At 39.8% G+C, this 117,685-nt stretch overlaps 1 protein-coding gene and 1 long non-coding RNA gene across 2 annotated transcripts; one reads left to right on the top strand and one right to left on the bottom strand.

Annotated features, from left to right (window-relative positions):
- On the bottom strand, positions 25,038-27,604 carry LOC106503645. Its single transcript, XR_001297335.2, has 3 exons — positions 27,510-27,604; positions 26,160-26,249; positions 25,038-25,350 (listed from the first exon to the last, which is right to left on the bottom strand). It is a non-coding gene; the product is annotated as an uncharacterized LOC106503645 (long non-coding RNA).
- On the top strand, positions 27,693-88,503 carry TMCO1 (transmembrane and coiled-coil domains 1). The gene is made up of 7 exons (XM_005677092.2): positions 27,693-27,921; positions 28,326-28,403; positions 37,896-37,955; positions 49,316-49,362; positions 50,959-51,026; positions 67,333-67,477; positions 87,912-88,503. The coding sequence occupies exons 1-7, from the start codon at positions 27,852-27,854 to the stop codon at positions 88,008-88,010; spliced, it is 567 nt and encodes a 188-aa protein (XP_005677149.1). The 5' UTR covers positions 27,693-27,851; the 3' UTR covers positions 88,011-88,503.

The raw sequence follows: 117,685 nt of genomic DNA, 5'->3' as shown, positions 1-117,685 counted from the left end.
GGCATTCAAATTGGAAAGGAATATGTAAAATTGTCTTTACTTGCAGATGACATAATATTATATATAGAAACCCTCAAGGACTCTAACAAAAACTGATAGAATTAATAAATGAATTCACCAAAGTTGCAGGATACAAACTCATATGTAAGCATTAATTGTATTAAAAACACTGACAATGAGCTATACAAAATGGAAAATAACAAAACAACATGACTTAGTTTCATCAAAAGAAATAAAATATCCAGGAATAAATTTAACCAAAGGAAAAAAAGTCTGTATACTAAAAACTATAAAATATTGATGAAAGAAATAAATGGAAAGTTATTCTGTGCTTACAGATTGGGACAATTAATATTCTTAAAATGTTCTTTATACTACCTAAAGAAATCTCAAATTCAGTGCAATCCCTACAGAATTCCAATGACATTTTTTGTAGAAATAGAATGAATAATTCTAAAATTCATATGTAATCACAAAAGACCCCAAACAGCCAATGCAAACTTGAGAAAGAACAAAGCTGTAAGTATTACATATTCTGATTTTAAACTATATTACAAAAGTATAGTAATCTAAACAGTATGGTTTTGTTATAAAAATAGACACATAGCTCAAAGGGACAGAATAGAGCCCAGAAATAAATTCATGCATATTTAGTTAATTAACTTATAACAAAGGAGCCAAGAATATACAATGGGGAAAAATAGTCGCTTCAATAAATGGTGTTGGGAAAGCTGGACAAGAATGAAATGAATGAATCAAATTGGATAAGAATGAAATTGGACCCCTATCTAACATTATACACCAAAATGAATTCAGAATGGATTAAAGACTAGAGTGTAAGACCAGAAATCATAAAGTTCCTAGCAAAAAGCATAGGGAGTAAGCACTTTGACATCAGTCTTGGTGATGATTTTTTGGATTTGTCACCAAAATCAGAAATAACAAAAGCGAAAATAAACAAGTGAGACTACATCTAACCAAAAAACTTCTGTACTGCAAAGGAAACAAGCAGTATAAGCAGTATAAGCCCACTTATAAAATGTGAGAAAATATTTGCAAATCATACATTTGATAAGAAATTAATATCCAAAATATATAAAGAACACACAATTCAACAAAAAACTATCAAACAATCCAATCAAGAAGTATATAGAAGAACTGAATAGATAATTTTCTAACGACACAAAAAAGGCAAGTATATAAAAAGGTGTTCAGTATCAGTAATCATCAGGGAAATGCAAATAGAAACCACAATGAAATATCACCTTACACTTGGTAAAATGGTTATCAAACCAACAAGTGGTGGTGAGGATGCAGAGAAATGAGAACATTTGTGCACTGTGGGTGGGACTGCAAATTTGTGCAGCCAGTAATATGGAGGTTGCTCAAACAATAAAACTAGAACTACCATATGACCTACCCATTCTACCTCTGGATATATATCTAAATGAAATCAAAATAGGATATCAAAGATACGCCTGTTGACTTATATGTCATTCCAGCATTATTCACAATAGTCAAAATATGGAAACAGCCTGTGTCCATAAATAGATAAAACAATAAAGAATGGATAAAGAATATGTAGCATGGACTTTACTGGTAGTCCAGTGGTAAGAATCTGCCTGCCAATGCAGGGGACATGGGTTCGATCCTTGGTATGGGAAGATCCCAGACACAGCAACTAAGTCTGTGAGCCACAACTATTGAGCCCAAGCTCTAGAGCCTGCGGACGGTAACTACAGAAGCCTGTGCACCTAAAGCCCATGCTCCACAGCGAGAAGCCACTGCAGGGAGAAGCCCATGCACAGCACCTTACAGAGTAGCACCAACTCGCGCCAACTAGAGCAAGCCCTCAGGCAGCAAGAAGACCCAGCACAGCCTAAATAAATAAGTTTTTAAATGGTGTGGCATACATACACACACACATACAGTTCAGTTCAGTCACTCAGTCCTGTCCAAATCTACGCACTGCCGCACATCAAGCTTCCCTGTCCATCACCAACTCCTGGAGCTTGCACAAACTCACGCACATCAAGTCAGTGATGCCACCCAACCATCTCATCTTCTGTCATCACCTTCTCCTCCTGCCCTCAATCTTTCCCAGCATCAGGGTCTTTTCCAATGAGTCCGTTCTTCACATCAGGTGGCCAAAATATTGAAGCTTCACCATCAGTCCTTCCAATGAAGATTCAGGACTGATTTCCTTTAGGACTGACTGGTTTGATCTCCTTGCAGTCCAAGGGACTCTCAAGAGTCTTCTCCAACATCACAGTTCAAAAGCATCAATTCTTTGGCGCTCAGCTTTCTATTTGGTCTATCTCTCACATCCATACATGACTACACAGTGAACTATTACTCAGTTGTGAGAAAGAAGGAAATCATTTTATTCGTGACAATATGGGTAGACTTTGAGGACATTGTGCTAAGTGAAATCTATCAGACAGAAAAAGACAAATAATGTATTGTTATCACTTATCTCTGGGTTGGGAAGATCCTCTGGAGAAGGAAATGGCTATCCACTGCAGTATTCTTGCCTGGGAAATCCCATGGACAGAGGAGCCTGGCAGGCTACAGTCCACATGGTCACAAAGAGTTAGATGTGACTGTTTTCCAACATCATCTGCTCCCTCTATGTCTCATGTATCACTTATATGTGGAATCTTTAAAAAAAAAAAAAAAAGACAAACACGGAGAAGCTGAGTAAAGAAAAGTTGTTGCCAGGGCCTGAGGGTGGAGAAAATAGAGAGAGGTTAGTAAAAGTATACCAACTTTTAGCTATAAGATTAATAAAGTCTGAGGATCAAACATAAAACATGGTGACTATAGCTGGTAACTGGTTTTAAAAAAAACTTCAAGTAAATTTTAAAATCTAATTGGTTTTATTTAATATAAGGCAATTCATGAATTGGATAGGACCCCAACTAGCAACTAATGGGCTTCCCAGGTGGTGCAGTGGTAAAGAATCTGCCTGCCAAGCAGGAGTTGCGAGAGACGCAGGCTTGATCCCTGGATTGGGAAGGTGCCCTGGAGAAGGAAATGGCAACGCATTACAGTATTATTGCCTGGAAAATTCCATGGACAGAGTCTGGCAGGCTACAGTCCACAGGGTCACAAAGCGTCAGATACGACTGAACACCAGCACAGACCTGGCTCTGGCTGCCTCTTGAACATCATCTCTCCCCAGTGGGGCAGGGTTATTCTGAAGGATACAGTGCAAGAAAAGAAGAAGAAAAAGAAGCCATCTAGCAACTAAGAGTGCTTTGAGGAGTTGTATGAAATGGAGGGTTACAAGGCAGCAGGCAGCCTTGGAGGGTTATAGGCAGCAGGAGAGTGGGGCAAGAAGGTATTAGCAAAAGAACAGAAAAGATTGTCTCCATCCAGGCCACCTTTTTGGGTGGGTGGGAGAGGAAACAGCAGAAGTCTTTATCTTGTGATATCAGACCAACTGTTTTAAAGGTCACATTTCTGTAGAATGCTAAAATTGCAATTACAGACATACCTCAGAGATATTGTGTGCTCAGTTCCAGACCACCACAATAAAGCAAATATTGCAATGAAGTGAGTCACATGAAACTTTTGTTTATCCAGTGTACATAAAAGTTAGGTTTACGCTATACCATAGGAAAAGGAGTGCATCAAGGCTGTATATTGTCACCCTGCTTATTTAACTTATATGCAGAGTACATCATGAGAAACGCTGGACTGGAAGAAACACAAGCTGGAATCAAGACTGCTGGGAGAAATATCAATAACCTCAGATATGCAGATGACACCACCCTTATGGCAGAAAGTGAAGAGGAACTAAAAAGCCTCTTGATGAAAGTGAAAGAGGAGAGTGAGAAAGTTGGCTTAAAGCTCAACATTCAGAAACCTAAGATCATGGCATCCGGTCCCATTACTTCATGGGAAATAGATGGGGAAACAGTGGAAACAGTGTCAGACTTTACCTTTTTGGGCTCCAAAATCACTGCAGATGGTGACTGCAGCCATGAAATTAAAAGACGCTTACTCCTTGGAAGAAAAGTTGTGACCAACCTAGATAGCATATTCAAAAGCAGAGACATTATTTTGCTGACTAAGGTCCGTCTAGTCAAGGCTATGGTTTTTCCAGTGGTCATGTATGGATGTGAAAGTTGGACTGTGAAGAAGGCTGAGCGCCGAAGAATTGATGCTTTTGAACTGTGGTGTTGGAGAAGACTCTTGAGAGTCCCTTGGACTGCAAGGAGATCCAACCAGTCCATTCTGAAGGAGATCAACCCTGGGATTTCTTTGGAGGGAATGATGCTAAAGCTGAAACTCCACTACTTTGGCCACTTCATGCGAAGCGTTGACTCAATGGAAAAGACTCTGATGCTGGGAGGGATTGGGGGCAGGAGGAGAAGGGGACGACAGAGAATGAGATGGCTGGATGGCATCACTGACTCAATGGACGTAAGTCTGAGTGAACTCCGGGAGTTGGTGATGGACAGGGAGGCCTGGCGTGCTGCGATTCATGGGGTCGCAAAGAGTCGGACACGACTGAGCAACTGAACTGAACTGAATTGATAGTCTATTAAGGGCTTCCCTAGTGGCTCAGATGGTAAAGAATCTGCCTGCAATGAGGGAGACCTGGGTTCGATCCGAGTTGGGAAGATCCCCTGGAGGAGGGCATGGCAACCCACTCCAGTATTCTTACCTGGAGAATCCCTATGAACAGAGGAGCCTGGTGGCTACAGTCTATGGAGTCATAGAGTCAGACATGACTGAGTGACTAAGCACATAGTCTGTTAAACGTGCAATAACATTATGTCTAAAAAAAAAAATGTATCTGTGTTATTCATTCAATTATGTCCAACTCTTTGCAACCCCATGAACTATAGCCCACCAGGCTCCTCTGTCCACGGAATTCTTCAGGCAAGAATAATGGAGTGGGTAGCCATTCCCTTTTCCAGGGAATCTTCCTTACCCAGGGATCAAACCTGGGTCTTCTGTATGCAGGCAGATTCGTCACCATCTGAGCCACTGGGGACACAAGGTTTCCACAAACCAATTGTCAAAATCAAAGCACAATAACATAAAGTGCAACAAAATGAGGTAGGTATGCCTGTTTCAAATTAAAGAAAAACACTCAATGTAAAAGTTGTGAGTTGACTTTTATTCGGGGACTTTACAGAGAACTATTGCCCAGGAGATAGCCTCTCAGTAATTCTGCGGGGACTACTCCAAAGACATAGGGGAGGAGCCATTATATATATGATTTGGGGGGCCTGGGAAATAAATACATGTTGACAAACATATTTCAGGTAAAAGATGACTGCTAATTACAAAGAACAGATATCTCAAGTTAATAATTTTGATGCTTTTCTGTGTATGGGAAGTTTTAAGAATTGAGGGTCATTAAAATTCTTCCTTAAATATGGATCTTATTATCTACAGGCCCAAAGCAGAAAATGTTTTATGCTGTTTCCCTCACCCCATTCCAAATCCCCTTCAAAGAGGGCACAGATGGCGGGCAACGTTGGTGAGCTGCAACTTAACCCTTTCATAAATGGGGTGATGAGCCACGATCTTTGTTCTCTTTGTTCATACTTAAAAGTCTTGGATTGTTGCCTTGGGAAAAAATGACTCCATTTTGGGCCTTTTTAACTTGATGCTGTATTGCATAAACAAAATTTGCTTTGAAAGTAGAATTTAAATGTTCTCAACACACACATGCACACAAAAAATATGTGAGGTGATGGATATGTTAACTATCTAGATGGAGGGAATCATTCAAAATGTGCATAATATATCAAATCACTACAATGTATACTTCAAATATCTTATGATTTCATTTGTCAATGATACCGCAATAAAGATGAAAATCTTTTGAAAAGTAAAATATCCTTCAAAAATGACCCTCTGGGGACACAGCAGCAAACTTGGGCAGGTATTCCTTTTCCAGACTAGTTGTAAAAATGCCATAGTAGAAAGAAGGATGTTGACAGGTTCCAGAATTTTACATAATTGCTCTAAGAAAAGCCTAGGGGAGAAAAAAATTGTGTTATCAGTTCTTGAACAGGAAGAAATGACAATCTGAATATGTAAGAGGGCCAGTATCATGAAAGTAGATATTCTAGGTAAGAATTGTGATTTTTTTCTTTCCTTCTCACATTGTTTACTCAAAATGGTTCCCTAAAAGTTGATCTGAATAATTTTATCACATAATGCCAAATTCCTTTCAATGCTGTTGTACAATTTTGCATTGCCATCAGCAATATATGACAGTATTTGATAATTCACAGCCATGCTAATAAAATGTGTTGTCAAATTCTTAGATTTCTGATGGATGAGATTTGAGAAATGGTGTTCAATATTGTTTTACACTTTCTCTTATAGGGAGTAAGCGTGATTATCCTTTCATTTGTTTAAAAGATATTATCTTTTTTTATGAACTGTGTATTCTGATTTTTGTCCATTTTTCTGTCATGGTTTGGCTCTCGTTTTCTGTTTTTTATTTAAATCAACCCTTTGTCTGTGGTACAGCGGCAATTATTTTCTTTTAGTTTTCATTTGTCTTTTGCTATGTCTGTAGCACAATTTTTTTTTTTAATTCTTAAGTACTTAAATGTATCACTCTTTTAACTATCATTTCTTCTGATTTGGCTTAATAGTTAAGAACAGATTTCTCCTCTCTAGTTCAAAAGAAATTCATCTCGGTTTCTTCTGGGGTTTGTATGTTTTCATGTTTTTTCATTTTAGATCTCAAACCTATTTTGCTAATAATGCTTTCAAGTCTTTTATAGTCTTATTGATTTTCTATCTACTTGTAGCAAACTATACCTGTAGACTTATCTATTTTTCTTTTCTAGACCGTCAGCTTTTATTTCATGTATTTTAAAGCTCTGACAAGTGCATAAACATCAAAGACTGTTATGTCTTTATATTGAAATGATCTTTCTGTTATTATGAAATGGCTTCTTTACCCCTGGTAATATACTTGTCCTAAAGTTCACTTTGTCTCATATTAATACAGTTCACCCTTCTTAAGAGTAATGTTTGCATATTTTTAACATGAATTAAAAAAAATATTATTCTTCCATATATATATATTTGTGTTAATATATTTCATTGGTTCTTTTTCAAGCCAGTATGAAAATCTCTGCCTTTCCATTTTGATGTTTAGACCATTTACATTTAGTGTAATTTTCCATATGGTAAGGTTTAAATCTAACACTTTACTATTTTGTATTTTTCTGATGTGTTCATTGTCTCCTTTTTTTGTCTTTTCCTTTTTTAAGAATAATTTTAAAATTCTATTTAATTCCCATTTTGGCGTATTAGCTGTATTTTTGTATTAGTTTTTTAGTGGTTGATCTGGAGTTTACAACTGCATCTTTAACTTATACTCTATCTTCAAATACGATTATGGTGGTGGTGGTGGTTTAGTAGCTAAGTCGTGTCTGACTCTTGTGACCCCATGGACGGTAGCCCACCAGGCTCCTCTGTCCATGGGATTGTCCAGGCAAGAATACTGGAGTGGATTGCCATTTCCTTCTCCAGGGGATCTTTCCAACCCAGGAATTGAACCCAGGTCTCCTGCATTGCAGGCAGATTCTTTACCAACTGAACTATGAGGGAAGCCCCAATACTATTATACTATATGATAAAATGTTAAAATACATCCTTTGTTGCTGTTCTTGTCATACATTTCACTTTTATACAAGTTATTAACTTCAGGCTACTATTGTTGTTCAGTTGCTAAGTCATGTACCACTGTTTGTGACCCCATGGACTACAGCACACCAGGCCTTCCTATCCCACACTATCACCCAGAGTTTGCCCAAGTTCATGTCCAGTGAGTCAGTGATGCTATCCAACCATCTCATCCTCTGTCACTGTCTTCTTTTGCCTTCAGTCTTTCTCAGCACCAAGGTCTTTTCCAATGAGTTGGCTCTTTGCATAATGTGGCCAAAGTATTGGAGTTTCAGCATCAGTCCTTCCAATGAATATTCAGGGTTGATTTTCTTTAGGATTGAATGGTTTGCTCTCCTTAACTTCCAAGGGACTCTCAAGAGTCTTCTCCAGCACTACAGTTTGAAAGCATCAATTCTTTGGTGCTCAGCCTTCTTTATGGTCCAACTCTCATATTTATACATGACTACTGGAAAGACCATAGTTTTCACTATGTGGACCTCTGTCAGCAAAGTGATATCTCTGCTTTTTAATACACTGTCTAGGTGTGTTACACCTTTCCTTCCAAGAAGCAGTTCAGTTCAGTTGCTCATTTGTGTCCGACTCTTTATGACCCCATGGACTGCAGCATGCCAGGCTTCTCAGTCCATCATCAACTCCCAGAGTTTATTCAAACTCATGGCCACTGAGTAGTTGATGCCATCCAACCATCTCATGCTCTGTCGTCCCTTTCTCCTCCGGCCCTCAATCTTTCCCAGCATCAGGGTCTTTTCAAACGAGTCAGGTCTTCACATCAGGTGGCCAAAGTACTGCAGTTCCACCTTCAGTATCAGTCCTTTCATTGAATATTCAGAACTGATTTCCTTTAGGATGGAGGGTTGGATCTCCTTGCACTCCAAGGGACTCTCAAGAGTCTCCTCCAATACCACAGCTCAAAAGCATCAATTCTTCAGCACTCAGCTTTCCTTATAGTCCAATTCTCACATCCATATACTGGAAAAACCATAGCTTTGACTAGACAGACCTTTGTTGGCAAAGTAATGTCTCTGCCTTTTAATATTCTGTCTGGGCTGGTCATAACTTTTCTTCCAAGGAGCAAGTGTCTTTTAATTTCATGGCTGCAGTCACCATCTGCAGTGATTTTGGAGCCCCCCAAGTGAAGTCTGTCCCTATTTCCATTGTTTCCCTCTCTATTTGCCATGAAATGATGGGACCAGAAGCCATGATCTTAGTTTTCTGAATGTTGAGCTTTAAGCCAACTTTTTCACTCTCCTCTTTCACTTTCATCAAGAGGCTTTTTGTTCCTCTTCACTTATGATGCCATAAGGGTGGTGTCATCTGCATACCTGAGATTATTGCAATTTCTCCCAGCAGTCTTGATTCCTGGCATTTCTCATGATGTACTCTGCATATAAGTTAAATAAGCAGGGTGACAATATACAGCCTTGACATAGTCCTTTTCCTATTTGGAACCAGTCTGTTGTTCCTTGTCCAGTTCTAACTGTTGCTTCCTGACCTGCATACAGATTTCTCGGGTGGCAGTTCAGGTGGTCTGGTATTCCCATCTCTTGAAGAATTTTCCAGTTTGTTGTGATCCACACAGTCAAAGGCTTCGGCATAGTCAATAAAGCAAAAGTAGATGTTTTTCTGGAACTCTCTTGCTTTTTTGATGATCCAGCAGATGTTGGCAATTTGATCCTCTGCCTCTTCTAAATCTACCTTGAACATCTGAAAGTTCACAGTTCACGTACTGTTGAAGCCTGGCTTGGAGAATTTGGAGCACTACTTTGCTAGCACGTGAGATGAGTGCAATTGTGCTGTAGTTTGAGCATTCTTTGACATTGCTTTTCTTTGGAACTGGAATGAAAACTGACCTTTTCCAGTCCTGTGGCCACTGCTGAGTTTTTCAAATTTGCTGGGCATATTCAGTGCAGTACTTTCACAGCACCATCTTTTAGGATTTTAAATAGTTCAACTGGAATTCCATCACATCCACTAGCTTTTTTGTAGTGGAGCAAGTACCTTCTAATTTCATGGCTGCAGTCACCATCTGCAGTGATTTTGGAGCCCAAGAAGAGAAAATCTGTCACTGCTTTATTTATGAAAATCAGTATATTTACTGCGTTTATTATTTCTGGCACCTTCATTCCTTTGTATAAATCCAGCTTTTAATCTTGTATCATTTTCCTTCCGCCTGGAGTAATACTTCTTTTACTGTAGTACAATATGTTAGTGCCCATTTATCTCAGATTTGTCTGAAAATATCTTTATCTTACCTTAGTTTTGAAGAATATTTTTGTTATAGGAAGAATCAGTTATTTTCAGTATATTAAAACTATTCTATCATCTGACTTGCTTAGGTTCTAATGAGAAAGTTGCTGTCATTTTATTTTTGTTTCTTTGTGTATAATACGTGTATTTTTGTTCCTCTTATTGCTTTTCAATTTTCTCTTTTATCAGTGCTTTTCAGCAATGCAACTGTAATGTGCCTTGATGTGCCTTTTTCTTTAATTTATCCTATTTGGCATTAGTTGAGACTCTTGGATCTAGGGAGGTAGTTAAAAATGTATAAAACAGTGTTATATCTGAATTGCAAGAAGCTAGGAAAGACTGAATATGCTAAACAGAGACATGGAAGATATAGGAAAAAAGATCACAAATCACACTCGTAGAAATGAAACACATAGTTTTAAACGTGACAGTATATCAGGTATTACAGAAGACTGATTAGTGAATTTAATGCACTAGAAAACATCCCAAATGAAACACAGAGAAGAGATGAAATCAACCACAAACTCCTTTAAGTTTCTGAGAAGTAATAGGTGAACTTATTGAATAAAAATGAGATGAGCTACAATGTGATGAAAGATGTGAGAAAGATTCTACAAAGGGAATGGAATAAGGGTGTAGCAAATGAGATTAAAAAGATTGCAAAGAGCATACAATACCAAGCTGAGTTTATAAAACAATATTTTTATGGATATATTTTCCCATCCACCACACTAGAAACACCAAAATAATTTTTGCATTTCTCGTTTCTCTATTCCCTAAGCCATGCTAAGTTAGTCCCATGAATAACCTTCCTGGTTTCTAGTAGTCATCATTCTTTTCACTGACACCCTAGTTCTGTCTCTTTTTTTGTCTGTCTAGATGTCAATATGGTAATCTGCCTTCAAAGTAATCTGCCTTCCATTCTGAATTGTGTTGCCAAATTCTTTTTCCTAAGGCACCAGTTTGATCATATCACTTTTTTTTTTTTTGCTCTAAAATCTTCAAAGGTTCTGCTGTCTTCTGAATAAAAATTTGGACTATGTTTCACCTGCAATTCAAAGTCCTACTTATTTCTCTAGCTTTTTATAAGTCTTATGGTATACCTGTACTAAATTATCTGGAAATAATTCTAACAAACTTTCATTTTATTGCCTCTTACTTTGTCATTAATGAAAAGTTACTGAGAACATTCGATGTAGTATTTTTGAAAAAATATATTTATTTATTTACTAATTGGGGGCAGGAGGAGAAGGGGACGACAGAGGATGAGATGGCTGGACGGCATCACTGACTCGATGGACGTGAGTCTGAGTGAACTCCGGGAGATGGTGATGGACAGGGAGGCCTGGCGTGCTTCGATTCATGGGGTCGCAAAGAGTCGTACATGACTGAGTGACTGAACTGAACTGAATGGCTATGACAGGTCTCAGCTGCAGCACACTGGATATTCGATCTTGTTGCAGCATGCAGGATCTTTTAGTTGTAGCATTTGAACTCTTAGTTGCAACATGTGGGATATAGTTCCCCGACCAGGGATTGAATCTGGGCCCCCTGTGTTGGGAGCATGGAGTCTTCCTTACTGGACCACCAGGGAAGTCCCTACAATGTGACATTAATCTAAATGCCAGGGATAAAGTTACTTTCTTTCAACCTAGTTTCATGGAAATCTGATCAACTTCATACAAATCCATATAATGAAGTTTCTGAACTTTCAAAGTTGAAGATCAGACCTAGATAAAAGTAAAATCACTACGGTACATTCATTTAGGAAGCTTTATGTGAAATAGCCAACTGGCCTCTATGTTGAAAACATTATGGAATTAATTATTTGCATGAGACTCAAGAGAGAACCCTGAGACAGAAAAATGTATGAGAATCATATTGAAATGAATGAAAAAGTTTTACTTTGTCCCATATAGAACAATTTCCCTCTGTCTGGGAAAGGATGAATGACCTATATCACAAGAATGGAAAGTTAAAATTTCCCTGTGCTTTGGTGGAATGCTTTTGTGTGTAGAATATGTATTTCATCTCTTTGACAAATATTTTTGTGTATCTAGTAATATGCCCTATACTAAATGCATAGGTCAGTGAGATCCTAAAAATGACCTGGACTCAGAGAAATGAACCTATGAACATTAATAGGATTGTTTATGGTATTTATGTCTCTCCATGAATAAAACCCATGACTTTTTGGCAGCAAAGTGAATCACTAAGGTGGGTATGAGTCTAAGTAGTGAGTGCGAGTGAATTATTGGCCAACAGTCTATTATAGGAATACTGAGTAAGTGTGACAATGTGTATTTGTAAAGAGAAAAGTCACCTCATATTTTAGTCTTCTATTAAGATGGCCCAGACTCACATATCAGAAAAGGAATGTGGATTAGTTTAGGTATTCAAGTATTTTCAAAGGTCTCTTCTAATTTTTAGGATTATAGAAGATTATTGTCAAAACTGATTTTTTTGTATTTTCCTCTCTTAAAAGGCTACCCAGACACTCTATGTCACGCTTGTCAAAATAAAGGTTAAAATTCTGAGACTGGGCTCCCCTGTGGTTCAGTGGTTAAGAACCCAGTTGCCAATGCAGGGGACCCAGGTTTGAGCCATGGTCTGGGAAGATCCCACATGCCATGGGGCAAGTAAGCCAGTGCACCACAAGTACTGAGGCAATGTGCCCAGAGCCCAAGCTCTGGATCAAGAGAAGCCACTATGATAAGAAGCCCACATACCCCAGTGAAACTGAGTCATGCCCCCTCACCTCAACTAGAGAAAGCCTGCATGCAGCGACAAGGACTCAGTGCAGCCAAAATAAATAAATAAATAAAAATAAAAACATTCAGAGACTGTAATTCTATATTTTTCTTTGTTAAAAGACCCCAAGAATTGTATGAGCTTTAGCACACTCTCTCTCTATATATAAATAAATAAATAAAAATAAAAACATTCAGAGACATTTACCATGAAATTAATGGAAGAAACTTAAGCTCTTGAGATCCTCATTTGCACTGGTTCCTTTTAAATAAGGAAGTATTCACTTTTGAAGAAGTGAATACTACTGGAATTCTATATTTTTCTTTGTTAAAAGACCCCAAGAATTGTATAAGCTTTAGCACTCTCTCTCTATATATATATATATAAATAAATAAATATATAAATAAATAAATAAAAATAAAAACATTCAGAGACATTTACCATGAAATTAATGGAAGAAACTTAAGCTCTTGAGATCCTCACTTGCACTGGTTCCTTTTAAATAAGGAAGTAAGTATTCACTTTTGAAGAAGTGAATACTACTGGAATTCTATATTTTTCTTTGTTAAAAGACCCCATGAATTGTATAAGCTTTAGCGCTCTCTCTCTCAGAGAGAGCTTCCCTTGTGGCTCAACTGGTAAAGATTCTGCCCACAATGTGGGAGACTTGGGTTTGATCCCTGACTTGGGAAGATACCTTGGAGAACGGAAAGGCTACCTACTCCAGTATTCTGGCCTTGAGAGTTCTATGGACTGTATAACCCATGGGGTCGCAAAGAGTCAGAGACTACTGAGTGACTTTCACTTCCCTAGGTCTCAGTATACCTAGAAATGCCTCTGGTATAAACCTCAGAATTCTTACAACTGTTATGCCCAAGTCGAGAAACCTCCCAATGACCACCAGGGAGCCGATATCCAGTGCAAAAGCAAGAGAGTTTTTATTACCAAGCTTGAGCTGGGGCTCCCACCGTTACCGACGCAGCGGCTAAGGAGAGGAGCCCCGAACTCTGGGTTACATTGCTTATATAGGGCATTCTTGCACGAAAAATTCGAAAAACGGGAGTTTCCGGGTTGGGAGATGTCTGATCGGTTATCTTCTGTGGAAGGGTTAAGTGTTGGGTTCTGATTGGTTTTCATTTCCCGGGCTGGCCACAGGTTCTGATTGATTCCCATTTCCCGGGCTTAATTAGAATTTCCCGGGCAGGTCCTAAGTCCTGAACGTAAAGTCAGGAGATCCTGATCTGGGATCTGACTGGCTTGCAGGTGGTGGGGTGAGGTCAGGGGATTTCCAAAGACTCTTTCCTCAGAACTCTAAAATGGAGTCTTTTTTAACAAAATGGGGTGGCTTAGGTTCTTCACAACCTTAGAATTCTTGTTCACCTCATTATTTAATTCTAAGAATTAATATTTCATCCTTCAAAACTCTCTTGGATTTTTCTTCTCTTTCTTGTCAGTTTTTGCTGATCACTATGCAATTTAGTTCAGGGCATCTTCACTTGAAAAACTGTATCATGATGATAGCCTCATAGTTGGTTTTACTGACTGCAACACTCCTCCAAATAAATCTATCCTTTTTAAAGTTGGCAGACTAATCTTCTTAAAAAGAAACAGAGATTATTTTGCAAAATTCCCATCCAAACTCAAGATATTTTGGTGTCTTTCCACTATCACGGCTCTTTTACACTTGAGATATTTAAATGCTCAGGCAAAAGGGTGGCAGTCAATCAGAGGGTACTTGAAGCCACATAAGAAATGTGAAACTTTTCTAGAGTGTCATTTTTACTTGATAGCAAGTAATTTAAAAGATTACTCCCTCCTCCTTTTCTTCAACAATATCAAGCAGATACAGAGTTAAATGTAAAAAGAAAAAATACTTTTAAGCTCAGATGCAGAGAATTAGATTTACTATTATTCTTGGCTCCTGACACATTCTCACCAATTGTTCATTCAAGGCTGGAGCCTTCATTCATTCTGTCAACTACAAATTGGCACTTCACCAAGAGTATCACCAATGCCTGAACAACAAGGCATTTGCCATCTGCCTCTACTGAGATTGAACCCCATGCTGCTGTAGCTGTTGACCTTCAACAACCCCTGAGGAAGTTCAGGGTGGAGTGAGGCACTCTGTGCTCCAGGGAATCTGGTGGGACAGGTCTTTAGATAGTTGGATGTTTTTAGGACGATTTTTAGGACGATCTCAATCCTTGCATCTCCTCATATCTAGAGAAGCACTAAATCCCTTCATGGTGACATCAGACGCTCATGATTAACAAAAAACCTTTTGTAAATTGAGGGCTTCATGATATTGAATTCCCCCTTCACCAAGACCTTATGTATTGACTTTCCCCCACTGCCACTTTGGAACAGTCTCTCAGAGCTATCTGTCACGTGAGTGTATGTTCCTTGGTTCTTTGTCTCGTCACAACAAAGATTTGGAGCAACGGACATTAAAGCGCTCGGCGCGTCACAGGTCTCTTGGACAAAACATGTTATAGCTCTTAGGCAAATCAGTGTTACAGCTCTATTTTATTTAGAAGATAGCAGGAGAACCCATCCTCAAAGTGTGAGGGCATGCCAACCCAAAGACTTGAAGGGAAGAGAGTGGAGGAGCGCATGGGGGAGGGGGAGAGAGACAGAGGGAGAGAGAAAGAGCTCACGCACGCACGTGGGAGAGAAAGAGCAGGAGAAAGCGCTTTGGCTCCTCTTTTTATATGTTTTTGTTCCTCCACCTGGGCCTGCCCTATGCAAATTGGCCAGGAGTGCTGTTTGTTCTACCTGAAGCCTTCACTCTGGTCCTCGGACCTTCTTTTGTTCTATTTTCATGGGCTTTTCCCTTCCTTGTCTTTTAGCCACCACCATTTTGGACTCCTTTTCCCTATTCTACCTACCTAACATATCTGAGATGCTGTGTCCCAGGCTGCAGTCATCTTTTTGCCCCAAATAAAACTTAACTCATAACTCTCAAGTTGTATTATCTTTTTTTTAGTCAACAATTCTTTCACTTAAAATAATACGACAGGACTTTCTTGGTGGTCCAATGATTAGGAATCCACCTACCAATGCAGGGGCATGGGTTTAATCCCGGGTTCTGGGAAATTTCCACTTGCTGAGAGGCAACTAAGCCTCTGTACCACAACTAGTGAAGTCTGTGTGCCATAGAACCTGTGCTCTACAACAAGAGAAGCCACCACACTGAGAAGCCCACTCACTGTAGCTAGTGAGTAGCCCCCACTCAAAGCAATGAGAATGCCCATGCACAGCAATGAAGATCCAGTGTAGCCAAAAATTAATTGATAAAAAAAAATACCCATGAAATTACCAAAGTAAAAACTAGAACATGAATTTACATTTACACTCACCTCTTTGACCTTCCATTGCATCATCCAGTCGCTCTATCGTGTCTGACTCTTTTTGCAACCCCATGGACTGTAGCCTACCAGGCTCCTCTGTCCATGGAATTTTCCAAGCAAGAGTACTGGAGTGGGTTGCCATTTCCTTATCCAGGGGATCTTCCCGACCCAGGGATTGAACCCAGGTCTCCCACATTGCAGGCAGACGCTTTACCATCTGAGCCACCGGGGAAGCCCCCCTATTCAAGGTACCACTATCTAAATCATCATTCTCCAAAATGGCAGAGTAGAAGGACAAGCACTTATCTCCTCCTGTGAGAGCACCAAAATCACAATTAGCTGTTGAACATTCAACAGAAGGACTGTGGAACAAACCAAAAAAGATGTGATGTGAAAGTTGCTCAGTCACGTCCAACTCTTTGTGACCCCATGGACTATACAGTCCACGGAATTCTCCATACCGGAATACTGGAGTGGGTAGCCGTTCCCTTCTCCAGGGGCTCCTTCCAACCCAGGAACTGAACCAGGGTCTCCTGCATTGTAGGGGATTCTTTACCAACTGAGCTATCAGTGAAGCCAACCACCCCCCCACCACCTGCCCAAAAAAAAAGTAAAAAGACAAAGAAGAAGGCACAGTGAGATGCTAGGAGGGATACAAGTGCAATAAAATCAAATCTCATACCCACAAGGTGGGTGACACAAACTGGAGAACAATAATACCAAAGAAGTTCTCCCACAGTTGTGAAGGTTCTGAACCCCACAGCAGGCTTCCCAGCCTGGGGATCCAACAAAGGGACTGGGAATCCCCACCTTGAAGGCCAGCAGAATTTGACTATAGGACTTCCACAGGACTGGGAAAAACAGAGACTCCATTCTTGGAGGGCACAAACAAAATCTTGGTGTGTACGAAGACCCGGAAGAAACGAGCAGCTACCCCCCAGGAGACTGAACTAAAATAATCTGCTAGCGTTGAACCATCTCCTGTGGAGGTGTGGATCAGCAGGAGCCACCACAGGGATGCAGGGAGTGGCAGCACCTGTCTGGGAATGTCCTAGTTGGAGGTTCATCTTGGAGGTTGCCATTAATCCTACCTTAGATCCCTGGGCTGGGTTGCCTCAGGCCAGACAACTACCAGGAGGGAGTATGACCCCACTCACCAAGCAGATAATTGAATTAAAGCTTAACTGAGCAAGGCCCTGCCCACCAGAGCAAGATCCAGTTTTTCCCACCACCAGTCCCTCCCATCAAGAAGCTTACACAAGCCTCTTAGCCTCCTCCATCAGAGGGCCGACAGAAGAAGCAAGAAAAACCACAGTCCCACAAAAATCACATGACAGAAAGTTAATGAGGATGGAAGAGCAGAAGGTTATGCCCCAGATGAAGGGACAAGAAAAACCCTAGAAAAATAATGAAAAAAACAACTTCAACAACTAAAAAACAACTAAATTCAGGATCTCAGGAAAATAGAGATGAATAATACACTAGAAGGAATAAATAGAATTACTGAGGCAGAAGAATGGATAAATGACCTTGAGGACAGGATGGTGGAAATCACTGCTGCAGAACAGAATATAGAGAAAAGAAGAATAAGAAATGAAGACACCCTGAGAGACCTCTGAGACAACATTAAGTGCACCAACATTCACATTATAGGGGTCTCAGAAGGTGAAGAGAGAGACAAAGGACTTGAGGAAATATTTGAAGAGATAATAGATGAAAATTTCCCTAACATGGGAAAGGAAATAGTCAAAAAAGTTGCAGAAGTCAACAGTCAACAGTCACAGGCAGGAAATACCCAAAGAGGAACACACCAAGACACATAGTAATCAAACTGACAAAAAGACAAAGATAAAATATTAAAATCAACAAGGGAAAAGTGACAAACAAATACCAGGGAACTCCCATCAGGCTATCAGCTGATTTCTCAACAGAAACTCTATACGCCACAAGGGAATGGCATGATACATTTAAACCAATTAAAGGGAAGAATCTACAACCAAGACTACTATACCCAATAAGACTCTTCTTCAGATTTGATGGAGAAATCAAAAGCTTTTCAGACAAGCAAAAGTTAAGAGAATTTAGCACCACCAAACCAGCTTTACAACAAATGATAAAGGAACTTCTCTAGGCAGGAAACACAAAAGAAGGGAAAGACCTACAGAAAATAAACCCCAAACAATTAAGAAAATGGGAATACGATCATACATATAGATAATTACCTTAAATGTAAATGGATTAAATGCACCAACCAAAAGAGACTGGCTGGGCATATATAGAATGCATATTAGATATATGTGTGTGCATGCTAAGTCACTTCAGTCATGTTCCATTCTTTGCAACCCTACAGACTGTAGCCCACCAGGCTTCTCTCTCCATGAGACTTTCTAGGCAAGAATACAGGAGTGGATTGCCATCCTCTCCTCCAGGGGATCATCCTAATTCAGGGATCGAACCCACTTTTTTAATGTCTCTTACACTGGCAGGCAGGTTCTTCACCACTAGCACCACCTGGGAAGCCCCGGCAGTTATATGTGCATGTATGCAATTTCACTTACCACATCACTTGCTTGACCCCCAAACTGTGTTCAGTTCAGTTCAGTTCAGTCGCTCAGTCGTGTCTGACTCTTTGTGACCCCATGAGTCACAGCACGCCAGGCCTCCCTGTCCATCACCAACTCCTGGAGTTCACGCAGACTCACGTCCCATCGAGTCAGTCATGCCATCCAGCCATCTCATCCTCTGTCGTCCCCTTCTCCTCCTGCCCCCAATCCCTCCCAGCATCAGAGTCTTTTCCAATAAGTCAACTCTTCACATGAGGTGGCCAAAGTACTGGAGTTTCAGCTTTAGCATCATTCCCTCCAAAGAAATCCCAGGGCTGATCTCCTTCAGAATGGACTGGTTTATTCTCCTTGCAGTCCAAGGGACTCTCAAGAGTCCTCTCCAACACCACACTTCAAAAGCATCAATTCTTCGGCGCTCAGCTTTCTTCACAGTTCAACTCTCACATCCATACATGACCACTGGAAAAACCATAGCCTTGACTAGACGGACCTTTGTTGGCAAAGTAATGTCTCTGCTTTTGAATATGCTATCTAGGTTGGTCATAACTTTTCTTCCAAGGAATAAGCATCTTTTAATTTCATGGCTGCAGTCACCATCTCCAATGGTTTTGGAGCCCCCCAAAATAAAGTCTGACACTGTTTCCACTGTTTCCCCATCTATTTCCCATGAAGTGATGGGACCAGATGCCATGATCTTCGTTTTCTGAATGTTGAGCTTGAAGCCAACTTTTTCACTCTCCACTTTCACTTTTTTCCCCACTTTCACTTTCATCAAGAGGCTTTTTAGTTTCTCTTCACTTTCTGCCATAAGGGTGGTGTCATCTGCATATCTGAGGTGATTGATAGTTCTCCCAGCAGTCTTGATTCCAGCTTGTGTTTCTTCCAGCCCAGCATTTCTCATGATGTACTCTGCACAGAAATTAAATAAGCAGGGTGACAATATACAGCCTTGATGTACTCCTTTCCCTATTTGGAACCAGTCTGTTGTTCCATGTCCAGTTCTAACTGTTGCTTTCTGACCTGCACATAGGTTTCTCAAGAGGCAGGTAAGGCGGTCTGGTATTCCCATCTCTTTCAGAATTTTCCACAGTTGATTGTGATCCACACAGTCAAAGGCTTTGGCATAGTCAATAAAGCAGACATAGATGTTTTTCTGGAACTGTCTTGCTTTTTCCATGATCCAGCGGATGTTGGCAATTTGATCTCTGGTTCCTCTGCCTTTTCTAAAACCAACTTGAACATCTGGAAGTTCACGGTTCATGTATTGCTGAAACCTGGTTTGGAGAATTTTGAGCATTACTTTACTAGCATGTGAGATGAGTGCAATTGTGCAGTAGTTTGAACATTCTTTGGCATTGCCTTTCTTTGGGATTGGACGTTTTATACTGTTAGGTTAATCATGTTCCCATCATGGCTTACAATGTAATGATCTTTTATTTTTTGTCTACTGATTGTGAAAACTGATAAATATTTTTTACTATTGTGATTATGTAACTACTACTCACTTAATATTATTGTAGAATGACTGGTCAACAGAAAAATAATAGAACTCTGTATCACCAAAACTACTATTTAATAGAAAAACCTGTAATCACTTTTTAAAATCCTGATGCATATTCTAGTTATCTTGGAATTTTTTTAAAAATACAAACACCCAGGTATTGTTTTACTTTCCCCAGAGCTCCAGGTGTCTTTCTAATGAGCATCCATGTTTAAAAACAACAGTACTAAAAAAAAAAAAATGAAAAAATACTCAAAAAAAAAATCAAAAACAACTGTACTATATGATGATCTTTTACTTTATCTAGTTTATTTCACTTTTTCTATTTCATATTCAGTGCTCCCATTTCAGTTAGTTTGTTTTCCAACTTCTCCATATCCTTTTTTTTTTTTTTTTTGGATGTCTTTTCTCCAGCCTTTATCAAGCATGGTAGCTTGAGATATATATATATATCCATTTTGTATATATATTTTTAGTTCAGTTCAGTCACTCAGTCGTGTCTAACTCTGTGAACCAGTGGAATGCAGCACATACATATAATATGTATAATATATATATATTTTAGAGAACTTATGGAATTTTGCCTAATTGAAACATTAATGACATTTTGATTCCACTTATTTGACTTAGTATGAATAGAATGCTAGATTTCTAATTAAAATAATATGCAACAGGCAATAAAGCTTTACTGTATAGCACAAGGAACTCTAGTCAATATCTTGTAATAACCTATAATGGAAAATAATCTCAAAAATATATGTGTATATGTATAACCTTGCTGTGCATCTGAAACACTGTAGGTCAACTATACTTTAAAAATATATATATACTAAAAACAATCATTTTCTTGCTTTTCTTTTTATTATCACCTATATATATGTATATATACATATATATTCCTAAATAGTGTTGGGTGGGGAACTTAGAAGTGATTAACATTACGAAGTCTACTTCACGCTGCATATAATTCTTACATGCTTTTCACTCAGTGTTGTATTGCTAGGATTAATTAAGGCATGCTTGTGTGCATGCTCAATTACTTCAGTCGTGTCCAACTCTTTGCAACTTTACGGACTGTAGCCCATCAGCCTCCTCTGTCCATGGGATTCTTCAGGCAAGAATATTGGAGAGGGTTGCCATGCCCTCCTCCAGAGAATCTTTCTGACCCAGGAATCAAACCTGGGTCTCCTGCATTGCAGATTTTTTACTTACTGAGCCAAGTGGAAAGCCCATTATTAAGGACTATAACTGTAGTACTATATAATCTAGAGTATATATCCTAATTTATCTATCCTCTATTTGTATACGGGCATTTGGGTTGTTTTTAGATTTTGATATTAAAGAGAATACTCATATGAACAATCTCATACATATCCTGATACTTGTTCAAGTTTCTTTTGGGTATACACCTAGGAGCAAAATGGTAGGTCATGGGGTATGCAAATGTTTATCTCTACAGGGTAATAAATTTTTGAAGGGGGCAGTGCCAATTTACACTCCCACAAGGATCAAAAGATTCTGCTGATCCATATCCTCTAGATATGGTCCAAATTAACAAAATCTTTAAAAATTTATGGTACCATATGTACTATATCAAGCCTACCTTTTTAACTGTGTCCAAGGGTACAGTTCCCCTTCATGGATAACAGCTTTGACACGTTGGAGAGGCTTGCATAAGGCAATGAAGCTACGAGCCATGCCGTGCAGGGCCACCCAAGACAAATGGGTTATAGTGATGAGTTCTGACAAATCATGGTCTACTGGAGGAGGAAATGGCAACCCACTCCAATATTCTTGCCATGAGAACCCCACTGATAGTATGAAAAGGCAAAAAGATATGACAATGGAGCAATTACTAATAGCTCCAGAAAGAATGAAGTGGCTAAAAAAAAAACAAAAGCCAAAAACCATGAAGCAGATACACTGAGTTGTGGATGTGTCTGAAGTGGATACAGCACTCAGTTGTGGATGTGTCTGGTGGTGAAAGTAAATTCCAGTGCTATAAAGAACAATACTGCATAGGAACCTACAATGTTAGGTCCATGAATCAAGGTAAATTGGAATGGTCAAGCAGATGACAAGACTGAGCATTGACATCTTAGGAATCAGTAAAGTAAAATGGATGGGAACGGGCAAATTTAATTCAGATGATCATTATGTTTACTACTATGTGTAAGAATCCCTTAGAAGGAATGGCGTAACCCTCTTAGTCAACAAGAGTCCAATTCATTCATATTGCTGTACAACAACCAGCCACCACATACATCTTCAGAACTTTTCATCTTCCCAAACTGAAATTCTGTGCCTATTAAACAATAACTCTTGTCTCTCTCCTCTTCCCAGTCCTGATCATCCACCATTCTACATTCTAGGTCTATGGACTGACAACGCTAAGTACCTCGTAGTGGAATCACACAGTATTTATCCTTTTGTGACTGGGTTATTTCACTAAGCATAATGTCTTCAAGGCTCATCTCTGTTGTAGCATGTATTAGAATGCTCTTTTTAAGACTTAATAATTTTATATATACTGGTTCCAAATAGGAAAAGGAGTACGTCAAGGCTGTACATTGTCACCCTGCTTATTTAACTTCTATGCAGAGTACATCATGAGAAACGCTGGACTGGAAGAAGCACAAGCTGGAATCAAGATTGCCGGGAGAAATATCAATAACCTCAGATATGCAGATGACACCACCCTTATGGCAGAAAGTGAAGAAGAACTAAAGAGCCTCTTGATGAAAGTGAAAGTGGAGAGTGAAAAAGTTGGCTTAAAGCTCAACCTTCAGAAAACAAAGATCATGGCATCTGGTCCCATCACTTCATGGGAAATAGATGGGGAAACAGTGGAAACAGTGTCAGACTTTATTTTGGGGGGCTCCAAAACCATTGGAGATGGTGACTGCAGCCATGAAATTAAAAGACGCTTATTCTTTGGAAGAAAAGTTATGACCAACCTAGATAGCATATTCAAAAGCAGAGATATTACTTTGCCAACAAAGGTCCGTCTAGTCAAGGCTATGGTTTTTCCAGTGGTCATGTATGGATGTGAGAGTTGAACTGTGAAGAAAGCTGAGCGCCGAAGAATTGATGCTTTTGAAGTGTGGTGTTGGAGAGGACTCTTGAGAGTCCCTTGGACTGCAAGGAGAATAAACCAGTCCATTCTGAAGGAGATCAGCCCTGGGATTTCTTTGGAGGGAATGATGCTAAAGCTGAAACTCCAGTACTTTGGCCACCTCATGTGAAGAGTTGACTTATTGGAAAAGACTCTGATGCTGGGAGGGATTGGGGGCAGGAGGAGAAGGGGACGACAGAGGATGAGATGGCTGGATGGCATGACTGACTCGATGGGACATGAGTCTGCGTGAACTCCGGGAGTTGGTGATGGACAGGGAGGCCTGGCGTGCTGTGACTCATGGGGTCACAAAGAGTCGGACACGACTGAGCGACTGAACTGAACTGAACTGAACGGATATATATATAAGGGAAGTGTAAGTACATATGTAAGTATAAGGGAAGAAGAGAAAACTGGAGTTTGCGTGAAAGAGCTGCATAGATTCAGTTTGGAATATCTACATGAAAATGCCTAGTTGGCAGTTAGATACTAGGTCTGAGAATCAGAAAAAAAATTTCAGCTACCAGCAGATAGATGGTAACTAAAGCTATTGAAGAAAGCAAGGTCACCAGGAAAATGAATAGAATGAGAAAAAGCTAGTCTAAGGATTATGGATTATGTGCTAGGTGGTTTAATAAGACCAATAATAGTAATAGTTAACACTTACTATGAACTTTCTATGAGCCAAGTACCATTTTAAATATTTTACTCACATAATTTAAAAAAAAACCCTTTGGACTTAGGTGCTATTATTATTATGTCATTTAAGGAAACCAAGGGCCAGTGCAGTGAAATAATTTGCCTAAAACTGCACATCTACTTGAGTGGTGAAGCTAAGGCTTTAAGACAGGTAGCCTGAATCCAGAACTTTGCCCCTAACCTTATATAAACCTTATAGTAATTCTGCAAAGTAGATATTTTCGCCTCTATTTCACATATTAAAAAAAAAAGAGGCTCAGAGAAATTAAATTCACTTCCTAGAATCATACAGGTTGCATGAAGTAGGGTTACAATTTAAACCTCAAGACCATATTCTTTCATACCTCAGTTAAGAGAAGTGATTTAATTTCTCTCATAATCTTTTATAATGCTGAGCCTAGTAGTAAATATAATTATTACTACTAATAATGTAAGAACATTGAAGTTTAGCTCCCACTTACCTTTCACAGAAAGTTACTTGAGGTTGTACCACAACATAAAAAAAAAAAAAAAAGTATAAACTAAGGCAGAAGTTGTTGGTTCAGGAAAAAGTGACTCCTATCCTAGAGAAGAGTGAGAGGAAGTCCCAGGACATAAGCCTTGTAGTAGTCATAGAAATTAAGAGCAGGACAGTGACTTTTTGGAGTGGTCTTCAGAGACAAAACTTTGAAACCTAAAAATTAGTACAACCGAGTGCTTAAAGACATGATATAGGAATCTGGTAGCATGCAATAAAGATGTCATTGAATTGCCTCTAGCAGTTTTCTTCAGCAAGAGGGTCACATCATTGCCCTAGAGAGGGCTTACCAGGTGGCACTGGTGGTAAAGAATCCACCTGCCGATGCAGTAGATATGAAAGACAAGAGTTCGACCCCCTGGTCAGGAAGATACCCTGGAGAAGGGAATGGCAACCTACTTCCGTATTCTTGCCTGGAGAATTCCACGGACAGAGGAGTCTGTCAGGCTCCTATGCGTTCATTTGGTAGCAAAGAGCTGGACATGACTCAGCAACTAGCACACACAGAGAAGGAAATGTTATCCTGACAGTAGACAGTTTTGTAGTAGATATTAACTGAGGAATAATTTAAATGCTTTTTATTACATTTGAACACCTTTGGATGAGATGCATCTTACAATCATGGTTTTCTTAGTTATTTTCTTTCTTAGTAGTACAGAAAATAGCATGTTGGATTTGATCAAATGCGTGTGCCACAGTTTTAGATGTTTTATAATATACTCTAATTTAATCTTCATAATTGTTTCATGTAGTTGATGCTATTGGTATTTTACAGGTAAGGAAATTGAGGCTCAAAGATGTTAATATGTTCAAGGACTGCTGTCAAGAGGAAAAGCAAGTACTGCAAACCAGGTATGGGAAATTCCCTGGTGGGTCGGTGATTAGGACTCAGTGCTTTAACTGCCAGGCCCCAGGTTCGATCAGCAAGTCTTGTGGCATGATGGCAAAAAAAAAAAAGAAAAGAAAAAAAGACAGAAAGGAAATCAAGAGAGAAAACCAAGTTTAACTTCAAAGGTCATGCTCTGTTGTACCTCAACATTTACCATGGGTGATACAAAGCTCCACGTTGAATAGTTCAAATGGGATGAAGCTTTTCCAGCTACTCCAGAAAGAGCCAATCTTGCCCTCATCTGTGCTCGTAACATTTTATGAACATCTCTGTGGATGTAAAATGTCACTTGCCATATCAGCAAACACATGATGCTGCTGCCATCAAGCCATCAGCCACTATTCAGGCCTGAGGGAGCTCAGGAAAGAGACAAACAGGCTGCCGACCACCTAGCTGTCAGCCACTGCAGTGGTGCACCCTGAGGGGATTCAGGAAGGAGTTAAAAAAAAAAAAAAACAGGACACTGGACCTAGATAGTTAAGGTGTATATCGAAAGAGTAACTGCAATAAGCCCAGGCTCTTGCATCTTCCCATATATGGCTAAATTCATTAACTTGAGATGTCTGGTTTTTCTTTAATTAGCAGTGATCACTCGACTTCCAACCTGGTTTTTGTTGTAAAAACTCCTCCTGGCTCCTCCCATAGCCCTTTGGAGCAGTCCCTCAGAGCTCCTTGGCTGCCTTCAGGGCTTAAGGCCTCAGAAAGACTTCTGAACAAAACCTTAACTCCCAACTTTGAGGTTTTAAGGTGGTTTTTGTTGTTGTTTTTTTTTTTCAATCAACACCTCTCTTACATCTTATTATAACATGTAACTTCCAAGGAAGTCAGGAATAGTATCTTGATAATTACCGTTTCCAATCACTGTAGTGTCTGCCAGTGATCCTCACACAGGTAGAAGCTCAATGTCATTAAAAGGAAACAGGACGTCTGCCACTAAGTCTAAACAGGAGACAAGAAATGCATATATAAGAAACAAAGGCCAAATTTCCCATTGGCCTTTCCGTTGTTACAGGGAAATTATAAATAAAGTGCATTGGTGTTTAGGAGAAAAGAACAAAGAATATAAAGTACAATTTAAGGGGAGATAGTTCAGCCAGCTTCCTGATTTTCATACACACTCACACAGACATAATCAGTCTCGAAAAGCTGAAAAGGCTGAAACTAAGCTGCTGAGACAACTTTCTTCAACCATTTTTCCTATATTGCAGGTGGATTCTTTACTTTCTGAGCCACCAGGGAAGCCCTTTAACGAGTTACCAGCATTTATAGATTAGAACATTTAAAATTTCACATAACTCAGGATTTGGGGATTTTCTTGAGAAATGGGAAGATACTGGAAACTGGGTGCTCATTCTCCAAGGTAAATTGGTTACATGCATCAATGGTTCCTTTCATACCAAGTTCGTGCTCCCTTACTCATCGTAGTACCTCCCACCATTTTCTTAAGCCCACCCTGCGTAATGGTGTTTATTTGAGTGTACTTATCACTTCAGTTCAGTCGCTCAGTCATGTCCGACTCTTTGCCACCCCGTGAACTGCAGCACGCCAAGCCTCCCTATCCATCACCAACTCCCGGAGTCCACCCAAACCCATGTCCATTGAGTCGGTGATGCCAACCATCTCATTCTCCGTCGTTCCCTTCTCCTCCTGCCCTCAGTGTTTCCCAGCATCAGGGTCTTTTCAAATGAGTCAGCTCTTCGCATCAGGTGGCCAAAATATTGGAGTTTCATGAGTATATGTATGACCACCTCCTAAGACATGCCGCTCACTGCTCTGTTACACAACCAGGTATTTTCAAGGACTGTGTCTTTGCCTTTCTTCAAAACACTGCCTCCTCTAAGCCACTGCTTCATTTCATTAGCTCCCTCCGACCACCTGCTGAACCAGGTCACCGCAGCATTCTGATCACACTTCTGTAAAAGCTCTAATCACATCGTATGCACAAGTTTCTCTCCTTTGCTAGGATGGGAGTGCCTGGAAGCCAGCGGCCCGGGGCTCATTGATGCTCACGCCTCCAGCCCCAAATCCGTGACCTGGAACCTAAACAGAGTTTAGGTACGTGTGTCTGGAAGCCAATTTCCTCACTTTAGGCAAACCGAAACTAAACTATCTACTCGGCCTTAAATGTGGGACTGAGACAGAAACACAGACGAGCAGACGAGTCAAAAAACGCACACTCGGGGCGAGAGGAAAGAGCACCTCAGTACCGCAGCTAGCAGACGTTACCAGAGCAAGTCCCACCGCTACAAGTTGGTCTGGGCACTCCAGCTCCAACTCTCGCGAGGTTGGGCCTGAAAGCCAGCCCATCCGCCCCAGAAACTTACAGCGCGGTTTCCTCAGGATTCTCGCGACAACAGGGCACGCCAGAATGGGCACTTCCGGCGCTGCGCCCAGGAAGCGGAAGTGAGGCTTCCTGTCTGTCAGAGTCAGTGTGTTACACCGCGGTCCTGAAATCTAGGAAAGTCGTTTTCGCTTCGCTTTCCCTCGCTGTCAAGGGCTTCCCCCTGGAGGGTGGGAGTGCAGAGAGTGAACCGTCGCGAAATGAGCACGATGTTCGCAGACACGCTGCTCATCGTTTTTATCTCCGTGTGCACGGCTCTGCTTGCCGAAGGTGAGAGCAGTTGGTTTTTTTGACCTGTGATCAGACCTCGAGGGAAGGGAAGGATGTTAGGCCCCGGGTCCCTCGAGCCCCGAAGGGAGAGGTCAGGAGCCGTGCTTCCTTTGGTGGCAGTGGGGATGGGTCTCATGTACTCCAGGATCGCCTTCAGGAGTGGGAGGGAATCCAGTGTGGAATCCATTGCCAGGTTTCTGCGGTCCAGGGTAGATTTCATTTGCGTGTTTGTGGCGACAACTTCGAATCGTGGCATGGTTGTTTTGGTTGAACATCAGTTGTTAAGCACTAGTGAGTATAAGGCAAAAAGTCAAAATCCATTCTTATCTAACAGTAACCACTAATAACGGTTTTGTTACGGTTCCAAACATTTCTCTATTAGCATTCTGCATTTAATGTTTCAGGTATAACTTGGGTCCTGGTTTACAGGACAGACAAGTACAAGAGACTGAAGGCAGAAGTGGAAAAACAGAGTAAAAAATGTAAGTATGCCAACATCCTTTAGAGACAAGTCGGGTTTACTGAAGTGCATGTTCATAGTACGTATTTTAGGAGCACCAACTGTTATAAAATTTTATAGGAGTAGGTGAATCCGACTTGAAGTCTATTTAGAAATATAAGACTTTTGTGCAAAATATGTACTACAAACAGCAGAACAACTCACGGGAGCCGTACTTGTTATGTGTTGTGACAGTTCTAGAGAAGATATCCCGTTCAGTTGTGAGGGGCATTGAAGCCTTTGTGATGCAGCTAGCCTTGGAGTCCTTCCAGGGTAGTTAGAATTTGGACAGAGGATGAGATGGGGAAGGAATTCCAGGCAAAGAAGATAGCATATGTGCAAAAAATGTGGAAATTTTATCTAGTAAGATGTGTTTGGAGAACATCAGGTCATTATGATTGGTGTCAAAGTTAAATGGTGTCTTTTAAATAGGGATAAGCCCAATTTTCTGTTGGGTCTGATGGTTGAAGGAATATTTGAGCAAAGGGTTTAGAGCAAGTCGAGTTGTTTTTGAAATAAAACAGGAATTCCACAGGATACCCCTGAGGGAGCTGCTAGAGATATAATATGGATGGTTCCTTATAGGCTTGGTCTGGTTTTCAGTCGTTTGTCTTATAAAGATTAACTTTCACATCTTAACTTTCTGTATTCCTAAAGTTTTCTGTATGTGTTCATAGGAGTTTGAAGTCTTCTTTCTTACAACATGCCATTTCTAATATCCACATAGCAACCATCTGTGTAAATATTGCTGTATAAATATTTTTCTCCCTTTGTAAAAAAGGAGATTGAGACTCAGGTTAAATGACATGTTAATGTCTCAGAGCAAACAAAGAAACCAAATCCAAACCATCACCGACACAATGGACATGGGTTTGGGTGGACTCCAGGAGTTGGTGATGGACAAGGAGGCCTGGCGTGCTGTGGTTCATGGGGTTGCAAAGAGTCAGACATGACTGAGTGACTGAACTGAACTGATGTCGGTTCTGTTTCTAGTTTTTTAAGGAGTCTCCACACACTGTTCTCCGTAGTGGCTGTACTAGTTTGCATTCCCACCAACAGTGTTGGGGGGGTTCCCTTTTCTCTGCACCCTCTCCAGCATTTATCGTTTGTAGACTTTTTGATAGCAGCCATTCTGACCAGTGTGTATACTCACTCTATTAATAAACTCATTTATGTGCTCTGCTTGCCATGGACCTCCAAATGTATGTCCTTAGTCATTTATCCTTAATGCAAGATTCAGATATCCAGTTATCAACTTGTTAATTCTACTGGAATGTCTAATAATCATCTTACACCCGACCTGTCCAAATTGAACTCTTGTTGCTCACTTCTAAGCCTATTATGTATATAACCTTCACAATCTTGGTCAGTGGTAATACTGTCCTTCCAGTTGTTCAGGACATAATCCTCCTGTTGTTATCTGTAACTTTTCTCTTACAGCCACATCCAGTACTGTTGGCCTGCCTTCAGATATATCCACAGCCTGACCACTTTACATCATTTCCACTGCTAACTACCAGAGTCTAAGCTGCCATCATCCTTTGCATAAATTATTATGATAGCCTCAAACAAATGTTCCTGTTTCCCTGTAGTCTATTCCCAAGATAGCAACCAGAATAATTCTTCTTTGTAGTATATCGGTTCATGTCCCTCCTCTACTCATAAGTCTATGATGGTGTCCCATTTGACTCAGAGGGAAAAAACCACAGAGTTTTTACAGAGGTCCCAATTACAGCTCTGAGCTTCTTTCCCTCTCACTGACCTGTTGCTGTTCCTCACTACACATCAGCCTCACTCCTATGTCCAGACCTTTCTAATGGCTGTGCCCTCTACCTAGGATGTTCTTCCCTATCAAATCTTACCTAACCCTCATGTGTACTTAGTTGCTTAGTCATGTCCAACTCTTTGCAACCCCATGGACTGTAGGCTGCCAGGCTCCTCTGTCCGTGGGGATTCTCCAGGCAAGAATACTAGAGTGGGTTGCCATGCCCTCCTTCAGGGGATCCTCCCAACCCAGGGATCGAACCCACGTCTCCCGTACTGCAGGTGGATTCTTTACCAGCTAAGCCACCAGGGAAACCCAAGAATACTGGAGTGGGTAGTCTATCCCCTCTCCAGGGGATCGTCCTGACCCAGGAATTGAACTGGAGTCTTCTGCATTGCAGGCAGATTCTTTACCAGCTGAGGTTCCAGGGAAGCCCATATCTTCATATCTTCTTTAAATCTTTGTTTAGAGCTCACCTCAGTGAGTCTTAACTTGGCCACCCTATTTAAAACTGCAGTCAGCTTACCTCCTGTACCGCTGCTACTCATCTCCTTTATCCTGCTCTGTTTTGTTTTGAGTCATCTGCTAGAATGACACTTCATTGGAGCAGGATGCTTTTATTTATTTTTTTTAAATCGTTTTTGTGTACTGATTTATCCTATACACCTAGAACAGTGGTTGGCACATGCTCAATGTCTAATAAATATTTGTTGATTCAGATACTTTCTTCTGTCACCCTGTATGTGCAGTCCTTGTCAAGCCCTGATACTTTATTGTCCTCCTGAATTGTTTCCAGTCTTTCCACATCTCTTCATTTCCACCACCATCACCCAGTTTAAACTTCCATCAAGTTTAGTCTACTGTGACAGCCTCCTCATTGGTCCACCTGCTGCTGCTCAAATCTCCTCCATATGGAAACACCTGGAGTAATTTTTCAAAACACAAATCTGATTATGTTACTTTTCCTTCTTAAAACACTCAATTTTTTCCAATTGCTTTGAGGACAAAGGTGTGGCCTACAAAGTCCAGCATGGTCATGCCTCCCTGTCTCCTCTCTGACCACATTTGTATCATGTTTTTCCCTACTGTTTCTCTAGCCATTGTCTGAACCAATTTTGCCTTTTTCCTACTATGCAGTTGGGCTTTTGCACTACTTTTTCCTCTGGGATAATTTTCCTTTCTCATTTTGTATAGTGAACTCCTACTCATTCTTCAGATCTCAAAGCCTTATTTAGTCTCCCCTATCAAGATCCCTAATTTATACAGCTACTTCTCCTTAGAGAACTTGTCATAATTATAATTTAATCTGTGTATGGTTATCATTGTTTGAATAATATCCTCTCCCCAACTAAAGTATAATTTCTATGAGAGCAAAGGCCATTATATCTCTAGTACACACAGTGCCTGACATAGATTTGATACTGATAGCTTATGGTGAACAATGTTGGATTTGTGATCTCTGAAGACGATTTAGCTTTGGGACCAGGGACCAGGCTTGATCACTCAAGAGCTTTTGTGTAGGAGTTTTATTAAAGTATAAAAGGGACAAAGAAAACTTCTAACATAGACATCAGAAGGGGGATGGAGAGTGCCCCCACTTACTACTAGTCTTATCAAGGCCTTATATACTTTTACCAGACCCACTCCTGCAAACATCTTAAATTAACAAGATTAAAGCTTACAATAGAAAGGTCTTACCAGACCCACTCCCACAATATACATCTTAAGATAACAAGGTTAATCAGAAGGTTCTTGTTAAGGAGAAACACGTCCTCATTGTTATATTGACTAAGACAAAGCAGTGTAGAAAAAAATGTTTGTCCTTTTCTCCTCCTTGAAAACCCTGGACCTCTTTTCCCTCCAGGGCCCCAGACTCCTTATCAACCTACCTAAGGATTAGCTCTCTCAATGCTTGATAAAAGAGTGTGTTGAATATATTAAAGAATAAACTATTTCTGTAACATAACACCACATATATTCTTTGTGAGAAATTGTTCTGCTCTGATCATAAACTAGTTAGCCAGCATGTAGTAGCATCCATAGACAAATTTCTGCATGTCGTATGTATCATGGAGTAGTCTTATGAAATATAAAACACATTTAACTTTGAATCTGTTTAGATCAATATTCTCATACCTTAAATACTTACATAAATATGAATTTACTCTATAGATTTGGGGCTTCCTTAGTGTCCACAATTAATTACCTTGTTTATAGTAGTTATCTGTATTATAAACATTGTCCCCTTCACCTGACACCTAAATTCAAAGTAGTATAGTTGCCAGGCAAAGCTTCCATAGTTGTATTTTTTAATGTGGTTGACTAATGTTCTTTCTTTGAAGATAAGTATAAGGTAGGTTGACAGTGATTCGAAAATCTCTTGGTATTTTTTTATGGTCTTATGTCCTCTACTTTATAAAAACTCAGTGAGATGCACAAACATAGAAAACAAATTTATAGTTACCAAAGGGGAAGGGTAGGGGAGGAGTAAATGGAGAGTTTGGGATTAGAAGTATATATAAAATAGATAAACAACAAGGTCCTAGTGTATAGCACAAGAAACTGTTCAATATCTTGTAGTAAACTGTAATGGAAAAGAATCTGAAAAAGAACTGAATCACTTTGCTATATACCAGAAATTCACACAGCATTGTAAATCAACTATACTTCAATTTAAAAAAAAAAAAAACACAAAAACTCAGTGAGCATGTATTGTTTTCATTTATATGATCAGTTGAAACTTATGATTGCTTGCTCTATATAGAGTTTACCATGAAGAGTGCAGTATACAATGAAGGGGCGTAGATACCTAGATACTCGTAACAGGAAGAAATAAGATAAATTCCCTCTTTGAGCAAATGTCTTAATTGCAAACATAAGCCATTCTGACATTCTGTGTTCAAAATTGGGTATGGATCAAGGCAAGAAAAGTTTGTAGAGCCCAGGTATAGAACATGTACGTAACTATGATTGGCATGTTCTAGGATCTGGTAGAAAAGGTAGACAACATGCATGAGCAGATGGGGATTTTCAGGAGATGGAAACTATAAGAAAAAAATCACATGGAAATGGCAGAAATAAAAACATATTCCAGTAGTCATGTATGGATGTGAGAGTTGGACCATAAAAAAAGCTGAGCATCGAAGTACTGATGGTTTTGAAATGTGATTGTTGGAGAAGAATCTTAAGAGTCCCTTGGACTGCGAGGAGATCAAACCAGTCAGTCCTCAAGGAAATCAATCCTGAATATTCATTGGAAGGACTGATGCTGAAGCTGAAACTCCATACTTTGGCCACCTGATTCAAAGGACTGACTCATTGGAAAAGACCCTGATGCTGGGAAAAATTGAAGGCAGGTGGAGAAGGGGACAACAGGGGATGAGATGGTTGGATGGCATCAGCAACTCGATGGACATGAGTTTGAGCAAGCTCCAGGAGCTGATGGACAGGGCGGCTGGCGTGCTGCAGTCTATTTAAACTGAACATAAAGGATCCTTTGAGAAAATTACCAGATATACAAGGTCTTAAAATTTTTTATCTATGCAAACTACTGGAAAATACACTACATCAAAACAAATGAACAAACCAAAAGAAGATATGAACTCCAGGAAATAGAAGCACCAACACAGGATTCAGTAAAGGGAATCCCCTGGACAATGGTGAAGGCAAATTTAGATCTGACATGCTTAAGAATGTCAGCTTTGCACCATACTGAGCTTGTTAGAAGATGCTAGGAGAAACTTCTTTAGAAAAACTTATAATTCTTAGTGATCTGATTTTATACTGGAAAGATGCAGACAGCTAGCCAAGAATTTGGGCCTGAATTAGTGATAAGTATGGAAACAACCGAGGAGAAGGCAATGGCACCCCACTCCAGTACATCCCATGGACAGAGGAGCCTGGTAGGCTGCAGTCCATGGGCTCGCTAAGAGTCAGGCACAACTGAGCGACTTCACTTTCACTTTTCACTTTCATGCATTGGAGAAGGAAATGGCAACCCACTCCAGTGTTCTTGCCTGGAGAATCTCAGGGATGGTGAAACCTGGTGGGCTGCCGTCTATGGGGTCACACAGAGTCGGACATGACTGAAGTGACTTAGCACCATGGAGACAACTGAACAAATTTTTAAATGACATAAATCTGGGGAAAACTTGCAGGAAGGAAAGAATCATCATAGTTTACTGTGTAAATCGCCTGTGAACAGTATTTTCACAGTCATAATTTTATAAATGTTAAACTCACATTTAACCAAAATTACAACTATGACAATGGGTTTTATGATATTTCAAGACACAGAGGTTCAAACACACACACACAACTTTATGGGAGTTCCCACTGCTATGGCCCAGGTTCAGCCCCTGGTTGGGGAACTAACCTGCTGCATGGCTCTGCCAAAAAAAAGGAAGATATAGGAGTAAATACCAAAACAGTCAGCTGAAAGAGGTAGAAGTGGTTTTTCTTTGAAACGAAGTAAATGGGAAGGTGCGGGGCAATCAGAAGAACTTTGCTTATCTTTAAAACTGCAGGTGACTGACTCCTTAAAAGAGTGTTTTACTGTGATGTTTTAAAAATGTTTTTCAGTGACAACTCGCGTTGGATGATCACCAACTTGTGGACTGTTAAAATGCTTACTATGTGATATTTCAAACTTAAAAATCTAATCTATTCACAGCTTTGTTGTTGGTGGTGGTGATTTAGTCTCTAATTCATGTCCGACTCTTTGCGACCCCATTGACTGTGGCCTGCCAGGTTCCTCTGTCCGTGGGATTTTCCCAGCCAAGAATACTGGTTGGGTTGCTGATCTCTTCTCCAGGGGATCTTCCTGACCCAGGGGTGTAATTCATGTCTCCTGTATTGGCAGGCCAGGTCTTTACAGCTGAGCCACCAGGGAAGCCTATTTACAACTTTAGCCAAACAAAAATCCTTTACAAGTATAAATAAGTGGGCAGCCACAGTTGAAAAGTAGAAATTTTCTATCTGTTGAGACAGTTTTGAATCAGTTAATCCACTTTGGACTTTGGTAGCTCAAAATGAATTTAAGATGACTAAGTGTATTTTCACACATTTCAAACAAACAAATCAACAGTAATAAACCAAACTGAAGGGAGGCCTTGCTGTTTCGTCTGCTCTTTTTCTGTAATTAAGTGATTTTACATTTTGAGCACAGACTCAAAATGTAAAATAATAAAATAATTAAAATCTCAAAAAGTTTGTTGCGCTTTTGAGGAATATACAATATAAATAGATTTGAATCACAGATTCAAATCTCATCTTGTGCAGATCTGATCTTAGGCATTATTTGGAGAATACTGATGTTATCTAGAAACCTGTGCTACTGTGGTGCACATCTTGTTGAAAGATACTTTCTTAAAGGTACCAAGTAGTTTGATTCAGGTGATCTCTAGATGAGTGTGCTCTAAATGTCAGTCTTTTTTCATTGTTTTACTTTTATAATATATACTAATGAAAGAACACTTCAATAAATGAGAAAGATTAAAAACTATGTATAATTGGATTCTTATAACAAAATTATTTGAGAACATTTATTAAGTACAAATTATTGTAAAGTATGAAGTATTTCTTTGGTTTAGAGTGAAACATGCTAAAGCTTTTAGAGTAATTTATAAACTGACAACTCGAATTCAGAATGCAGTAATACCAGATCATAGGCAAAAATATGTTTCACAGTAGACATCTTTTTTTTTTTTTTGGTCAACTCTGATATCTCCATTTCTTAGAGTTTCTTTGTAACTTTGAGAAGTTAAAAAAAAGGTTGTATTATCCTGGAAAAGATTTATCCAGTCTTAATCCATTGTGCTAGAAGATCAAGTAACGTTCATAGTATCATCTTATGTTTCTATTTCCTAGCCTTCTGATTTTTTTTCCCCCGGTTTTTCTGCTGCTGCTGCTGAGTCGCTTCAGTCGTGTCCGACTCTGTGCGACCCCAGAGATGGCAGCCCACCAGGCTCCCCCGCCCCTGGGATTCTCCAGGCAAGAACACTGGAGTGGGTTGCCATTGCCTTCTCCAATGCAGGAAAGTGAAAAGTGAAAGTGAAGTCGCTCAGTCGTGCCTGACTGTTAGCGAGCCCATGGACTGCAGCCCTCCAGGCTCCTCTGTCCATGGGATATTCCAGGCAAGAGTACTGGAGTGGGGTGCCACTGCCTTCTCCGCGGTTTTTATGCAGCCATGGTTAAATGCCAAGTAGTTGTGTTATAGTCCTTCTGGGGTGGGGAGAAATATTTTTTGTTTCCGTAACATCTTGTAGAAAATGACTCTTTCCTTTTATGATCTCATACTAGTAGTTCATTCTAAATCTCTGTCTTTCTCTCCCTATATATGTCATCTTTTATCTTTTTATCTACCTGGAATAGTGCCTATCACTTAGACACCCAATGTGTATATTTCCACACATGTACTCAGATTTTATTTTAGTCAGAATTTTACCATTTTATTTGTAATTGTGGAGTTAAATTGACTTTTACATCTCTGATAAAGGAATAACACCAATTTTGCTTTTAAAATTCAAGCAGCATACTTAATATAGTAAGGGAAAGATTCCTATCTGCAATTCTCTTTAATGCAACTTTTAGAAATAATACATATACTATACCATGTGCTAGTAAAGGAAGTATACTAAGATAATATAAGAAGCAAATAATGTAAATAAAGGTTTTACTGTATATATTGCTAGTCCATTCATAGGTGGTTCTTCTCCAGGGAATCTTCCTGACCCAGGGATGGAACCTGGGTCTCCTGCATTGCAGGCAAATTGATTACCATCTGAGCCACTAGAAAAGCTTCATAGGTGATTAAAAATAGTAAACGTAAAATATAAATATGTTACATTATTTTTCTTCCAAAACTCACTCTTACTCTATCGTTATATTAATTGAAAAGTCTCAGGAAATGTTCATCTTAGCTGTTTTGACTCTCCTGATCTTCCTACCCTGTGCATTCTATACTGTAATTGTTATTTGATTATGTGCCCTCACTAGATTGCTTTTTAGATGGCAAGGATCATGTTTATCTTTTTATCTACCTAGAATGGTGCCTATTACTTTGGCACACAACTGAATGAGTGAATGCCCATTTTCTATAGTGAATTTGAGACTGGAACTACAATTAATCACCTGAGGAAGCAGAATTTTAAATTGTGCTTGAAAGTGAAAGTGAAGTAGCTCAGTCATGTCCTACTCTTGGTGACCCTGTGGACTATAGCCTACCAGGCTTCTCCATCCATGGGATTCTCCAGGCAAGACTACTGGAGTGGGTTGCCATTTCCTTCTCCAGGGGATCTTCCCGACCCAAGGATCAAACCGGGGTCTCCTGCATTGCAGGCAGACGCTTTAACCTCTGAGCCACCAGGGAAGCAGAATTTTAAATTGTGCTGAGATTCTGCCTAAGGCAATCTCAGCTAATGGCCTGAAAATCATCTCAGTTTTGATTATAACTCTGTCTTTATGAAGTCTTTTTTGGGTATTTGATTAATGATGCTTACAATGTTGCTGTTACACTCTTGGAATATTATGTCTACCTTTTACTGTCAGCAGGTGTGGGAGCACACCAGTTAACTTAATCATGACCACCGTCAAAGCCAATGTGTAACTTTCTTGTAAGCTTCTTTCAGTGGTTCCGCTGTGATAAAATATAGTCTTTATTTCTTGAGTGTAATGCATAATTAATTTTTTATGATGTCACTATGTTTACAGTGGAAAAGAAGAAGGAAACAATAACAGAGTCAGCTGGTCGACAACAAAAAAAGAAAATCGGTAAGATAAGTTATTGGTATATACAATATTTTAAGGTTTTCTTGGAAAAATAAATTCTTAGATAATGAAAATATAAGAAAATTTTTTTGTTTTTTCAAAAAATGTTTGGCTGTGCTGGTTCTTTGTTGCTGCACAGGCTTCTTTCTAGTTGCAGCAGTCAGGGGCCCGGGGCTCCTCTCTAGTTGCAGTGTGTGGGCCTTGCATTGTGCTGGTTTCTCTTGTTGTGAAGCACGGGCTCTTAGGGCTTGTGGGCTTTTTATTTTTTTAATAAAGTTTTCGGTAGTGATAACTCATGTTTGTATAGATCTGCAGTCTACTAGAGCGCTTGCATACGTTATCTTGCATGCGTGTGCGCTAAGCCACTTCAGTCATGCCCAACTCTGTGCGACCCTGTGGACTGCAGCCTGCCAGCCTCCTCTGTCCAAGGGATTCTCCAAGCAAGAATCCTGGAGTGGGCTGCCATGCCCTCCTTCCTTGACCAGGATGAATCTGTTCCATGACTAACCTGCATGCAGTCAGGTTACTATGCTGGAATCTGTACATTATCTTACGTGATTCTTCTACCATATTGTAGGACAAGTTCAAGCACTTCCTTTATTTTTGCTCTTAGCTTTGAAATTTCAATTTAGTAGAATGATGTTGACAGTCATGGCTTTTGAACTTGGCTGAAGGGTCTTAGCATTGTTTGTAAAATTGTTTTGTTTATCGTAACTGAGATGATTATTTCCAGTTTAATCTGAGTTACGTGTGTTTATTGTTGCCATGACTTCCTTACTGAGAATTGACTGGTGATGGAAACCCACCAACACGTAGGAAATTTTCTGCTGAATAATTTTACCTACTCTGCAAAATAATTGTTTTTGGTTTTTCAGTGTAATTTGAATTTAATTACAGAATGTAATTCTGTTCCAAAAAGACAATTTATAAATGGCTATATATAATTTATATTTGTACTTTATGATGCTTCCTGATTCTAAAATCAGGAAAAAACTGTTGTGAAATTGTGTATTTGGATCAAAAACTATGTCTCTCTACCTGGATCATTGCTGTTAAATCCTGCAAGGTTACTCAACCAGGCTTGACTATACCAGTGTCCTTTACTAGTTATTGTTGTTGTTTAATCACTAAGTTGAGGCTGATTCTGCAACCCCATAGACTGTATCCTGCTAGGCGTTTCTGTCCATGGGACTTCCCAGGCAAGAATACCGGAGCGGGTTGCCGTTTCCTTCTCCCGGATCTTCCCGACCCGGAGATCGAACCTGCATCTCCTGCACTGGGAGACGGATTCTTTACCACTGAGCCACCAGGGAAGCCCAGTTTCCTGTTCTGGTTAAAGCTTCTCAACTTAGTGTAGGGATATTAGATGTGTTCTTAATGGCCTGATCATTCAGTTCCATGGCAAAGCGCTATTGCACGTCTATTCTGTATGGGTAGACCAGTGCACTGCTCTGCATGCCCAGTCACTCTGGTAGGCGTTGAGGCAGCAAAGTAGAAAAGTAATTCTGTCTTTTAAGGGATCTAAAGAGGGAAAACAAACCAGTGCAGTGTAATACATATTTTTTAGAGATACATTCTGAATATCATAAAAGTAAAGAGAAAGGATATTCAAACCAATCTATGGGATCCGGTTTTCTTGGAGAGAATGCTTTAAGTTGAATCTCAAAGCTTTAGTGTGTATTAACTAAGTAAAAATATAAATAAATACTGGTCAATTGGACTATCTGCAAAACCCTGAAGTAAGCCTTTACATATTTTTTAACTCTTTTGAAAATGGTATATTGTGGTGAACAGTGTTACTTCATTTTTAGTGATGAGAAAATCGAGGTTAAGTAAGTTGCTCTTGGTCGATCAGTGGTATGGTGCAATTAAGTCAGTGGTAGAGAAGGGATTTGAACCTGTACATTCATAACTTTAGAATCCACATTTTTAAGTCTTGTATATTCTTGGCAGGATAGGCATATGCAAAAGCATAGAGCAGTCAAACAGCAAGGTATATACCTGGAACTATAAATAGTATACTATAACAAATAAAAAAAGGTGTGTGTAACATACAAGCAGATGAGCCTAGGGAAATGAGTAGTGCCTAGTCCATAAAGGTCCTTATAAATTAAACTAAGGGAAGGAGGTTAACATATGTGGAAAGGAATTTAAACAGGTTTGAAATCACATTTTAAGGAAGACAAATCTGGCAGTATTTGGAGGATAAACCAGAGAGGGGATCATTCTGGAGGTAGGGAAGTTAGGAGACTTTTCAGATATCCTTGGCATACAAATAGCATAGCCAGAACCTGAACAGTGGTGCTGGGACTGGAGTAGGTGGCACATACTCAAAGAATTCAGGCAGGCAGATGTGACACAACTTGATGACCTTTTAGATGTGAGGTATGTAGAGAAGAATGGGTCTGGGAAGAAGCCTGGATTTCCGATGAGAACAAGAAATATTGGAAGAGTAGCAGATTGGGATAAGGAACAAGAGAGGATGATTTCAGTTTTGAGCATGTTGGATTTGTTGTGCCTGTGTGACAATAGGGTGGAAATATTTGGTACACCATTGGATGTATGGTTTGGAGCTGGCAGAGAGGTAAAGGCTACAAATAGAGTTTCTTTGTTTATTATTTTTAAAAGTTTATTCAGTTTTTGTCTGTGCTGGGTCTTCGTTGCTATTCAAGGGCTTACTCTAGTTGCAGCGAACACGGGCTACTCCGCATTGCAGCGCACAGGCTTCTCATTGAGGTGACTTCTCTTACTGCAGGGCACAGGCTCTAGGCACACAGACGTCAGTGGTTGCAGTGCGCAGGCCCAGTGATTGTGGCTCGAGGGGCTCTAGAGTGCAGGCTTAGTAGTTGTGGTGCATGCTCTGTGACATATGGGGCCTTCCTGGACCAGGAATTGAACATCGAACACCTGTCCCCAACATTGGCTGGCAGATTCTTAACCACTAGATCACCAAGGTTGTTATCGTTCAGTCACTAAATTGTGTCTGACTCTTTGTGACCCTGTGGACTGCAGCATGCCATGCTTTCCTGTCCTTCAGTATCTCCTGGAGTTTGCTTGAACTCGTGTCCATTCAGTCAGTGATACCATCCAACCATCTCATCCTCTGGACCACCAGGAAAGCACCTACAAATAGAGTTTAACGTCATATGATTATAAATTGGAATTAGGTCCACAAACTAAGTGAGATCACACAGTGAGGCCATAGAAAGTAAGAAAAGCAAAGGGCTGAGGATGGAGAGAGTCCTGAAGCATAATCATTTAAGGAGTAGGAGAAGAAGTGGAGCTCAAAAAAATAATGCCAGAGCCGCTGGGGAAGAGTTGTGTCACAGAAGTTGAGGGGAGAATTTCAGGGGACAGGAATGGTTAGAGGGTAGCTATTAAATATCTAAGAGGCAAAGCAAAGATGTTAGTGGTTTAGCAAGAATAATTTCAGTGGCATGGGATTTCCCTGCTGGCCCAATGATTAAGAATCTGCTTTCCAGTGTAGGAGGTGCGGGTCGGATCCCTGGTCTGATCAGGGAGCTAGGATCCTACGTGCCATGGGACAACTAAGTCAACGCACCACAACTAAGACCTAACCCAGCCAAATAAACATTTTTAAAAAGAGAATAGTTTCAGTGGCATTATAGGGGACAGAAGTCTTATTGTATAGATAGGGAAATAATGCATGTGAGAAAGTGAAGACATTGAATATAGGCAGTTTATAGCTTTGTTATAGAGGATAAGTAAGATATAAAAATGGAAGGCACATTACCCCCTGCCCTTACAGTGACAGCACAGAGTGTCTACACTCAAATTATTTCAAATTACTTTAACGTGGGAGGCAACCTTGAATTGTTTGCTCACCAAAATGTCATCAGAATGTAAAAGAAATAATATTTATGAAGTTACTTATCGAACTCTTATAAAAAGTTATAAGACATAATATTTAATAGCAGTTGCTTGAAGGGCAAACCTCCTATCCATTCTGTAAATTTATAAATTTTAGTCCTAAATTAAGCCAGGCTGTCATCACTACAAAGCTAGTGGAGGTGATGGAATTCCAATTAAGCTATTTCAAATCCTAAAAGATGATGCTGTGAAAGTGCTGCACTCAATATGCCAGCAGATTTGGAAAACTCAGCAGTAGCCACAGGGCTGGAAAAGGTCAGTTTTCATTCCAGTCCCAAAGAAAGGCAATGCCAAAGAATGTTCAAACTACCACATAATTGCACTCATCTCACACTTTAATAAAGCAGTGCTCAAAATTCTCCAAGCCAGGCTTCAACAGTACGTGAACTGTGAACTTCCATATGTTCAAGCTGGGTTTAGAAAAGGCCCAGGAACCAGGGATCAAATTGCCAACATCTACAGATCATTGAAAAAGCAATGGAATTCCAGAAAAACGTCTACTTTGGCTTTATTGACTATGCCAAAGCCTTTGACTGTGTGGACAACAAGAAACTGGGGAAAACTCTTCAAGAGATGGGAATACCAGACCACTTGACCTGCCTCCTGAAAAATCTGTATGCAGATTAGGAAGCAACAGTTAGAACTGGACATGGAACAACCAACTGGTTCCATTGCAAAAGGAGTACGTCAAGGCTGTATATTGTCACCCTGATTATTTAACTTATATACAGAGTAAATCACGCGAAATGCCAGATTGGATGAATGGATGAGGCATAAGCTGGAATCAGGATTGCACAGAGAAATACCAATAACCTCAGATATACAGATGACACCACCCTTATGGCAGAAAGTAAAGAAGTACTAAAGAGCCTCTTGATAAAAGTGAAAGAGGAGAGTGAAGAAGTTGGCTTAAAACTCAGCATTCATAAAACTAAGATCATGGCATCCAGTCCCATCATTGCATGGCAGATAGATGGGGAAACAATGGAAATAGAGACTTTATTTTTGGGGCTCCAAAATCACTGCAGATGGTAACTGCAGCCATAAAATTAAAAGACGCTTGCTCCTTGGAAGAAAAGCTCTGACCAACCTAGACAACATATTAAAAAGCAGAACCATTACTTTACCATCAAAGCTCCATCTATTCAAAGCAATGGTTTTTTCAATAGTCGTTTATAGATGTGAGAGTTGGACTATAAAGAAAGCTGAGCACCAAAGAATTGATGCTTTTGACCTCTGGTGTTGGAGAAGGCTCTTAAGAGTCCCTTGGACTGCAAGAAAGTCCAACCAGTCAATCCTAAAGGAAATCAGTTCTGAATATTCATTGGAGGGACTGATGCTGAAGCTGAAACTCCCAATACTTTGGCCATCTGATGTGAAGAACCCACTCATTGGAAAAGACCTGATGCTGGGAAAGATTGAAGCCAGGAGGAGAAGGGGGCAACAGAGCATGAGATGTTTGGATGGCATCACCAACAAGATGGACGTGAGTTTGAGTAGGCTTTGGGAGTTGGTGATGGACAGGGAAGCCTGGTGTGCTGCAGTCCATTGGGTCGCAAAGAGTTGGACACAACTGAGTGACTGAACTGGCTGATCAGAAATCTTTAAACCTAAACTTGTATTATTTGGGCCTTTATAAAATTGCTTCAACCGTATTTTGCCTTGACATTGCACTTTAGGTATGTCATGAAAAACTCAGCCAGATACAATTGTATTTTAGTAGTACTATGGACTGTTTATTGAGAACATTACATTACTTACATTAGATGGTATTCTTTTGACAAGAGATTATAGAAACTCTAGTAGTTTAAAATATCAAGACAAGCAGTGATTCTCATAAATAATTGATTTACTTTCATCGTACTGACACTGTTTGAACTGATGGTTTTTCTTCCTACTTTAAACCAACTGCTAATAAGCGTAGAGTCAGATTTGCTATTCATTTCCAGCAGCTTTATGAGACCATTAAATGCCTTTCTGTCACTGACCCTATCTATCAATGTAATTTTATTATGTAACCCAGGAAATCCCATGGACGGAGGAGCCTCGTAGGCTACAGTCCATGGGGTCACTAAGAGTCGGACACGACTGAGTGACTTCACTTTCACTTTTCAGTTTCATGCATTGGAGAAGGAAACGGCAACCCACACCAGTGTTCTTGCCTAGAGAATCCCAGCGACAGGGGAGCCTGGTGGGCTGCCGTCTATGGAGTCGCACAGAGTCGGACACGACTGAAGCGACTTAGCAGCAGTAGCAGCAACCCTTATTTTTACTTTTCTCAGATTCCCTACTTGGGCTTCTTTAAAAATTAAATGTTTAGGGACTTCCCTGGTAGTCCAGTGGGCTAAGACTCTGCACTAAAAATACAGGGACCTTGGGCTCAATCACTGGTCAGGGAGCTGGATCCCACTTGCCACTTGCTGCAGCTAAAAGATCCCTCAAACTGCGACCAAGACCCAGCACAGCCAAATAAATATATATACATATACTGGGCGTCCCAGGTGGCATAGTGATAAAGAACCCAACTGCCAACACAGGAGACGTAAGAGACACAAGTTTGATCCCTGGGTCAGGAAGATCCCCTGGAGGAAGGAATGGCTACCCACTCCAGTATTCTTGTCTGGAGAATCCTACAGTCAGAGGAGCCTGGTGGGTTACAGTCCATCGGGTCCCAGAGAGTTGAACATGACTGAAGCGAGTTAGTATGCATTATACACACACACACACACACACACACACACACAGTGATGAGGGGACTATAAAGAGTGATATTGCTTCTTTGAAAGAAGGGAGTTTTTAATAAGAGGGGAAAGGTCAGCAAATTCAGTGTTTCAGAGAATCAAAATGTCATTGATATCACTTAGGTGACGCCCTTAGATTGTGGTGTTAGGTAGAGCCATTAATTTGAGGTGTCTGAAGACTATATTTTTCATTCTTAATTTCAGGAGCAGATATTTTGGTTATTTTTTGTTTCCCTCTCATAGACGATAAACTACCTTTGATATATTTTATTTAGCTCTTTGGCTATAGTAAGCTATCTCAAGTAATGAGGAACTTAAGGGTATATGTGACCAAGAATTCAGGAAAAGCTGAACTAACTGGTTACAAGAAGGCAAGAACTGTGTTAAAGCAATTCCTGCAGACAGAGCAAGCCCTGAGATAAGCCAGACATTGTGCTCACTATAAATTTATAGTACCTTTCTCTCTTCTGGTATGCAGTGCTTCACAGGATTTAATTTCTGCCTGCACCTAACTTTGACTTGTATCCTACAGTTCTTTCTATATAGTATTTCTCATACATTGTCTCTAGGCTACCCATATCAGTTTTGCTTGAGATGTTTGTTAAAATGAATGGTTCTGAGTCTTTGTTGTTGTTCAGTTGCTCAATTGTGTCCAACTCTTTGCAACTCCATGGACTGCAGCACTCCAGGCTTCCCTGTCCTTCACCATCTCCCAGAGCTTGCTCAAACTCATGTCCATTGAGTTGGTGATACCATCTAACCATCTCGTCCTCTGTCGTCCCCTTTTCCTACTGCCTTCAATCTTTCCCAGCATCAGGGTCTTTTCCAAAGAGTTGGCTCTTCACATCAGGTGAACAGAGTATTGACTCTGTTCAATACTAGAGTCTTACTCCTAGGTTTTACTGAATCAGAAGTTTTAATCCAGTGTCTAAGACTGTATTATCCAATTCTGCACCCTCTAGCTACCTTTGACTGTTAAATTAATTGAAATTAAATGAAGTTGAAATTTTAGGACCTCAATCACACTGGTCATATTTCACTGCTCAGTAGCTATACATAGCTATATTGATAGCACAGATATAAGATATTTTTATAATTGTAGAAAGTTCTTTTAGAATAGTATTGCTAAAGAAATCAAGATTTTCCAAAGGAGGTGACATAAGAGCTGAGGCTTAAAAGTTGAGTTATAGGCTAGCCAGGAAAGGATTTGATAGGATAGGATGAAATAGTCTAGGTAGAAGGGTAGCCAGTCATTCCAATTTGTTTCACCCAAGGAGTTTCTTGGGATGTGAGATTTTCAGAGCTAAAACTGGAACAGTCTAGGAAAGCTGGGACACTTGGTCACCCAAGGTAAAAGAAACTTTATGCACAAAGATGCTGAATCAAGAGAAAATCATCATATATAAAGGAACTTTGGTGATGTAAGAACGTAAAAATTTATGGGAGTGGTCAGAAATGTGGCTTCAGAAGGAAACAGGAGCCAGATACAGGACTTGCAAGTGATACTGAAACATCATCTTGGGACTTCTCTGGTGGTCCAGTTCCACTGGACTCTGCACTTCCACTGCAGGGGATAAGGGTTTGATCCCTGGTCAGGGATTTAAGATCCCACATGCTGCATGACACACCCAAGAAAAAGAGAGAGAAAGAAATAAACATGATCTTATAGGGATAAAAAGCCATGGAAGGACACTCTTGGCGAGTATCATGATCTTGTTCAGTTTGCCTTTTGGTAGATATGATATGCATTTATGTGGAACGTGAATTTGAGGAGAGAGTTTGGAGACAGTGAGGTCTGTTAGGAGGTTTGAAAGTAATATAGGTAAGAGATGTTGGAAGTGATAGTAAGGAGGAGGGGAGGTGGTAGATTTCATAAGTATTTATGAGGTATAATGAATAGAACTGGGTGTTTGATTGAAGATAGAGTAGGAAGTCAAGGATGTGCAGGTTTCTAGCACAGATGCTTTTCTATACCTTTCTTTTCATGTCTCAGTGGCAGTCCTTTTCCACTTCTACTTGTTCTTTGCCTGTTTAACTTCTAGTTATCTCTTACCCCAGTCCTCAAACCCCCAGTTTTAAAATGTCTTATTATATTGTAAGAGAGCTGTTCAATAGAAAAGGAGCTCTAGCCCTTGAGATACACCTTAGCTCCATCCCATTTTGTTCATTTTCTTCCATATATCTTCACCTTCAGCTCTTTCCTGCCTGTATCCTTTCCTCCATGGAGAACAAACTGGGTAGGAACTGTTTAAGACAAAGAGTCATACATTCATCTCACCCATGTGTTGTTTGAAAACTGCAGTCCAGTCTGCAGTTCCTGTAGGCCTGTTTTTCTTCCTTCCATTCTTTTACCTGCCTGAACTTGCCAGCCCTCATACCACTTTAATATATTCCAATTGTATGTTTTTTTTTATTTTAGAGGGTTTTTTATATTTTTATTTCATAATATTCTTGTGAGGGTATGAATTGGTGTGTGTTTTGATCATTCATTTATCCCTAGTACCCAGAAAAGTGCTTGGCATGTAGTAGGTAATCAATAAGTATTTGTTGAGTGAATTAATCCTGGTGATAAAAATACATGATCAAAGAAAGCAGTAGCATGGTATATATAGAGATCATTGGATTGGAGGTTGGGAAACTTGGATTCTAGCCCTGGCTTTGCCATAAAATACCTGTGTGGGCTCTGAGAAGTCACTTCTCCTTTGCTGGACCTCAGTTTCTTCATAGGCACAGCAATAAAGTCCAATATGTTGATGGGAAACTCAGCAGTGGCCACAGGACTAGAAAAAGTCAGTTTTCATTCCAGTCCCAAAGAAGGGCAGTACTAAAGAATGTTCAAGCTACCGTGCAGTTGCTCTCATTTCACATGCTAGCCAGATAATGCTCAAAATCCTTCAAGCTAGGCTTTAGCAGTACATGAACCAAGAACTTCTAGATGTAGATGCTGGATTTAGAAAAGGCAGAGGAACCAGTGATCATATTGCCAACATCCATCGGACCATAGAAAAAGCAAGAGAATTCCAGAAAAACATCTACTTCTGCTTCATTGACTACATTAAAGACTTTTTCTGTGTGGATCACAACAAACTGGAAAATTCTTCAAGAGACAGGAATACCAGAACACCATACCTGTCTCTTGAGAAACCTATATTTAGGACAAGAAGCAATAGTTAGAACTGGACATAGAACAACAGACTGGTTCAAAATTGGGAAAGGAGCACCTCAAGACCGTATATTGTCACCCTGCTTATTTAACTTACATGCAGAGTACATCATGTGAAATGCTGGGCTAGATGACCCACAAGCTGGAATCAAAGATTGCTGGGAGAGATATCAATGACTTCAGATATGCAGATGATACTACCCAAATGGCAGGAAACAAAGAGGAACTAAAGAACCGCTTGAGGAAGGTAAAAGAGGGGAGTGAAAAAGCAGGATTAAAACTCAGCATTTAGAAAACTAATATCATGGCATCCAGTCCCATCACTTTATGACAAATTGATGGGGAAACAATGGAAACAGTGACAGATTTTCTTTTCTTGGGCTCCAAAATCACTGCAGATGGTGACTGCAGCCATGAAATTTAAAAAACACTTGCTTCTTGGAAGAAAAGCTATGAAAAACCTAGACAGTATATTGAAAAGCAGAGACATCACTTTGTGGACAGAGGTCCATATAGTCAAAGCTATGGTTTTTCCAATGGTCATGCTTGGATATGAGAGTTGGACCATAAACAAGGCCAAGAGCCAGAGCTTTGATGCTTTTGGATTCTGGTGGTTCTCAAGAGAAGACTCTTGAGAATCCTTTGGACAGCAAGGAGATCAAACCAGTCAATCCTAAGGGATATCAGCCCCTAACATTCATTAGAAAGACTGATGCTCAAGCTGAAGCTCCAGTAGTTTGGCCACCTGATGCGAAGAACTGACTCATTGGACAAGACCCTGATGTTGGGAAAGCTTGAGAGCAAGAGGAGGAGGGGACGACAGAAAGATGAGATGGTTGGATGACATCACTAACTCCACATGAGTTTAAGCAAACTCCAGAAGGCAGTAGAGGACAGGGAAACCTGGTGTGCTGCAGTTCATGGGGTTGCAACAAATGGTACACAACTTAGCAACTGAACAACAGTGTTCATGGGATACAGTAGATAAGAGCATTAATGTGTAGCTGAAACTTCTTTAGCAGTTTAGATTTGGTGTATATAACAATTTTCTTGAAATATATGTCAAATTTCCTAGCTTTCCAAGTGACTTAAATATGAAAGTATGCTTATTTTTAGCTTCATTTGACTGTAAGATGAAACAAGCTGAACCTAACTTTATCTTAATTGGCTTTTAATTTTTAGATGCTATGCTCTCTTAAACCGAAAAAGGGGGAAAGAAACTTGAGATGGGTAATTAATATTTGAAATCTAAGTGTAGTCATTATGATTATACCTCCCACTGATATAATAATGATTATATCTTAATGTACAGAGTTGAAACACTTAATACCAGAGGTAATTTTTAAAATTAAACTTTAAAGATTTTTATTTATTTAAATTGAACTATTTTAGTGCTCTCCTGCATTTGAATTTTCTGTTAGTACAAAGCATATGGTATTCCAAGTATTCAGCTTATCTTATTAAGTGATAACTGAGACAGAAACATTGTAGTCACCAGTCAGTGACAGTTTAACATCTGCTTCTTGCTCAGTGCTGTGTATATTAACTAGTTCATTAATTCCTTGCAGAGCGGCAAGAGGAGAAACTGAAGAATAACAACAGAGATCTGTCAATGGTAAGAGTCCTAAATATAACTTCATGATAAACCACATGTTTTTCAGCAAAAGACCATGATTTGCATCAAGTACATTGCACTTTACCTCTTCAGAAATTTATAGTTATGCATGCTATAAATAATGTAATGGGTGTTCTTAGACCAAATAGAAGTGAAAATGTGCTTACAGGGCTGAAGCTTCATGTTGGTAATATGAATAGCTTCTTTTTTTAAGGGTGTCTTGAGGTCATAATTTTGTCATTTACACACTGTATTGTTTTGTTGTTGTTGTTGTTGTTGTTGTTTTTTAGCTTCTCCCTTATGTTTTCAAATGAAGTCACTTATTTTCTTTTCTTCCTTACATTATTACTGAATCTTTGGCTTTTGGTGACCTGGTAATCCCATCATAAGCTTTGGAACATCATAGATGGCCTTTATTCTTTAAGAGGCCTTTTGCTCTGAAGGTCAGGCATATCATAAAGTGTAAGGAAAAGTGTTTTTATTAGCCATTTACTCTTTATTTATAAAGAGTAGTTTTTTCAAGCATGTCTTTCTGAGGCATAGGTAGGCAAATTATATGGCTTGACTAATTTTTCTGCCTAATTTCTGTATATTCAAACAAGACACTTAAATTGTGCAACAGTTATCATTTGCTTACTGAGAGACCTTTGCTATATTATTTTATCTTCTGTTTCTTAAAACTCTTTTTAAAAAAATGTATTTATTTGTTCATTTATTTGGCTGTCAGGTTGCATCACATGGGATCTTTCATTGCAGTTCACAGACTCTCTAGTTGTCGCGTGCAGGCTTCGTTGCTCCCTGGCATGCGGTATCTTAATTCTCCACCCAGGGATTGAACCTGCATCCCCTGCATTGCAAGGTGGATTCTTAACTACTGGACCACCAGAGAAGTGCCTTGAAACTCTTTTTAAGAAAGATTATAATTTAGAAGTATAGTTTTTTGAAAATAGCTTTTCTGTTGTCATAGTTACTCCACGTTCAAGAGACCAAATTTGAAAACTGCGGAAAGAAGAGATAAAATTTTCTGATAAACTGTTAGTCATGCCTTTATGATCTTTTGTTTATTGATACTTTTATGGCACATGTAATTAAGAAAGTAGCTAGCCTCAAGAAACAAAATACCTTATATACTTGAACATGTAATAGTTTTTGCTTGATCAAGAGGTAGAGGTTGGTAGTCCCGGCCTGGTGCGGCAGCACAGCAGTGTCACTAAAGACTCCGGTTAGCCTTCCTTAGCTTATGGTCATTTGGTTGTTTGATGTTGCTTCACTGTCAGGAATTACATTCTTCATTCCAGACAGGAAGTATGGTCAGAAGGCCTACAGGGATGCTAGCCAACTTTGCCCCTTTTAAAAGTTCTGGTTAGTACTTGTACTCCTCACTCGTTGGCCGGAATTAGGTCATGTGGGCACTCCAGTATGGTTCATCAGAAGGTGACAAGGAGAAGAGGCCTTGGAGGTGGAGGGTGGGTTAGACAACAGACAATTTTTTGCCAAGGAGCATCTTTTGAAAATTATATGATATCAAAATTTGGGGGAATATGCTTTAGTAGTGGTTTTCCTTTAGTGTGAAGTGACAATTTGTTGATCTTACAGGTTCGAATGAAATCCATGTTTGCAATTGGCTTTTGTTTTACTGCCTTAATGGGAATGTTTAATTCCATGTGAGTATCCTTTTATATGGCTTTATCTAACTTGCTCTGTGTGGACAATTAACTTTTTTGTAATATTTTGATATTTCATATTTACAGAAAAGTTATAGGACTAGTGTATCCATTAACCAGATTCACAATTGTTAACATTTTTCCTCGTTTGCTTTCTTTTTTTTCTGTTTCTCTATATCATAAATATTTGTGCTCATTCATATATTATTTTTATAAATTTTTCTGAATCTTTCAGAAGTTTGATGTGGATTTCATGCCCCAAGAACATGGACATTCTCTCATCCTCAATCCAGTTGTCAAAATTCAGGGAAATTTAATTTTGTTAGAATACAGTTATATGGTAACTTTTTCACCCTCTTAATTTTGAGGTTATCTTATGTATAAAGTGAAGACTAAGCTATTATGAGGCCTCTAAAAAGAGTTTAGTATGTCCCTTGGGTTTTTAAGTTCCTTTTTAGCAAACTGCTTCCGAATGAACGTAGTCAGTCATTCAGAGATATTTTGATTCTTAAAATAATCTTTACAACTATAATCTTGTTTAACGATAAGGTAAGCTACTGTTTTCTAAACTAATGCGTAGCAGGCCTGAATGATTATGGGACTGATTATGACAGAAGCTGGGAAAATAGCCAAAGATGACAAGCAATCATTTATTACCTTTCAAAGCTCACCTGAGCTATCCCATACATATTAGGATTGTCCTCTTACTCTTCTCTTTCCCCCCTCCCTGCTTCATTTCTGTCTCTCCCTTCCCTTGTACTCATCCCCTCAACACTAGTCTGTTTTCTTCACACCTGTTAAGTACCTACTTTGTGCCAGGAATTGTGCTAGGTATCAGAATATAACAAATAAGATGTGTTCCTTGCCCTCAATAGTATCAAAATTTTATGGAAAGAAAAGACCAATAAATCAATACATTAATGGATGTTACCAGACATAAGTGCATGTGAAGTATATAGTACGGGGGTGGAAAGGGACTGGTTAGGTGAGAGACCAAAGGGAATGTCCAAAATTATTTCAATACAAAATTTCCACTTAACTAGTGATTTTGAAAAGGACCTTTGGAAGATTAAATAACTTGCCCAGGTTATATAGAAGTCTCATAAGTTCTAATTTATAACTCTAATCTCAGTATTCTTTTTTCACTGCTATGCTTTCTCTTATTTCTTGGATATATTTTACCATGAATTACCAGTCAAATCAAACACTGAAAGATTTTATAGTTAACTAGCAAGCTTAAGGTTATGACCAACCTAGACAGCATATTAAAAAGCAGAAACATTACTTTGTCAACAAAGGTCCATCTAGTCAAGGCTGTAGTTTTTCCAGTGGTCGTGTGTGGATGTGAGAGTTGGACTATAAAGAAAGCTGAGCACAGAAGAATTGATGCTTTTGAACTGTGGTGTTGGAGAACACTCTTGAGAGTCCCTTGGACTGCAAGGAGATCCAACCAGTCCATCCTAAAGGAGATCAGTCCTGGATGTTCATTGGAAGGACTGATGTTGAAGCTGAAACTCCAATACTTTGGCCACCTGATGCAAAGAGCTGACTCATTGGTAAAGACCCTGATGCTGGGAAAGATTGAAGGCAGGAGGAGAAAGGGATGACAGGATGAGATGGTTGGATGGCATCACCGACTCATTGAACATGGGTTTGGGTGGACTCTGGGAGTTGGTGATGGACAGGGAGGCCTGGCATGCTGTGGTTCATGGGGTTGCAAAGAGTTGGACACAACTGAGCGACTGAACTGAACAGAACTGAGCAAGCTTAACTAGTAAGTTAACTAGTAAGCTGTGGGGATCACAACAAACTGGAAAATTCCTAAAGAGGTGGGAATATCAGACCGTCTTACCTGACTCCTGAGAAACCTGTATGCAGGTCAAGAAGCAACAGTTAGAACATGGAACAATGGACTGGTTCAAAATTGGGAAAGGAGTAAATCAAGGCTGTATATTGTCACCCTGTTTGTTTAACTTATATGCAGAGTACATTATGCAAAATGCTGGATGGTTCACAAGCTAGAATCAAGATTGCTGGGAAAAATATCAATAACTTCAGATATACAGATGACACCACCCTTATGACAGAAAGCAGAGAGGAACTAAAGAGCCTCTTGATGAAAGTAGAAGAGAAGAATGAAAAAGCTGGCTTAGAAGTCAACATTCAGAAAGCTAATATCATGGCATCTGGTCTCATCACTTCATGGCAAATAGATGGGGAAACAATGGAAACAGTGACAGGTTTTATTTTCTTGGGCTCCAGAATTACTTCAGATAGTGAATACAGGCATGAAATTAAAAGATGCTTCCTCTTTGGAAGAAAAGATATGACAAACCTAGACAATATATTAAAAAGCAGAAATGTTACTTTGCCAATGAAGGTCTATGTAGTCAAAGCTATGGTTTTTCCAGTGGTCATGTGTGGATATGGGAGTTGAACTATAAAGGTGGCTGAGTGCAAGAAGAATTGATGCTTTTGAAATGTGGTGTTGGAGAAGGCTCATGAGAGTGAGTCCCTTGCAGTCAAGCCTGAGAGAAGTCAGTCTTGAATATTCTTTGGAATCACATGAATATAATGCTATATAATATAATATAGCATTATGATAGTGCTATATTAGCATCATAGTGCTATTATAGTGCTACAATCATAGTGCTACTATAGTGCCATTATAGTGCTGTTATAGCTTCATATAGTGCTATAACATAGCATTATAGCACTACTATATAATATAGCATTATATTCATGTGATTTCCTTTCTTAATGTTATTTGTGAACATTGTGGTGTGAAAGGCTGCTCTATGGAAGGGACATCTGCTTCAAATATATATATATTTATTTAATATTTATTTATTTGGCTGTGTTGGGTCTTAGTTGCAGCATATGGGATCTTCACTAAGTCATGTGGGATGTTCTGTTACAACACTTGGACTCTCTAGTTGTGGCACACATGGGCTCAGCAGTTGGGATGCACAGACTTAGTTGCCCTTTAGCATATAGGATCTTAGTTCTCCCCACCAGGAATTGAACCCATGTGCCCTGCATTTCACAGGGGATTCTTTTTTTGTTTGTTTGTTTCTTTGTTTTGAAATTTTTACAATATTGTATTGGTTTCTAACATACAACAATGAGAATCAGCCATAATTACACATATATCGCCTTCCTCTTAAGCCTCTCTCCCCTCCCCCAGTCCCAGCCCTCTAAATCATCATCTGGGCTTCCTGTGTTATATAGCAGCTTCTTACCAGCTATCCACTTTACACATGATAGTGTATATATGTCGATGTTACTTATCTCCATTCATCTCACTCTCTTCCTCCCACACTGTGTCCACAAGTCCATTGTTTACATCTCTGTCTCCGTTCCATTCCGGCAAATAAGTTAATCAATACTATGTTCTGGATTCCATGTATATCTGTTAATGTGAGATATTAGTTTTTCTCTTTCTGACTTCTGTCACTCTGTGTAACAGACTCTTAGGTTCATCCACCTTACTAGAACTGACTCAAGTTTGTTCTTTTTATGGCTGAGTAATATTCCATTGTATATATGTACCGAATCTTCTTTATACATTCATATATCAATAGACATCTAGGTTGTTTCTGTGTCCTGGCAATAATATTGTAAATAGTGCTGCAGTGAACATTAGGGTACATGTGTCTTTTAGAATTGTGGTTTTCTCAGGGTATATGCCCAGTAGTGGGATTGCAGGGTTTTTTAAGGAACCTTGTACTGTTCTCCATAATGACTGTATCAGTTTACATTCCCACCAACAGTGCAGGAGGGTTCCCTTTTTTCCATGTCGTCTTCAACATGTATTGTTTGTAGATTTTTTGATGGTGGCCATTCTGACTGGTGTGAGGTGATACCACATTGTAGTTTTGGTTTGTATTTCTCAAATAGTTACTGATATCGAGCATCCTTTCATGTATTTATTGCCATGTGTATGTCTTTTTTTGAGAAATGTCTGTTTAGGTCTTCTGCCTACTTTTTGATTGAGCTATTGGTTTTCTTGAAATTGAGCTGTATGAGCTGCTTATATATTCTGGAGATTAATCTTTGTCAGTTGTTTCATTTGCAGTTATTTTTGAGGGTTGTCTTTCAATCTTGTTTATTGTTTAGTGTTCAGAAGCTTTTAAGTTTCATTAGGTCCCACCTGTTTATTTTTGTTTTTATTTCCATTATGCTAGGAAATGGGTCAGAGGGGATATTCCTGTGATTTATGTCAAAGAATGTACTGCCTACAGTTTCCTCTAAGAGTTTTATAGATTCTGGACTTACATATAAGTTTTTAATCCATTTTGACTTTATTTATGTGTATGGTGTTAGGAAGTGTTCTAGTTTCATTCTTTTAGTTGTAGCTGTCCATTTTTCCCTTATTGAAGAGGCTGTCTTTTATCGATTATATTTTCTTGCCTGTTTTGTCAAAGATAAGGTGCCCAGAGGTGCGTGGGTTTATCTCTGGGCTTTCTGTCTTGTTCCATTGGTCTGTATATCCATTTTTGTGCCAGTACCATACTGTCTAGATGACTGTAGCTTTGTAGTAAAGTCTCAAGTTAGGAAAGTTGATTCCTCGAGCTCCATTTTTCATTCTTAAGATTTCCTTGACTAGTCAGGATCTTTTGTGTTTCCGTACATCAGCAGTGGAAACTGGAAAAGATCAGTTTTCATTCCAATCCCAAAGAAGAGCAGTGGCCAAGAATGTTCCAACTTCCGCACATTTGTGCTCATTTCACCTGCTAGCAAAGTAATACTCAGAATGCTTGAAGGATTTTGAAGGCTTCAACAGTACATAAACTGAGAACTTCCACATGTACAAGCTGAATTTAGAAAAGCCAGAGGAACCAGAGATCAAATTGCCAACATCCATTGGATCATAGAAAAAGCAAGAGAATTCCAGAAAAACATCTACTTCTGCTTCATTGACTACATTAAAGACTTACTTCGTGGATCATGACAAACTGTGGAAAATTCTTAAAAAGATAGGAATACCAGACCACCTTACCTGCTTCCTGAGAAACCTACGTGCAGGACAAGAAGCAACAATTAGAACTGAACGTGGAGCAACGGACTGGTTCCAAATTGGGAAAGGAGTATGTCAAGGCTGTATATTGTCACCCTATTTATTTAACTTATATGCACAGTACATCATGTGAAATGCCAGCGGGATAACTCACAAGCTGGAATCAAGATTGCTGGGAGAAATAGCAACAACCTGAGATATGCAGATGATACTACCCAAATGGCAAAAAGCAAAGAGTAACCAAAGAGCCCCTTGATGAAGATGAAAGAAGAGAGTGAAAAAGCAAGGTTAAAACTCAGCATTCATAAAACTAAGATCACAGCATCCGCTCCTATCACTTCATGGCAAATAGATGGGGGAAAGTGGAAACAGTGAGAGACTTTATTTTCTTGGGCTCCAAAATCACTGTGGCTGGTGACTACAGCCATGAAATTAAAAATTGTTTTCTCCTTGGAAGTAAAGCTATGGTAAACCTAGACAGTGTATTATAAGGCAGGGACATCACTTTGCCAACAAAGGTCCATAGAGTCAAAGCTATGGCTTTTCCAGTAGTCACATACGGATGTGAGAGTTGGACTGTATAGAAGGCTGAATGTGGAAGAATTGATGTTTTCGAACTGTTGTGCTGAAGAAGACTGTTGAGACTCGCTTAGACATCAAGGAGATCAAACCACTCAATCTTAAAGTAAATCATGCCTGAACATTCGTTAGAAAGACGAAGCTGAAGCTGAAGCTCCAATAGTTTGGCCACCTGATGGGAAGAGCTGACTCATTGGAAAAGACCCTGATGCTGGGGAAGATTGAAGGCAGGAGGAGAAGGGGACGACAGAGGATGAGATGGTTGGATGGCATCACCGACTCCATGGACATGGGTTTGGGTGGACTCCAGGAGTTGGTGATGGACAGGGAGGCCTGGCGTGCTGCGGTTCATGGGGTTGCAAAGAGTCGGACACAACTGAGTGACTGAACTGAACTGAACTGATGCTCTTTTACTTCTTTTGTTATCTATATTCCTTTTATTTATTTTTCTTCTCTGATTGCCATGGTTAGGATTTCCAAAACTATGTTGACAAATAGTGATGAGAGAGGGCACCCTTGTCTTTTTCCTGATCTTAGAAGAAATGCTTTTAGATTTTCACCATTGGGAATAATGTTTGCTGTGTGGTTGTCATATATGGCCTTTATTATTTTGAGATAGAGTTCTTCTAGGCCTAATCTAAAGAGATTTGCTTTTTTTTTTTAATCATAAATGGGTGTTGAATTTTGTTGAAAGCTTTCTCTGCATCTGTTGAGATGATCATATGGTTTTTATCTTTCAGTTTGTTAATATGGTGTATCAAACTGATTGATTTGCATATATTCGGGTAAACCTTGAATACCTGGGGTAAACTCCACTTGATCCTGGTGTATGATTTAATCTGTTGTTGGATTCTGTTTGCTAGAATTTTGTTGAAGATTTTTGCATCTATGTTCATATTGGCCTGCTGTTTTCTCTTTTGGTGGTATCTTTGTCTTGTTTTAGTATCAAGGTGATGGTGGCCTCATAGAACGAATTTGGGAGTTTTCCTTCCTCTGCAGTTTTCTGGAAGAGTTTGAGCAAGAGAGATGTTAGCTCTTCTCTAAATGTTTGGTAGAATTCACCTGTGAAGCCATCTGGCTCTGGGCTTTTGTTTGTTGGAAGATTTTTTTTATCACAGTTTCAATTTCAGTGCTTGTAATTGGTCTATTTATGATTTCTGTTTCTTCTGAGTTCAGTTTTGGAAGGTTGTACTTTTCTAAGAACTTGTCCATTTCTTCCAGGTTGTCCGTTTTACTGGCATATAGTTGCTCTTAGTAGCCTCTTCTGATCCTTTGTATTTTTGCATTGTCTATTGTAACATCTTCTTTTTCATTTCTAATTTTATTGACTTAAGTCTTCTCCCTTTTCTTCTTGATGAATCTGGCTAGTGGCTTGTCCATTTTGTTTATTTTCTTAAAGTTTTTTTAGTTTTATTGATCTTTGCCATTGTTTTCTTCATTTTTTTCCCATTAATTTCTGCTCTGATATTTATGATTTCTTTCCTTCTACTGTCTTTGGGGTTTTTTGTCCTTCTTCCTCTAGTTACTTTAGGTGTAACATCAGGTTGTTGATTTGATGTTTTTCTCATTTCTTGAGGTAGGTTTGTATTACTATAAACTTCCCTCTTAGAACTGCTTTTGTTGCACCCTCTAGGTTGGTAAAGAATCCGCCTGTAATGCAGGAGACCCTGGTTTGATTCCTGGGTTGGGAAGATCCACTGGAGAAGGGGTAGGCCACCCACTCCAGTATTGTTGGGCTTCCCTTGTGGCTCAACTGGTAAAAAATCTGCCTGCAATGTGGGAGATCTGGGTTCGACCCCTGGTTCATGGAAGTATCCAGGAGAAGAGAAAGGCCACCGACTCCAGTATTCTAGCCTGGATGATTCCGTGGACTGTATTGTCCATGGGATCACAAAGAGTCAGACACAACTGAGCAACTTTCACTAGGTTTTGGGTTGTCATATTTTCATTGTCCTTTGTTCCTAGGTATTTTATAAATTATCTTTTAGTGTCTTCAGTGACCTCTTGGTTATTGAGAAGAGTGTTGTTTAGCCTCCTTGTGTTTGTGTTTTTTTTTACAGGTTTTTTCCCTGTAATTGATACTTAGTCTCATAGCCTTGTGGTCAGAAAAGATGCTTGATAGGATTTCAGTTTTCTTAAATTTACCAAGGCTTGATTTGTGACCCAAGCTGTGATCTGTCCTGGAGAATATTCTTTGTTCAGTTGAGAAAAAGGTGGATTCTGCTGTTTGGGGGATGAAATGTCCTAAAGATACCAATTAGGGCCGTCTGGTATAATGTGTGCTTTAAGGCTTGTGTTATTAATTTTCTGTGTAGATGATCTGTCCTTTGGTGTAAGTGGGATGTTAAAATCCCCAACTATTATTGTTTTACTCTCAGTTTCCGTTTTTATGGTTGTTAGCATTTGCTTTTTGTATTGAGGTGCTCCTATATTATATGCATAAATATTTATAATTGTTGTATCTTCTTGGATTGATCCCTGCAAGGTGGATTCTTAACCATTGGACCATCAGGGAAGTCCCTCCAATGTATTTTTTTCCCAATGTCATATTTTTCCTCTAAAGTGGAATCTCTCAGTGCATTTTTTCTCTAATTATTGAATAGATTCTTACTGGAAAAATTCCAATAGTATATAATTGTATAATATAAAGTAAAAATCACTCTGCCTTCCTGAAATGTCCTTTCAAGGCTTGTACTTTTTCTGTATATGTACAAACATTTAGATATTTATATGTTTTAATTTTTATAACCCAAAATGGCTGTTTTGTAGTCTGCTGTAGTTACCTGTGGTAATTTTTAATTTTTATTTATTTTTAAAAATGTTTATTTGTTCTCTTTGGCCATGTCAGGTGTCAGCTGTGGTACGCTGGATCCTCACTGCGTCATGCGGACTCTCTCACTGTGGTGCACAGACTCTCTAGTTGTAGTGTGCAGGCTCCAGAGCACCTGGGCTCAGTAGTTGTGGGGTGTGGGCTTAGTTGCTCTGTAGCTCTCAACCAAATATCTGAACACTCATCCCCTGCCTTGCAATGCAGATTCTTAACCACTAGACCACCAGGGAAGTCCCCTATGGTAATCTTTAAAATACAGTACATGTGAACTTTGCATAATCATTTTTATCGTCTGTAAGTATTCATTTGTACCTTACGTATATAATCTTCTATAAATCTTCACACAGAATTTTCATAGGTAGTATATACACCAGTATACGTATACTTATTTTTTCCCCATGTATATCCTACAAATATTGCTTGGGTAAAGTTTTCATAGAAATTGTTCTCTACAATGTTGCTTTTTGTTTGGCTGTGCTTTGTGGTGTTAGGGAATCTCAGTTCCCCAACCAGAAATTGAACCTGGACCCACGGCAGTGAAAGCATAGAGCCCTGACCACTGGACCACCAGGAAATTGCCCTAGGAAAGTTTTTATTAATTTATGTTTTTAGGTTACTGTTCTCAGGGCTTGTGAATAGTTCTTTCTGTATATATTTGTCATCACTAGAAGTTATGTATCTGTTTAATATTTGTAAATCTAATAGTTGAAAAAAATATATTTTTTTAATTTGCAATTTCTGGTGATGTTTAGCATCTTTTCATTTACTTATTATGCTTTTACTATTTCTGAATTTCTAGTTCATGTTCTTCCCCTTATTTTCTTTTTACGAGAATTCTTTACATATTAAACTCTCCTTTTGGAGATACATGGGCAATATTAATTTTTATGTTACTTCTCTGTTGTATAATTAGTAGCCTTCTTATACCCGATTATATAGTTTTTTTAAATATTTAAATAAATTTTGTTTCATCTGTAATTTATTTTGATGTTTAGTTTCCAACTTTACCAAGCTCTTAGCTGTTGTCAATACTAAGTAGGGAGTAAATAATATATTTTCCCTGATGATTAGAAATGACTAGTTTATGATATATCACATAGCTTCTGAAGCTTATGCAGTAGATCTTAACCAGGAATGTACATCAGAACCAAAGAATTTTGATTCCAAAGTTCTAAAACAAGAATTTTCTTACACTAGTGAGACACAAATACTTCTAAAAAATTCACACAGTATAGAATAATGTAGAATGAAAAGTGAAAGTGAACCCAGATGAGTTGAAGACTTTCCACCCAAAAACTTTCACACAGCTTTATTGATAAGTGTCATAACTTGGAAGCAATCAGTTGATAAATGGATAAACTGTGGGAATATCCATACAGTAGAATATTATTCATTGCTAAAAAGAAATAGGCTATTGGCCATGTGAGGACATGAAGGAACCTTAAATGCATACTATTAAGTGAAAGAAATCAATCTGAAAAGGCTATATACTATATGAAAGACAAAACTATGGAGATAGTATTACAAAGATCAGTGGTTGCCAGGAATCAGCTATGAGGGAGGGAATAAGCAGAGCACAGAAAATTTTTTTTTTAGTGTAAAACTATTCTGTGTGATACTTAATGGTGATACATTTTGCTGTACATTTATTAAAACCCAAGAATGGTTCTTGCCTGGTCATTCAGTGACTAAGACTCCATGCTGCCAGGGCAGCAGGCCTGGTTCAGTCGCTGGTCAGGGAACTAGATCCTGCATGCCACCGCTAAAGATTCTGCGTGCCACAGTGAAGACCCAGAACAGCCAAATAAGTAAATAAGTACTAAAAAAAAAGAGAAACAAGAGTGAACCCTAAAGTAAACTATGAAGTTTGGGTAATAATGAAGTACCATTGTAACTTATCAGTTGGCAGTTATGAATAATCCTTCCAGAAACATCTGTGTGTAGGTTTTTTTGTGTGTGTGTGAACATATTTTCTGCTCCTTTGGATAGATTACAAAGAGCATGATTACTGGACTGTATTCATGTTTTTTCTTCTTCCTGTTATTTGTGTCCTGTACATTAAAAAATATATATATATATATATTTCTCATGTCTAGGATTGTGAGCACCTAGAAGTTAAAGGCTGTAACTATTTTTATAAGCCCTCATGTGAAATTAAAAGTCGAATGCATATTTTGGGACTTCCCCAGTATAAGACTGTTTTTCAGTGCAGGGAATGTGAGTTTGACCCTGGTTGGGAAACTAAGAGTCCACATGCCTTGCAGCCAAAAAAAACCAAAACATAAACAATATTGTAACAAATTCAGTAAAAACTTTAAAAATGGTCCACATCAAAAGAAGTCTTAAAGGTCTAGTACATATTTTGATTGTACTGAACAATCACTGTTCTTTAGCATAATTTCTCTTAGTTTCACCTTGATCATCTGTTTATTGTAGAATATAATACATTATCTGTAATACCCATTTTCATCTTAAAATGTGTTGATAAGAAAAAGCCTCAGCTTAGACTATATAGGAAGGACTTGAGCTCCTAGATTTGCCAGAGAAGCAATAGGAGGCACTATATTTAATTATTATCAATTATTTATTTCTGTTTTAAGTTCTCTTCTGGATTATTTCCATACAGTTGAAACATTATAATCTTAGAAGTGATCTTTAAAGTCGTTTGACACATTACTTCTGTGTCAGTACAGAAATCCCTCCAATAATACCCCTAGCAGATAATTTTCCATCCTCTTTTCAATTATTTTCAATAGTGAGGGGCTTGATGGTTTCTGACATAATATAGTTTATCAGTAGTATGTAGGGTTTGAAAATGGTTCTTTTTATTGGGCCAAAATAAACCTTGTTCTGTTCGTAAGTAGTGGTCCTTCCCTTTAGAATTGCAGAGAGTAAGTACACTTGGAGAGATAATCAACCTTTTATAAGCCATGTCTCTCTCTGTACTTTTTCTTTCTCTCCCCAACTCTTTTCATTATTAGGCTAGACACCAATTCACTTAGCTATTCCTGTAGCAAGCTTCCAATCTCCTGAAAAACTTAATTTGAAGGGTTTTTTTTTAAATTCATTTTTGTGGCTGGTCTAAAGTCTCATACTGAATTTTCAGGTTCACGTAAATGAATAATTTACTTATAGAACATAAAAGATTTCCTCTTCTTTCTTTAAAATTTTTTTACTTTTATTTATTTATTTAGCTGTGCCACTCAGCATATGGGATCTTAGTTCCCCAGCCAGGAACCCATGCCCCCTGCAGTGGAAGTGTGGAATCCTAACCACTGGACTGCCAGGGAAGTCCCTTCTCTCTTTTTTAAAAGCCTTTTTCCAGCTTTATTGAGATATATAGTTGACATGTAATATAGAATACTGTGTACATTTAAGATGTATAGAGTGATAGTTTGGTACATATATTGGTGCATGTATTGCGAAACGAGTACCACAGTAAGGTTAGTTAACAAATCCTTCACATAAATATCAGTTTGTTGTTGTGGTGGTAAGACTAATTAAGATTTACTCTCTTAGCAAATTTCAAGTATGTAATACAGTAGTATTAAATATAATTACTATTCTGTACATTAGATGCCCAATCTTAAAACTGGAAGTTTGTACCCTTTGACCAACATCTCCCTGTTTCTCTCACGTCCTATCCTCTGGCAACCACCAATCTAGTTCTCTAAGAGTCAAGCTTTTTTTAGATTCCACGTGTAAGTGATGCCATACAGTATTTGTCTTTCTCTGTCAGACTTGTACACAGTATATATATACATGTATAGATGTGTGTGTGTATATATATATTCACATTTCCTTTATCTGTTCGTCTGTTGGTGGCACTTAGGTGGTTTCCATACCTTGGTTATTGTGAACACTACTGCAGTGACATGGGAGTACAGATCTCTTTGAGACAGTAGTTTATTTTCAATTTCTTTGGTTAAATAGCTAGAAATGGGATTTCTGAATCATATAATAGTTCTGTTTTTAATTTTTTGAGGAACATTTATGTTGTTTTCATAGTGGCTGTACCAATTTATATTCGCACAAATAGTGCCCAGCATTTGTTATCTCTTGTCCTTTTGGTAATAGTCATTCTAACAAGTGAGAGATGAAATCACATGGCTTTAGTTTGCATTTCCCTGATGGTTAGTAGTATTGACCATCTTTTCATGTACTTCTTAGCCATTTGTATGTCTTTTTCAGAAAAATGCCTGAATCCATTTTAATTGGATTATTTGGAAGAGTTTTGCTATTGTACGGATCCTTCTATATTTTGGATATTAACTTTTTAACAGATATATGGTTTACAAATATTTTCTCTTATTCCATAGTTTGCATTTTCATTTTGTTGTTTCATTTGCTGAGCAGAAGCTTTTTTGTTTGATGTGGTCACATTTGTGCTTTTGGTCTCATACCCAAAAATCTTTGCCAAGAGCTGTGTCAAGGAGCTTTTTCCCAATGTTTCCTTCTAGAAGTTTCATGGTTTCAGATCTCATGTTTAAATTCTTAATCCATTTTGAGTTAATTTTTGTGGGTGGTTTTTGATAGGGGTCTGGTGTCATTCTCTTAGGTGTGAATATCTAGTTTACCCAGCATCATCTACTGAAGAGACTATTCTTCTCCCCTTGAGAATTCTTTGCTCCCTTGTCAAATACTAGTTGACAGGGTTTATTTCTGAGCTCTTCATTCTGTTCCATTGGGCCGCATGTCTGTCTTTATGCCAGTGTCATATTTGTTTGATGACTGCACGTTTGAAATCGGAAAGTTTGATGCCTCCAGCTTTCTCAAGCCTGTTCAAGATCTTTTTTGTGATTCCATATGGGTTTTAGTATTAATTTTTCTATTTTTGTAAAAAGTAGAATTTTGATAAGAGATTATATTGGATCTAGGGATGACTTTGGATAGTATGGACACGTTTTTTCTTTTTAATATTTATTTATTTATTTATTCTGCTGGTTGGATCTTTGTTGAGGTACTCAGGCTAAGTAGTTGTAGCACACGGGCTTAGTTCCCCTGTAACACGTGGGCTCTTAGTTCCCCAACCAGGGGTCAAACCCACAGCCCTCGCATTGCAAGGCATAGTCTTAACCACTGGACTACCAAGGAAGTCCCAGTATGGACATTTTAACAATATTAATTCTTCCAATCTATGAACATGGGTATCTTTCCATATATTTGTGTCATCTTCAGTTTATCAATGTCTTACAGTTTTTAGCGTAAATATCTTTCACTTCCTTGATTAACTTTGATTAAATAAGTTACTTACATTAATGATGCTGTTGTAATGGGATTTTTTTTTTTTAATGTAATGGGATTTTGTGTGCGTGTATCTGTGTAGGGCTTCCCTGATAGCTCAGTTGGTAAAGAATCCACCTACAATGCAGGAGACCCCAGTTTGATTCTTGGATCAGTAAGATCCCCTGTAGAAGGGATAGGCTACCCACTCCAGTATCCTTGGGCTTCCCTTGTGACTCAGCTGGTAAAGAATCCGCCTGCAATGCGGAAGACCTGGGTTTGCTCCCTGGGTTGGGAAGAGCCCCTGGAGAAGGGAAAGGCTACGCACTCCAGTGTTCTGGCCTGGAGACTTCCATGGACTGTATAGTCCATGGGGTCGCAAAGAGTTGGACACGACTGAGCAGCTTTCACTTCACACAGACGTACAACTGATTTTTGTAGGTTGATTTCTGTCTTGAAATTTTACTGAATTCATTTATTAGTTGTAAAAAGTTTTTGTTTTGGTTACAATTTCAAATTAAAAATAACAAGAAATAAAATGACTATAGAAGGTGAATTTGGGGGTGCATATGTTAGCAATAAGAAGGATAAACATTTTTGTCTATATTTATTTCAACCCTGCTTCTCACAGTTAACTCTATAGAAAAATAGAGTGTCATATGTAGAACCAGCATACTATAAACAGCATATATATAACCAGGAAATATTGCAACAACTATATATCATACTTCTTATGAGTAAATGGGAATATCTCCTCCTGGAAAAGTTATTTCTTTTATTTTGCTTTTATGAGGTTAGTAGACAAGAATGATTACTTCTTATGGATCTTTCAATTTTTTTTGTCATATCCAAGTAACAGCACTTCAGGATTGAGCCCTTTCCCTGTGTAAATATATACTAGGAAGATAGTTCAAAGTAGTAACTGGATAATCATATGTATTTATAGAATATGTCTATTTCATTCTGTTGTATTTTCTATGGAGTTCAACTATGTAAGAAGCTCAAAATATTTATATTTTATAATATTTATATATTTATAAAAATATATATTTATAAAGCTCATATCCCTGGCACCTCAAAACTCACAAGTTTATATGGATGGATATTTAGGAACTTTTTTTCTCCAAAGGAAAAGGTAGTAATGCTACCTCTCTTTTCCCTCTCCCTCTATGGAAACATTCTAAATACCAAGTGTTTTTTTTTTTAAAGGGAATGTTCTTGGACTTCCCTGGTGGTATGGTGTATAAGAACCTGCCTGTCAGTGCAGGGGACACAGGTTGCATCCCTGGTCTGGGAAGATTCCACATACCACAGAGCAGCTAAACCCATGTACCACAGCTACTGAACCTGCATTCTAGAGCCCATGCTTCACAACTGCTGAGCCCGGTGCTGCAGCTACTGAAGTCTGCGTCTAGCTCTGTGCTCCGCAGCAAGGGCAGTCACTGCAATGGGAAGCCCATGTGTCACAACAGAGACTAGCCTCTGCTCACCAAAGCTGGAGAAAGTTCACATGCAGCAATGAAGACCTAGCACAACCAAAGAGGAATAAAATAAATACATAGTTTTTAAAAGCAAATGTTCTGGACATTTTAACTGGAAGTAAGGACTTTATTTGGATAATTTAACTGATGCAGTCATATACTTTTCTAATATTGTGAAGTATCACTATCCTTAATCACATTAATTTTATAATTCTCTTTGTCTGATTATACAACTTATTGAAAAGAATAAAAGAAGCTCATATCCCCAGCACCTCAAAATAAACACTGATATATACTTCTTCTAGCTTTTTTATAAGCTTTTCCTCTTTTCAAAATATTTTTTTTTCTGTTTTAGAAAAAATTAAAGGAATTAATTTCAAATATTAGAAGTATGTTAAAAGTTATCTCAGAATATTATGTATACTATTTTTCATTCACCACTGTGTATATTCCATGAATTTCATGTTTAAGGTGTATACTGGGAATCTTTGACTCTTGGAAAAGAGGATTCTTAAAATCTTATTGATGTCATGGTTTAGAACAGTCCTTCTCAAAAGTATGGTTTGGGGAATGCTGGCAGTCTCAAACTTAGATTTTTTTCTCTTGCTTTCTTCACTTTCATTCTCTCATGAATGTATGGTGGAATTTTCCAAAGGCTTCATAGGGTGTGTAATATTGTAACAGCCCAAGTAATGAAGCAGCTGTGAGATTGAGGGGGAGGAAGGAAGAAGCCTTTCTTCTCAGTGAATTCTTCTTTTGTATGGAAAATAATGTTATTTTTCATAAACATACTTGTGTTAACATATACTGAGTATTGCTGTTTTTTAAATGATTTGACAAATATTTTTGAATTTCTCAGTTTTAATTTATTAAATAGTAATATTGATAATAGATGAAATCTCTAAATAAAACCTTTTTAGAGTCCTCAATACTTTCTCAGCATGTTAAATATCCTGATATTGAAAAAACTAAGAATCTATAGTTTAGAAAAAGATTAATGGGAAAAAAAAATCTCCTTATATCCTTATACCACAAATACATTTTTAGAATATCACCATTTCTTGGTGTTTTAGAGATCAAGAGACTTAAAGTTCTGTTTCTGTCCCAGATTCTCTCCTGAACTAAGTTTGTCAGCCTTCTGAAAATAACAGTTCTGTGCTCTTTCCTGTTTAGATTTGATGGCAGAGTGGTGGCAAAGCTCCCTTTCACCCCCCTGTCCTATATCCAAGGACTGTCTCACCGAAATCTGCTTGGGGATGACACCACAGACTGTTCCTTCATCTTCCTGTATATTCTCTGTACCATGTCAATTCGACAGGTGAGTGCCCACATCATCTATTTCATATGTACCTCCTTTCTTGCTCTCGCACCCTAAGTTAATGTCTATTTGTGTAATACTGGAAGTGTCCACCTGTTGCTACTGAGATCTTTCAGTTGCTTGTTTCAGAATTCCAGAGTATCCTCTGAAACTGTTTTAAATGTATATAGTTTAGATTACTGATCCTTAGGGATAGAGAGTGGTCATCAAGTCACACGTGGTTTTCATCTCATTTTGAAGAGCGCTCTCAAGTTTCTTCTTCATTGCGGCTATCTAAAGGTCGAAAAGAAAAGAGTGGATTTTCCATTCCCACTATCATTGCTTCTTTATTATTCACCAGTGCCTTTTGGCACTGCTGCTGCTGCTGCTGCTAAGTCGCTTCAGTCGTGTCTGACTCTGTGCAACCATAGACGGCCGCCCACCGGCTCCCCTGTCCCTGGGATTCTCCAGGCAAGAACACTGGAGTGGGTTGCCATTTCCTTCTCCAATGCATGAAAGTGAAAAGTGAAAGTGAAGTCGCTCAGTCGTGTCTGACCCTCAGCGACCCCATGGACTGCAGCCTTCCGGGCTCCTCCATCCATGGGATTTTCCAGGCAAGAGTACTGGAGTGGGGTGCCACTGCCTTCTCCATTTGGCACTACAGGAACACAAGTAAACGTAATAATTTGATGACTTTAAGTTAGTCACAGTTGAGGTAAAGTCTGAATTGTAGAGTTTACATTCAGGCAACATGATGATCAGATATTCATAGTGAAAAATAGTGAGAACGAAGTCAGATAGGATTGTGAGAGCCTGGAAGAGAGACTTAGCGTCCAGTTAGTGGCAGACGATTCGGGCAGCAAGGTTGAAATAATGAAGTGGCTTTTGAGATGGGACTTTAAAAAATAAGAGAGGTTAAAGTCTCTTGCTCTAGAACTCTTCACATTTCAGGGAATTATTCAGTGTTTGAACATGCTGCCATTCAGTAGGCATTATAGGGAGGAGGTTGGCACATGATATGGTGGGGAGGTATGAACATGATCATTTCAGTGTTTGTTGCATAAATGATTCAGAGTTGTTTTTCTTCTTCCTCTGAATATCGTCTGTGGCAGCAGGTTTTTGGATTGGTCTGCCATGTGTGAGTCAATAGGAAACGGAATTATAATTAGAAGTTCACAAAGGTCTTCATGACTTTAGCACTTAATGCTCTCCCTACCTCATCTCTCTCCTCATCCAGCGCTCCAACCATTCTGACGTATCTGGCAGTTTTCATTCTCCACTCGCCCAGACTTGCTTTTTGTGAATATTCTTTCTTCTATTTGGATGCTTCCCAACTTCTTCTTTTGCATGTTAAATGCAACCAAGTTTTCAGGCTTCCTGAAATCATTTTCTTATACTTACTGCTTCTGAAGGATAGATGTGAGGGGGACATGACGACATGCAGAAATAACAGAAAACTAATCGAGTAGTCCCCACTCCGCTACTCTTGCCTGGAAAATCCCATGGACGGAGGAGCCTGGTAGTCTGCTGCCCATGAGGTCGCTAAGAGTTGGACCCGACTGAGCAACTTCACTTTCATGCATTGGAGAAGGAAATGGCAACCCACCCAGGTGTTCTTGCCTGGAGAATTCCAGGGATGAGGGAGCCTGGTGGGCTGCCGTCCATGGGGTCGCACAGAGTCGGACACGACTGAAGCGACTTAGCAGCAACAGCAGTAAAAAATAACTTTGTTCTAAATTATTACAGTGCTGAAATGATTGAGGAGGGGACAATGTTGAGAAATATATAGAGGTAAGCTTGCAGAATTTAATGATTGATTTAATGTGAGAAAGGAGAAACTAAGGTGACTTCAACATTATGGCTTTGGTGACCAAATGGAGGATGAAAAAAGAGAACAGAGAAGTAGGTTGGTTGGAAGACATGCTGTTTTAGTTGTCTGTGGGGCAGTTAAGTGAGTGTGTCCAGCAGGAAGTTGTATTCTTGTGGTGGTGTTCAGTCACTCTGTCGTCTCTGACTCTTTGTGACCCCATGGACTGCAGGCACAGCAGGCTCCTCTGACCTTCACTATTGCCCAGAGTTTGCTCAAACTCATGTCCATTGAGTTGGTAATGCCATCCAACCACCTCATCCTGTGTTGCTCCCTTCTCCTCCTGCCCACAGACTTTCCCAGCATCTTGTATAATTGAGGTGTGTACTACATCTTTTGAAATGCTTTAGCATTTTGGCTTATCCAAGGTAAAACCCAAGACAGTGACAATATGATTCTCTTTGTTGGTTTAATAGAGGTCTATTGCTCTTAAATTTGATTAAAAATGAGATATTAAAACTAGAGACAAAATATTAAAGTGAAGTCAAGTGGGCCTTAGGAAGCATCACTACAAACAAAGCTAGTGGAGGTGATGGCATTCCAGTTGAGCTATTTCAAATCCTGAAAGATGATGCTGTGAAAGTGCTACACTCAGTATGCCAGCAAATTTGGAAAACTCAGCAGCAGTCATAGGACTGGAAAAGGTCAGTTTTCATTCCAATCCCAAAGAAAGGCAATGCCAAAGAATGCTCAAATTACCGCACAACTGCACTCAACTAACACGCTAGCAAAGTAATGCTCAAAATTCTCCAAGCCAGGCTTCAGCAATACATGAACCGTGAACTTCCAGATGTTCAAGCTGGTTTTAGAAAAGGCAGAGGAACCAGTGATCAAATTGCCAACATCCACTGGATCCTGAAAAAAGCAAGAGAGTTCCAGAAAAATATCTATTTCTGCTTTATTCACTATGCCAAAGCCTTTGACTGTGTAGATCACAATAAACTGTGGAAAATTCTGAAAGAGATGGGAATAGCAGACCACCTGACCTGCCTCTTGAGAAACCTGTATGCAGGTCAGGAGGCAATAGTTAGATCTGAACATGGAATAACAGACTGGTTCCAGATAGGAAAAGGAGTACGTCAAGGCTAGATATTGTCACCTTGCTTATTTAACTTATATGTTAAGTACATCATGAGAAACGCTGGACTGGAAGAAGCACAAGCTGGAATCAAGATTGCTGGGAAAAATACCAATAGCCTCAGATATGCAGATAACACCACCCTTATGGCAGAAAGCAAAGAAGAACTAAAGTGCCTTTTGATGAAAGTGAAAGAGGAGAGGGAAACAGTTGGCTTAACATTCAGAAAACTGAGATCATGCCATCTGGTGTCATCACTTCATGGCTAATAGATGGGGAAACAGTGGAAACAGTGGCTGACTTTATTTTGGGGGGGGCTCCAAAATCACTGCAGATGGTGATTGCAGCCATGAAATTAAAGAACGCTTACTCCGTGGAAGGAAAGTTATGACCAACCTAGACAGCATATTAAGAAGCAAAGACATTGTTTTGTCAACAAACGTTTGTCTAGTCAAGGCTATGGAGGAGGCAACGGCACCCCACTCCAGTACTCTTGCCTGGAAAATCCCATGGACGGAGGAGCCTCGTAGGCTGCAGTCCATGGGGTCTGCAAAGGGTCAGACAAGACTGAGTGACTTCACTTTCACTTTTCATTTGCATGCATTGGAGAAGGAAATGGCCACCCACTCCAGTGTTCTTGCCTGGTGAATCCCAGGGATGGCGGAGCCTGGTGGGCTGCCGTCTATGGGGTCGCACAGAGTCAGACACAATTGAAGCGACTTAGCAGCAGCAGCAGCAGCAGTCAAGGCTATGGTTTTTCCAGTGGTCATGTATGGATGTGAGAGTTGGACTATAAAGAAAGCTGAGTGCTGAAGAATTGATGCTTTTGAACTGTGGTGTTGGAGAAGACTCGAGAGTTCCTTGGACTGCAAGGAGACCCAACCAGTCCATCCTAAAGGAGATCAGTCCTGGGTGTTCATTGGAAGGACTGATGTTGAAGCTGAAACTCCAGTACTTTGGCCACCTGATGCAAAGAGCTGACTCATTTGAAAAGACCCTGATGCTGGGAAAGATTGAGGGCAGGAGGAGAAGGAGACGATAGAGCATGAGATGGTTGGATGGCATCACTGACTCAATAGACATGGGTTGGGTGGACTCCGGAAGTTGGTGATGGACAGGGAGGCCTGGCGTGCTGCGGTTCATGGGGTTGCAAAGAGTTGGACACGACTGAGCGACTGAACTGAACTGAACTGAAAATATTAATAAAATACAGTGATGTATACATTCTGCCCTAAGCAACAAGGAGCAATGCTATTTTAATTACATGTGTTGCAATTCTGTCTTAATTACAAAGATGTTACTACTGTGTTTTTGATTACTCACAATAGTTCTTTGGTGGTTTTTTGTTGTTGCACTTTTAAATAATTTTATTTGTATATTTTTGGCTGTGCTGGGTTTTTGTTGCCATGTGGGCCTTTCTCTAATCGCAGTGAGCAGGGCCTGCTCTTCATTGCATTGTGACGGCTACTTACTGCAGTGGCCTCTCTTTTTGCAGAGCACATGCTTGAGGGCATGCAGGCTTCAGTAGCTGCGGCACATGGGTTCAATGGTTGCAGTTCCTGGGCTCTGGAGCACAGGCCCAATAGTTGTAGCACTCGGGCTGAGTTTTGCTCTGCCACCTATGGGATCTTCCCAGACCAGGGATCCAACCTGTGTGTCCTGCATTGGCAGGCGAATTCTTTACCACTAAGCCACCAAGGAAGGCCAGGTTCTTTTTTTTCTTTTTCTTTTTTTGACCCTCACTCGAGGTTTCTGGGATCTCAGTTCCCTGGCCAGGGATTAAACTCAGGCCACATCAGTGAAACACAGAATCCTAACCTCTCGGCCACCAGGAAACTACGGTTGTTATTGTTGTTGTTGTTGTTCAGTCACTCAGTCGTGTCTGACTCTGCAACCCCATGGACTGCAGCACGTCAGGCTTTCCTGTCCTTCACCATTTCCCAGAGCTTGCCCAAATTCATATCTATCGAGTCGGTGATGCCATCCAACCATCCTCAGTCATCCCTTTCTCCTCCTGCCTTCAACCTTTCCCAACATCCGGGTCTTTTCTAATGACTTGACTCTTCGCATCAGGTGGCCAACGTATGGGAACTTGAGCATCAGTCCCTCCAATGAATATTCAAGACTGATTTCCTTTAGGATTGACTGGCTTGATCTCCTTGCAGTCCAAGGGACTCTCAGGAGTCTTCTCCAGCATCACAGTTCAAAAGCATCAATTCTTCAGCTTTCAGCCTTCTTTATGGTCCAACTCTCACATCCATATATGACTACTGGAAAAATCATAGCTTTGACTATACAGACCTTTGTCAGTAATGTAATGTCTCCACTTTTTAACATGCTGTCTAGAGTTCCCTGGTACCTCAGCTGGTAAAGAATGCACCTACAATGTGGGAGACCCTGGTTCAATTCCTGGGTCAGAAAGATCCATTGGAAAAGGGATAGGATACCCACTCCAATATGCTCGGGCTTCTTTGTGGCTCAGTTGGTTAAGAATCTGCCTGCAGTGAAGGAGACCTGAGTTCAATCCCTGGGTTGGGAAGATCCCTAAGAGAAAGAAATGGCTACCCACTCCAGTATTCTGGCCTGGAGAATCTATGGGACTATACAGTCCATGTTGGTCACAAACAAAGAGTCGAACAGGACTGAGCAACTTTCACTTCACTTAGGTTTGTCATAGCTTTTCTTACAAGGTGCAGCGTCTTTTAATTTCAGGCTGCAGTCATCAGCCGCAGTAACTTTGGAGCCCAAGAAAATAAAGTCTGTCACTGTTTCCATTGTTTCCCCATCTATTTTGCCATGAGGTAATGGGACTGGATGCCATGGTCTTAGTTTTTTGAATGTTGAGTTTTTTTTTTTTTTTTTAATTTTTTTATTTTTTATGAATGTTGAGTTTTAAGCCAACTTTTTCAGTCTCCTCTTTCACCCTCATCAAGAGGCTCTTTCATTCCTCTTTGCTTTCTGTTATGAGGGTGGTGTCATCTGCGTATCGAGGACATTGATATTTCTCCTGGCAATCTTAATTCCAGCTTGTGCTTCGTCTAGCCTGGCATTTTGCATGATGTTCTCTGCATATGTTCGACTTCCCTGGTGGCGCAGACGATTAAGCGTCTGTCTACAATGCGGGAGACTCGGGTTCGATCCCCGGGTCGGGAAGATCCCCTGGAGAAGGAAATGGCAATCCACTCCAGTACTATTGCCTGGAAAATCCCATGGACAGAGGAGCTTGGTAGGCTACAGTCCATGGGGTCGCAAAGAGTCGGACACAACTGAGCGACTTCACTCACTCACTTTCTGCATATAAGTTTAACAAGCAGGGTGACAGTATACAGCCTTGACATACTCCTTTCCCAATTTTGAACCAGTCTGTTGCTCCATGTCTAGTTATAACTGTTGCTTCTTGACTGCGTACATGTTTCTCAGGCGGCAAGTAAGGTGTTCTGGTATTCCTATGTCTTTAAGAATTTTCCAGTTTGTTGCGATCCACACAGTCAAAGGTTTAGCATAGGCAGTGAAGCAGACGTAGATGTTTTTCTGGAATTCTCTTGCTTTCTCTATGATCCAACAGATGTTGGCAATTTGATCTCTGCTTCCTCTGCCTTTTCTAAATCCAGCTTGAACATATGTAAGTTTTCAGTTCATGTACTGTTGAAGCCTAGCTTGTAGAATTTTGAGCATTACTTTGCTAACATGTGAAATGAGTGCAGTTATGCAGTAGTTTGAACGTTCTTTGGCATTGCCTTTCTTTGGGATTGGAATGAAAACTGACCTTTTCCAGTCCTGTGGCTACTGGTGAGTTTTCCAAATTTGCTGGCATATTGAATGCAGCACTTTAATAGCATCATCTTTGAAGCTTTAAAATAGCTCAACTGGAATTCCATCACCTCCACTAGCTTTATTCATAGTGATGCTTCCTTCCTAAGAAACACTTGACTTTGCACTCCAGGAAGTCTGACTCTATGTCAGTGACCATACCATCGTGGTTATCTGGGTCATGAAGATCTTTCTTTGTATAGCTCTGTGTGTTCTTGCCACCTTTTCTTAATATCTTCTGCTTCTGTTAGGTCCATACCATTTTTTTTCTTTATTGTGCCCATCTTTGCATGAAATGTTCCCTTGGTATCTCTAATTTTCTTGAAGAGATCTCTAGTTTTTCCCATTCTTATATTTTCCTCTATTACTTCACATTATTCACTTAGGAAGGCTTTCTTATCTCTCCTTGCTATTCTTTGGAACTTAGCATTCATATGGGTATGTCTTTCCTTTTCTCCTTTGCCTTTCACTGCTCTTCTTTTCCCAGTTATTTGTAAGGCCTTCTCAGAAAACCATTTTGCCTTTTTGTGTTTGTACTACTACCTGGACTTCATTACCTAGAAATTACCATCTGAAAACTGTAGCATTTTCTTAAGTGAAATAAATGTTAAAAATGATTGTTGAGAAAGTTCCGCTCAAGCTAGTCTTTAAACTCCTTTCAGTTATTTCAGAAATTCTGGTGAGGTATATGTATAGCAGTTAATTTCATGAGGTCATTTACCATGGTAATCAGCAAAATTTCTATTTACTCACTACTTTGTATGGGTCTGGGTGATGAATATTTTTGTATTTACTTTTCAGACCATACAATTTTTATCACAGCAACTCAACTCTGTATGAATACAGTGCTAGACAAGATGTAAAGAAATAAGTGGGGCTATGTTCCAACAAAACTTTATTTGCAAAAAACAGGCAACAGGGTTTAGGCAGACTTTTGCAAACTCTTCCATTGTGTTATGAAAACAGCCCTAGAAAATAAGTAAATGAATGAGTGTTGCTGTATTCCAGTGGAATAAAAACAGGCGATAGAGCAGCCAGCCATGCTACTCTGGGAACCAAGAGTGTGTAGTATGTGCTATAAAGTTAAAGTAAGAATATCTACAGATACTAGACTGGTAGAGCTTAATGAAGTACTTGCTTACTGAATACCCCAAAAAGGGTGGGAGGAGAGAATGGGCAGCCAAAAAAAAACTTAGTATTTCTTTTCAGCCAAGGAGGATGTATGTTCATACTTTTAATTTCGGTTTGTGCAGTTCTCTGCGCTGATATTAATAAGAGAAAAGTATATGGAGCTATAGTACAGGTATTCTGAGATATTAAAAATCTTTGAAAAATCCCTAAAATGACCTACTTTTATCATTTTTATTTTATTAGCTGCCAAAAGTTTCTGTATTCCTTTCCCCACTTCTTAGTATGTATACTAACAGGAGGATTATGAACTTATTTCCAGTCTGAAATAGTTCAGCATTTGAAGTTTTTATGTGGAATATTTGCCTCTTTCTTTTAATTAAAATCCACATTCACTTGCTCTTTCCATAGTTTCTTCTGTTGTTCTGTTTGTTTTTAGGATCTCAGGTTATATAAGATTTGACTCTGTAGATGCCTGTGAAACAAGCATCATAAAATATGAGATTTTCAGAGTATAGAATACAATTCCCTCGATGAGACCATTCTTAGGCAAAGAAATAGGCCACTTGATTTCAGATATATACTGTAGCATAAAGTAATTTTGAGAAAACATAATGAATTATTTTTGCATTGAGGTTGTGAAATTGATTAAGTGATGAGGAAACTAACATAGAATGATTCAAATTTCTTTAGTGATTGGTCATACTCTGCCTTACACTACAGGATTTTTTAATTTGTTTTTGTCTACTTGTAATTTTCATGTATGTTATCCTTTCCTCCCCAATTCTTTTAAGGTAGTGATTTCTTAATTTCCTGTATATACCTTAAAGAATCTATATCGAGTACATAGTATGCACCTAAAAGGCATGTGTGAAACAAAACAGTAGATACTATACCCAAATATAAACTTACAAACTTGGCAAATTGAGGTTATACCACTTTTTACTCCCTATCTCTATGTATGAAAATTCATAATTGCCCCCAACCTCCAGTAGAAATTGTTGAACTTTGGCGTTTTTAGTGTATTAGGTAAGAATTGCTCTCTCATTGTAGTTTTAATTTGCATTTGGATTGAGCGTCTCTGTTTGTCTAAGAGCTACTCATGTATTTTTTTCTTTCTTTGGTAGGTGAGACACTGTATGCTTTTTGCCTGTTTCACTATTGGATTGTTGGTCGTTTTCTTAATTTTTGGCTCTTAGGGAGTTTAGCCCTGTGTGCTCTAAGTTACTAATAATTTTTGTAAACTGTTGTTTGTGTTTCAGTTTTACTTAGTATGGTTTTTGCCATGCAAAATTTTGTCTGCTGGAGTTTTTTTTTTTTTCTTATTAGTCTTTTGTTAAAGTTATATAGAAATTCACCGTTGTTTTCTTCTACTGTTTGTTAGTTTCTTATATAGTCATGGCTCAATCCATTTGGAGTTAATACTGGCATACCTTATTTATTCTTTCTTTTCTCTTTTGTTCTTTGCCAACTTTTGTGTGATTTTTATGAGAAAAAACATGAAAACATGGATTCATTTGAGATCAAAGTTTGCCTCCCCATTTTTTTCAAAGACCAAGAAGCTAGAGGGTCGTAAGATGCAGTGAGGTGAATGATAATTCTTGAATTTGATTTTTATTTGAATGGAGTGAATCTCTGTTAAATTATTAATTAGTATTTTCTCTTTGAAATTTGAACATCTGTGTTTGACTAAGGATGCTCCTCCTCTCTTCACACCTTGTGTAGATCATCAGGTCTTTTGGATTTGGGTGCCATAGGATGGGTTAAACAATGTTATCTGAGATCCTAGAGTAAAAGAGTATGAAGGAGGGGGTCAGAACATACATGTCACACTTGCAGAGTCTCAGGTTTAAATTTGTCAGTGTGACTGCCCCTGGTAGCAGTTTTCCCAAGGAAAGTGCAGTGCTCTCTTATGCCCAGAAACTGCTTTCTGATTTCCCAGTACTTTTAATCTTTTTCACTTATTGTGGTAAAATAAATATCACAGAAAATACACTGTTTTAACCGTTTTAATTGTTCATTTCTTTGACATTAAGTACATTGCGTGTTGTTGTACAACCATCACCATTATCCATTTCTAGAATTTTTCATCTTCCCAAACAGGAAATCTGTGCCCATTAAACACTAAATCTCCATTATCCTCTCCCCTCAGTCCCTGGCAACCACCATTCTAATTTCTGTCTCTGTGATTTTGACTGTTGGTGTTTGTGAATCTGCCCTCATAAATGTAGAATCATACTGAAGTCCTTTTGTAACTGGAATGTTTTCAGGGTTCATCCATGTTGTAGCATATGTGAGAATTTCCTTTTTAAGAGTGAACAAACTTTCCATTGTATGTATATACCGTTTGTTTTTAATCTATTCATCTGCCAAAGGACTACTTCTGCCTTTTGGCTGTTGTGAGAAATGCTGCTGTGAACACAGGTGTATCAATGTCCGAGTTCTTGTTTTCACTTCTTTTTCCTTTATACTCCACAGGTAGAATTGCCACCATACTGCAATTCTGTGTTTAATTTTTTTGAGGCATCAGCACAGTGTTTTCCATAACTAGTCACCATTTTTACCCAGCACTGTTAATCTGAAGTATCAGTTTACCACCAGTTTGAGACCATAATCTTATGAAAGATCATGGCATTTACGTATGTCAGTTTACTTCCCTAGTAGCTTAGACAGTAAAGCATCTGTTTGCAATGCAGGAGACCCAGGTTCCATCCCTTGGTTGGGAAGATCCCCTGGAGAAGGAAATGGCAGCCCACTCCAGTATTCTTGCCTGGAAAATCCCATGGACCTGGAGCCTGGTAGGCTACCATCCATGGGGTCTCAAAGAGTCGGACACGACTGAGCGACTTCACACACACACACACACACATTACAGTGTTAACCAGAATCCACTTTCATTACTGAGAGTGATAGTGTGATTGAATCGACTAGCTCTAGTCCCTTCATGACAGTACCCCGAGCATAGGAGTGTACTAACTGGTTATAAAAGAGCATCACCTTAAGAACTGCAAAAAACAAACAAAAACAACTGCTAACTTACATAGCATTGTCCCATGATTATCATAACATCAGGGCTTCCCATTACAACATTGGCTCAGATTGTAAAGAAGCTGCCTGCAATGCAGAAGACCTGGGTTCAGTTCCTGGGTCAGGAAGGTCCCCTGGAGACTAAATAGCAAAATACTTCAGTATTCTAGCCTGGAGAATTCCATGGACAGAGAAGCTGGTGGGCTATAGTCCATGGGGGTCACAGAGTCGGACATGACTGAGCTACTAACACTTACTTATCGTAACATGCCCCCTTATTATGATAGAGGTGTAATAAATATTAAATTGAATAAGGATATCTATCTGCTTCAGTAATTTTTCCCTGTTTCCCAGGTTTGATTCCTGGATCGGGACGTATTCTGGCCTGGAGTGGGTAGCCTTTCCCTTCTCCACGGGGTCTTCCCAACCCAGGTATCAAACCCAGGTCTCCTGCATTGCAGGTGGATTCTTTAAGCCCAAGGAAATACAGTATTTGGAGGTAAAACACCAAGGTTTGATTCTTATTGCCACTTACTAGCCTAATGTCCTTGGGAGTCATATAACTGCTCTGAGTCTAAATTTTCACAAAGATGAAATCGGGTTTAGGGTTTAGTGTGCAACCTCACCACATTATGATAATCAGATGCCAATGATATGGAAAGTTAGCTGTTATTCTTAAAGTGGTAGGTTTTTTTTTTTTAAACAAGTTAGCGCCTGCCCCTGCCCTTGGGATGTTTTTAAAATTAGTGTTTGTTTCCCAGCCCAAGATAGGACTGGTTCTTTTCATAGATTAAAACGTGGTGGTGATCTGTCATATTAACTGAAAATAAATCTAATTACCTTTCCTTGTTTTATCTTTCTCCTTTTGTTTACTTCCTTAATGTGTGGTGATTAGTGATTAGCTGCTTTGACCTTCACATCTTTATTTCCTTTGTGTGAATTTGTAGCAGCGGAAATGGTAGGTCTGCCAGCTTTATCAGAGGTGTTAAGTTAGTCCAGTGTAGTGACGAATTTTAAGAATAAAAGGAAATTTTCTTAATTCCTAAAATTAAAATACTTGCTTTTTTTTTTTTAATTTTCTTATTATGAGTCAGTAATGGATTGAGTAAATGATCTCCTCTATAGAAAGTGTTCTAAATCTTAGTGAAGATCCCAGCAAATGTATATGATAGTTAAAGCCATGACAGAATTCTCTTTACTTGGAAAGCAAAAAGAATTAGTGTTTATGAAGAAAAGCACAAGAAAGAGTTTCTTATATTTTTTTTCCTTTGTCACCCACATCTTAATATATAACCATATGCATATATGGCTATGATCTGAAGAAATGTCAGTGAGAATTTGTCATTGTCTCCTTCAACAGGTATATGTGCTTAGGACAGGGATAAAAATAAGTAAGTTTAATTTTTCATCACACTTTTGGCTTCCGTAGGGCAAAGAATTTTGATATGGCTTGCATGTCTGTAAGGACGGGTTCTAATTATGTCATGTCAGTTCATCTCAAAGTCATCGAAATGGTAGAAGGGCCAACTAGATGCCTGCCACCTCCTGCATCTCGTCGTTAGTTTGTGCCACTTTATTTAAGGGTTAGAGCCTAATTCATTGATTCCAGTATAGCTTGTTTTTAAGCAAAGTATTTTCATTTGTAGTGTTTAACTTTAAATCAGTTAGAGAATGCATTTGGTTTGAAAAGTGAGAGGTAAGTACCAAGTGAGAACAGATTATTCAGGCATCATCTTAATCTGAACCCTTTGAATTGTTTCAGTGAGTTTAAGGCTTCATTTAGAATATTCCTGTCCTTGCTGAAGAATGACTCAAGTCCTTCACTATGCCAGGAATTCTTTGATGCTGACATGTAAGAGCAAGGAGTGATTATCTCTACCCTTGTGAAACTCACAGTCTATGCGGGAAGACAGATCCATAAATAATAGCAGAATGTGATTGATAACTTTTGTGTGAAGTGAAGTCGCTCAGTGTGTCCGACTCTTTGCGACCCCATGGACTGTAGTCTACCAGGCTCCTCTTGTCCATGGGATTTTCCAGGCAATAGTCCTGGAGTGGATTGCGATTTCCTTCTCCAGGGGATCTTCCCAACCCAGGGATCGAACCTGGGTCTCCCGCATTGTAAACAGACACTGTTTACCGTCTGAGCCACCAGGGAACTTTTGTGTATGTGTACATATATAAAATGGTTTGGGAGGAGGAATAATATGCTATGGAAGTGAAATGACTATAGGAATTAGTTCTGTGAAACTGAGATTTTGTACAGGAGGGGCATTTAAAATGTGTCTTGAAGGGTAAGTAGGGGTTTTCCAATTTTATCAGAATATTCTTGGCATAGTTTGAGTAAAACATGAAGGCTTGAAAGTATGTAGTGAACGTAGAGATCACTGAGTCCAGAATTGTTGGTGAATGTCACTGCTTAATGTCTGTACTTCACAGCACAGTGTTAAGTGATTTTTCCCTGTGTTTCTTTCCTTCTTTCTATGTGTTTCTTTTTCCTTTGTTTATTTATTGATTTATTGGCCCTGTTATGTGACTTATGGGCTCTAAGTTTCCTGACCAGGGATTGAACCCAGGCCCAAGCAGCGAAAGTGCCAAATCCTAACCACTGCACCATCAGGGAACTCCCTGCGTGTGTCTTTTGTAGTGTAAGTCTGCTAGTGACAGATTCTCTTACTCTTCATTTATCCCCAAATATTTGTTTATCTTTACTTTTGAAGGATATTTTCATAGGATACAGAATTCTGGATTGACTGCTTTTGTTTGTTTTAATCCTTTCAGCTTCAGTTTTGTTTTCTTTTAACCGTATTTATTACAGTTATATACAGTTGGATCTTATATTCTGAAACCTGTAGCTGATCACAGGAAAGAAGGCATTTGGGGATGAGGAGGGCACAGACAGGAGGGCCTGGCTCCTGGTGGGCGGGCCATCCCCCCAGGGCGAGCAGTCGGGAGCAGTGGACTGTCACTTGTGGCGGCAACCAGGCCAGGGCTGTGACAAGCACCCACGGGCAGCATCGCCTGGGCAGGGCCTGGCTGGGGGTCCCGGGGGCCCTCGCCCAGAGGGAAGCTTCTGGCTTCTGAAATCAGGACAGTGTGGCCCCCGTGGCCACTGGTGAAACAGCTTCAGTTATTTCTGATGAGAAGACCTTCATGTCTTTGTATCCCTGTAGATAATAATTTTTCTCTGGCTGCTTTCAGATATTTTTCTTTAAGCTTGGTTTTCAGCAATTTGACTGTTATGTACCTAAGGGTACTGTAATGTAACTTTTTGTTTTTTTGCTGTACTGGGCAGCTTAACAGATCTTAGTTCCCCAACAAGGGATTGAACCTGGGCAATCCTAACTACTAGACCAGCAGGGAACCCCGCCCCCACCCCCCAAGGGTATTTAAAAAAAAAATTATCCCTCTATAGCTTATAGCTTTTTTTTTTTTAATTTGGGAGGACTTCAACAATTATTTCTTCACATATTTTTTTCAGCCCCATTCTTTCTCTCTTAATTCCATTTACTTATAGTCTTTTTAGTTTTGTCCAATAGAAAACTGAGTCTCTTCAATTATTTAGTCTTTTTCTGTCTGTTGTTTAGATAGGATAATTTCTTGTAATCTGTTTTCAAGTTCACAGACTCCTCTCTCATATCTCTAATCTAAAAAAGGAGTTTCAAGACTCCTCTTTTATCTCTAATCTGAGTTAAACCTAAGCTCATCCAATGATTTTGAAATTTTGATATAGTATTTTTTAGCTCCTGAATTTCCATTTGGTTATTTTTTAGTCTTTTTCCTTCCTTGCTGAAGTTTACCATTTGTTCATTTATTGTGAATGAATATATTTTCTTTTATGTCCCTTGTCATGGTTAATTAGCTTCTTTAAAATCTTGCTTACTAATTTCAACATTTGGATCATGTCAAGGTTGAACTCTATCTTTTGCCTGTTTTCTTTTGTCTGGGTCATGTTTTCCCATCCCCTGGTATGTCTCAATTTTGGATCGTATCATGTGCATTGTAAGTGATAAGCTATAGTCTAGATTCTGTTATTCTTAACACAGAGGGGTGTTTTTGTCTGTTTGTTTGTTTAAGTGGACAGTTAAGTTGACATTCAAACTCCAAGGTCTGTCTTCTTTGTGGTAGACATCTAGGAAATCTTAAGTTATTTCAGTCATATTTGGTTGAAGGCAGTCTCTCCTATGAATGGTTTAAGAGTTAACCAGAGAATTGGGCAGAGTTTGCATGCTAAGTTGCTTCAGTGGTGTCTGACTCGTTGCAACCCCATGGACTAGCACACCAGGCTCCTCTGCCCATGGGGCTTTCCAGGCAGGAATACTGGAGTAAGTTTCTTCTCCAGGGGATCTTCCTGACCCACAGATCAAACCTGCATCTTTTGTATCTCCTGCATTGGCAGGCAGGATCTTTACCACTAGCGCCACCTGGGCAGAGTTTAGATGCAGAATTTTACAGGGCCCTATTAACTCTATTTTCCAGGAATATTTTTCAGTTGCTATGGTTTAGAAGGAAATGGCAACCCTCTCCAGTATCCTTGTCTGGAGAATTTCATGGATGGAGGAGCCTGGTGGGCAAAGAGTTGGACACACGACTGAGTGACTAACACTTTCACATTCGTGGTTGCCCTAAACTCTGTTCTTTGGTGCGTCAAACTAGTAAGACTACAATTTCATACTGAGTTTTAGATACCCCACATAGTGCCACCTGGGTTCTACTATCTGTTATGAGATTTTAAAAGGATAGAACATCTATCTTCTTACACAAAACTAAAATTCAGAACATTCTCCTTGACTGATTGAAATTGTCACTTGATCCCCTAATCTTCCCAAAAGAGGTCCTATTTACAAAAGAGGCCTTTGGACAACCTAAGGAGAGAAAAATATTCATTCAACTTTACGAAGGAAATGATGTTACTCTCGTGCAGATTAGATGTGCTTATCCTTTTAGAATTTTGATTTTCACCTTGCAAGATATGCGTTGAAGTCAGCAATATAATTTATTACAACATAACTGTGTTCAAGAATGTTAGAGTGCCACAGCCACACAGGACTGTGGCTCCTTTCAAGGTGCTTGGTGGGAAAATATGAAGGGCCCAACAAGGGGCTCCAGGTTCCCAACACTATTTTATCAATTTTCTTTGTTGACTTTTTACATGAGATTTTGTTTTAAGAAAGGGTTCTGTGACTACAGAGTCTAAAAATCATTGATCTAGTGAGCCCCCTTCTTTTAAACATAAGGAAAATTGAGATTTGGTACAATAAAAAGATATTGCATATTTGTTGGGTTTGTTTTGCATAATTTGCCAGTATTGGAAATCAAGTCTTCTGACTGTTACCCAGTACTCTTTCAGCTACATAAGTGTTGTACTGTCATTAAATATTTAATCTTTTTGTCATCCTCCTGAACAGCCTATTCTGATACAGTGTGAAAATCCTGGGACTGTTGAATGGGGCCATTCAGGGTGTTTGGATTTACAGGCAGCATTATGCATAAAGTAAAGATTATGTTATGGGAACTTGATGAGAAATTGTAATCAATTGGGACAGAAGGTTGGTTGCCGGATGCCAGAGAAACTAACAAAGAGCAAAGTGAGGGCGGCTATGGCTTGAGTTATTTTAGCTAAATGACTAAGAAATAAAATTTAGCAGAATGTGTTTATTGCCAGTGACCTGTGTCTTCCCAAAATATCCAGTTAGCAACCAACAACTTCCTTTTCTTGATCACCAGTCCTTATCCTTTGCAGAGAGGAAGGAACGCAAATCCTGTAGTGGTATTTTTCTGAGTTTCCTGCCAAAAGAAGGCATGATTACGGGAAAATGTTTTTCCTTTGTTTTTCCCTTCTGACACACACTCTTCAGTTGTTACCCGATTACACAGGACTGGACAGAAATTCAAAATAATTTTTCCAAAAAATAACTTCCAAAGCATGTCCACATCTTATATTTTGTATTTCTGTTAAGCATTCTTCTCTATCATCTTCTTAATATATTGAAACTCTTATCTTTTAGCAAAATGCATATTTCTAAACTGTTTCTTATAAGAAGGCTTGAAAAATTGGAGGGGAATTGAGAGACTGTAGGAAAGCAGTCAGGTCAAGTTTAATGAATGAAGTTCTTGAAAGATATAAAGGAGAAAATATATATAGATGAACCTGCCATACAGTGTGAAGGTCAGTGAGCATTTATTGAATTACAACCCGACAGTTGGATCTCCTTGTTTTATCTGCATATAAGGATAATATGTGTCACTGAGTTGTTGTGAGGATTAAATGAGAATCTACATGTGAAGTGCTTAGAACAATGCCTAGCACTTTGAGACAGCACCTATGGAAATATTTCTCATTTTAAATTATCCTGTTCAGCAATATTGTAAAAAGTTGAAGACAAGGAATGAGAAAGTGATTTACAACTATTTTAATACAATTATTATTTTTCCATATACTCTTAAGTCTTTATGTGCATTTTTATAGACTCTTTTTTAGAGCAGTTTTAGGTTCACAGCAAAACTGAATGGACTATACAGAGATTTCCTATCTGACTTCTTGTCCCCCAGTTGCACATAGCCTCCTCTACTGTCAACACCTTACAAAAGAATGGTACATTTCTTTACAGTCAGTAAACCTACATTAACACATCATCATTCAAAAGTCCATAATTTATATTAGTGTTCACTCTTGATGTTGTACATTCTATGGGTTTTTATTTATATGCACTTATTCACTTAACAGTGTAATGTATTTTTTCTTTCTATGGTGTGCTCTTATATAGTCTTCATAATTGTAAGTTTTTTTAACAGGTCAGGCCTGCTATAAGGTTTTTCACTTCTAAGATAAATATCCTTTAGAGAGTTGTGGTTTAATAGAGGAGAACTGTGCCTGAGTTATAACCTCCATCTGCCCCAGCTGTCTCATCTCAAAACCAAGGATAACTAAGGACTGATGTCTAGTCCTTAAAACTATTTGCAAACTTAGAGTTTATAGCAGCGTAGAATGTTATCACTACTGTGGAGAGAACCGTGGCCTGGAGCATTTTACCAGGGTCTGTTGCATCTAAGACCACCAGTTAGTTTCTACATGTGTTTTAGAGGAAAAGACCTGCTAGACAGAGAAGCAGGGAGCATTTTATCTAAGAAAAACTAGTCCATGAGATAAATAAACCTTTTTCCTTTTTAAGGTAGGGAGGGGCTTCCCTGGTGGCTCAGTGGTAAAGAATTTGCGTGCCAATGCAGGAGACACGGGTTCGATCTGTGATCCTGGGAAGAGCCCACATGCTGGGGGGGCGACTAAGCCCATGCACCCATAGCCACTGGGCCTGTTCTCTAGTGGCCAAGAGCCGGGACTACTGACGGGCACGTGCCCTGCGGCCTGTGCTCCACATGGGAGAGGCCACTGCAAGCGCAGGGAGAAGCCTGTGCACCACAGCTAGAGGGCAGCCCTGAAAGTGAGTGTTAGCCACTCGGTCGTGTCCAGCTCTTTGTGACCCCGTGGACTGTAGCCCACCAGGCTCCTCCGTCTATGGGATTCTCCAGGCAAGAGTACTGGAGTGGGTGGCCATTTCCTCCTCCAGGGCGTCTTCCTGACCCAGGGATCAAACCCAGGTCTCCTGCATCGCAGGCAGATGCTTTACCTTCTGAGCTGCCAGGGAAGCCCAGAGAGTAGCCCTAGTCACTGCAGCTAGAGAAAAGCTCATATAGCAACAAAGACCCAGCACAGTCAAAAATAAATAAGTAAGTAAACATTAAAAGTGAAATATTGTGGGTTCAGTTGTCAGAGGCAGGAATTCAAACTCATTTCTAGAATTTCACTAAAAGATAAAATTGCATATAGTAAATGCAGAGCGTTGGTATTAAAATACAAATACGTGAGTAATGTACCACTGATAAACTTGATTTGGTATTTACAGAGGGAGTCTGAGATGAGATCCACAAGGAGAACAAAGCATAAACCTGCCTGGATATACATGAACTTCAGTCTTGGCTACTAAAGTGCCTTGTTTAAACATTTCTGTTGTTGTGGTCATTGCTGTTAGGGCTGTTTTCCATCTGGAACAGTGGCTTGTGTCCAGTGGTCGTTTATATGTTTTTAATTCATAATGAGATTGTCAACAGTCTACCCTTTCAGTCTGTGCTTTGGAATATTTCCTACTTTCCTTTTACTTGTCTTCTTTAAATCACAGTAAACCTGTGATTTAAAGGGCATCAGAGGTTTTTACACTGGTCTTTATCTCTAAAATGATAAGGACTCACTTAATTGACCCTTCTACAGAATAACTGAGCAAGGATGCTTTGTACATTTGGTCTAGATTATATTATTGTATTTGTTAGCTAGACAGATGTGTTTATCAGTAGCTAATTCTGTAATGTCTTATTATTTTAGATTTTATCTTTAATTTCCCATCACGCCTTGCTTTGCTGGATACATTGTAGGTGGTCAGGGGATGCTTACTGATTAAACAGGAGTGGCATTCTGTTATTTGGGCTCTTACTGCTTTGTGCAGTGGACTTTTAAAGGGGGCATGAAGGAGCTACTTTTCTTATGAAAGTAATACAAATATTCTCCAACTTTACTGAGGAAAACTTAGCTGAACTACTAATGGTTCTTTTTCTTCTTGTTTTTAGATTTGTTTTTATTGTTTATTTCTTTCTGGCCATGCTTTGAGGCTAGTGGGACTTTATCAATAATTTTGGACAGGAAATGGCAACCCACTCCAGTATTCTTGCCTGGAAAATCCCATGGACTGAGGAGCCTGGTGGGCTACAGTCTGTAGGGTCGCAAAGAGTCAGACACAACTGAGCGACTTCACTTTCACTTTTCTACTCTTCCAGGTTTTAATTGATTTCTCAAATATTAAATGAAGGAATTAACAAGCATAATTAGATATCTTTAAGGTTTTTCCCTCTTACAAATGCTGTACAAAATCTTAACTGACCTTTACTTATCCCTCCAAATTCATGTACCTCTTTCCTCTACCTTTAAAGCAAACCAATTCCTCCCCACATCACACCATCCACTCCTGATTGCTCTTTAGACCGCCTGCACCTCTCTGCTCCCACTAGTTGAGTCCTGTCCTTCAAGAGCCAAATGTGTTTATTCCCAGTTTGTATTAGTTTTACTCATTGTTGTATTTATGTGATTTAATTTAATGTTATATTAACTGATGACATCTGAGTATAAAAATATTTTTTTATGAGTTCTAGTTTCATAAAATTGAGTTCCTAAAAAAAAAGTGGGACAACTGAAAAAGATGAGGGGCTGTGCTAAAAATACAGGTGGATTCTGGACTCAGATCTCTTTGCAAGATTCTTAATTCTTTCACTTATTTGAAAAAGTTGATACTGACTATTTCAGTTTTAGCTTCAGGTGTTGCAATAATGACTGAATTCAGCTATAAGACTCAGAAAGGGCAGAAAAATAACACAGTAGTAATCATTCTATTTTAGGTGATATCAGTACTTTTTATTTGTAAGCCTTCTCTTTATGAGATGTATTTTAAATACTTTTCTCTATATCTCATATTAAAACCCAGTTTTTATTGTTTCCTTCACAGAACATCCAGAAGATTCTTGGCCTTGCCCCTTCACGAGCTGCCACCAAGCAGGCAGGTGGATTTCTTGGCCCTCCACCTCCTTCTGGGAAGTTTTCTTGAAATCAAGAAGAACCCTATATTTCTGTCATTCTTTTCAGATATTCAAATCAGACCCAGCAACTATTTTACAGCAAGAGCCATAGGCAGCCTTAGCACTTGGGCTAATTTCTAGATTTGAGTTATTTTTAGGCTTTTGGGGGGTATAATTTGAATAAGAATGGTACCTAACAAACGTGATAGTGCTTTTGGTTACAGATTAATTTTTTTTTAAACAAGTGTGTTGATTAAATAAGCCCAGGTGATGTTTATGTAATGAGAAACAAATTCGTATTTTGCTTACATTAATATTTCTGTGGGGTCAGCTTTCAAGTATGTGCCGTGTGCCATGTATCGTGGAAGTTGGCTCTCCATGGGCATTTTGAGATCTGGAAGAAAAATTTAGTTTATATGACTCTTAATTGAAACTATATATTGTGTTTTGTTTTGTTTTTTTAAGCCAAATACATGACCTGAGATCTAATAAAAGAGGCTAGAATTTTACTTATTTCATCTACAAGGAGACATCTGTTTTGATTTGCCATATTTCTAGATACATATTTTTAGTAATCTGAACATAAGGGTAAACATTGGCCAGAAAGGGGCAATGCTGTTTTTGTTTTTGTTCTTTTTCTCCCCTTCCCCTCACCATGAGGCAGTGTTTGAGAGTAATATTTTATCACTCTTGCTTCATATGCTCAAATATAAAGTTGCCCTGTTATAGGAATTGGAAAGCATGAAAGGAGAGGAAAGTAGTAACTCATGGGAGTATAACAATGGAACTCCTCAGCAGTTTCCTTCATACCCCAGTACAATCTGTTAGGTTCTTGAGAAGATTCAAGTTGATCCCACTCTTAGTTCTCCCCCTGGAGGCAAGTTTATAGTTGCATGTGGCTAATTTGCAGCGCTTCCTTGTAGTCACAATGGCCTTCAGTTCCTGCTGTGCTTCTTTATAAAGGATGAGAGAATGCTTATACCATGATCTTCCTCCCTAATCTGTGGAATTGGAAATCCTGTGTGGAGTGGTAGCTCTGCTGCTGCTGCTAAGTCACTTCAGTCGTGTCCGACTCTGTGTGACCCCACAGACAGCAGCCTACCAGGCTCCCCCGTCCCTGGGATTCTCCAGGCAAGAACACTGGAGTGGGTTGCCATTTCCTTCTCCAATGCATGAAAGTGAAAAGTGAAAGTGAAGTCGCTCAGTCGTGTCCAACCCTCAGCGACCCCATGGACTGCAGCCTTCCAGGCTCCTCCATCCATGGGATTTTCCAGGCAGGAGTACTGGAGTGGGGTGCCATTGCCTTCTCCGGTGGTAGCTGTAGTTACTTAAATATTTACATTTATCAGTAGTGTCCTTAGATGCATGTTTTCTACCAGTGAGAAAGTCACAGCTGGTAAACCAACATCAGACTTTTCAATTGCATAAAATCCAGAAGACCGTGGGATAATATCTTCAAAGCTAGACAAAATAATTATCAACCTAGAATTTTATGTACACCTAAACCATAAGTTTGGGGGCAAAACTGTGGACATTATTTTGACAGCTGTGGTATCCAAGATAGCTGAACTATTAAAGGATGTATTTTCAGAGACAAGAAAGAATACCAGGGGAAAGGTGTGGGATATAAGCAACAATGGTCAATACAGAAATTGATAAAATCTATGGATAAAGTTAAATGTTTCATGGATTATCTAGTTTAGGGATTATCTCAAGACAACACCATAAAGTTATACTGTTCTCACACTCATTTAACAGATGAAGAAACTGAGGCAAGAGGGGTTAAATAACTTGATTAGCATCACAGAGCTAGTGAGTGGCGGAGTTAGGATTTGAACCCAAGTAGTTAAAAGCCATCTAGCCCAAGCTCTCAAATGCTGTGTTGCATTATAACTTCCCCATATAGTATGTGGTGAGTCTCTTCCCATCACTTTACCTTATCTCCTCAGAAGATAACGAGCTCCAAAGTTGGCACCTTGTCTTTTTTTATTCTTGTTTCCGCTAAGCCATCACATCACATGGTGGGAGAGAGCACCGCAGGAACTCATTAGATGCAGATGAAATGCAGCAGAAATCTTTGTTTCAAGGCTGCCGTTATCAGAAAAGGGGGCTTCCCTGGTGGCTCAGACAGTCAAAGAATGCGCCTACCAATACAGGAGACGCAGCTTTGATCTCTGGGTTTGGAAGATCCCCTGGTGAAGGAGATGGCAACCCCCTCTAGTATTCTTGCCTGGAGAATTCCCCTGTCGGGTTATGGTCCATGGGGTTGCAGAGGAGTTGGATACAACTGAGCGACTAACGCTTATCAAAAAAGCTGCCTGATAATGGATGGTGATGACTTCTAATGGTCTTTTCTCCATATCACTAACTGTTCCAGGCAAACTAAAAATTTAAAAGGTGACAATGAAGGAAATGATGATCATATTAACAATGATGACAATGATAGAATATCTAAAATAAAACATAAAATGATAAGAAACCACACTCAAAATTCTGCCATCAACTGGTATAATGAAAATAATATAGTTCATCTTACCACTCACCCTCTTAGATTTTGAAGCTGATGCTTTCTAGTCTGATTTCTAATGGATGTTGAGGTTTTTATAAAGTAAATTTCAGTGGAAGAGGATAAATAAGATGGAGAAGTAAAAAGGGAGAAGGAAGGAAGAAAGATAACATCTACTCACCCGCCTAAAAGGAAGCAATAGCAAGGATGTATACACAGGAAATAAAGCTGTTACATCACAGGAATGTAAATTCAAGGAGATTTTAAGGGCTACTGGAGCCTCGCCATTAGGTTGTTTTTTTTTTTTTTTTTTAATTACTTGCCCCCTAAAATTTTTAAGGCTAGTCATTTGGATGACTCTAAATCCAGACCATCACCAAGTTAATGGAGATGACATTCGTGGCCAATCTTAGGTCTACCCTTGCTTGCTTCTGTTTTTCTTACGTTATTCTAAAACAAATCCTAGACATTATATTTTTTATTCAGATATTTCAAGGCTTTAAAATAAATATATCTACATTTATATCTCTATATCTCAGTACCATTTTCACACTTTAAAAATTTAGCAATTCCTTGATAGGATAAATGTTAAATTTTTTTACAGTTCTTTTTTTTAATCTGGAGCAAATATTAGATTGCCATATTGTAGTTGGTTGGTAAGTGTTGTAAATCTCTTCTATTGTAGTGGTTCTGACAAGAATACGTTAGAATCACCTGGAAGTCTTGTTAAAGCACAGTCCCCTGAGCCCCACTGCAGAGTTTCTGAACAGAGTTTGAGAATTTGCACTTCTAACAAATTCCAAGGTGACACTGATGTTGGCTGGTTTAAAGTCCACTCACATTTTACTTCCACACCATCTCTCTTTCATTTCCTGCTTTGCAATTTTAAAAGAAATATGCTTAGAGAATTTTAATAGTGTTGGGAAATACTTATGCAATAATATATGGGAAAGAATCATTAAAATAATAGGATATATCTTCAGTTCAGTTCAGTCGCTCGGTCATGTCCGACTCTTTGCAACCCCGTGAACTGCAGCACGTCAGGCCTCCCTGTCCATCACCAACTCCCGGAGTCCATCCAAACCCATGTCCATTGAGTCGGTGATGCCATCCAACCATCTCATGCTCTGTTGCCCGCTTCTCCTCCTGCCCTCAATCTTTCCCAGCATCAGGGTCTTTTCAAATGAGTCAGCTCTTCACATCAGGTGGCCAAAGTATTGGAGTTTCAGCTTCAACATCAGTCCTTGCAGTGAACACCCAGGACTGATCTTTAGGATGGACCTCCTTGCAGTCCAAGGGACTCTCAAGAGTTTTCTCCAACACCACAGTTCAAAAGCATCAATTCTTTGGCACCCAGCTTTCTTTATAGTCCAACTCTCAGGTCCACACTTGACCGCTGGAAAATCTATACCCTTGACTAGATGGACCTTTGTTGACAAAGTAATGTCTCTGCTTTTTAATATGCTATCTAGGTTGGTCATAACTTTCCTTCTAAGGAGTAAGTGTCTTTTAATTTCATGGCTGCAATCACCATCTTGCAGTGATTTTGGAGCCCAGAAAAATAAAGTCAGCCACTGTTTCCACTGTTTCCCCATCTATTAGCCTTGAAGTGATGGGACCAGATGCTGTGATCTTGGTTTTCTGAATGTTGAGCTTTAAGCCAACTTTTTCACTCTCCTCTCTCACTTTCATCAAGAGGCTCTTTAGTTCTTCTTCACTTTCTGCCATAAGGGTGGTGTCATCTGCATATCTCAGGTTATTGATATTTCTCCCGGCAATTTTGATTGCAGCTTGTGCTTCTTCCAGCCCAGCGTTTGTCATGATGTACTCTGCATAGAAGTTAAATAAGCAAGGGAACAATATACAGCCTTGACGTACTGCTTTTCCTATTTGGAACCAGCCTGTTGTTCCATGTCCAGTTCTAACTGTTGCTTCCTGACCTGCATATAGGTTTCTCAAGAGGCAGGTCAGGTGGTCTGGTATTGCCATCTCCTTCAGAATTTTCCACAGTTTATTGTGATCGACATAATCTATTTCTGCTTTATTGACTATGCCAAAGCCTTTGACTGTGTAGATCACAATATTTTCACTACATTTAATTAAAATGATTAATATAAATTGAAACCCACCTATGTGTTTTTGAATACTTCTCCTAAGAGTTACCTGTGGTATCTCTTAGAAATTAAGTTAGTTACCTGTGGAACATACCCTAGTTTTCAGATTCAGTCACTTGCTCATTCATTCTTTGCTATTTCCTGGAGCATATCTCAGTCCTGTCTTGCAATTTATTTGTGGAAGAAACTGCATAGTTTCCCCTGTAAACTTCTCTCAGTTAGAATTTTGTTGCTTGCATGCCTGTTTTACACACTGTTGATAGTCTCTTTTTGTGATGTTAACAGCTTTGCTAATCACTAATTACTAATAATTAGGGGTTGAAAAATTATAATATTCTGGTATCCCTTCATTTATTAGGTAAAATACCTCTATAGATAGAAATGTCCCTTCATCTACTCTTTGTGTGGGGTTAAATTTTTTAGGAAAAAGAATAAGTGCGTGATTATCTAGTTTTCAAAATAAAGAGCTGTTTACTAGGATCTTCCAGGGGTGAACAAGGTGTGTGTGTGTGTGTGTGCAGTTCACAGGTTTAGACATACTTGCTTCACTTCAATTCACTGAAGTTATTTTTCTTATGGATGTTCAAATCGTCCTGTTTTTGGCTAGTGAGAGGCTTTTTAAATTGGCTTCTGGGGCTGTTTGACATGACCCTAGTTTTCATTGGTGGCATCCTCACTAAGGGATAGGCTGTTTCAGTATCACCTCACATTCCCTGCCTGACTGGAAGACAATGCTTTCTTCAGGGAGGCCTGTTTCTTTTTAAGGGGGAATGGTATTTAGAGAATGCAATCAGAGTGTTAAAGCTTCTCCTAGAGACTGGGTTACTAGGTTTCTAGGCCTTTTTGTGGACTAAGATAGGTAATATTTTTGGTGTTTTAAGATAAAATACATCATGAGTTTATGCCAATATTCTATGTCTCACTTAAATTCAGAGCCACAGAGTTTTCCCTTAATTTCTTTGACCTATGTCTTTTAATTCTCATGCTAAGAATACCAGTTTTCACTACTAAAAATGATGGAATACCATATAATTAGTCATTAGCATAATTCCACAGTATCCTCCCAAAAGTCTCAGAGTATCAATACCAATGTTACTATCAATCAAAAATATAATTACTGAAAAATAATTGAAGTTCTTTTGTGGTAAGGGGATTCTTTAAAATACATCCCACTGTTGCAAGTTGCTGAGATTTCAAGTTATAGAAATAGTTTCTTTTTTCAGTTTCTCATTCATTTCTTCCCTGGTGGCTCAAACGATAAAGAATTTGCCTGCAATGTGGGAGACCTTGCTTCAATCCCTGGGTCGGGAAGATCCCCTGGAGAAGGGTATGGCTACCAACTCCAGTATTCTTGCCTGGAGAATTGCATGGATCGAGCCTGGTGAGCTATAGTCCATGCAGGGGGGAAGAGAGCTAGATGTGACTGAGTGACTAGTGGTTTCATTTTTTCACGTCCTCAGCACTGTCCCCTCAATTTCTCTGAAATAGCCTCCCAGCTAGTCTCCATTATTCAGGTCTCTCCTGGCTCTGCTCAGCATTCACCCTGTAAAGGTGAATATAAACCTTTCTAAAATATAAACCTAGTTATTTTGCTCCTCCAAGGAGAATTGTCCACTGGCTCCCAGTAGCCTCTAAGTAAACTCAAGCTATTTAGCATAGGAAATCATCCTATCCTGGATCTCCAGCCTCTCTCACCCCTGGGTTAACCCCTCTCCTATTCCTTTCTTGCCTATATCCTAGGCTCTAGTCAAGCAGATTTATTTTTTAAATTCTACATTTTTCACATTCTTTTAAAACTTTACTACCTTTGTTTTCTCTGCCTGCATTGTTCTTCCTTTTATTGGCTTGATTTTCTCATGTTTTCTTCTCAACTCAGCTTAAGCATCTCCTCCTAAAGGTTTTCTCTGGTCTCTATGTGGTCATATTAGGTTTCTTTTCCCTGTATCTGTTTGAACATTTCATATACAAGTCACTGATAAAAAATGGGCAAATCTCATGAAGGTTAATTACTTTACAGAAATTTGTTGTTTTCTGTCAAACATCAACTGGAATCCATCATAGGTATACCCATTAACCTTCAGTTAAAGAAAAAAAATTTTTAAGAAAAAAAAAAAAGGCAAATCTCTTAACCTTCAATGGCCTCATCTGAAAAATGAGATGAGTACTCTGACTAAAACTCTCATGTCCACCATTACTTCTCTGAATCTTCAGCTAGATTCTCTTAGTTCCCTCTGAAAAGCCTGCTGGCTGGTGCCCACAGCACACTGGATGCTATCAGCTGTGCTTATGCACTTTGGCTCTTGTCAGGGAATTGTAAAACATTACTCGTTTTACTTGTTAATTTTATATATGTTGACTGAGTATTATGTAAATTAATGAAATATGAAGCAAAAAGGAGAATTGTGTCCATGAAAACTAATTTGAATGGTTTGAAATGAATCAATAAAAGCAAATTGCTAAAAATAATTGCTTTGACTTACATATGGGTAAAATTGCAGGAACTAAAAAAGAAGTAATAAAAGTTTAGAAAGATTCAGCACTCATATTAATTCTTAGTGTTTTATTTAGTCTATACCTCACTTTAAACACACCAAAACTGGAAATGAGGTGATGCATTTTTAATTTATTTTATTTATCTGGCTGCACTGGGTCTCAGCTGTGGCATATGCTATCTAGTTCCCCGACCAGAGATGGAACCTGGGCCCCCTGCACTGGGAGCATGGAGTCTTCGCCACTGGGCCACCAGGGAAGTCCCCAGAGGCAACACATGTTGGTCTTATAAACATTGTAAGTACGCCTAACCCCAAAACATGGAATTGTCATTATCACAAATTCTGTTTAGGGACTTCCCTAGTAGTATAGCAGTAAGACTCTGCACTTTGACTTCATGGGGTTTGGGTTCATTTCCTGGTTGAGGAACTGAGATCCTGCTTGCCACATAGCATGGCCAAAAAAACAAAATAGAAAAATAAATAAATTTTAAAAGCCAAATTTTGTTTCAGTTCTTTCAATATTTGAAAGCTTTGAGTTGCAAATGTTTGATTTTGTTGTTTTATTGCTATAAAATATTCATGGAAAACAAAGAAGAGGTTTCTTTGAAATAAATGAGCCAATCATGATGAATCAAACAAGAGGTGATACATATGGGTTTGGTATATGCAAAAAAAAAAAAAAAATGAGACTCCAAGCAATAGACTCATAGTCAGGGAAGAGGCCTTGGCTCTGTATCAAAAGTAAAGAGGTATATATGTGTTAAAATAAAGTTAAAATAAAAGTTTCTGAAGTATATAAGAATTTTTTTTGTATGATTCTGTAACTTTGAGGTTAACCCACAGATTACTGGTTCTAGTCACATCAGCCACATGGATTTTTCCCTCACAGTGTTTCTGATGAATTATATAAAGCAACTGACTTTATGCCTGGCATATTGAAAACATTTGATCTTCAAACACAGCAATCCTGTAAGGTAGACAGGATATCTTTTTATTATCCAGATTTTATTTGTGACAAATCAGGTTATGAGATGTTATGGTGTTTCCAAGATCACAATAAGTGGCAGAGCCAGGAAGAACCTTAGGCTTCAGGATCCACACTCGTTCAGAGTATGGATACTCTTTCATACTCTCAGCCTACAGAGCACCCAGTAGGCTGACTCCACTGGATCTACAGTATGAGACTGCTGAGCTGGAATCCTGCTGGACTTGTACCCTGTATGCAACATGTCTTCATGTAAAGCAAGCTGGGCTTTCCAGGGAGTATTATTTAAGTGACTATCACTATCTCTTTTCCCTCTATTTTTAAAAACCTTTCCCATATTCCTATTTCACCATCTGAATGGTGCATATTGACAAGACTTTGTGAATCTTAGAAGAAATTTTTAAATTATTAAATCAATTAGAAAATTGCCCAGCTGTCACAGATGAATATGGAAGAGGATAAATGTAAGTCTAAGATACAGTTTTTGTTTTTTTTTAAGTTCGAAATTGTTTTTAAATTTTTTAAACTTATTTTACTGAAGTAGTTGATTTACAAGGTGTTATTTTCTGATGCATAGCAAAGCGATTCAGTTATACAAATATATACACTCTTTCATATTCTCTTCCATTATGGCTTATCACAGAGATGATATTTTGAATAGTTGCTTTCTGCAGATGGGAAGCTAAACACATATTTAAATTCAGAAAATTATATTTGGATCCATGGCCCATATGGCTGCTTGTGAACATAATCAAGGGCCTATTTTATACATGTGATTTTTAGGTTTGTAATTAATGCTGCAACCATTTGCTGAAAAAAGTCGTCGATCATAAATAGAGAGCATACCAAGAAGGTTGAAAAAGCCTGAAACCTGCTTGAGCTGGTGACAGACTGTTCCATTCTAGAGGAAATTTCATATTTTTAAGCAAAATAAGATGATAACTTTAGAGCAGTGATTTTGAAATTTAGTTTGACCACAATCCGTGGTGAGGAATACCATTATGCAACCCATACACTGAAGTTTCATGAAACAGTGTTTACCTCCTATATGCTCTTTGATGATTTCATACTGTTGCATTTTTCAAAAACATTGGTTACATTCTTTAAATGTGGTTCTGCTCTTTTTTGGTAACACTGCTCCAAGAATACTCAGATATAAACAGTAAAGTTAGCTTGGGCAGGAAAATGGAAATTCCACTGGCTTCCCTATTTCCATTTATATCCCTTGACTCAGGGGTGATATTTAAAATATAAAAATGCCATTTAAAAAGCTTGCTGAAGAAATCCCTCTAAAATTTTGTTTGTTCTCCATGTCCACATCAGTTTTTCTAATCTATAAAGATACTGTATGTACAAAAAATTTGGGTCTCAATCTGTTAATTTTTACCACCTACTAGTAGGTGGTACCAGGAAGTTTGAAGATGGAAAAAAAAAAAACAAGAAAACCCCAAACAAACAAACAGAAAAAGACAGATCTTTTTAGAACTTGAATTAGGGAATTTGACTGAAGCCAAATTTGGGGCAATAGAGAAGAACACTGCTCAAATTGGATATTGTTGGGCTCATCTAAGACTTTCTGACTATATTATGTTAATCAGTAATTGGGTCTTTAAAATGAAGAACAATCAAGTTCCTAGAAAGACTTTGGCCACAGTATGAGTTCTTTCCTCAAATATGCAGGGGAACCTGAAATTAACGTCAAGATATATACATTCATTCACCCATCCACCAAGCACACAAACAGCACCATCTTTTTGCAAGACTGGGACCATAGTGGCTACAAAGTTGAGGTGAGAAGGATTTTATGTTCGAACAACTGACAATTTGTGACTACCATGTCAGCTACCTTATCTAACAAACGAGGATAATTCCTTCAGTGGGCTGCTGCCCACAAAACTTATAGAGATGAAATGAGGAATAGATATATACTTTGTAAATTATAAGGGAACATTAATAAAAAGCATTAAGTAAAACGGTCATTTGTTTTATTTCTATAGATACTAAACAGTCATTTGACAATTTGTTATTCTTCCCCTGTAATCATCAACTTGTAATATAACTCTAGGTTTCTGAAGTTCATTTGCCTAAAAGTTGTAACTGTATTTAGTGAAATCTTGCTGATAAAAAGCACTAGACTTGTGGATGAACAAATTTCATTTCCTTCTAATCTTGGTTGTACCCCATATCCATAGGATAATTAAAAATCTTGTCTTCTAATAAAAAAATAATAAACCAATTTCTTGCTTATCTCAGTAGATAGGATTTATTGATACACAATAAAACACCCAGCAATGTGTTTAAAAAAACACCCAGCAGCCTTCAAAATAAAATACTCTTAGCTCTGCTCTCAAAAAGTGCATGACTACAGATAAAGGTCATCATCTGTGTAACTCTGGTAATACTCAGTCCTTAAAGGTTCTAACAATGTGAATGTCACCTCCCCAGTGTGATTTTTGTCAGTCACATCAGAGCAACTCAACAGCACCAGGGAGGCGCAGGGATTAATAATACATAGTATCCTCTAGAAGCAAGGATGAATAACACTGAGGACTGTGGTGTATATTGCAATAGAGGCAGCTACATGGAGAGGAGACCATTGATTCTGTTTGAGGGAACAGGTTAGCAAAAAGTAGTAAAGCAAAAGCCCTGCCTTCAAAGAGCTTACAGTATCGGTGGGGTAGCGTTTGATTGACTCAACCAAGCACGGCAAGCAGAACGGACATAATGTGTTACAGGACATAGAGGACGCCTAACACAGCCAAAGACGGGGTTCTGAAAGAGGCGACAAGAACCAGATTCTGAAGTCATTAATAGAGCCGGCTGGTAAACAATTGGAAGGAAGACCACTGGAGCCTGGAAAGATAGTGTACAAGTAAGGAAGGAAGCAAGAAAGAGTAAGCAGTTTGGGGCGACTGAAGCCTTCACAAGCCATCGATTACAAGAAGAGAATTTTCATGATCTGATTTCCATTTTAAGCTCACTCTGGTACAGGGTGAAGAGAGATTAAGAAGAGAAAGCCTGTGGACAAATTAGGAAGACATCCATCCCTCTCGTGTGTGTTAAATACTTATTGTGGGCCAGGACACTGTGGTTATCAAAACATGCATGGTTATACTTTCATGGAGTTCCATTCCGGTGGGGTCACTAGGTGTCAGAAGAACACCTGTTTACAAAGTATGCACACACTGAAGCATGCTCAGTAGCTTCGGTCATGTCCGACTCTTGGAACCCTTTGGACAGTAGCCCACTGGGCTCTTCTGTCCATGAGATTCTCCAGGCAGAAATACTGGAGTGGGTCGCCATTTTCCTCTCCATTACAAAATATAAGTATTCTACATAATCACTGTGATAAAGTAGGGCAATGCGACCGTGGTCCATCTCTGCTGTTGCTCATGCCCAACATTCCTTCTTCCTTCTCACAGTTTTCTTTGGGGAAGCATACCTTCCCGACTCCAGGTGATATGTCAGTCACTTTGTTCCTTCTTCCTAGAAGGTGGGTGCGTAACCAGGATTAACCAATTAGAATGCTCTGTCCTCCTTGCCCCAGGGCATAGGCTCCAGGCTGGGCATATGGACAAACAAAACCAAGCAGTAACTACTCTGGTGCTGACCATGTGATGCTAGGAAAGAGACAGCCTCTTATTCTTTTGGATCAATGGCTTGAACCATCTTTCCTCATAAATATAGAAAACGAGAGACTGGATCCAATAAACTTATGGAAATAGAGCAAAGAGAGAGAGAAAGAAAAAAAAAAAACAACGGCTTTGGCAATGTTATTTGGGCCACTGTATCTAACTGTGCCTAAAGCTTAAGCCATCTTTGAACTTTCCAGCTACACTGAAGGGAATACAGGAGGAAGAGCCACATGCTTTGGAGAAAAAGTGAGTCCAACTTTAGACAAAAAGAATGGAAGAAGTTTGTGGCTAGCTAGGCTAGCTGCAAATGCCTAATAGGGTCTCGATGTGTGTTTCTGGTGCATAGAAGGGAAATCAAAGACGGAGCTAAGCATTTGAGTGAAGTCAAGTTTGGCTGTGAACTACAAGGAGAATCTGCTGATTGAGAAAGAAGAACAAATACAGGGGAACATTATCATTTACAGAAGAGACAGAGGCAAAGATGCCCTATACAGAATAATAAGGAGGAAACCCAGGAGGCTATCTGAGCTGAAGATGAATAAGTTTTTAACAAGAAGACATTGTAGGTTCTCTCTCTCCTCACACCCAATCAACCAGCATATTCTGTTGGCATTTTCTCATCACTTCTGCCTAGGTTGGAACAGTGGTCTACCATTGCCTCACCCAGGCTGTTTCATTAGCATCGCAATGGGTCTGTTTGATTCCCTCTTCTGGTTCTAATACAGCAACAATGTGTGATCCCTTCACGAAGTCAGCAGGTCCTCTGTTTCTAGCCCTCCACTGGCGCCCTGTATTAGTCTTTTTAGGGTTGCCATAATGAAGTACTGCAAACTTAGTGGCTTAACAACAGAAATTTGTTGTGTCCCAGTTCTGGAGCCAAGAAGTCCGGCAGGGCCATGCTCCCCCTGAAGACACAAGGGAAGCACATGTTCTAGGACTTTCTCCTAACTCCTGGTAGTTCCTGGGCTTGTGGTAACACAGCTCATGTTTCACAAGGCCTCCTGTCTATGTGCCTATCTTGTCTTTGTGTCCAAATTTCTCCTTTTTTTAAAAAAGATATAGTCATATAGGATTAAAGTGAAAGTGTTAGTCACTCAGTCGTGTCCAACTCTTCGACTCCATGGACTATAGTCTGCCAGGCTCCTCTGTCCATGGAATTCTGGCAAGAATATTGGAGTGGGTTGCCATTCCCTTCTCCAGGGGATCTTCCTGACCAGGGCCCACCCTAATGACATCATTTTATTAATAACTGGATATCTCTGTAGAGACCCTATCTTTAAATAAGGTCATAGTCTGAGGTGACAGGGTTAGGACCCCAATATATCTCTTTTCCAGGGGACACAATTCACCCCATAACAATTCCCAACTCAGGGTAAAGTCCAAAGTCTCTGCAAAGATCCTACTGGACTCTACAAATGTGTCCTCCCCTCTTCCCTCGCCCCAGCCCCACCACCTGTCCTTACTCTCTGACAGCTTCCCTTACTGTTCTCTCTTGTTCATTCCCATCCTGACAGAGGGCCTTCCAGACTGTTCTGTGTACACAGAGCACACTCTACCTCAGCGCCTTTGCACTTGCTTTCCCCTCTGTCTGAAAAAGTCTTCCCCCCAGTTTCTGCATGGACTTCTTTATCACTTTTTCTTTTTCTTTTTTTTTTATTTCTTGGCTCGAGGATCATCTCGGTAAGCCCTTCTCTGGCCCCGTTACTTAAAACCCTCTACATTCAAATCATTCGAGCACTCTACTGTATTTTATGCTTCACTCTTCTCCATACACCTTCTGATGCACCATAGCAGTTTCTCTTAACACATTCTGATGTACCATGTAAGTTTCTTATTGGTTTATTTCATTGCCCGTCTCTTCCCACTAGAATATATGCTTCATGAACACAGGCATTTGGAACTATTTTATCACTAACGTATCTTCAGAACCTAGAACAATGACTGCTGTATGGTTGAGGCTTCATGAACACTTACTGAACAAATAAGTAAGTAGTTAATAGAGTCAAATGCCACACACAACAACTGTCAATATGAAAACGTCAGAGAAATATCCATTGAATTTTGCAGGATAGAGATTATTAACACCTTGTCCAGAAACCAAATACAACATTAATAAGCAATTATCCTCCAATTTAAAAAGACAGCATTATTCAAAGAGGCTTCAACAGAGTGGCAGGGGGAGGACCGTGGATTAGGGAGTGAGTGTGAGATCTTGGAGTAGAGACAGCAGGTGTACTATTTTCCTATCAGCCTGGTTCTGAAGGAAAGAGACATACAGGTCTGCAGCTAGACAGAGACACGGCTAGGATGGCAGGGGACTGTTATTTTTAGATGAGAGGAACGTGGATTTGTTTAAAGGTTGAAGAAGTAACTCAAGCACCAGCTGAGCTCAAGTGTGGCACCTGGGTCCGTGGATTGCCTGGAGCCACACGGCTGGGACACTCTGCACCGTGCACCTCAGAAGCAACTAGAATAGTGGAGTGGCCCGAGAGGGCCAGCCCTGCTCGGCTTCTTCTACATCAGTGCTGAGGCTCCCATCTGCCCACATGAGGAGATCTGGGAAATAGAAGCGGAGGGGACAGGAAGAGGGCACAGCCCTGGCTCGGGCTCAGCTCTGAAGTGGCACGGGAGCTTCACAGCCGCTTATCCATTTTCAGGAGCATCCCTATTTTCACTGCTCCCCAGCTCCCACCCCCTAAGAACAAAAGGATACTCTTTCTCCTCTTTCCCTTTCTTCCCCTTTGCCCCTTTCTTTGGCATTCTGATAAACCTCTTCCTTGCTTAGACAAACTTATTTTCCATACTGTTGGGAAAAAGAATGAAGGCTCTTACTGCATCAGGGCTTTTCTCTCTCCTTTTTTTTTTAATTGACATGTAGTTGATTTACAATGTTGTGCTAGTTTCTGCTGTACAGAAAAGTGACTCAGTTATACACACATATGCATTCTGTGTATTCTTTTCCATTTTGGTTTATCCCAGTGGTTTGGGTATAGTGTCCCATGCTATACAGTAGGACTATTAGTCTGCATCTACCAACGCCCAGACTCGAGGTTCACCCCTCCTCATCCCCCTGCTCTCCTTGGCACCCACAGGTCTGTTCTCTGTGTCTGCGAGTCTCTTTCTGTTTTGGAGATGTGTTCACGTGTGTCATGTTTTAGATCGGGCTTCCTTGGTGCCTTGGGCAACAGTAAAGAATTCTGCAATGCAAGAGATTCCTGGGAGCCTGGAAGGTCCCCTGGAGAAGGGATTGGCTACCCACTCCATATCTTTGCCTGGAGAATTCCATAGGCAGAGAAGCCTGACAGGCTATAATAGTCCATGGGGTTGCAAAGAGTCAGACGTGCCTGAGCGAGCAACAGTCTCACTTTCATAAGTGATATCATATGGTGTTTGTCTCTCTCTCTCTGACTTGTTTCACTTAGTGTGAGCATCTCTAGTTGCGCTCACGTTGCCACAAATGGCGTTATTTCATTCTTTTCATGGCTTAGTAAGATTCCATTGCATATATGTACCACACCTTATTTATTTATCTGTTTATCTGTCCGTGGATATTTACATTGTTCTCATGTCTTGGCTATTGTGAATAGTGCTTCTATGAACACAAGGGTGCATGTATCTTTTTGAATTATAGTTTTGTCCAGGTCTATGTCCAGGAGTAGGATTGCTGGTCCTACAGTACTTCTATTTTTAGTTCTCTGAGGAACTTCCACACTGGTTTTCATAGTGGCTGCACCAACTTACATTCCTACGAAGAGTGTAGGGGGGTTCCTTTTTTCTCCATACCCTCTCCTGCATTTGTTATTGGTAGACTTTTTCATGATGGCCGTTCGGACTGGAGGTGATACCTCTTTGTAGTTTTGATTTGCATTTCTTTAATAATTAGCGACATTGAACTCATCCCATGTGCCTGTTCGGCCATCTGTATGTCTTCTTTTGAGAAATGTGTATTAAGATCTTCTGCACTTTTGATTGAGTTGTTTGTTGTTTCTGTTAAGATCTGCTCTTTTGATTGAGTTGTTTTTTTTTTTCGTGGTTGAGTTGTATGAGCTGTTTGTATATTCTGGAGATTAAGCCCTTGTCAGTTGCATCATTGCAAATAGTTTCTCCCATTCTGTGGGTTGTCTTTCTGGTTGTTTTTTTTTTTTAATAGTTTCTTTGGCTGTAAAAAAGCTTGTAAGTTTGATTAGGTTCCATTTGTTTATTTTATCTTATTGTTTTTATTTCTATTGCCTTGAGAGACTGACTTAAGAAAATATTAGTATAGTTTATGTCAGAGAATGTTTTGTGTATGCTCTCTTCTAGGAGTTTTGCAGTGTTATGTCTTATGCTTAAGTCTTTAATCTATTTTGAGTTTATTTTTGTGCATGGTGTGAGGGTGTGTTCTAACTTTATTGATTTACATTAAGCTGTCCAACTTTCATACTGGGGATTTTTTAAGAGCTGGGAAATTTTTTCTCATTAGATTCCTGGCTTCTGTAGTGTTCATTGGCTGGATCTGGGTCACATTCTCACCCCCAAGCCCATCAGTGCCAAAGGGAATAAGACAGTCCTGGCTGGCTTAGTCTACTCATGATTTGCCCTAGTTATGTGGCAAGGAGTTAGACACTGGAACAAAATCCAGGATCTTTAAGCCCGGGAAAAGGGAGAAATGGCTTTGTGTGGGATACAAATAGTTAAGAATATGGATAATGATTCAGGGAGGCCATTCAAGGTAGAATTGGGCTGCCTGAGGGGGAAACGTGGCCCTAAATGGGTCATCAACTTCTTTTATTCTGTGTCTTGCTATTTGCTGCCACCTGATGCAGGGACGTCTTCCCAGGAGGCTCAAGGGTAAAGAATCTGTCTACAATGCGGGAGATGAGGGTTCGATGCCTGGGTCGGGAAGACCCTCTGGAGAAGGAAATAGCAGTCCACACCAGTAGTCTTACCTAATAAATCCCATGGACAGAGGAGCCTGGCGTACTACAGTCCATAGGGTCACAGAGTCAGACACAACTGAGTGACTGAGCATAACCACGGGTACAAAGATATTTCTTTCCATCTTGACCAAGAATCCAGCCTCAATCCTGGGGACTCTGGAAAATGCCACTTGGCAGTCAAGATTTGAAAAGTGCAATAGATATCGGAATCTGTGGACCTCATTCCTGGATTCCTTCTTTGCTGTGCGCCTTTGCTTTTTCTACTTGTCTAACTTGATTCTTTCCACAGGCTTATGTGTGTGTGCCACCTGGTGGTAAGAATGGGTTCTGCAGGCTCTGCAGAAGAATGAGTTGCTGTGCCCCTGGAGCCTCCTGGCCCCTCTACAGCAGAAGGGACCACACACTGAGAAGATTCTGGAATGGCTGCTCAAATAGGGCCAGTGGGAGGCTCCCTGTAGTTGAGCATGAAGGCATAGATCTCATAAACGCATGGCAAGTATGACCTTTTTCCCCCTCCTAGACTCTCCACCACTCCTCAAACCTCTCAATGTGCTTCCAAGAAAAAACAATAACAATACCCCCAAAAGACTTGTTTCTTCCTTGACTTGGTCACTTGACTTGACTTGGTAAAATAGGAGAGAACGAGAGCAAGTGGACCCATGAAGTTTCCCCTTACCTACGGGCCGCCCGACCATTGTTTCGTCTCTTACTGCCCATCTCTTTCCAGCCAAGCCCTTCTTCCTTCTGCTTCCCCTTTCCTGTCCATCGAATCCTCTGATGCCTTTCTCATGGCTTAGACATTGCTGCAGCCTCAATTTTATCACAGAATACCCCAGCCACGGTAACTAGAAACCTGACTTTCTAATGAAAGTGAAAGTCGCTCAGTCATGTCTGACTCTTTGAGGCCCTGTGGACCGTAGCCTACCAGGCTCCTCCGACCATGGGATTTTCCAGGCAAGAATACTGGAGCGGGTTGCCATTTCCTTCTCCAGGGGATCTTCCCAACCCAGGATCGAACCCAGGTCTCCCACATTGTAGGCAGACGCTTTACCGTCTGAGCCACCAGGGAAGACTTTCTCATGAGGGAAATATAAATATGATTACATGCATGCATTTGGTAGTACATGGTGATTCACAGCTCTCTTGAGCAGAGGCTACGGTTTCCCTGACACTCCTGAGAACCAAGGGATGGGATGATACGCTCTTAGCTTCCCATTGCCATGTCCTCTATTTTTCAAGAAGCTTGTCTTGTTTTCAGACTTATTAGTGTAACATCTGATGTCACTCCTTAAAAAATAATTTTTCAAAAAAGAAAGTAATACATTCACATAGTGAAACATCTAATATTTATAAAGATATAAAAACAGCAAAAGTCTATGCCTCCCTCCCCTATGTTGTCCTTCACCTTCGCTGCCTATTCCAAAATAACCACTGTTGGCACTTGGATATCTGTGATGGTTTATTTTATGTGTCAGCTTGGCTAGGCTATGGTGCCCACTTGTCTGGACAAGGCACACCTAGATGTTGCTGTGCAGGTACTTTTTAGATGTGATAAACATTTACAGTTAGTAGACTTTGAGTAAAGCAGATCATCCTCCATAATGTGATGCCTCATCCAAACAGCTGAAGACAAAGAATCAGGTTTCCCAAAGAAGAGGAAATCTTCCTTCAGACAACAACATAGAAACCCTGCCTGAGTTTCAAGTAAGTTCCAGCTTACTGCCCTGTGGAATTTGGTTTCAAGACCACCACCTCAATCTTTTTTTTTTTTTTTTAAGAATAGTTGATTTACAATGTTATGGTAATTTCTGCTGTACAGGAGAGTGATTCAGTTATTCATACATATACACATCGTTTTTCTTATTCTTTTCCATTATAGTTTATGCCACATCAACTCTTACCTGCCAGCCTGCCTAAGGACTTCAATCTTGCCAGCCCCTTCATCCTCTGACCTAAGTCAGTTCCTTAAAATCCCTCTCTGTCTCACCTTATCTGTATATGTATAACCTTGATTCTGTTTTATTGTTGCTCCTGCTGCTGCTAAGTCGCATCAGTCGTGTCCGACTCTGTGCGACCCCATAGACGGCAGCCCACCAGGCTCCCCTGTCCCTGGGATTCTCCAGGCAAGAACACTGGAGTGGGTTGCCATTTCCTTCTCCAATGCAGGAAAGCAAAAAGTGAAAGTGAAGTCTCTCACTCATGTCCGACCCTCAGCAACCCCATGGACTGCAGCCTTCCAGGCTCCTCCATCCATGGGATTTTCCAGGCAAGAGCACTGGAGTGGGGTGCCATTGCCTTCTCTTTTGTTAGGTAGTTAGAATAGGAAACAGGAGTCCAGAGGGGCGGTGGCTAAAAGACAGGGAAGGGAAAAGCCCACAAAAATAGAACAAAGGAAGGTCCGAGGACCGGAGTGAGGACCTCAGGTAGAACAAACAGCACTCCTGGCTGACCCAGTTTACATGGGGAGGCCCGGGGGAGGAGAAAACACATAAAAAGAGGAGCCAAAGGGCCAGGGCTCTCTCTCCTCTTCGCATCTTTTGGGTCGGCATGCCCTCACGCCTTGAGGATGTATTTTCCTGCTATTTTCTAAATAAAACTGAGCTGTAACACGGAGCTCTGACACGGATCTGTCTAAGAGCTATATCACGCTCTGTCCAAAAACTGTAACGTGGCAAGGGCTTTAATGTCCGTCACTTCAAAGTTTTGTTGAGATGAGACAGAACCAAGGAGATTATACTCGCCTGACAGTTTCTAGGAAGAATCCTGACTAATAGAATATCTGTGATGGGGATGGATACTTGTCTTCACAAATCCATATTTTGTTCTCCTAAGGCAACTCAATGATGAGTTGCAGTTTGGTGTGCCCATGCAGCTAAATTCTCTCCACTGAAGTGAGAAGACAAGTAATATGACTGACTTCCATGCCTGACCCATTACACCTCCTTGCTCTGTCTTTTCTGGATGACTGGCCAGGTGACACAGGGCATCCTTGGAAACCATGTGTTGCAAATGGCATCCTGGGTCCTTCTGTAACTGTAGGGAGCCAAGTGCCCCCCTCCACGCCTCTAGCCTCACAGATCTTAAACATTCTAACCCAAATACCCCTGGACCATTAGGTAAGTTGTAAATAAATTTCTATTGTGTTCAAGCTATTACATTTTGGATTTGTTTCATAAACTAATTTAGCATACGCTTCCCCAACCTTGGGTCAGATGGTAAAGAATCTGCCTGCAATGCGGGAGATCCAGGTTGGATCCCAGGGTTGGGAAGATCCCCTGGAGAAGGGAATGACAACCCACTGTAGTATTCTTGCCTGGAAAATCCCATGGAAAAAGAACCTGTCAGGCTACAGTCCATCGGGTTGCAAAGAGCTGGACATGACTGAGCGGCTAACACACAATAGAGAAATCAGTACCTTGCAGTGGGGTGATAAACACCTAGGGAACTCCCTGGCAGTCCAGTGGTTAGCACTCCTTGGTTTCACTGCCAAGGGCCGGGGTTTGATCCCTGGTCAGGGAACTAAAATGCTACGAGTTGCGCTGGTGTGACACATAAAATAGAAAAACAGAATACGGGCATTGGTTTAGTAGATGCATAGCAGGAAGTTAGAAACTGGTATCACTGGCTGAAAATATGGTGGCTCCTCTTCTGCCATGGCAAAGCTTTTGATAGAACTGACGCTGTGATAACTTGAAAGGCAGACACAATCCTTACTGTGCCAGCAGTGTGAGGGAAGGTGGTTGGAACTGTAACACTGAGCTGCAACACTGATTTGTGGAAGAGCTATAACACGGTCCATTTGAGACCTGAGAGACATCACACGGTCTATCCGAGACCCGAGAGCTGTGACACGCCGAGGAGGCTTTAGTGCCCATCACTCCAAATCTTTGTTGTGACAAGACGAAAACCAAGGAGCATACACTCGCCTGCCAGCATGATCCAGAATGTATGAGTCGCCCAAAGGTTTTAAATGCTTTAAAAATTGGAGTATAATTGATTTACAATGTTGTGTTAGTTTCGGGTGTACAACACAATGATTAGGTTATATATATATATACATTTCAGATTATTTTCACTTACAGTTATTACAAAATATTGACTACAGTTCCTTATGCTATACAGTAGGTCCTTTTGGTTATCTATTTTCTGTATAGTAGGGTGTTAAATGTTAATTCAAGCTCCTAATTTATATCTCCCCGCCCCCCTTTTCTCTTTGGTAACCACAAGTTTTTTATGTCTGTGGGTCTACTTCTGTTTTGTATATAAGTTCCTTTGTATCTTTTCTTTTCCGGCTATAGTGTACAGCTTGTGGCATCTTAGTTCCCCAACTAAGGAGTCAATCAGGCCCCCTGCAGTGGAAGAATTGCAGAATCCTAACCACTAGGAAAGATATAGGCATCTGAATGCAGAGTTCCAAAGAATAGCAAGAAGAGAGAAGAAAGCCTTCTTCAGCGATCAATGCAAAGAAACAGAGGAAAAGAACAGAACAGAATGGGAAAGACTAGAGATCTCGTCAAGAAAATTAGAGATACCAAGGGAGTATTTCATGCAAAGATGGGCTCGAAAAGGACAGAAATGGTATGGACCTAACAGAAGCAGAAGATATTAAGAAGAGGTGGCAAGAATACACAGAAGAACTGTACAAAAAAGATCTTCACGACCCAGATAATCACGATGGTGTGATCACTCATCTAGAGCCAGACAGCTTGGAAAGTGAAGTCAAGTGGGCTTTAGAAAGCATCACTATGAACAAAGCTACTGGAGGTGATGGAATTCCAGTGGAGCTATTTCAAATCCTGAAAGATGATGCTGTCAAAGTGCTGCACTCAGTATGCCAGCAAATTTGGAAAACTCAGCAGTGGTCACAGGACTGGAAAAGGTCAGTTTTCATTCCAGTCCCAAAGAAAGGCAATGCCAAAGAATGCTCAAACTACTGCACAGTTGAACTCATCTCACACACTAGTAAAGAAATGCTCAAAATTCTCCAAGCCAGGCTTCAGCAATACGTGAACCGTGAACTTCCTGATGTTCAAGCTGGTTTTAGAAAAGCCAGAGGAACCAGAGATCAAATTGCCAACATCTGCTGGATCATGGAAAAAGCAAGAGAGTTCCAGAAAAACATCTATGTCTGCTTTATTGACTATGCCAAAGCCTTTGACTGTGTGGATCACAATCAACTGTGGAAAATTCTGAAAGAGATGGGAATACCACACCACCTGACCTGCCTCTTGAGAAATCTGTATGCAGGTAAGGAAGCAACAGTTAGAACTGGACATGGAACAACAGACTGGTTCCAAATAGGAAAAGGAGTACATCAAGGCTGTATATTGTCATCCTGCTTATTTAACTTATATGCAGAGTACATCATGAGAAACGCTGGGCTGGAAGAAGCACAAGCTGGAATCAAGATTGCCGGGAGAAATATCAATAACCTCAGATATGCAGATGACACCACCCTTATGGCAGAAAGTGAAGAGGAACTAAAAAGCCTCTTGATGAAAGTGAAAGAGGAGAGTGAAAAAGTTGGCTTAAAGCTCAACATTCAGAAAACGAAGATCATGGCATCCGATCCCATCACTTCATGGGAAATGGATGGGGAAACAGTGGAAACAGTGTCAGACTTTATTTTTTGGGGCTCCAGATGGTGACTGCAGCCATGAAATTAAAAGACGCTTGCTCCTTGGAAGAAAAGTTATGACCAACCTAGACAGCATATTCAAAAGCAGAGACATTACTTTGCTGACTAAGGTCCGTCTAGTCAAGGCTACGGTTTTTCCTGTGGTCATGTATGGATGTGAGAGTTGGACTGTGAAGAAGGCTGAGCGCTGAAGAACTGATGCTTTTAAACTGTGGTGTTGGAGAAGACTCTTGAGAGTCCCTTAGACTGCAAGGAGATCCAACCAGTCCATTCTGAAGGAGATCAGCCCTGGGATTTCTTTGGAAGGAATGATGCTGAAGCTGAAACTCCAGTACTTTGGCCACCTCATGTGAAGAGTTGACTCACTGGAAAAGACTCTGATGCTGGGAGGGATTGGGGGCAGGAGGAGAAGGGGACAACAGAGGATGAGATGGCTGGATGGCGTCACGGACTCAATGGACGGGAGTCTGAGTGAACTCTGGGAGTTGGTGATGGACAGGGAGGCCTGGCATGCTGCGATTCATGGGGTCGCAAAGAGTTGGACACGACTGAGTGACTGAACTGAACTGAACCACTAGATCAATGGCACCCCACTCCAGTACTCTTGCCTGGAGAATCCCATGGGTGGAGGAGCCTGGTAGGCTGCAGTCCATGGGGTCGAGAAGAGTTGAACACGACTGAGCGACTTCACTTTCACTTTTCACTTTCATGCTTTGGAGAAGGAAATGGCAACCCACTCCAGTGTTCTTGCCTGGAGAATCCCAAGGACGGCGGAGCCTGGTGGGCTGCCGTCTATGGGGTCGCACAGCGTTGGACACGACTGAAGCGACTTAGCAGCAGCAGCGGCAGCAGCAACCACTAGATCACAGGGAATTCCCTCTTTTTTTTTTTTTTTAGATTCTGCACATAGCTATATCATAATTATATAATAATCTCTATATCCATCCATGTTGCTACAAATGGCATTAATTCATCATTCTTTTTATGGTTGAATAGTATTCCATCCTATAAACATACTGCATCTTTTTATCCATCCATCTCTGGACTCATATATTATCATTTAGCTTTCTTCTGTTTCTTGGCTATTGTGAATAGTGCTGCAGTGAACATTGGGGCACATGTACCTTTTGAAATGATGATTTTCTCCATATATATGTCCAGAAATAGGATTGCTGAATCACGTGGTAGCTCTTTTTTTCAGTTTTTAAAGGAAACTCCATGCTATTCTCCATATTGCCTGCATTAATTTACATTCCCATCAACAGCATAGGAAAATTCCTTTTTCTCAACACCCTCTCCAGCATTTATTATTTGTAATGCTGCTTGCTGTTTTTATCTAGGCATTACAAAATAGAAATGTGCTCACACCAGAATCTACTGGTTTGCAGGCAGAATAAGGGAATAAAGAACCTAGAAATTTTGGACCTTGTAGACATTAATAAGCCAACTGCTTCAGAAGCATAAATAGCAAGAGACAAGACTTGCTGCTTAGAAGCCTCTCATTAAGACAGCTAGTCAGACAAAAAGCTCATTTCAATTTGCAATTCTTTCAGATGGTTTCAAGGCAACTAACATTAACTTGAGAAAAAGAAGCTTCGGGGCAAGGAAGCAACCTGCTGAAATGAATTAAGGACTCTATCTAAGAACTCTGAGTCTGGCCCCTGGCACATGGAACTGAATAAAAGCAGATAGATCAAATGCTTTGTAACAACAACACAATGCTTCCCCGGTGGCTCAGAGGTTAAAGCGTCTGCCTGCAATGCGAGAGACCTGGGTTAAGAGATGACTCTACACATGGGCATCACCAGATGGTCAATACCGAAATCAGATTGATTATATTCTTGGCAGCTGAAGATGGAGAAACTCTATACAATCAGCAAAAACAAGACCGGGAGCTGACTGTGACATGATCATGACTCAGATCATGAACTCCTTATTGAAAATTTAGACTTATATTGAAGAAAGTAGGGAAAACCACTAGACCATTCAGGCGTGAACTAAATCAAATCCCTTATGATTATATAGTGGAAGTGAGAAATAGATTCAAGGGATTAGATCTGATAGAGTGCCTGAAGAACTATGGACTGAGGTTCATGACATTTTATAGAAGGCCGTGTTCAAAACGATCTCCAAGAAAAAGAAATGCAAAAAGGCAAAATGGTTGTCTGAGGAGGCCTCAAAAATAGCTGAGAAAAGAAGAGAGGCAAAAGGCAAAGGAGAAAAGAAAAGATACCCATATGAATGCAGAGTTCCAAAGAATAGCAAGGAGAGATAAGAAAGCCTTCCTGAGTGATCAGTGCAAAGAAATAGAGGAAAACAATAGAATGGGAAAGACTAAGATCTCTTCAAGAAAATTACAGATACAAATGGAATTTTCCTGCAAAGATGGGCACAATAAAGGACAGAAATGGTATAGACCTAATAGAAGCAGAAGATATTAAGAGGAGGTGGCAAGAATACACACAAGAACTATATAAAAAACATCTTCATGACCCAGTTAACTACAGTGGTGTGATCACTCACCTAGAGCCAGACATCCTGAAGAGTGAAGCCAAGTGGGCCTTAGGAAGCATCACAATGAACAAAGTTAGTGGAGGTGATGGAATTCCAGTTGAGCTATTTCAAATCCTAAAAGATGATGCCGTGAAAGTGCTGCATTCAATATGCGAGCAAATTTGGAAAACTCAGCAGTGGCCACAGGACTGGAAAAGGTCAGTTTTCATTCCAGTCCCAAAGAAAGGCAGTGCCAAAGAATGTTCAGACTACTGCACAATTGCACTCATCTCACATGCTAGCAAAGTAATGCTGAAAATCATCCAAGCTAGGCTTCAACAGTACCTGAACCAAGAACTTCCAGACATTCAAGCTGGATTTAGAAAAGGCAGAGGAACCAGAGATCAAATTGCTAACTGTTATGCCCAGAGTCCGAGTCCCCAAAACCGAGAGAATAAGACGTCCACAGCAATGCAAAAGCATAAAGGGGTTTATTGCTAGCTCGAGTTAGGGCCCAGGTCTCATCCAGCACAGTGGAATCCGACAAGAGCCCCGAGCTCTGAATCACATCTACTTTTATACAGACGGTTCTTTGTTCCTGTAACAGCATAGCTGATTGGTTAAACCGTACGCGCACGGGGGACTTTTAACCTCGCATCCCTATCTGGATTGGCTCAGGTCTGGAGCGGGCGGGGTGCAATGGGGATTTTTTTCTGATTGGTCGAGCTACACTGCCTGCGGGAGTTCCCAGTGCCTCAGCTTTCCTAGAGACTAAACCTCAGGCCTAGCCTGCCCCTTAGAGCCTGTCCTGGCTTCAGTTTGGTCCTAACACCAACATCCACTGGATCATAGAAAAAGTAAGAGAATTCCAGAAAAACATCTACTTCTGCTTCATTGACTATGCTAAAGTCTTTGACTGTGTGGATCACAACAAACTGGAAAATTCTTCAAGAGATGAGAATACCAGACCTTACCTGCCTTACTGAGAATTCTGTAGCAGGTCAAGAACAATAGTTAGAACTGGACATGGAACAATGGACTGGTTCCAATTGGGAAAGGAGGAAGTCAAGCCCGCATATTGTCACCCTGCTTATTTAACTTATATGCAGAGTACATCATGCGAAATGCTGGGCTGGATGAAGCACAAGCTGAAATCAAGATGGCTGGGAGAAATATCAATAACCTCAGATATGCAGATGACACCACCCTTATGGCAGAAAGCAAAGAGGAACTAAAGAGCCTATTGATGAAAGTGAAAGAGCTGGCTTAAGACTCAATATTCCAAAAGCTAAGATCATGGCATCCAGTCTCATCACTTCATGACAAATAGATGGGGCAACAATGGAAACAGTGAAAGACTATATTTTGGGGGGCTCCAAAATCACTGCAGATGGTGACTGCAGCCATGAAATTAAAAGATGCTTGCTCCTTGGAAGAAAAGCTGTTACTAACCTAGACAGCATATTAAAAAGCAGAGACATTATTTTGCTGACAAAGATCTGTCTAGTCAAACCTATAGTTTTTCCAGTAGTCAAGTATGCATGTGAGAGTTGGACTATAAAGAAAGCTGAGTGCTGAAGAACTGATGCTTTTGGACTGTGGTGCTGGAGAAGACTCTTGAGAGTCCCTTGGACTGCAAGGAGATCAAACCAGTCAGTCCTAAAGGAAATCAGTCCTGAATATTCTTTGGAAGGACTGATGCTGAACTGAAGGTCCAATACTTTGGCCACCTGATGCAAAAAACAGACTCATTGAAAAAGATCCTGATGCTGGGAAAGATTGAAGGCAGGAGGAGAAGGGGATGACAGAGGATGACATGGTCGGATAGCATCACTGACTCGATGGACATGATTTTGAGCAAGCTCTGGGAATTGGTGATGGACAGGGAAGCCTGGTGTGCTACAGTCCATGGGATTGCAAAGTGTCACACGTGACTGAGTGGCTGAACTGAAAATTGTGAAGTGAGAGAATCCTGAAGAAACTGTGGAAAGCCTGGCCTAAAAAAGTTTTGTTAAAACAAACCCTGGGCTCCCTGATTGTGAAATAAGGCTGCAAAAGCTGAATAATCCTCGAAGAAGGACTCCATAACACCTATTTTAGAACTTGTACTTATCACAGTTACCTAGAATTTTGGTTAGGACGTGTGTTGATGTACTTTTGTTAGTATTTCTTCTGTTTGAGCTTGATTGAACTTCGTGGATTGCAAAATTTATAATTTTCATGAAATTTAGAAAAATGTGGGGCTTCTCACAAGTATATAATCTGCCTACAATGCAGGAGCCACAAGAGACGTGGGTTTGATCTCTGAGTAGGGAAGATCCCCTGGAAGAGGGAATGGCAACCCACTCCAGTATTCTTGCCTGGAGAATCGCTATGGACAGAGGAGCCTGTTGAGCTGTAGTCCATGGGATTGCAAAGAATCGGACACAACAGAAGCAAGTTAGCACACACTGCACTCGAAGACTCCTTACTAGCTAAACTTTAAGTCTCATCTCCCAGCTTGACTTCAAAACATTTTCCAAAGTGTTTATCAATTGTCACTTGAAAAAACAGTGCCGCATTCAAATAAGATAGGGAAATCATAGGTTATAACATTGAACAAATTTCTTTCTTCTATTATTATTTTATATTGAAGTATAATCAACTTAAAATATTACATTAGCTTCAGGTATACAACAGAGTGATTCTATATTTCTCTACATTATAAAATGATCACCACTTTAAGACTGGTTACCATATGTTACCATACAAAGTTATTGCAATATTATTGATTGTATTCCCTGTGTTGTACATTATACCTCTGTGACTCTTTTATTTTGTACCTGGAAGTTTGTACTTCTAATCTCCCTCACTTGAACAGATTTCTTTACTGCAGCACTTACTTGAGCTCTAAATGTGCTAATAATTATTGTTAATTTCCAGGAGAAGGATATATTAAATAGAATCTTTTTTTTAAATAAGGAACATCTTACAAAATCAGTGTTCCAAGAGTCATAATTTGGAAACAAACTTAGTTGTTTTGAGTGTGGTCCGAGGACTACATGAGTCGCCTGGATCAGAATTGTCTAGATGCTTTTTATGACATACAAGATGGTAGCTATGTCTCCATATGTCTGAAGCGCCTCTACGAGAAGATAAGGGAGAGGGGTCTTTGAAAGAAATGGAGAAATTAACATGTGAGAGTGTCAGAGCAGAAGAACCAAGGGGGCCTCTTTCTAACACTTTAGGGCCACTGTATTACTGCTGCACTCTTTAGACAAATGTCTTTCTTATATAAGCAACTGCTATTTTTGCCTTCGATCATACAACCAAGCACGCTGCTGCTGCTGCTGCTGCTTAGTCGCTTCAGTCGTGTCTGACTCTGTGCAACCCCATGGACTGTAGTCTGCTCCTTGTCATAGGAGAATCTGTCCATGGGATTCTCCAGGCAAGAATACTGGAGTGGGTTGCCATGCCCTCCTCCAGGGGATCTTCCTGATCCAGGGATCGAACTCCCGTCTCCTGCACTGCAGGCAGATTGTTTACCAGTGCCACCAGGGAAGCCCAACCAAGCATGATACCTAATTAATTCAGAGGTAAAGAGAATTAATTCAGAAGTAAAATTAATTCACAAAGTCACTTTGTGACTAGTTATGGTGTGCTTAATTTAACTGTTGTTTATCATATGGAATAGCTTTCTCTGTTGTGCTTTCCTGCCAAAGTAAAAAAAATACAACTTTCTTCTCAAACTCTGTGTTACCTATTTGAACTTAAAACTTGTTTTAAACACTGATCTAGAAGAAGAAAGAAATGCAAACCTCATTATCTGTATGAAGATTGAGGTTTGGGAGATGTGTACCAGATAATCTAAGAAAGTTATGCTCAGCTAGGAGATATTGATAAATAGATAAATAAATATATACTTCCCTGGTTGCTCAGACGCTAAACAATCTGCCTGCAATTTAGGAGAGCTAGGTTCCATCCCTGGGTTGGGAAGATCCCTTGGAGGAGGGAATGGCTACCCACTCCAGTATTCTAGCCTGGAAAATTCCATGGACACAGGAGCCGGGCGGACTACAGTCCTTGGGGTCTCAAAGAGTCAGACAAGACTGAGCAACTAACACTTTCACTTTCTTTCATTACACACACACACACACACACACACACACACACACGCCCTGGCGTGGTATGTGTGATCTTTTGATCTTAGTTCGTCCATCAGGGGTTCAACGGTGTCTAGTGCAGTGGAAACGAGGAGTCCTAATCACTGGATCTAATCCTCCCCTTTCGTTAGATGGAATGATCAGAAGACAGACCCTAGGCTGATTACATGTAGTGATGTACCTGAAAACTCTTGTTTTAAATACTGAGCTTCTCTGGTGGCTCAGATGGTAAAGCGTCTGCCGCAGTAAAGCATCTGCCGCAATACGGGAGGCCTGGGTTCGATCCCTGGGTTGGGAAGGTCCCCTGGAGAAGGAAATGGCAACCCACTCCAGTACTCTTGCCTGGGGAAATTCCATGGACTGAGTCCATGGGCTCGCAAAGAGTCGGACACGACTGAGAGACTTCATTTTCACTTTCTGGAAGAAAGAGAAAAACGAGACCGTGAGGGGGAGAAGACGAGTGCGTGGGCGTGCGTACGTTTACGTGTAAGACTCTGGTGTGCCACCCAGCCTCTAGGCTAAGCGAGGGGCGGACCTGGACCACTGACTAGCCAACTGACTGCACGGAAAAGTCTTGCAAACTCCGCCCCGGAAGGCCGACCCTTGTCTCAGTTCAGTTCAGTTCAGTCGCTCAGTCGTGTCCGACTCTGCGACCCCATGAATCGCAGCACGCCAGGCCTCCCTGTCCATCACCAACTCCCGGAGTTCACTCAGACTCGCGTCCATCGAGTCCGTGATGCCACCCAGCCATCTCATCCTCTGTCGTCCCCTTCTCCTCCT

This window comes from Capra hircus, chromosome 3 (genome assembly GCF_001704415.2).
Source record: "Capra hircus breed San Clemente chromosome 3, ASM170441v1, whole genome shotgun sequence".
Lineage (NCBI taxonomy): Eukaryota > Metazoa > Chordata > Mammalia > Artiodactyla > Bovidae > Capra > Capra hircus.
The sequence above is the reverse complement of the archived record's forward strand: the minus strand, read 5'-3'. Positions and strand labels throughout refer to the sequence as shown.

Coding starts and splice junctions, on each gene's coding strand:
- TMCO1 (XM_005677092.2), top strand. CDS start 27,852: ATGAGCACGATGTTCGCAGACACGCTGCTCATCGTTTTTATCTCCGTG. Junction 27,922..28,325: donor CACGGCTCTGCTTGCCGAAG/GTGAGAGCAGTT, acceptor TTAATGTTTCAG/GTATAACTTGGGTCCTGGTT. Junction 28,404..37,895: donor GGAAAAACAGAGTAAAAAAT/GTAAGTATGCCA, acceptor CTATGTTTACAG/TGGAAAAGAAGAAGGAAACA.